This window comes from Hypomesus transpacificus, unplaced genomic scaffold (genome assembly GCF_021917145.1).
Source record: "Hypomesus transpacificus isolate Combined female unplaced genomic scaffold, fHypTra1 scaffold_321, whole genome shotgun sequence".
Taxonomy (NCBI): Eukaryota; Metazoa; Chordata; class Actinopteri; order Osmeriformes; family Osmeridae; genus Hypomesus; species Hypomesus transpacificus.
In genome coordinates this window covers 1-102,040 of record NW_025813849.1, presented here as the reverse complement: position 1 = coordinate 102,040, position 102,040 = coordinate 1, and the positions used below count along the sequence as shown (strand labels likewise).

At 47.0% G+C, this 102,040-nt stretch overlaps 2 protein-coding genes and 1 long non-coding RNA gene across 14 annotated transcripts; 1 reads left to right on the top strand and 2 right to left on the bottom strand.

Moving 5' to 3' along the window:
* Positions 1-40,451: 40,451 nt before the first annotated feature.
* ppfibp2a (PPFIA binding protein 2a) lies at positions 40,452-66,223 on the bottom strand. Of its 11 annotated transcripts, none has more exons than XM_047016180.1 (24): positions 65,994-66,223; positions 63,373-63,459; positions 59,625-59,738; positions 57,019-57,150; positions 53,823-54,098; positions 53,303-53,395; positions 51,289-51,400; positions 51,066-51,098; positions 50,374-50,435; positions 49,366-49,441; positions 48,803-48,939; positions 48,528-48,601; positions 48,133-48,193; positions 47,472-47,513; positions 47,048-47,270; positions 45,361-45,496; positions 44,103-44,276; positions 43,571-43,721; positions 43,298-43,409; positions 43,003-43,091; positions 42,752-42,874; positions 42,358-42,483; positions 41,423-41,611; positions 40,453-41,136 (listed from the first exon to the last, which is right to left on the bottom strand). In XM_047016180.1, the coding sequence occupies exons 1-24, from the start codon at positions 66,039-66,041 to the stop codon at positions 40,930-40,932; spliced, it is 2,877 nt and encodes a 958-aa protein (XP_046872136.1). In that variant the 5' UTR covers positions 66,042-66,223; the 3' UTR covers positions 40,453-40,929. The 11 variants fall into 11 exon arrangements, with proteins under 11 accessions (XP_046872137.1, XP_046872136.1, XP_046872139.1 ...); XM_047016173.1 differs by having other exon boundaries at positions 40,459-41,136; positions 42,358-42,480; positions 56,506-57,150; XM_047016172.1 differs by having other exon boundaries at positions 40,460-41,136; positions 56,506-57,150.
* A 4,531-nt stretch (positions 66,224-70,754) lies between these two features.
* On the top strand, positions 70,755-79,792 carry LOC124464216 (uncharacterized protein PFA0635c-like). Of its 2 annotated transcripts, none has more exons than XM_047016184.1 (2): positions 70,755-76,165; positions 77,750-79,792. In XM_047016184.1, exons 1-2 carry the CDS (start codon positions 76,140-76,142, stop codon positions 78,960-78,962), a joined length of 1,239 nt encoding a protein of 412 aa, XP_046872140.1. In that variant the 5' UTR covers positions 70,755-76,139; the 3' UTR covers positions 78,963-79,792. Both variants share the same exon structure in this region; 1 of them encodes a protein (XP_046872140.1).
* A 2,488-nt stretch (positions 79,793-82,280) lies between these two features.
* Positions 82,281-85,020, bottom strand: LOC124464217. The gene is made up of 3 exons (XR_006955711.1): positions 84,564-85,020; positions 83,416-83,672; positions 82,281-82,530 (listed from the first exon to the last, which is right to left on the bottom strand). It is a non-coding gene; the product is annotated as an uncharacterized LOC124464217 (long non-coding RNA).
* Between the last annotated feature and the right edge of the window lie 17,020 nt (positions 85,021-102,040).

Genomic DNA, 102,040 nt, shown 5'->3' with positions numbered 1-102,040 from the left:
GTATGGTATTAATAGCATTAGTATTATTATGGTATTAATACAATTAGTCGAATTACAGCATGGTATTAATAGCATTAGTATTGTTATGGTATTAAAACAATTAGTCTAATTACAGCATGGTGTTAATAGCATTAGTATTATTATGGTGTTAACGCTATTAATCTTATTATGGCATTAATAGTTAATAATGTAACATGGCGTTCCTGCTCATGATAACCAACTGAGCAGCGTTCAGAACATAAGGGGAGGGGGGGGGGGGACTGCAGGGAGGGGACTGCAGGGGGGGGACTGGTAACCCGGACGACTGACTTTCACTGTGGCCGGCCTGCAGTCACGAAGAAGTGCATGTTTTCTTTTCCCCCAGCAAAGCGGGGGAGAGATGACCCACTCAGGGGCGATGGGGGGAACACCTCTTCAGGAAGGTGGAATCTAAAGGTCTCGTTAAGAAGACTTTGGCTGGTTTATTTGCTAACTCACTGGCGGTGAGATTGTTAATTTTCTACGCTGATCGCTTCAGTTGGCGTTTGATGATGAAAGACCAGCCGTGGAGAATTCTCCTGGTGTGAAGGTTCTAGAATTGTCAGGGTGTGAAGGTTCTAGAACTGTCCTGGTGTTAAGGTTCTAGAACTGTCCTGGTGTTAAGGTTCTAGAACTGTCCTGGTGTGAAGGTTCTAGAACTGTACTGGTGTGAACGTTCTTGAACTGTCCTGGTGTAAACGTTCTAGAACTGTCAGTGTTTCCCACAGATTAGAAATCTAGTTGTGGCGGGGAGGGGGGTCGGGGTTGTCAGATCGGGGGGGGAGTCGTAATAATTCCTTTGTTAATAATTCGTTACACAGTTAATTTGTTAATAATTTGTTACATTAAATATTAATCCTAAATGATTCACACCTTCACAAAATTACAACAACTAATATTAATATATCATTTCTGCATTATGCATGTAGCCACGCTAGTGCTAAACAACTATTTAACTGGTCAGTTCCAGGATGCCGGGTAAGTCGCTAGCTCCTGAGACTTCTCACCAAAAGAACGAAGGGGAACCTTCGAGTAAGGTACCTAGCGAAAAGTAGCCTCAACTTTCCTCAACTTTTAGCTACGGCACTAATGCTGAAAGCTCGCTGATATAGCTTTCAGTCTTACTAGAACGGCGTATGTATGCATTGTTGCTAACGTGTGCTGACGTTGTGACTGTGCATATGTGAGAAAGACGCATGAGTGACAGAGAGACGGAGGGAGGGCAGGGGAAAGGAAATGCAGCTGAACGAATACGCTGCGTGTTTGAACCTAAATAGCAATAAAAAAATGTTTCACGAAACGCAATGTGTGGCGGCCGGTGTTGATTCTGTGGCGCACCGCCACAAATTAGTCTATGTGTGGGAAACACTGACTGTACTGGTTCTCGTTTGGTTGTACGGCTCTCAAAACGTCTGAATGGAGCGTTGCTGAGTTTACAGAGCCAGTCCTGTGTCCTGGCAAAATGATGGCACGGAAAATCTGGAAGCATTTAACGAGTACAGAGACATAAACTGATACATGCTGTACGCAGAGGCAAAAAGACATGCACACATCAATACACACACACAAACATATGCACTTGTGCAGAAATACATGCACACAAATACAAGCATGCACAAACAAACAAACACAAATACACAAATAGAGACACGCACACAAAACATAAACACACGCTTACACCCCCGTCCCCTCAGCGAGGCCCCCGTCCCCCCAGTGAGGCCCCCGTCCCCTCAGCGAGGCCCCCGTCCCCCCAGCGAGGCCCCCGTCCCCTCAGCGAGGCCCCCGTCCCCCCAGCGAGGCCCCCGTCCCCTCAGCGAGGCCCCCGTCCCCCCAGCGAGGCCCCCGTCCCCCCAGCGAGGCCCCCGTCCCCCCAGCGAGGCCCCCGTCCCCTCAGCGAGGCCCCCGTCCCCCCAGCGAGGCCCCCGTCCCCTCAGCGAGGCCCCCGTCCCCCCAGCGAGGCCCCTGCTAAAACAGACTCCCCAGTAGGAACAATCCATTTCAGCTTCAGCGGACGCGTGCAATTAAGCCTCTTCTGGCTGCTGCGTTGTCACTAGCTCACACGTTGCCTCCCCTTCCAATGAATCACCTGTACAGTTTAATTATTCAGCCCTTCTCTCCAGGCCCTCCTCCCCACCCTCCTCCACCCTGCACCACCACTAACACCCCCACCTCTTGCAAGCCTCATTATCAAACTAGGGCAATTTCCCCCTCAGCCAGCGCCAGCCCCTTCTGCATGGCTGCTTTAAACAAGACTGATGATGGCCTATAAAAGAGGGGGAGAGGAGCTGTAGAAATTATCTGGGATAAATGAGACGTTTGGAAATATAAACAGGAAGAAGAGATGAGTGTCTGACTGGCACGGGGGGAGCAGGCCAATCAAATTACTCGGCTGACAGGAAGTTGCGCTCTCCCGATGCTGAATGAAGCTAGATGGGAGCGGACTGCCTAATGGATGGTTTTCATCGACTGATTCAACAGGGGATTGCATGGAGGTAGCAGTTTGGGGTGGGGTAAATTATACAGTGTGTAAGATACATAGGATGAGGACAGACTGCTTTTGAAACATGCCTCCACAAGTTTTTGCTAGCGTTTTGGTGGACTGTGCAAAGGTAATGCTCCAAACACGATAGAGCAGTTGACGTTAAAAAAACTGTTTTTTTGTTCGTGAATTTTCCGTCCATGTTATTTTTGTAGTTACACTGGGGTCAGGGAGTTGAGCTGTGAGACTTGGTGACTGTGTGTGTGTTAGTCACCGGCTTGACATCATCAGAAGTAGAAGGTCTTGTAAAACTGGCACCAAATGTTTACCTGTGTGTGTGTGGGTGTATGTGTGTATCAGTGGTAGCGTGTTTTTTTTCCCCCTCTGGCTCCATTGACATGATCATGAATCTCTTCCCAGGAGTGTGAAGATGATGGAGAGAAAGAGAGAAAGAGAGGAGGGAGGGGGGTGATGGAGTGATAGAGAGAGCAGAGTTGTGGAGAGATGGAGGGAGAAGGAGGGTGGGGGAGAGCTGGAGAAAGGAGGGAGGAGGAGAGGTGGGGAGAGGAGGGAGGATAGATAGAGAAGAGGAGAGCTGGAGAGTGGAGGAAGCAGAGATAGAGAGAAGAGGAGAGCTGGAGGGTGGAGGAAGCAGAGATAGAGAGAAGAGGAGAGCTGGAGAGTGGAGGAAGCAGAGATAGAGAGAAGAGGGTGGTGGACTTGTTGGGGACACATCACTAATAAGCCTCTCCAGATCGATAAATGACTCCATGCAGCAAATTAAACCGTAAATCTGGTTAGAGACAGTAAATATTCAGAGTATGATATAGCAGGTCTAATGAATAGACCTGGTTGGGGCAGTAAGGGACTGGAAAGCAGGTTGCTATGGAAGCCATGAATTATCCTGCAGGAAAACAATCCATGGTTTTGAATGGCACAGTCTGACTGTCTGGCGTGACTGAACTGGACTAACATACGTGTTTGGAGAACAATACTGACTTCCTGTCTTGCTTAATTAATTTGAGGATGACGGTTCTTTCCCGTCCTGTCTCATTAGAAAGCAGTGGGTTGTTTTATATCTGTTTGGTGCTTCACTCTTGTTAGACCATATCTATAAAAAGCTTGCGTGGGTCCAGACAGATTTGACGGCAACATGCAAAGCACCAAGAGCAATCTTATTAAACGCTCCTCAGACAGTTTGATATGACATGGTCCAACCAGCCAGCAAAGCCTGCATTAAAATGGCTTTTCGAGTGCATTTGAAAGATGTGGTTATAATGATTATGTAACAAAATCGGTTCCAGACAGTGAAAGTTATTTTGAAGATGGAACACAACATTTTGAGCACGGAATTCTAAACGAAAACAAAAACGAGTGGAACAATGAGTTTCCCAAAAATTATTTGAAACAATATGCGTCTGATTTGTGGTTACGTAATTTGTTGGTCAAGTTTCCTTGGCAAGGGAACAAGCCTCAACATAGGCCTTGTTTGAGGATCTTGTCTCCCTGATCCCGTATTTGTGACGCCATGACATTATCTTATTGTGGTACTTGTGGCAATCAATATGCATCTCTTCATATTATTTCTATTTTCCAAAGAACGACTCATCATTTTCCCTGGCCGCAGGGAAACCCAATCCGTTATTTGGAAGAGCCGGCAGCGTCGTAGATTCCGTTGTGAGATGATCGTGACGCTTCAGGCGGCTTCTCCAGACCACTGACGACCATGGCCCTGAGAGGAGGATCTTTCACCACACGGCACAAACGACTCAAAGTATTACCAAGTATATTTGTCTAATTTCTAGTCAAAATATGCCATTACACTTAAGTTAAGACACAATCACCTAGCAAGTCATATTTCAGTGAGGTTGAGGGCCTCGTTCTTGGATTATGCTTCTTCTACATCTCGCTGAGTGAAAGAGTCTTGAAAACATGTTGTTTGAGTTTTATTTCTGATGTAGCATGCTTTCCTGCCAAGTTTTGAAGTTTCGATGTTATTTGTTAAAGACGAATCATCTTGTTTGAAGAAAAAAAGACTTTATTCATGAAAATAAATCTTGATTGTTGAAACATATTGTATATTCAAATACACAGGCCTATCTTATCAAAAAAATGTCCACAATATCTATTGTCTTCTTTCTGGATCTCTCTCTCTTTCTCTCTATTCTCTTCCTGTTATTCTCTGACTCTCTTTCTCCCCTCTTCTCTCCCTACACTCTGTCTTTCTCTCTATTCCTTGTTCTCTCTTCATCTTGCCAGCCCTCTTGGTCCCCCTCTCCTCTCCTCTCCCCCCCCCCCTCTCTCTCTCCCCCTCCCCTCTCTCTCTGTGGTGTGGTGTGCAGGTCTCTCTCTCTCTCTGTGGTGTGCAGGTCTCTCTCTCTGTGGTGTGAGTCCAGGTCTCTCTCTCTCTGTGGTGTGCAGGTTCGGGAGGTCCTAATCCCCCAGGGGCAGCCAGAAGTCCTGTCTGGGTTCCGCACGTTGCCTGGATCGGCCTCTGACAGGAACCACAGCTTAATACAGCCAGCGCTGCAAGGAGCCTGGAGTCTGCAGCCCACCAGCCAGCCAGCCCACCAGCCAGCCCACCAGCCAGCCCACCAGCCAGCCAGCCCACCAGCCCACCAGCCAGCCATCCCACCAGCCAGCCCACCAGCCAGCCCACCAGCCAGCACACCAGCCAGCACACCAGCCAGCCCACCAGCCAGCCCACCCACCAGCCACCCAGCCCACCAGCCACCCAGCCCACCAGCCAGCACACCAGCCAGCCCACCAGCCAGCCCACCAGCCAGCACACCAGCCAGCCCACCAGCCAGCCCACCAGCCAGCACACCAGCCAGCCCACCAGCCAGCCCACCAGCCAGCACCGCAGCCAGCACACCAGCCAGCCCACCAGCCAGCCCACCAGCCAGCCCACCAGCCAGCACACCAGCCAGCCCACCAGCCAGCCCACCAGCCAGCACACCAGCCAGCCAGCACACCAGCCAGCCAGCCCACCAGCCACCCAGCCCACCAGCCAGCACACCAGCCAGCCCACCAGCCAGCACACCAGCCAGCACACCAGCCAGCCCACCAGCCAGCACCCCAGCCAGCACACCAGCCAGCCCACCAGCCAGCCCACCAGCCAGCCAGCCCACCAGGCAGCCAGCCCACCAGCCAGCCATCCCACCAGCCAGCACACCAGCCAGCACACCAGCCTGTCCACCAGCCCATTGATTTACTCCATGATTACAGGCCAAGTATGTTACCCCTTCTTTTGTTATCTATCCTTCCTTCCATCCATCCTCCTTTCCTTCCTGCCTCACTTCTACCCTCCCTTCTTCACTTCCTACTCCTCCATCCCTCCTCCATCCTCCCAAACGTCCCTCCCTCTCTCCCTTTCTCCTTCCCTCTCTCCCCCTCCCTATCTCCTTCCCTCTCTCCCCCTCCCTCCCTCCCTCCCTCCTTCCCTCCCTTCCTCTCTCTCCCTCTCTCCCCCTCCCCTTCCCTCTCTCCCCCTCCCCCTCCCTCTCTCACCACTGGTCCCTCACACCAAGTCTGACGCACTTTCAACAAGACTCGTCACACGTGTCTCCTTTTACCGCTGAACACTTGGTTTAATCCTCTATTCATATCTCATTAAGGGTCAAACATGTCACCGAGTTTTTGATCCCTTTCAGCCGAAACCCCTTCTCACTCTCCTAATCTCCCGTCTGGCTTTGCCTGCGTGCTCTATCTGCCACCGTAGCAACTCCACACAGAAGCTGGCAGCCAAGCGCAGGGAAAGATTAAGATGTTTGCACTAACATTTCAGTCAAGTGGCTGTACAATACTTCAAAAGATTATCCACCACCGAGGAAGGAGCCGGGAGCGGGGAGGAGAGTTTGGGGTTGGAGTGACGAGGTAATCTCCCCGCTATCTCCCTGCCCCGTCGCCTCTCGCCCGTCTCCACCCCCCTCCACCTCCCTCCACCCCCCTCCACCTCCCTCCACCCCCCTCCACCCCCCTCAGATCTGTGGATGCGATAAGACCGGGTAAACACCCTCCGGGGTTTTGCGGCGCACGTGCGCGCCTCTCAAATCATTCCCCGGTGCCACAGCAGCTACTTTGCAAATAATGGTGCCCATGTGGCTGAGGTCTGGTCTGTTAGAGGCTGGTCTGTTAGAGGCTGGTCTGGCCTGTTAGAGGCTGGTCTGGCCTGTTAGAGGCTGGTCTGGTCTGTTAGAGGCTGGTCTGTTAGAGGCTGGTCTGGCCTGTTAGAGGCTGGTCTGGCATGTTAGAGGCTGGTCTGGCCTGTTAGAGGCTGGTCTGGTCTGTTAGAGGCTGGTCTGGCCTGTAAAAGGCTGGCCTGTTAGAGGCTAGGCTGTTACAGATTGGGCAGTTAGAGGCTGGGCAGTTAGATGCTAGGCAGTTAGAGACTGGGCAGTTAGAGGCCGGGCAGTTAGAGACTGGGCTGTTAGAGGCTGGGCAGTTAGATGCTGGGCAGTTAGATGCTGGGCAGTTAGATGCTGGGCAGTTAGAGGCTGGGCAGTTAGAGGCTGGGCAGTTAGAGGCGGTGCAGTTAGATGCTGGGCAGTTAGAGGCTGGGCAGTCAGAGGCTGGGCAGTTAGATGCTTGGCAGTTAGATGCTGGGCAGTTAGAGGCTGGGCAGTTAGATGCTGGGCAGTTAGAGGCTGGGCAGTTAGAGGCTGGGCAGTTAGATGCTGGGCAGTTAGATGCTGGGCAGTTAGAGGCCGGTCTGGGCTCCTTGCCCAGTCTCAAACCCTGTCAGATCGGCAGTAAATTTCTCCTTGTTTTCAACCATTGTAATTTAAGACCCAGATGTGCAGTAGAAGGACGACAGTCAGAGAAACAGCTCGTTACATATCTCTCCCGCTGTACGCATCACGCTACAGGGAGAGCTGTTCACCCCTGTCTGAGGGTGCCTCGCTCCCGTCTCGGTGAGGCAGCGGGCGGGCGAGGCGGCGGGTGGGTGAGGCGGTGCCAGTGGACTGGGAGCGACGCCACAACTGCATGCACCTCGTTTGCTGTCTGTGATGTTGTCTGTGATGTTGTCTGTGATGTTGTCTGTGATGTTGTCTGTGATGCTGTCTGTGATGTTGTCTGTGATGTTGTCTGTGATGTTGTCTGTGATGTTGTCTGTGATGTTGTCTGTGATGTTGTCTGATGTTGTCTGTGATGTTGTCTGTGATGTTGTCTGTGATGTTGTCTGTGATGTTGTCTGTGATGCTGTCTGTGATGTTGTCTGTGATGTTGTCTGTGATGTTGTCTGTGATGTTGTCTGTGATGTTGTCTGTGATGTTGTCTGTGATGTTGTCTGATGTTGTCTGTGATGTTGTCTGTGATGTTGTCTGTGATGCTGTCTGTGATGTTGTCTGTGATGTTGTCTGTGATGTTGTCTGTGATGTTGTCTGTGATGTTGTCTGTGATGTTGTCTGTGATGTTGTCTGATGTTGTCTGTGATGTTGTCTGTGATGTTGTCTGTGATGCTGTCTGTGATGCTGTCTGTGATGCTGTCTGTGATGTTGTCTGTGATGTTGTCTGTGATGTTGTCTGTGATGTTGTCTGTGATGTTGTCTGATGTTGTCTGATGTTGTCTGTGATGTTGTCTGTGATGCTGTCTGTGATGTTGTCTGTGATGTTGTCTGATGTTGTCTGATGTTGTCTGTGATGTTGTCTGTGATGCTGTCTGTGATGCTGTCTGTGATGTTGTCTGTGTTGTGTGCTACAGCATCTCAGTGCGTACACCATAAACACTGTACGTTCCTTTAAGACCTGCTATTCATTCATGATACGTGCGATTACAGATGTCTGGTTCAAACGTATAGACGTGGAGGTCTGCCGAATTCCCCCTGGAGACAAGTGGCAGCTTGAACAGTGGGTCACACCGCTCCATGTGGGGTTACGTCCCCAGACTGAGGTGCATTGTGGGTAAGAGAGCACAACGTTAATTAGGATTATAATGGAGGATGAAGGGACACCGCTGGATTTGGTGGGAGGGCTGATGGGGGAGAGAGAGAGAGAGAGAGAGAGAGAGAGAGAGAGAGAGAGAGAGAGAGAGAGAGAGAGAGAGAGAGAGAGAGAGGGGACACTGCACAACAGGCCTGGTGTGAGAAGTCAGAGTGGATCTGAGAGAGAGGAAGCATTCAGGACTGCTCAGGGTTTGGGAGGCAGAAGGTGACGATGAGCTTGACATGAACACACAGCGCAATATGACACAGCTTCAGTCATTCACCCACCATCACCATCAGTCTGCACATTTTGGTGCATTAGAAAGGCCTAATATAACCTGCAAAAAAAATCTACCAATATAGGACAACTGTATTCTCCCGACAATAAGACGACGCTCTCTGTCTGTCACCACAACCCAGAGCAGCCTGCAGAGCATTGCCCTCCACTGTCTGTTCTGGGTGTGAAGTGAGGCATGACCTCAACCAATCACAGGCACAGAAAACACACACCCTGGGCCCTGGCCTCTCTCTTTCATTAGACCCTGCAGTGAGGCTGCCCTCTTTCATTAGACCCTGCAGTGAGGCTGGCCTCTCTTTCATTAGACCCTGCAGTGAGGCTGGCCTCTCTCTTTCATTAGACCCTGCAGTGAGGCTGGCCTCTCTTTCATTAGACCCTGCAGTGAGGCTGGCCTCTCTCTTTCATTAGACCCTACAGTGAGGCTGGCCTCTCTTTCATTAGACCCTGCAGTGAGGCTGGCCTCTCTTTCATTAGACCCTGTAGCGAGGCCAGCCTCTCTCTCTTTCATTAGACCCTGCAGTGAGGCTGGCCTCTCTTTCATTAGACCCTACAGTGAGGCTGGCCTCTCTTTCATTAGACCCTGCAGTGAGGCTGGCCTCTCTTTCATTAGACCCTGCAGTGAGGCCAGCCTCTCTCTCTTTCATTAGACCCTGCAGTGAGGCTGGCCTCTCTTTCATTAGACCCTGCAGTGAGGCTGGCCTCTCTTTCATTAGACCCTGCAGTGAGGCTGGCCTCTCTCTCTTTCATTAGAACCTGCAGTGAGGCCAGCCTCTCTTTCATTAGACCCTGCAGTGAGGCTGGCCTCTCTCTATTTCATTAGACCCTGCAGTGAGGCTGGCCTCTCTCTTTCATTAGACCCTGCAGTGAGGCTGGCCTCGGGACACACTGCAGACAAGCCAAAGATTAATGTCCTTAATTAAGAGCACAAAGTGACTAATTGAGAACATGTCAGAGGTATGTGTGTAATTTGCACATCAGTAATGATAAGTTTGAAGAGATCCCCTGTGTCAAAACGCACTTAATTGCTGCGGGGAATTATAGACAGTGGTTGCTAATGCCAGGGTAATTATAGACATAAAGGAGGATCACTCACACACACACAAACACACGCACAGTTAGCACAGCCTGTGTGTTACCTCTGACATTATCAGAGACAATACAAACAGACAGAGGACTGCTGTTAAACACACAGCGAACCTCAACTCAAATAGTTCTCACTGAATAGGAGATGTCCCTGGTCGTGGAAACCAGTCATGCATGAAGGTAGAGGTGATGTGTGTGTCTGTGTGCCTCTGTGTCTGTCTGTGTGTGTGTGTGTGTGTGTCTGTTTACCCTGTAAACCATGGGGTGGTGTTGGCCCAGGTCCAGACAGTCTCTGGCCACACAGAGAGGGCGGCAGGTGGCCCCTCCCCTCCACCAGGGGCCCTCCCTGAAGGAAGCCCTCCACCAGGGGCCCTCCCTGAAGGAAGCCCTCCAGCAGGGCCCTCCTCCCTCTGCCCTGCCTGGTAGGAACCATCTGCTAGGACTCAACTAGGAGGAACCAGAACCAGAACCAGAGCTTGCTTCTCCCAATAGGAACCAGGTTGTCCTGGGAAGGAACTATCAGGTACAACTCAGTTGATAGGAACCAGAACCAGAACTTGCTTCTTCCAATAGGAACCAGGTTGTCCCGGGAAGGAACTATCAGGTACAACTTAGTTGATAGGAACCAGACAGTAGGAACCAGAACCAGCCATGCCCAGGATAAATCCCCTGGTAGAACCCAGCTGTACGGAACCCAAATCTAGAGCTGGTTCTCCTGGAAGTTCCAGAACCAGCTCCTGCTTGGAATGCTAATATTAGATCAGCCTCAGACCGCAGCTCGATAGAAAATGCTTTATGCTCGTTAAAATAATTGCTCTCAGTTTTCCAACCCATAAAATTGCCTTTGTAATTCGTTGAGAAATGCATCTTCAGAGACCATCACTCCGAGAGGGGAATGATGGCAACAGTTTTAATTAGTGGCATCGGATATCCACTGAAATGAATCCTGGGTGCTGCGCGGAGCGGTAATTGTTGGGTAATAGTCTTATTAATTCTGCCACACTAAAGGGGGCAAACAACAACTACACACAGTCGTCGCTTCTCTTCCTGGGGTAATTCGGGCATTCCGACTTAATGGAATTCCGATCCGGTGAATGCGTGGCTAATCATTTTACGCTAGCACTCTCTGTCCCTCCCGGTGGACCGGGGTGGTACCGCGGCAGGACTAGCCCGTACCTCCCCCTGCCGCGCCGCGCACAAAGACACGGCCTCCGTCAGTCCCGGCTGAAGGATTCCGGAGAGAATTCCGGAGTGCCACGGGGCAGCGAGCCCACGCTGGTCACCACGGACGGCTTTCACGGCAACAGAGCCGGCTGCTGTAATCCCATAATCCCGCTGCACAGGGGTCAGAGCCGGGAGGGGGGAGAGAGGGGGTGTGTGGAGGGTTTAATTAAGATCTGGAAACGGTGGGGGTGACGAGGAGAGAAAGTGAAAGGAGGGAGGGGAGGATGGAGAGGAAGGATATTAGAAAAGAGAGGGTCTGGGTGTGAGAGAGACTAGAGCCTACTCCTTCCTTTTTCTCTTTTGTTTACAACTTTATTTGATTAAGCGCTGCTTAATCAAATAAACTTTCCTTTTCACAGCCTCTCAGTCACGGCAAAGGCTCCCATTCTAACATATAACACCAACAATTTCATTATTCCTAATGTGCAAGGGGGAATACAAAAGCATAATGTTTCGCTGTATAACCTGTTCTAAAATGTAATGTTTCAGGGCAACGCTCACTCCAGCTCTCTTTGATGAAATGTCGTCACTTCGATACAAATCCCCTTATTTCCTCCATATTCCCCCTCTCTCTCTCTGTGATTTCATTTCCTGCAGTTAGGCAGCATTATTGCCTCTCCACCCCTGCTATTGATTTTAGTGAATATGGTTATTACTACCTAAAAACCCTCTAGCTTCCCTCCATTCATTCTACGGTGTCACACAGGCTCAGCGGAGCAGCAACCAATCTCCTATCAAACGTGCCTTCCAGTTTAGCTGGAAAACATTCAATTCTCCACGATCAATATCCCTCCCAGACTAATTGGAATATTATGAATCTAATAATATTCTATTATAGATGTATATTAATCTAATACGGTTGTACCTGTCCGCCCCTTGGGAGGAATAATAGCAGTAAAATCTTTAAAACCTGGTGGGTTCAGCGCATGGCTGTGTGTCAGAGCTCAGAGCGAGAGTTTGTGTTTCTGCGCTTCAACCAAACTTGAATTGTCCTTCAGATCCCTTCTCTGCCTGCTCCAGCCCCTGTAACCCCCCGCCCCCCCAGCTCAGGGTGTCTGAGGGCAGGGTCTAGGTGGGGTAGAGGGGGGGTTCTGGCGGGCCCCCGGGGCCAGCCGGCAGGAAGCGCCTGGGGTCCTTGTGGAGCCAGACCTGCTTTAATCCAATCACACGCTGACAGAGGCCACCTCAGCTATGCCTGATGGATATTGCTCCTGTCAACACAGCAGCACTGCACTGTGGCTCTCCTATCAGGAGCCTGACCTCTGTATGTGTGTCTGTGTGTGTGTGTGTGTGTGTGTGTCTGTCTGTGTCTGTGTGTGTGTGGGGGCGTGTGTGTGTTTGTGTTTCCATGCTACATCTGAGCATATCCGAGTCCTTCACTGACCTTTCCCAGACTCCATAATGTTGCCGTTGTGTGAGGCGGTTCTACTCACATCCTTCTCATACCACAGGGACCTGTGAGGAAGAAATATAACCTGGCTTCCTATCTCCTTCTAGAAAGATGTTCCACAAACCTCACATCATTCATTAGCTCCCATTACACATTATAGAGCTGTTCCGGGCCCATCCCTCTGAGATGGGCCCGGAGTTATAAACCATCAGAGGAATCCAGCTAGGTGAAATATTAACCAGCCTTCAAGTCAACATGACACTGCCCTCACACAAACATGACAACATGCCAACCAGAGAGCGAGGTCGGGCGGTGATAACCGCTGGTCACGGACCAAGACTCAACAGCGATACTTTGAGTACGTGACAAGGAACGTGAGGGAGAAAAGGCTCATTCAGAGCCTCGCTTCTCCACCCTGTGACTCCTCCTCCTGTCTGCTGTCACTGGGCTGAAGTCACATGGTTTCACCCGGCCGCCCAGGCTGACCCTGACAGGAACCTTTTACGGCGCGATAAAATCTAACGACATCTCAAAGGTTCCCAAAGCAGAGCGAGGCGGGTGTGTGGGGGGGCGGGGAACCCTGGAGTTCAGACTCATCCTCGAGTCTGACACATGGAGAGAGAGTGAGTGCTGGATGAGCCACTCTCCACTGGGCCTGATATGACGAGACGTGAACAGACTCTCTTTTCGGAGGAGGGTTGAGTGGGTGAGCCGTCTGACAAAACAGATTCATACCAGGAGTAAAAAGAAGAAAGAAACGTGAGATAAAGGCGTAGCATGATCCAAATCAAGGCTGAGTTCCCCTCCGTGTGTTCCTTTGTCTGACACGAGAGCAAACGAGGAGAAAAACCCTGGAATCCCTTTAATTAGGTGTAGCAATGGTCTGGGCTACAATTGTACTACAAAACTAGATTACTACTTATTCCAAAGGCTTGTAAAACCACAGCTAAAGGGATAATGGCCGTGCCTTAGAATAAAACAGAAATAAATTTAGTCCGACTTCAGAGCTGAATACAGAAACTAGAGCAAACAGGTGTAAATTAAGAGATTCGTTAATTACGCCGACTGTGCTCTGGTACCGGTTAATAAGAGCGAGTTGAGCGCTGGGCGATTCCCCTGCGAGCAGACTAGGGATTACCTCCCTAATCTCCTCTGTCACATCCAGTGATGTGCCCAAATCTCCCCTCGAACCGAGAGGCGTTAAACCTGTCAATTGAAATAAGAGGAGGCCTTGAGCAACACTTCTCTCTCCCCTCCTCCGGCACTCGCACGCTCTCGGCCTGTTTAACAGTGGTAGCAGTGCGCTCGCTAAAGCCAGGAGATCAGAGAGTCCATTGAGGGGCTAGGGCGGTTTGATATTCCTTTTGAAACGACTCGGCGAGAAGTACCCTCCGTTTCACCGCGGGCTCGTCTCTCTGGGTTGAAGGGAACAGGACAGGCACAGGGAGAGAGTCTCTCTGGGCTGGAGGGAACAGGACAGGACGGGGGGAGAGTCTCTCTAGGCTGGAGGGAACAGGACAGGACGGGGGAGAGTCTCTCTGGGCTGGAGGGAACAGGATAGGCATGGGGAGAGAGTCTCTCTGGGCTGGAGGGAACAGGACAGGACGGGGAGAGAGTCTCTCTGGGCTGGAGGGAACAGGACAGGCATGGGGAGAGAGTCTCTCTGGGCTGGAGGGAACAGGACAGGACGGGAAAGAGTCTCTCTGGGCTGGAGGGAACAGGAAAGGCATGGGGAGAGAGTCTCTCTGGGTTGAAGGGAACAGGACAGGACGGGAAAGAGTCTCTCTAGGCTGGAGGGAACAGGACAGGACGGGGAGAGAGTCTCTCTGGGCTGGAGGGAACAGGACAGGCATGGGGAGAGAGTCTCTCTGGGCTGGAGGGAACAGGACAGGCCTGCTTCTAACCCAAGGAGGCAGGGGGGGGGTGTAAAAATGTGGGTGGGAAAGCATTTTATTTATTATTATTATTTTATTTTTTGGGATAACTGAGGATGCGGTTGTTAAATATGACTTTCCTAATTAAAAGTAGGGGGGAGAGATTTGTCGGTTTCAAAAAGTAAAATTACGCCCCAATTGGGACCAGTGAACAACATATCTCACAGTTCGTTCCACTGGAAAAGACATGGGCTTCAGACACAACAGAGACTGCATGCATGCACACAGTGGCATGAATGTGGTCTAAAAGGCTAGTACGTTATCGTGAAATGGGAGGGTATAAAGTATTGACAACATGTTACTGCTTCAATCCCCAAGTGGGGGAAGGGCCTGGGGGTAAGACCAATGCATCTCTTATGCATTATCATAAATCATAGTATTTAGTCATTCAATACCATACCGTCCCCATGGACTCTAATCCGTTTACAGGACCGCCGGTATCTTTGCATAGCACCTTCAAATCCATACCAAATGCATTTTTAATTGGTAAATAAATGCAAAATGCATGCTAACAGGCGACTGTAGCAGCGCTCCTGAATGCTTAAATATTGTTCTGAACATGATGTTCAGGTTATGGATTTTGCATCAATGTGTGTTTCCAAGGTGATTTATAATCAGCCAGACCTCCAATCTTTTGTAATGGTGGAGGGTCTCCACCCAGACGGTGTGACTTCATCATGCCTTGGCACCCATGTCAAAACTGATCAAGCAGGTATTCCACCTCACTCAGACCCAGATCCTCCCTTCTTTATTTCATCTCACTGAGCAGTAAAACCAGACTATTGCCAGGTCCCTGCCAGGCTAGCTTCTTCAGTAGGAAACACAAACACGTTCTTCTTTATGGAGCTGTCTACTAAAACTTTATCGCAGGGGGCAATCACCTTGCAATTACTACTTTCCTTGAACTCAAGTACTACACTTATTCAGTTCTTCAGTTGGAACGCTTGACACAATTCTACCCATCTCGTTTCAAGTACAAAACAATTGAAAGAAACATTTTACCTACAGCAGCCCTGTAATGTACATATTATGATAAATTCAAGATACATGTCTGTCGTCGAAGGGACTTTTTATGATCTCCTCAACCCAAGCTACACCACTTAATAACCGCCTGGCTCATTATACCTGTCATTCATTATTTCACTCACTCGTTCAAATCCTTTCGCTTCATTCACAACACTGGGCTGCTATCTCTCTTATCAGCCCACCGATCGTTTCCTACATTTTTCTTCCTTTAACAGGGTTAATTATTTCTAAACATGCAGAGATCATGCTGTGAAATGTGACCGGTGCTCTGGAGACATGAGAGGAATCTGGGTTCAAAGGTCAAGGCATAACCCCAAGTGCTGCGGTACACCTTCGGAGGTCCACTTCTTCACCTCCCCAGATGAAGACAAGGGTTGTAGAGAAAAAGCGTTAGTCACATTGCAACAGGTTATCATTCAAAAGCGGAATATGAACGTTTAGGGTCGAAGTCCCACTGTTAGAAACTCCAGGAGATTGTGGCTCTTAGAACGAAGCCTTGAAACTATGTATCCCTTTTAGATTGCTTATGGTATTTGGCTTTGGTTGTTCAAAAGTCAATATTACACCGGAATTGTTTTTAATTCACAGCATCATAAAGTTTTTCCTGTTTAAACAAAAGGTGTGGATAGCATCACATTGAGAATCGTGATGAATTAGCCTAAATTACCATTCATAATTTCAAGACTAACAGTGATTGACTGCTATTTAAGTATATTCTCAAGTAGCCTAAAGAAACTTTGGCAATTTCCCAAGAAAATGCAGCTTCTTTGAATGAGGTCCAAAGTTGAAATGATGCTGTTTATTACAGTAATTGGAGAAAAATGTAGATAGGCAATTGCAGCGATCCAGGGCCAGAGCCAGCAGTTTAGTGTCTTTATGGGTTTACAACTTGTTTTTCTTTTATTAGGAGCCACTTATCAGGCTGGTTATAAAAAAGGCCAAAAGAATAAAATGGTATGGAACATTGAGAAATCTTTAACTCATGCATGACTGCAGTGTACTCGACCCTTCTGGACGGGCAAAGCACTGTACATTATCATCTCAGATGAGATCAGACTGGTACTATTTTGTGTCTAAAATCAGTCAAACGTGGAAGAAAGGTCAGACTATCCTCTCGGCACACCGTTTCATATGGACTGTTTATGAAAATAGTATAAATTTCTCGATTTACGTTATTCGGCTTTCCCACCAGAACTTTCCACACATGCTCACAGGACAAGGCCCTCAGTTGCTTTGCAAAATACCTTCATTAATTGTTCTCAGTAATCCATTAATCCCAGTCTGTATTGTGAGTGTTCAATGACGTTACATAACTGAGGGCTCATGTAAAAACCAGCTGGAACTTGTGTTCTTTGTTAGATGGCACCTGTAGAGTTTAACACCCCTGGCCTCCTCACGTCTCCAGATCTGGGTGGAGGAAGGACACAGTGAAGAAGTCATCCATACACCCAAGCAGTGAATCAATAAAGCTTAGATTTACGATGATGTTCTTATCACCTCATCAAGTCAATATCAAAATGTGAGCAGCTAAAGCTGTGTAATACGTAAGAACATGATGTCTTCAGCTGCTGCAGGAAGAAGACCTTCTCCTACAACTTTGGTATCCAACCCTGTTGACCCCTCGTTAAAGTTAACTAATATTTGTAAGAATGCACAAGGGTGTTAGGATAAAAAATAAATCATGACCTCATTACTCACGATAATACACAACACTTGTTATGCAATTACCCCTGCAATTTCATGTAAGAAGGATTTCACGTAGAATGCGCTGTAGAAATAATACAGTTCCTACATTAACCTACTAACAACAAGGTCTGTGGATCATCTTAAGTAAGAAGGTCATCATTTCAGGAAATAAATATTCCTGAGGAGTTTTTTGATAGATTTGAAGAAATCACAAATATATTTTCAACCTTTCAAAACTTTAAGTAGAAAATATTTGTAAAACCTTTCAAACCTTTTTTTTCTACCTTTCAAAACCTTTTTTTGAAACCTTGTATTCACACACAGTGAAAGGAAAGGAGAGAGGAGGAGGGGGTAGAGGAGAACAGAGAAGCCTAAAACAGAGTAAAGCAGAGCAGAGTACAATAGAGTACAATAGAGTTTAGTAGAGTCCTCATCATGTACTCATCAATGATGCAAACCTATTTTAGAAAGAAAATCGCAAATATATTTTCAACCATTTGAAACTTTTAGTAGAAATTAATTGTAAAACCTTTTGAAACCTTTTTTTCCATTTTTTTTTTAAAACCTTTATAAAAGTTTTATTCAAACCTTTTTTTCAAACCTTTAGAAACATTTTTACTATGAAGAAACAAGCAAGAAAATTGTGTATTCTATTGTGTATGTTTTCAAATTTAAATACGGACTTTGATTTGAGCCCCACAATTGTGGATTAGGGAAAAAGTTAGTTGCAAGCCCTGGTGGTAAGACAGGTAGTCATGGCTCAGGGTGGTGAGACAGGTAGAAATGGGTCAGTGTAGTGAGACAGGTAGAAATGGGTCAGTGTAGTGAGACAGGCAGTCATGGCTCAGTGTGGTGAGACAGGCAGTCATGGCTCAGTGTGGTGAGACAGGTAGTCATGGTGAAACAGACAGTCATGGCTCAGTGTGGTGAGACAGGCAGTCATGGCTCAGTGTGGTGAGACAGGTAGTCATGGTGAAACAGACAGTCATGGCTCAGTGTGGTGAGAAGGGCAGTCAAGGCTCAGTGTGGTGATACAGGCAGTCATGGTTTAGTGGCTATCTGTCACCAGGTCTATTACTGTGTGACACAATATGAAAGTTAGTATGACAAAGCCTATGATGACCGTGCTGCTTACAGCTGTGGGTGATAAGGGGTGTAAAGTTGGTCTGAATCATGAGGGGTGAGTGAATGATCCACTGAGCTGGAGACAGCTAAGGGAGGTCTCAACAACAAACTTGAGCCATCCCATCCCCTGATATGACAATGTGACATAACAACATAACATGACAGGCCTAGCCAAGGCTATTCCATATGGTTGCACTGCCTGATCAAAATACACACCGTTCCTTGGCTCTAACCACGGAAACACTGTTAAAACTGCACTTCTGGTCCTAGACAAGTGCGAATTATACAATGACAATCGGGGGGGGAGGTTACGATTACAGGTAAGAACGATATATAAATGTATCGACCCCCCCCCTGCGACCTGTTGTTTTGACCTCTTTTGGGGGGATCCAAGTATTAATTAGGGGAGGCAAACCCCCCCCTAACCCCCCATAATTCAAAACCTGGTCCTAGATGTTAAAACTCAGCACCTCTGGTCCTAGATGTTAAAACTCAGCACCTCTGGTCCTAGATGTTAAAACTCAGCACCTCTGGTCCTAGATGTTAAAATTCAGCACCTCTGGTCCTAGATGTTAAAATTCAGCACCTCTGGTCCTAGATGTTAAAACTCAACACCTCTGGTCCTAGATGTTAAAATTCAGCACCTCTGGTCCTAGATGTTAAAACTCAGCACCTCTGGTCCTAGATGTTAAAACTCAGCACCTCTGGTCCTAGATGTTAAAATCAGCACCTCTGGTCGTAGATGATTCCCTCTGATGGCTACATGCACTGTTTATATGTTCCTTTTGATCAAAGCATCTGCTAAATTATTTACATTTAAATGTAATGTAAAGTCTTAGCATTCGAGCACTCTGGTTAAACCCTTTCAAATATTATATTAAAGCAGGTACACAACTTAAATAAGCCTGACTGAAACCTCATAAAAAAGGATCTGCTAACGGTTGGTTCATCAAGGAGAAAAGGAATGGGCGATTGTAAATTAACTAAGCTTCAATGTCATGTTCACCCACAATGAACAGGACAGTGTGTGTGTGTGTGTGTGTGTGTGGTGGGGGTCGGGGGGAGACAGTTTACACAGACCCAGCAGTCGTCCCCCGTACCCCCGTCACTCAGACTACAGGGGAGGTGAAGGGTAAGGAGACAGGCATGCCCGCTAATCATTTTGTAATCAGGCGTCAAAACAAAACAACAACAAAAAAATGTTTATCTGATCAGTGCGGGCGGCTGCCAGAGTTGACACGGACGTTTTTTCTCCCGTCATGTCATCGTGTCAGGGCTAATGGACAGCGCTGCGGAGGGGAGTTAATTATTTTTGACGACGTTGAGCGCTAATTTCCCATTTATATGGAGCCTCTTCTCTCCCCCTCCGTCAGCGAGGATTTATCAATCAAATCGGCGTCTGCATCCGGCCCCACTGTGTTCACACACTCGGAGGGAGAGACGAGTCTATCTCTCTACACATCTCTACACACACGCCACATAATGGAGATTATTCTCTTTCTCTCTCTCATACACACACTCTCTCTCTCTTTCTTGTTTCACCTTTTTTCTTCTTTCTTAATGAGGGAGGAGAGACCGCACTGGCTGAGGGAAGGACGCTAGGACAGGCAGGCAGACGAGAGGACGGGCAGGCGGACGCGGCCCGCCACGGAGAGGAACAAGCAGGCCACACGCTCTCATCATGTCGTGTGGCTGGCGTTGCTCCAAAACACGTTTCCCACCCGAGACGAATGAATGGAGAACACGGCAGACTATCAAACAACGGCAAAATAACATGCATAATGCATGCATACGAAGCATGGAGGTATCTGTGGTTTCTGTCGTTACATGTGACAGATTAAAACACAGAATGGCTTAATGGGACTAGAAGGATTGATGTGACGCTATTGTACATGTGAAAAATGTTAAAAGTAGTTGTTGGCTGGGGAGGTTAAATAATAGTCATCCATACAACTTTCTTTTCATGCCAAATGCTTCCCATGATGCACGTAGGGGAAATTATGTTTCACTAACCCGAACCTTAACCTGCACTGAAGTATTATTGTGGTTCGCCAAATCTGGTGAATACAGACCGTTCCTCAAAAGACTATGAAACCTTCTGCTGTAGGCCTACTTTAGCATGACTACGCTTTAGATAAACATCCATCTATGTATGTCAGATTTGCTAAATAAATATGCCTGGTTTAATAATATCATATTAATAGCAACGTATCTTATTGGTTTAAGGTTACGGTTAGGCTTTAAAACATACAGAGGAAGAACACAAAGAGTATGATAAAGGAGGGTTTTGAAGTTAGGGAGCTGGGTTACATGCTACAAACCACCACGTCATAAACACAGAACCTTGTACATTAGAATACAGGAAGCATTAACGCAACACATAACGCCTGCAATTACAGTTTACCATTTCACCTCGTCTCTGCTCAGGGGTTTCACAAGAAATGCCCTAAAATGGAGCAGACTCTTCTGGGAGATGTAGCGCGCACACACACGCACAAACACACACACACACACACCCAGGCTTTATGGAGTTGTCAGGACCTGTGTGTGAGGCCTTATCTTTAAGCAGTATCTGAGATGACAGGTTGTGCCCTCACCAGCTCTGTCACTGTCTGATCCAGTCCCTGCCTCATCGCTCAAAGGAACGTTAGCTCCACTCTACACACACGCACACCTACACACAAAGACACACACCCACACAAATGGACACACACACAGACACCTAAACACATACATACATGCATACATAGACACACAAACACACACAGAGATCAACATGCACACATAGAGACAAACACACGCACACACACAGACATAGATACACACGCACACACACATGCTCAAACCCTACTTACTGTAACTCAGCCCACACGCACACACTTACACAGCTTTCAACACAATGTTCTATGTTCCAGACTATCCTCCTGGCACCTGGAGATAGAGGGCTACCTGTTTGTTGTTGCAGTTTCTGATAGTGTGGAAGTTAAGGAGCAGTCCCAGGGTGGTGGGGGGGGAGAGGGGACCACTCACACTGGCACACAAGTGGGGCTTCTGAGAGGGGGGAAAGATGGAGGTGGAAGGGGAGTGAGAGGGGTAGGGAGAGAGAGCAGGGGGGCCAGGGGGAGGGGGAAAGAGAGAGACAGGGACAGAAAGGGGGAGAGAAAGAGGGGGAGGGAGGGGTGAGGGAGGGAGGGGTGAGGGAGAGAGGGGTGAGGGAGGGAGGGGTGGAGGGAGGGGTGGAGGGAGGGAGGGTGGGAGGGAGAGAGACAGAACAGAGGAGGGAGGGGTGAGGGAGGGAGGGGTGGGTGGAGGGAGGGAGGGAGGGAGGGGTGAGGGAGGCTGTCTTTCAACAGACTGAGTGACAAACTGTCAGAGGGGAGGGTGTCATTGTAGACACAACCCCTGTCACACTCTCTGTTCCCTGCAGTCTGTCACTCTTTCTTTCTTTCCCTCTCCCTCTCCCTCACCTCTCCCCCTCCCTCTCCCCTCTCCCTCTCCCTCTCCCTCTCCCTCTCCCTCACCTCTCTCTCCCTCTCCTCTCTCCTCTCCTCTCCTCTCCTCTCCCTCCCCCCTCTCCCTCACCTCTCCTCTCCCCCTCTCCCTCCCCCTCTCCCCCTCCTCTCCCCCTCTCCTCTCCCCCTCTCCTCTCCCTCTCCCCCCCCTCTCCCTCTCTCTCCTCTCCTCCTCTCCTCCTCCCTCTCCTCTCTCCCTCTCCCTCTCCCTCTCCCTCTCCCTCTCCCTCTCCCTCTCCCTCTCCCTCTCCCTCTCTCCCTCACCTCTCCCTCACCTCTCCCTCACCTCTCCCCCTCACCTCTCCCTCTCCCTCCCTTCCCCAGTCACCCGTACATTCCAGGAACGGACTTGAGAAATACCCTTGTGGATGACTGGACATGCCTGTTGGTGGCATGAGCTTGTCTTCACCGCGGGGGCTCCGGTCAGGCTTCTCCTCGCAGGTAGAGGTTCTGATCAGTCCCCCCCTCCCCTCCCCCCCCTCCCCTCCCCTCCCCTCCCCAGGCAGGCCCCAGACCCCCCCTCCCCTCCCCAGGCAGGCCCCAGACCCCCCCTCCCCTCCCCAGGCAGGCCCCAGACCCCCAACGGCTGGCTGGCCAACACTGGGATCCTCCCCCTTAGAACCTTTTTACATTATTATATGTTATCCTAATGGTAGCAGCCAGCATACTAAATAGTAGTATTGTGCCTGATAAACGATGGGCCTTTCAGCAGATATATGTGGCAGGGCCAAAAGTGAGGAGGGACATTTTATTCCCCGCCATCAATCTGAGCGCGATCCGGGGGCCTGGTGGAGAGGGTGTTAATTCATTTTAAAGGGACTCAGTGGGCTGGGAGGGGCCCTGGGGGAGGGGAGGGGGGGCTCACCATGTGATTGAGATCCTTAAAGCAGGGCTGCTTTATGGGCCTCTTAATTTAGGACGTCAGGCACTGCCCCAGACGCCTCATCTGGGAGGTAAAGAGGGCGAAGATGAGCACTTGAGGCTGACCACTGAGAGAGAGATGGATTAGCCCGAGGAAGGACAAGCCTCCACTCGCTGTGTGTGTGTGTGAGTGTGTGTGTGTGTGTGTGTGAGAGAGTGTTTGAGTGTGTAAGTGGTGCGTACGAAAGTGCATATGTGTGTGTGTGTGTGTGTGTAAGTGTGAACGTGTGTGTGTGCGACACAGAGAAGCTGAGAGAACGAGGGGCGAGGGAGATGTATTTCTACTCTCTCTAAACAAAACAGGAGCAGAAAAGAAACAGAGAGTTGGCAGAGCAGAGGAGGAGAGCAGGTGCAGGTCCTTCACGACAGATTCTTAAATGATTTATATTGGCCATCCATCTTTGATTGGATGGGAAGTGGTGACATCCATATACCTTGTAGGTCATAGATATAAATGACGATGCACAGGACACGCATGCCTCTGGTGTCCCTGCCCGGTCCATATGGAGAATAATAATCAATCTCTCTCCGACAGCTAGTCCCAGGCACAAGAACAGAGCTGTAGGTGCTTGAAGAGCTGGAGTTAGCATTGCTACAGGGAGGAGCGCTGGAGTTAGCATTGCTACAGGGAGGAGCGCTGGAGTTAGCATTGCTACAGAGAGGAGAGCTGGAGTTGGCATTGCTACTGAGAGGAGAGCTGGAGTTAGCATTGCTACTGAGAGGAGCACTGGAGTTAGCATTGCTACTGAGAGGAGCGCTGGAGTTAGCATTGCTACAGGGAGGAGCGCTGGAGTTAGCATTGCTACAGGGAGGAGCGCTGGAGTTGGCATTGCTACAGGGAGGAGCGCTGGAGTTGGCATTGCTACAGGGAGGAGCGCTGGAGTTAGCATTGCTACAGGGAGGAGCGCTGGAGTTAGCATTGCTACAGGGAGGAGCGCTGGAGTTGGCATTGCTACAGTGAAAACAGCTGGAGTTAGCATTGCTACAGAGAGGAGAGCTGGAGTTGGCATTGCTACTGAGAGGAGAGCTGGAGTTAGCATTGCTACAGGGAGGAGAGCTGGAGTTAGCATTGCTACAGGGAGGAGAGCTGGAGTTAGCATTGCTACTGAGAGGAGCACTGGAGTTAGCATTGCTACTGAGAGGAGCGCTGGAGTTAGCATTGCTACTGAGAGGAGCGCTGGAGTTAGCATTGCTACTGAGAGGAGCACTGGAGTTAGCATTGCTACTGAGAGGAGCGCTGGAGTTAGCATTGCTACTGAGAGGAGCGCTGGAGTTAGCATTGCTACAGGGAGGAGAGCTGGAGTTAGTATTGCTACTGACAGGAGAGCTGTATTTCATTACTTATAAGAACCTCAGGTCTATGAAACCTTGTTGAATTGTTATAAAATCTACATTCAGGCTAGATTCACTAATCACTACCATCAGCCCTCTCCTCTCTTTCTTTCTCCCTCACTGTCTCTCTCCCTCTGTCTTCTACTCTCTCCCCCCCCCTCCATCTTTCCCTCTCTTCCCCCCCATCTATCTCTCTTTCTCTCTCTCTCTGTAGAATTGATGAGGCCCTATGCGTGATTCCAATCAATCACAAAGACAAATCCTTGGTGTCGTTCTGGGCTTCTCTCCATTCTCCGAGAGACAGGCCTCCCTCTCTGAATGCAAACCAGGTCCCTCAATTTGTCAGGAACACAATAGCACTCGTGGCCGAGGCCATTTGCATCATTGTGTGAGCAACAAATAGAATTGATTTCGTTATTGATTATTGTCTTTTGCAGAGAGTAGATGCCCCTAAAGAGAAGTTGAAACGGTTGGGCATCAATCAGGTCAGTAAATTCTTCTTCTCTGACCTTTTCATGTCTTTAAAAGCTGTGAGAAAGGAAGAAGAAAAACGTGTTGGATTGGAGATTGAGTAACTAAAAAAGAGAAAAAGAGTGAAACGGTTTCTAAGGCCGAGCTGCTGGGAAGACTGTGAGAGGTCCGTCTCACATCGTGTCTAATCTTGAGAGTCTGTTTGCAGGAATATTACCTCATTTTTATTGTCTTAGATTAACCAAAACAGCCCTTTGTCGAGAGTCACAAGGTGATTGAGGAGCGCATGCGAGAGTTACGTTATCTCTACCCTCTGATATCTTTCTCTTATCACAAGAGCTCTGGGATAAAGCAGGTAGGCTCCAGTAGCCTCTGGTAAACAGTCTGGTTATGTCACTGGACACGTTTAGAAGGACACCCTTTTACACAAACATCTTGTTTTTATTCTGTGGCTAGTGGGACATGGTTAATGCACTATGCAAACCAACAGTGGGTTGAACTGAGTATCCATACTAGAAATATTCTCATGATGTCTGGTTAAGACAAGATGGAAGCCGTCTAGTCTAGTGTCATCATGCCACCTCCCACAATGCATCTGGCTTCCCACGCCACTTGTTTGAGCAGAGCAACCGCGAACCTAATTGAAGATGCATATCACACTGCAACAGTTGCATATTAACACCCAAACCAGGGGCCAATTGATCATTAGGACGTCAATATGTAGTTTGCATAAAATTATTGGCCTTAAACAGTCTGTGTTTGAGGTGACACGGGGGTGGCTCATCAATAATGTAAATGACCCATTAGGGCATTAAGAGGCTGTCTACGGCAGTGAGAGAGCACCACACGCCTGTGAGTTAACACCCAGCACAGCGCCGCACAACACACGCCTGTGAGTTCACACCCAGCACAGCACCGCACACCAAACGCCTGTGAGTTCACACCCAGCACAGCGCCGCACACCAAACGCCTGTGAGTTCACACCCAGCACAGCACCGCACACCAAACGCCTGTGAGTTCACACCCAGCACAGCGCCGCACAACACACGCCTGTGAGTTCACACCCAGCACAGCACCGCACACCAAACGCCTGTGAGTTCACACCCAGCACAGCGCCGCACACCACACAGGCCAACAGCCACCTTCACACATGGGGGGCGGGGGGCTGCTAACAGACTGAGATTACAGACATTTTTAAGGACTTTCTGAGGGTCGAAATCTCAGAAGGAACTCTGTGAACAGACGAGTGGGTTCGGTCTCCTAGACGATGGGTTCTGTCTCCTAGACGACGGGTTATGTCTCCTAGACGACGGGTTCTGTCTCCCAGACAACGACGCTGCGTCGCCGTTTCGTGATGACTTTCTGTTTAATCGAAATGTTTTCTGGATTTACCTGACCAGGGGTCTCATTTATAAAGCTTGCGTACAAAACGGGGCTAAAAATGTGCGTACGCCACTTTCCACGCAAAGGTTGTGATTTATAAAAAACTAACTTGACGGGAGAATGTGCGGTCCTCCACGCAAACGTTATCAGTCGAGACATTAATAGATTACTGTTCATAATAAAAAGCTTTTGGTTTCAGATGTATCTTGACTCAGGGTATATCGTCTGGCACAGTTGACGCCACTCGCACAGTGCATGCCAGGGTCATGAGATACTAGATTAGCATTCACGAGGTGCTTTGCATTGACCATTTATGGTTAAAAATGGGCGTGTTCAGGAAGGGGTAACATGCTGATTCACGTACGCACACTTGTGGGTAACCTGTGATTTATAAAGGGAACATTGCGTACGGTTTTGTGTCAGAATTTTTGTGTGCGTATGCCATTTTAGGCTTTTGGGCCGACGTACACTTTTAGTAAGAATCCTACACATCCTACGTTTTATAAATGAGACCCCTGATCCTGAAGTAACGTTCCTAACAAGAAGGAAACATTTGAATCCTGAGCGGTATCCTGTGAATAACAGGAGTGTTTGAGAGCACTGGGACGGGTCCAGACTCCTGAGCAGAATCGCCAATGAGAGAGAGAGGAGTCAGGGTTCGGTTGAAACTTCGTCCTCCGTTCCACCCATAAGTGCTTCTGGCTGCCAGCTGCAACCTTGAGACACTTTGCCCCCCCCCACCCCCTTCCTCCCTTCTCTGTCCACACCTCCCCCTCCCTCCTTCTACCCCTCTCCCTCCCTTCCAACCCTCACCCCCTTCCTCCTCTCTCCCCCTCTCTCCATCCCTCCCTTCTTCACCTTTCCCCCTCCCACCATCCCTCCTCCCCTCTGCATCCCTCCCTCGCTCCTCCCTCCCCTCTCTTCCTCTCCCCCTCCCACCATCCCTCCTCCCCTCTGCATCCCTCGCTCCTCCCTCCCCTCTCTTCCTCTTCCCCTCCCCCCTCTTCTCCGTGTGAGTGCCAATACCGCGCAGTCTGAGAAGTGGCAAGGGGAGGAAACGCCCGCTGCCAAAGTGATCGTGTCGTCTGGCCGCGACGCGCGGAGCGAGACATCAACGTGATCCATCACACCATCGATCCCAAGCGGTGGGGGGGGGAGGGAGCGCTTCAGACCTTCCTCCCAGGGAGGAGAGCTACTGTACGGACGGAGGAGGCTACTCACTCCCGCTGACTTCCAGAAGCAGTGGACAGCATGAGCTAGCTGGCCCAAACCTGTCTGGAAAGTTCAGGTGAAGTTATTCTGGAGCTTGCTGACATGATTGTTTAATTGAAGCTTGTCGTCTTCTGAAGGCCCAGAGCGACTGTGACATTGTGCTTGCATGCGTGTGCACGTTTCCTGGACAGATAACGAAAGACGCCCATTTCGTTTTCATCAAATCTGACAAGCACACTTCTTACGTTACACGCCAGTAGAAAAAAAACAGGGCTTACCTAAACCGCCTGTTTAGTTGTCAGGTTAACTGTAAGGACAAGCTTGTTTTCCCTTTCAGAAAGCTGTGGAACACTCCTTAAATCACTTCAACCAAACATGTATTAAGGAAAGAAGGCCTGCACATAAATCCCAAACAGCTTCCAAGCTGTAATTACAGGAGCAGGCTCATTCATATGCTGCGGAGAGCCCAGCTCAGATGTATAAATACACAGCCAGCCCTGTAGTGGATCATGGTCTGTAGTTGCTGTCGGTTACATACTGGACTGTCAGACACAAACCCAGTCCACTGTCCACTACGGGGCACATCCGCTACTCAAACAGACAACACTGACGTTTCATTGCCAAGACCTCCGATTCAGGGTCAATTCAACTTGTTTTAATTCAAATTTAGGATGTTTGATTCTGTTGAATTCAGTTTGATTCTAGTACTGCAAAAAGCTATTGGTCTGCCTTATCAAACACACTCAACACACACACACACACACACACTGCATGCCTCCACAGAACGTGGTGTGACTGACTGGCTGAAGGGCATTCTGGTGACCTTGGTGTGTCTGTTAGCTAAGTGAGGGCTTGAGCAGGGCGGTTAGAGTGTGCTGGTGAAGAAACAACATCCTGTCAGAATCAAGCAGTCCCACACAGTCTAACACTACAACATCCTGTCAGAATCAAGCAGTCCCACATCAGAAACCTTTTCAACACTCCTGTCTCTCTCCCTCCTTCTTTCCCTCCCTCTCCGCCCTCTCTCTCCATCTCTCCCCCCCCCCTTTCTTTATTTCTTTCTCTCTCCATCAGAACATCCCTAGCATCCTTCAGAGCATGTTAAAAAGTGCAGGCTGGTGGAGTTGTGACATGTCAGTTCTGAAAAGACCTGATAGGAGATGTTTGATCTCCCTCTGGTGACGAGCAGTCAGATGTTGGTGTGGAGAGTGAGAAGAAGGGAGAGGATCGGTATGACAGAGGAGCCTCCTACTGGAGCCCTGGAGGTACTGCAGCCGCCCCAGCTAAAAGTGCTCTGCCTTTCCAGAGCGTAGACCCTGCTTCATACAAACACTATCAGGGTTATTCCCCCCCAACACAATACTTCAGCTCGTCATCACACAGATCATTAACTCTATTTTCTTTTCTTCTTATTTGTTCCTGTACATCTCTTTCTTTCTTTCTCTTTCTCTTTCTCTCTCTCTCTCATGAGCTGGAGTTTGTACCGCCAGCTGAGTGGCTCGCTCGCCCTCCACTCATTAGGAAAGTAGAGTGGGTCTCTGGGTTCAAGGCATCGTATCGATCCGTCCCCAGACCCTGTTAGCCTCCTCAGGCTCTGGGACTGGCCCATAGTTAGCCAGTCCAGCACCAAGGAAACAGCTATTGATCAGCATGCTAATTTGCACAGCAGATATGCAGGCCACTCTGCAGCATCAAGCTACAACAAGCTCTCCTTGCTCCTGTTGTTTATTTATTATTTATTTATTTTCGTGTCTGTGTCACAACAACATAGTTTCGCTTTTATGAAAATCGATACACGTAACCGTGGAAATTGATCAATACGTCCTTGCGCATCAGGAAGGAAGAACGGTTTAAATATTAAAATCAATGACGAACTAGCATCCTCGAGGCTGTCCTCCTCCCCTCACAGATGCTGGACAGTAAACACACAGGAGTGGCACGATGCTCAGCCCGGGGCATGACCTCCCCCCTGCCTCACTGGCACCATAACACCCTCCTCTGTACCCCCCCTCCCCACTGGCACCTTAACACCCTCCTCTGTACCCCCCCTCCCCCACTGGCACCATAACACCCTCCTCTGTACCCCCCCCCTCCCCCACTGGCACCATAACACCCTCCTCTGTACCCCCCCTCCCCCACTGGCACCATAACACCCTCTGTACCCCCCCTCCCCCACTGGCACCATAACACCCTCCTCTGTACCCCCCCTCCCCCACTGGCACCATAACACCCTCCTCTGTACCCCCCCCCTCCCCCACTGGCACCCTCCTCTGTACCCCCCCCCCCCCCCTCCCCCACTGGCACCATAACACCCTCTGTACCCCCCCTCCCCCACTGGCACCCTCCTCTGTACCCCCCCCCCCCCCCTCCCCTTCCTGAATGCCAGTCCACAGGGGGCATCGTTAGACCGCAGTTACAGATATGACGGCCATCCCATAATGGCCCAATTATCCCCCAAAACGCCAAATTTCACTCCAAAGTGTGGAAAAAAAATGATTGTGTGATGATTAATGGCAAACACTTTAGGGAGACGAGTAAGACAACGGTGTTGGATGGGCGGAAATATGTATCAGTCTGGCACCACTACAGCTGTTTCCTCTCTCCTGACAACTGCAATTCATTTGAGATGCTATTAACATGCATAATTATGCTAATCAAGCTGTAATTAAGTGCCAATTCATCAGAGACTATTTTTTTTCCTCCTGTAATTTCACAGAGCACGGCTGTTGAGTTTGTGATTTTTCGCTCTTTTTTTTGTGCTATTTTCTTTCACAATATTTTCTAAATGATGCATCCTTGTTGTTCCGTGTTCTCACTTGGAGGGTATTGTTTACAAGATCTGTTCTGAACGACAAAATGCTTTGATAAAAATCTACCATTGCCTGGAAAAAGAAAAATCTGAGGAAATTATTTGTATATTTCTTGATTCCCAGACACATGTTGAGGCCTGTATGGGGCCTTTACAACATGTAGTTTACGAAGTACATCTTATTGTCCAGTAAGGGACTTTCACGGAATGAGATTAAAGAAGGGCCAAAAACCATCAGCATACTGTGTATACAGTGTACAATGATAGTGTACAGTGACCCAGTGTACAGTGATAGTGTACAGTGACCCAGTGTACAATGATAGTGTACAGTGACCCAGTGTACAGTGATAGTGTACAGTGACCCAGTGTACAATGACTTCCTCTTTTTCCATGGGTTTCCTCTCGATGATTGCATCGGCCAAGCCACTCGATCTCTCTAGGATCAACACTTCCTCACCCTCTCTCCTCTCTTTCTCCCCCCCCCCCCCGTTTTCCCCTCTCCCTCTCACTCCATCCCCCTCTGTCCCTCCCCCTCTCCAGTCCATTGACAAGGACTGGTATTGTAATCATGGTTTGTCTCGCTCTCTCAGTCCCTCTCTCTGTCTCCCTCTCTCTGACTCCCTCTCTCTGTCTCCCTCTCTCTGTCTCCCTCTCTCTGTCTCCCTCTCTCTGTCTCTCTCTCAGTCCCTCTCTCAGTCCCTCTCTCTGTCTCCCTCTCTCTGTCTCCCTTTCTGTCTCCCTCTCTCTGTCTCCCTCTCTCTGTGTCTCTCTGTCTCCCTGTCTCCCTCTCTCTGTGTCTCTCTCTTTCTCTGTCTCTCTCTCTGTCTCCAGGGCCAACCGTATGAGACCAGGAGACTGTGTGGAGCAGATCTTGATACCTCCACAGCTCACTTCCAACCAACAGGGAGTCCTGCTCTCTGGGTTTGGAACAAAGTCCATGAGCTGCAGCAGATATCAGTGACCCCCAGCACCACTCTGGGAGACAGAGGAGCACTATACACACCAGTACAGGCTGTTAAGTAGTCCACCAGACCTTTTCCCACTGGCTACCGCCAGCAGCCAAGCAGGCTGCTACCTTTAGCTGTACTCCTTCTGTAAGGACGTTCCAAGATTCATCCTTTCATTGTGTGTTGCAGCGTTGAGACTGCACGTACCGAAAACGATCATGTTTTCAGTGTGTCTCTTTAGTTTTGGTGGTAGGGCCCAGCCCTCTGACTGCAGGCCCAGCCCTCTGACTGCAGGCCCCGCCCTCTGACTGCAGGCCCCGCCCTCTGACTGCAGGCCCAGCCCTCTGACTGCAGGCCCAGCCCTCCGACTGCAGGCCCAGCCCTCTGACTGCAGGTTGGTGGTGTGATGAGGGGTAATCCACACTGGCATGGCTCCGTCTGCGAGCGCCCGCAGACAGGACAGGTGCTCTCATTGGACGTGAAGGCCTCTGGTGATGCGTGTCACTCCTGATCACGAGTGACGATCGCCCCGGGTTACCAAACCGCTCGTTTCCCCGGCCACCAACACGGAAACTTCTGGATGTTCAGCACTTTTTCGGTGCCGTTTGGCAGTCGGGACAGGCACGTCGTTGGCGTTCAGACGGACGGACGGACGCCTGTCTGTTCCCCTGTTGTTCTTGGTCTCTCTCTCTCTTCCTGTCCCTCTGTGTCCCCTCTCTTCCTGTCCCTCTGTGTCCCCTCTCTTCCTGTCCCTCTGTGTCCCCTCTCTTCCTGTCCCTCTGTGTCCCCTCTCTTCCTGTCCCTCTGTGTCCCCTCTCTTCCTGTCCCTCTGTGTCCCCTCTCTTCATTGTGATCGGCTGTGGTTGTTGGCAGTGTCACTCCTCCTTGTCCAGCACTTCTCCAAAGACCAAAGCTACATGTGCATGATGTAACTACCGTGAAATAAAGGATAAAGAAATAAAACAGACCAGCGTGACGGTTCTGCCAGAAATTTGCCTGTGTTCAGTGAAGTACTTCAAAAAGCTGTGGAATAATAAAAGGCAGACCCTTATCAAAGAAGAAGTCTTTTGTTGCCTGTTGTTCCTGCTGTTGTGGACTTTGGGCTTCAACAAACTACCCTGCACCCCTCCCCCCCTCTACCCTGCCCCCCTCTACCCTGCCCCCCTCTACCCTCCCCCCTCTGTCCTGCCCCCCTCTGTCCTGCCCCCCTCTGCCCTGCCCCCCTCTACCCTGCCCCCCTCTACCCTCCCCCCTCTGCCCTGCCCCCCTCTACCCTCCCCCCTCTACCCTTCCTAGGGCAGGAGGTAGGGAGGGAGGGCAGGAGGTAGGGAGGGAGGGAGGGAGGGCAGGAGGTAGGGAGGGAGGGAGGCCAGGAGGTAGGGATGGAGGGCAGGAGGTAGGGAGGGATGGAGGGCAGGAGGGAGGGAGGGAGGGCAGGGGGTAGGGAGGGAGGGAGCTGACAGACTGGACGCCAGAGAGGCCCTCAGGTCGGGGAAAGCCCAAGTCGGGGTCGTCTCCAGCTGCTCTCAGCTGCATCCCCGAGACACATCTGTGGACTACCGTGGTGATGTGTGGATCACCGTGGTGATGTGTGGATCACTAGGGATGCACCGAAACCAGGATTCGGTTTCGGACGAATATTGGGCTTTTTGACGGGGTTCAGATTCGGCCAAACGTTAGAATTTTTTTTTCACCGAATCCACACCCTACGCTTGCACTACGCGTGCTACGCTGGTCGACATAATGACGACGCCGTTGATTACGGGAAGGTTTTAACGTAGGTGGACTCTTCAATGCAGTAGGCTATGAGAAATGGAACTCGTGAGCAGAAAAAGTGTTGTTTGGCAGGACTTTCAGTCAAAAGAAGGCGATTCAAGTAGAGCTACATGTTCAATTTGCAATGCCGATTTGTCTCGTGGTGGCAAGGACCCTAAACAATACACAACATCTCCACATATGAAACATCCGAAAGAAATTCAAGAACTTTAAAAGGCAAAAATGTTGGATATTGATTGGATCTTGAGATAGGCATATGGTATTTGTCAAAACAGTTTTTCCCACTTGTTTTCCTGGCGTAATGTTGCTTATTCTTTTCACAGTAAAAAAATAAATAAATAAAACACACTACTGTGGCCGTTGTTTACTTCATGAATGTGTTTACTGTGTTCATGGACTGAGGAGGGGAGGAGGACTGAGGAGGGGAGGAGGACTGAGGAGGGGAGGAGGACTGAGGAGGGGAGGAGGACTGAGGAGGGGAGGAGGACTGAGTAGGGGAGGAGGACTGAGGAGGGGAGGAGGACTGAGGAGGGGAGGAGGACTGAGGAGGGGAGGAGGACTGAGGAGGGGAGGAGGACTGAGGAGGGGAGGAGGACTGAGGAGGGGAGGAGGGTTCAGTATTTGGTTTTGGATTCGGCCGAATCGAAACCAGTGGATTAGGTGCATCCCTATGGATCACCATGGTGGTGTGGATCTGGCTGGATCATATGGGTGGATCTGGCTGGATCCTACTTTAGCTTTAGAGAGATAGGGGTAGAGAAAGAGAGAGATAGAGAGTGAAAAAGACAGATAGAGAGATAGAGAGAGGACGAGAGAGAGTGAGAAAGAGAGAGGAAGAGAGAGAGAAAGATAGATAAAGAGAGAGAAGTACACACAGAAAGAGAGAGAGAAAGACAGATAGAGACATAGAGAGAGGAAGAGAGAGAGAGAGAGAGAGAGAGAGAGAGAGAGAGAGAGAGAGAGAGAGAGAGAGAGACAGAGAGAGAGAGAGAGAGAGAGAGAGAGAGAGAGAGAGAGAGAGAGAGAGAGAGAGAGAGTAATTCCTAAACCTCTGTGTGCAGCGTTGGCTAAACGACCGGAGAGGGTGACATGCTTCTCTATCTCCAGTGGGGTTGAAGGACTCCTTAAATGTCTCTATAATTCTCTTATCTCTCTGTGACTGATCTCTCCTCTGTCTCCACTTGTTCCCACCACATTTTTCAGGCAGTGAAAAGGGCAGTCCGTTTTTCAGCTCCTAAGCACTCGTGACAGGAGTTGTCTTGGCTGCCTGTAAAGTCAAAGGCCCTTGGGCACCAGGGGTGGCAGTTGGTGGATCATAACTGAGTTCTGTTACTCCTCCAAATCATATCCCATCATGCGTGTTTTGGGTTGTGGGGCGGCTGTCTGTTTGGGTGAGCCCAGCCTGCAAACAGAGACAGGCAGACAGAGGTTGGATACTGACTGGTAAAGAGCAGTCGAGGTGGTATTGGAGAAGAAGCGTGGATGTTTGGGATGAACAGTGACAAGCAGACCCAGACAAAAAGGTTGAAAAAGGACAGACCAGGGACGATGGTTTGTTGGGAGGATTTAGTGAGACTGGCGGTTTTGATTCACAGTCACCGAGGTGGGATGGAAGTGGTTGAGGCAAACTATGAAGGAGGATAGTGAAGGAGGGATGGAGTGAAGGAGGGATGGAGTGAAGGAGGATAGTGAAGGAGGGATGGAGTGAAGGAGGATAGTGAAGGAGGGATGACAGTGAAGGAGGATAGTGAAGGAGGATAGTGAAGGAGGGATGACAGTGAAGGAGAGATGGAGTGATGACAGTGAAGGAGGGATGAGAGTAATTAAGAGAGATGGGAGAGAAGGAGAGACGATGGTGAAAGAGGGATGCCAGTGAAGGAAGAAGGAGGGATGACAGTGAAGGAGGAAGGAGGGATGACAGTGAAGGAGGAAGGATGGATGGAGGGATGACAGTGAAGGAGGAAGGAGGGATGGAGGGATGACAGTGAAGGAGGAAGGAGGGATGGAGGGATGACAGTGAAGGAGGAAGGAGGGATGGAGGGATGACAGTGAAGGAGGAAGGAGGGATGGAGGGATGACAGTGAAGGAGGAAGGAGGGATGGAGGGATGACAGTGAAGGAGGGATGACAGAGAAGGAGGGATGGAGTGAAGGACAGATGGAGTGAAGGAGGGATGGAGTGAAGGAGGGATGGAGTGAAGGAGAGATGAAGGAGTCAGGGTTGTGCAGGAGGACCCGACGCGTACAGGAGCGTGCCCAGGGACCGACGGGTTGCCAGGTTTGACGGGGCAGAAACAGCATCACACAGACATGCTGCTGCTCCTTTTGACGGCGTGTCGGATTAGGCTCGCAGGCCGCTCGGCCTCGTCTCCATGACGGCGTCATCGTTGTGGCAGGCCTGTCAGAGCACGCCGGAACGACCCAGGCAGATCTGACCTCGCTCGCCGGACGGCCAGTGTGTGTGACGCACACGCCACCCTAACGGGGAATATGTTCCCCAAACTGGCAAGCTGGTGGCAAGGAAGTGACGGCAACGATGAGTGACATCATACGAAAAGCGGATTCTGCTCCGGTGAAGACGTCTAGGGGGGTGGGAGGGGTGAGACTGATGAGATGGGGAGAGAGTTTTCTCTGGGTTTGGGGGTTACCACAGCCCTCTTACAGAGGGACAAACCAAAAAAAGACAAGAAAAAGATTTTGGATGATTTGTGCAAAAAAAATTAAAAAAGCAACCCTCATAGACAAGGGGGATATGAGCTGTACACATGATGTAGACACAGGGAAACACACACACAGGCAAGTTCACAAACACACAAAACTCAGAGTAGTCTTGTAAGACTTTGCCAAGAACGGAGGAGGCTTTTTGCATTGCATTACCGGTCCAATGTTTTTATACGTGATATATTTCAACCGAATCGACAACCACAGTGGGAGAATAATGTGTAATCATTAGCAAAGGGTTTGCAAATTATTTATGTAATATAAGCAATGATAATTTACTCTGACTTTTTTTTCCCCCACTGCCATTAACAAGTAACTTGGAATCCAATAAATGTCACAATCGCTTTCACTTAATTAAAACAATAGATATCATACAGCAAGGCGAGGTGTCACTCATAGCCCAACATCCTGTAAACAACGATTTACGGCCGATGCTTTATGAGAAAGGGTGACACAAATAATAGCTATTAAGCTGTCAGTGAATGGTAGCAGGATCACATTACCGGAATTAGCTAAGATGCACCATTATAAACAAGGCCATTGCTGCTTCTGCCACAGTCCCAACAGAGGCAGGAGAGAGAGGGAGGTACGCAGACACGCCAGGGAGAGGGGTGAGTTTCAGGACACGGTGACTCCAGGAGAGACTTTCTTCATGCGTCTACACCAGTCATCTTCTGGTCATAACGCTAATTAAATTAGAATTTCTTTTTTCATTTCCTTTGTCTGGAAGGATTCCAAACACGCTGGAGTATGTCAGTACTGTGCGAAAGTCTTGGGCACACTAGACTTCGTCATGAATATTGTCTCAAATAAAGATTTTAGTTTAGCCTTTTCATTTCATACGTTAAAAAAAAAACAACAAAAAAGAAGAGCCTTTTTGCTTTTTTAACTTTTGCACAGTAGTGTAAACATTTGTTATACATAATCTATAACAACAGAGAATTACACGACAGGACATCAGATGAGACGCTGGCTATCCTCATTGTGTGGTCGGTGGGTTTCAAGAACGCGTCCGACCCCGTTAGCGCGGTCGTCGCTCTGCCTGGCTGTTTGACCGAGGCGTCCTCTCCACCGTGCTCCATTCACGTTAGCATCGACCCACTGACGACACGTCCTATCACTGACCACCACGGTTGTCTTGACATCTGCGATCACCCGCGCAACCCCCGCTCAGTCTTTGGCGGGTGGGGGGAGAGGGGAGGGGGGAGAGAGGTGGGGAGGTACGTGGTTGTCATAGTACATGTCGTGACAAATGTGTCCCAGTGTGATACGAGGTCACAACATCGATAGCGTGCCCACCTCAGTGCCTCTATGCTGACTGACAGGCTATACACATCTGGGCTTAAGACAGTGGAATGAGATGCACACTAATCTGAAAGGGACTTTGTTCACAGCAGCAGAAGACTGTATGGGTAGAATAGTATACTACTTTGTATGGCTGGATGCCCAGTGGGCTTGCTGCACAAATTATATTGACAGTCAACACTGCCCCCTGGTGGTGTGAAGCATGGCTTCAGTTTGCACACATCCCCATTAACTATCTGCATTGAGCTGCATTGAAGTGAAGACAACCTGCCCATTCCATCAGGAAACTCTTATGTCCGCAGGTGTCTGTTTTGCATTCTGGAATCTTGAATGTGTCTTGTTTAAGGACACATAACCACATGGTAGACAGCACACACACACGATCGGACACACACACACACACAATGTTCAAGGTCCGCTTTACGACCCTGGCCCTCCACCCTTCATCCCTCTAATAACCATTTAACACGGGTCATCGATCGCAGTTATCGGAAGGACTAATTTATTTATGAACTTGTCATTTCTAATCATTGATCTGGACGTCCTTCGTTAGAGAGCTAATGAGATGCAGAGGTAAGAGATTCAGTCAATCTGGTGTTTGGTCTAACTGAAGCAGTGTGTGGTTGTGGGAGGAAGGAGGGGGGGGTTACAGGGGAGTTGAGGGGGGGGGGGGGTGAGAGAAGATGACTTGATTCAGATCAAGATGTATTTCACCTGTGCTTCAACTAACAAGCTTCAACACTCTCAACACTGCAGAGATGTTAAGCAAAACAAACTCACATGCAGGCTTAAACTAAATCACACAGCTAACAGCTCATTCTGGTCTCTCGCCATCAGCTTACTGCTACTATAAAAACCTCAGTAATTTACATTTAGTCATTTAGCAGACGCTCTTATCCAGAGCGACTTACAGTAACTACAGGGACATTCCCCCCGACGCAAGTAGGGTGAAGTGCCTTGCCCAAAGACACAACGTCATTTGGCTCGGCCGGGAATTGAACTGGCGTGTTCAGATTACCAGCCCGATTCCCTCACCGTTCAGCCACCTGACTCCAATTATTCAACAGTTGTGCTGTTGTGCTGTTGTGCTGACAGTACTTCAGTCTACCGACATTTGCATTATAACCATCTGCTTTTTAGACTAAATACAACATTTGAAACATAATGATATGAATGAATAATAAACTACAGAGGGTACAATATCTGGGGAAATTGTGAGGTGTGCTTGTGCAGGTGGGTGATTTATATAAAATGTTTAACTCACCAACAGACTTATTGTTTAAACTCATATCAAACATTTTGAGAATTTTCATGAGTGTACTTTACAACTGATATTTCTGTTGGCTATATTTTAATTGATTTGTGATTCAAACAGTACCATCTGCAAACTGAAAATATGCCCCCTAAAACGTAAATATGCTCTACATGTATTTTTGGAAAATTGGCTTGTTAACAAGTTTACTGTAGGCAATCATTAGGCCCATGTGTCAGTAACAACCCTGTCTAAAACTCGGGGGTCATGCGACCAGGCATGGGCGTATCTAGCCCCATCTAAAGGACACTGGATATTTTAAAAAAAATATTCTGGGGGAACATGCCCCCAGACCTCCCTAGTTTTGCTGGGTCACAGGAAATATAATAGGTTTTATCTACGGACTTAGCCCCCCCAAATGTGGGAACTTAGATTCTCCCCTGCGACCAGGTATCCACACTATCGATTGCTCTACAGGATTTACAATTATCAATTACATTAAATTTACATTTACATTAAGTTATTTAGCAGACGCTCTTATCCAGAGCGACTTACAGTAAGTACAGGGACATTCTCCCCGAGGCAAGTAGGGTGAAGTGCCTTGCCCAAGGACACAATGTCATTTGGCACAGCCGGGAATTGAACCAACAACCTTCTGATTAATAGCCTGACTCCCTAACCGCTCGGCCATCTGACCCCCTTAGTTATATTTGTTACCCATCTCGTGGTTTATTGCTTCAATAATCTATCACTGATAGTATCGGCCCACAATATTAGTTTACCGTCAGCACAAATACAGGGAAAACAAAGCTGACCCGGTAGCTAGTAGGCTATCTACTGGAGCTGGCTACCAGCTGGCACTGGTACATCCGGTGCTTTGGAGAACTGTATAAGCTACAGAAGAACACATCATACACAATGTACCATTTTGCTCACCTGGAGAAGCCGGCTGTGTCCGTTTAGCTCAGAGTCCTGAACCCGGACAGAGAAGCTAGCTGCCGCTATGTGGGATTGCAACAACCAGTACGAAGAAGGGCGAAAATCCAGGGTGTTGATATCACAGTCTGTAAACATAGCAAGCTACATGTGTTATCACCCTGGCCTGTGCCTGTAGTGTTTCTGTAGCTGTCTTTATGCAGTTTGGGCTAGACTAGCTAGCTATCTCCCAGACGCTAATGGACAACCGAACCAATATCTGGTGGTAAACGCAATTTTTGCCACAAAAAAAAAACTAAAAGTAAGCAACGCTTTTGGAAAAATACGCACATCGACATTGCAAAAATTCAGGGATTACTTGGGGTGGGAAAATAATATGTAAGAGAGTATATCGAATATTTATAGAATATACAGAGCTGCCAACTCATGGTTTCGCCGTGACACACGCATTTCAACCATTTCTCACGCTCTCACGCCACACCTTGTATATCTCACGCTGAAAAGGCAACGCCAAACAAGTAGCCGCGAAAAAAGGTTTTGAGAAAAGTTGGCAGCCCTGAATATAGAATATATATAAGCACACCCTAAAAATGTATGTACTTTCTACCATGAGTGGTGCTGGCAGTATGACTGCGAATAGCCTGCCACGTCCGCCGAGGAAGTTTTCAGAGCGACTACAAGAGGACACACAGACCGTGACATAGTATTTAAACATTATTATAATATAGGCCTACACATGTTCCTATTCAGCATCACAAGGTATTAACAAGTCAAACAGAAAGTTAAGTATCAAAAGAATAACAGCAAGTATACACTGGGTTTAAACAAGTTTAATTTTCCACCACTAGAGGTCAGTTCTGGATCAGTCTGAAAGCTTGTACATCTGGAGTCTGGATGAAAAGTGCAGATGATGGATTGATTCTCGGACCTCCATAACCATAGCAACATCTCTGGTGGTGGTGATGATGATCATGATGATGGTGGTGGTCAAAGAGTCGTTTCTCTACACTGGAGGGATGAAGATCCCCATGACAGCAGAGTTAACAGTATAGCCACCCTAGCCTGATACATTTGATACAGAACATGTAACCACATCCTAGGGACATATAACATGTCATATCACAGGGATTTATTCAATAGTTTGAATGTGAATGAATTAAGGACCTTGGTGAGAGGCTTGGCGAGTGAAAACACTTAGCTTGCGTTCAACTAAAACGCCCGGAGAACAGTGGATTTTTCCGACTGGAAATGAGCCATTCAGGTGGGTGAGCAATAAATAAGATGAGTACCAAACAACATATACAGTATTTGATTATACATTTAAAAATAAATGAGTAAAATCAGTTTCCGCACGGGAACTCAGACGTGCGGAAACAACTAAAATATAACAGTACATGATGATCACAACAAAGCATATAACAATGATCTGGATTTTGAATTGGCATCGGAAAGCAAGTAATACACTATAGCAAAGCAGAGACAGTCAAACTAAACACTGCAGGGGGAGGTTAACATCAGGATGACTTGGGGGAGGTTGACATCAGGAACACTAGGGGGAGGGGCAGGGGGAGGTTAACATTAGGATGACTTGGGGGAGGTTGACATCAGGAACACTAGGGGGAGGGGCAGGGGGAGGTTAACATCAGGATGACTTGGGGGAGGGGCAGGGGGAGGTTAACATCAGGATGACTAGGGGGAGGTTTGGGGGAGGTTAACATCAGGAACACTGGGGGGAGGTTTGGGGGAGGTTAACATCAGGAACACTAGGGGGAGGGACAGGTTGGGGTGGGAAAGTGCTACTGGAAGAATCTTAAGCAGAGTGAGTTCATCGTCCCATTTCAGGAGGAATGCAGAGAGCGACCTTCAAAAATAAACTGTTAGAGCTCGTTTCAGGTAAATCACCATGTCGACGCAATCAGATGGATCAAGGATGAAGCAAGTAACCAATGACCAGCTCTCATCATCATTACAGCGCTTCCAGCAAATCACTGTTTGAGAGCATCGAAAGGCGAAATCTACACGTTTGATTCTCCCGTGAATCGCAAATTCAGCACCTCGATTCAGGGAGTAATCAGTGGTGCACGTGTTTTGCACTGGCATGTCGGGGTGGGGGGTAGGGTTAGGAAGCTGTGAGCTTGGCAGTCATTGGTTGGAAGGAGGGTCAGTTTCAAGTCTTAGTCCCCACCTGCTCCTGTCTCACATCTGTGTCCCGGTCCAGGATGGGGCTGAGGCCCCTAAGGCCTGTGTATGGCCGTGGGGAGACCCCGTTAGAGACAACAAGTGCTCCTGTGTCTATGGGACAGATGTAGTCCTCTGTCTCGTCAGGTCTCCTCTTCCTCAGGTGGCTGAAGTGGTTGAAGCCCAGCTTCTTGGGCTGGAAAGACAGACAGACCAGTAAATGCTCCTTCTTCTTCTCCCTATCTCCCTCCCTATCTCCCTCCCTCCATCTCTCTCCCTCCCTCCAGCTCCCTCCATCTGCCTCCATCTGCCTCCCTCCATCTTTCTCCCTCCCTCCCTCCACCTTCCTCCCTCCACCTCCCTCCATCTCTCACCCTCCCTCCATCTCCCTCCACCTCCCTCCCTCTTCTGTTTTCCTCCCTTTCTCCTCCCTCAAATACCTAAAGTGCGTAAAACATCAAATCTCTGGGCGGCGGTCATACCTTGACTTTGGCGGTGGTGGTGAGGGGCACGTGGCCGGTGGCGTTGGCATACTCCCTCTTCTCCAGGGAGGCTTGGGGCCCCACCAGGAGGGAGAAGGCCGAGGCCAGGTGGCGACGGAGCAGCGTCTTCTGAGGAGGGATGTTGAGGAGAAGGGCCAGGGTCTCTGAGCTGAAACGAGGCTCCAGAATCTGGACGGGGAGACGGGAGAGAGTTGGAGCTTACCAGCGGAGGAGGGGAGAAGGGAGGAAGGTAATAGGGGGGGGGGGGGGGGGGGGTAGGAAGGTGTGGACACACGGTGGATAGGAGTGTTGAGAGAGAGAGTCTCTGTGGTGTGTCTCTGTATTACATAGCTGCATATAAGGAAATGTGAGCGTACCGTGCATATTCAGATCAGGTTGAGATTCAGGTTCTGATCAGGTTCAGATTCTCATTCAGATTCAGAAAAGGTTCAGATGAGATTCAGATTTAAGATCCAGCTAAAAAACTATTTTCCCTCCCAAACAAAAACAGATCAAATACTAACATTCTAATCTGACCGTCTTCTGAATGAATGACTTGTAACCTGAGTCTTCTACTGTAATAAGAGATGGTGCAGGGTGGTGTTGAGGACAGAGGGTGCAGGGTGGTGTTGAGGACAGAGGGTGCAGGGTGGTGTTGAGGAGAGATGGTGCAGGGTGGTGTTGAGGACAGAGGGTGCAGGGTGGTGTTGAGGACAGAGGGTGCAGGGTGGTGTTGAGGACAGAGGGTGCAGGGTGGTGTTGAGGACAGAGGGTGCAGGGTGGTGTTGAGGAGAGATGGTGCAGGGTGGTGTTGAGGACAGAGGGTGCAGGGTGGTGTTGAGGACAGAGGGTGCAGGGTGGTGTTGAGGACAGAGGGTGCAGGGTGGTGTTGAGGACAGAGGGTGCAGGGTGGTGTTGAGGAGAGAGACACTCACGATGAGCCCCCCGTGTACCCCGCTGCCCCTCAGGTTGGGGGCGTACTCCGCCAGCTCCACTGCCCGCAGCCACTCCATCACCCGGTGGTTGGACCACTGCACCACCTCCGAGGGAGAGGGCTGCTTCTGGGGGGCAACACACACACCAGACACAAGACTATGAACCACTCATCTCTTCCTGCCACCCTCTCTCCTCCCTCCCTCCCTCTCCTCACCCTGCCCCTCCCTCCCTCTCCTCACCCTGCCCCTCCCTCCCTCTCCTCACCCTGCCCCTCCCTCCCTCTCCTCACCCTGCCCCTCCCTCTCCTCACCCTGCCCCTCCCTCCCTCTCCTCACCCTGCCCCTCCCTCCCTCTCCTCACCCTGCCCCTCCCAGCCTTCATCTCCCCCCTCACCTCCTCCCCAGGCCTGCGGCGGAGGCAGTGGGGGTTGAACTTGTTGACGTGGAGGACGTGAATGGCACACTTGATGCTGAGGTGGTGGAGCTGACTAGTGACCTTTAGGGTCAAGAGGTCGTTCTGGAGGAACAGAACGGACACACACGCATACACACAAACACACGTCAAAAGTTGAGTGTGAACACTGACTGCACTTTTATATTCATATTATTTTCGTTCTGCTCTGGGATCGACTACTAAAGTCTTACCACAGTGAGATACTGGATCATCCTTCCATCCACTCTGCCCTCGTGGAACTGGTCTTTGTACTGAGGGAGCCCAATGTCATCCAACCAGCCTGGAAAGGAATTTCACCTCAGTCAGCATTTCAATTGTCTGGGTCTTGGCTAAGTTTGGTGGTGAAGGTAGGCAACTAAATGGGCCTTAAAGAAGTGGCCGAATGAAGTGTAGATTGGAGAGGTTTTTGTAGCGGTGAGGTGAGGGGGAGGTGAGGTGGGGGGAAGTGAGGTGAGGTGAGGTAAGGTGGGTTAGCTGTGAACGTACGTGTGACCCAGATGTAGTCCAGCTCGGAGGACTTCTCCACCACCCTGCTGCTGAGGGAGGTCAAAGCCAGCTGCAGCTTTTTCCTGTGGAGGGCATGCTTCATTCCCATCTCCTGCTCTCTCACACACACACACACACACACATTAACACACACACGTTAACACACACAGAGGCACGTAAGCATGTATACACATTTCTTGGGGCCTCAGTCCTTTGCACAGTACTGTACGTGATCGCCAGGACGTGTTAACCAGCTGTCATCCACTTCCTGACCTTCTCAAAGTCCTGGGGCGTCGCAGACAGCAGTGTCTGGCCGTTCTCCACCCACTGCCTGGTCAGGTTGACGTACTGGCCCAGGCCACAGTCCTCCAGCCAGCCGCACACCTGCTCTCTGCTCCACTGGCAGAACGGAGTGTTGACATCACTGAGGTACACATGACAGAAAACACACACCCATCAGTCTGTCTGTGTGACAAGAATGACCTTTGAAGATCATGCTTTTAGGAAAGTTAATTGTTTTACAGTTCAATTAAATATCCTGCTCTTGTTGTTGCTGTTAGCCCCTTCTCCATGCAGCCCAGAACCATGTCTTTACCGTACTGCTCTGGTAGAACCATGTCTTTACCGTACTGCTCTGGTAGAACCATGTCTTTACCGTACTGCTCTGGTAGAACCATGTCTTTACCGTACTGCTCTGGTAGAACCATGTCTTTACCGTACTGCTCTGGTAGAACCATGTCTTTACCGTACTGCTCTGGTAGAACCATGTCTTTACCGTACTGCTCTGGTAGAACCATGTCTTTACCGTACTGCTCTGGTAGATCCTGGGCTCCTCGTCAGCCTGGGCCCTGCCGTGGCCCGCAGACCCCCCCTTCTGAACTGGCTCTGGTCCTGGTCCACTGACTGGAGCCCCCCCGACTGGAGCCCCCCCGACTGGAGCCCCCCCGACTGGAGCCCCCCCGACTGGGTCCTCCTCAGCCTGGGGGGAAGGGTGGTGAGGGAAAATGAGAGGTAAAGAGAGAGTAGTGTGTACCTGTAGACAGGTAGTGTGTACCTGTAGACAGGTAGCGTGTACCTGTAGGCAGGTAGCATGTACCTGTAGACAGGTAGCGTGTACCTGTAGACAGGTAGCGTGTACCTGTAGGCAGGTAGTGTGTACCTGTAGACAGGTAGTGTGTACCTGTAGACAGGTAGCGTGTACCTGTAGACAGGTAGCGTGTACCTGTAGACAGGTAGCGTGTACCTGTAGGCAGGTAGTGTGTACCTGTAGGCAGGTAGTGTGTACCTGTAGACAGGTAGTGTGTACTTGTACAGTAGGCAGGTAGTGTGTACCTGTACAGTAGGCAGGTAGTGTGTACCTGTAGACAGGTAGTGTGTACCAGTAGGCAGGTAGTGTGTACCTGTAGGCAGGTAGTGTGTACCTGTAGACAGGTAGTGTGTACCTGTAGGCAGGTAGCGTGTACCTGTAGGCAGGTAGTGTGTACCTGTAGACAGGTAGTGTGTACCTGTAGGCAGGTAGCGTGTACCTGTACACAGGTAGTGTATACCTGTAGACAGGTAGTGTGTACCTGTACAGTAGGCAGGTAGTGTGTACCTGTACAGTAGGCAGGTAGTGTGTACCTGTAGACAGGTAGTGTGTACTTGTACAGTAGGCAGGTAGTGTGTACCTGTACAGTAGGCAGGTAGTGTGTACCTGTAGACAGGTAGTGTGTACCAGTAGGCAGGTAGCGTGTACCTGTACACAGGTAGTGTATACCTGTAGACAGGTAGTGTGTACCTGTACAGTAGGCAGGTAGTGTGTACCTGTACAGTAGGCAGGTAGTGTGTACCTGTAGACAGGTAGTGTGTACCAGTAGGCAGGTAGCGTGTACCTGTACACAGGTAGTGTGTACCTGTAGACAGGTAGTGTGTACCTGTAGGCAGGTAGCGTGTACCTGTACACAGGTAGTGTGTACCTGTACAGTAGACAGGTAGTGTGTACCTGTACAGTAGGCAGGCAGTGTGTACCTGTAAACAGGCAGTGTGTACCTGTAAACAGGTAGCGTGTACTTGTGCTGACTCACTTCCCCCACAGCTTCCTGATGCTCCTGTTGTTCTTCAGGTGTTCCGGAGAGCCCACCAACCGCTGGCCTGACTCCGCCCCCGAGGACTGGGGGGAGGAGTCAGAGGGCGGGACACTTCCTGTCTTCTCAGTCTTTCCTTCGCAGAGCGGAGAGACGGAGAAAGAGAGAGAGAGAGAGTACAGGTCTGATCAGTGGCTTGACACTTTATCCTGCGACTGTGGGGTCAAGTGGAGCTGTGTTTCACAGGGGCTATCATTTTGGGGGTTTGGAGTGTTGGTCGCAAGTAATTCCAACCCTTGGAACGAGTTATTAGCTGATGGTGTCATATTTAAATAACTAACACAGTAAGACAGTTGAGATTCTTATATTTCAATAAACATTTGAAAAGGCAAAATGCTGATGACTATATCAAAATCAAAATTGTTCGACTCATTCTCAATGGGTCATGGGGAGACATGTAATGCATGACTATGACCACTGGGTGGTGCTACATACAGATTGTGGAAGCCACGGTCACCGTGGCTCTCTCATCCTCCCTATTTTCAGCGGGATAGGGTGGGGTGTGGGAGTGTGGTCAATCAGAGAGGGAGGGTGGGGTTAGGGTGAGCATGGTCAATCAGAGAGGGAGGGTGGGGTTAGGGTGAGCATGGTCAATCAGAGAGGGAGGGTGGGGTTAGGGTGAGCATGGTCAATCAGAGAGACTAGGGGTGGGGCGGGGAGTGAGTGTGGTCAATCAGAGAGGGAGGGTGGGGTTAGGGTGAGCATGGTCAATCAGAGAGACTAGGGGTGGGGCGGGGAGTGAGTGTGGTGCGTTAGAGAGAGGGAGGGTGGGGTCAGGGTGAGGGTGGGGTCAGGGTGAGGGTGGTGGGTTAGAGAGAGGGAGGGTGGGGCAGAGAGAGGGAGGGTGGGGCTGTGACTGAGTGTGGTCTGGGTCTAAGGCAGGAATAACCCTGGGCTGGGCTCAGTCTGAGGTCCAGGATCAGAGAGAGGACCACCAGGACCTGGGCTGGGCTCAGTCTGAGGTCCAGGATCAGAGAGAGGACCACCAGGACCTGGGCTGGGCTCAGTCTGAGGTCCAGGATCAGAGAGAGGACCACCAGGACCTGGGCTGGGCTCAGTCTGAGGTCCAGGATCAGAGAGAGGACCACCAGGACCTGGGCTGGGCTCAGTCTGAGGTCCAGGATCAGAGAGAGGACCACCAGGACCTGGGCTGGGCTCAGTCTGAGGTCCAGGATCAGAGAGAGGACCACCAGGACCTGGGCTGGGCTCAGTCTGAGGTCCAGGATCAGAGAGAGGACCACCAGGACCTGGGCTGGGCTCAGTCTGAGGTCCAGGATCAGAGAGAGGACCACCAGGACCTGGGCTGGGCTCAGTCTGAGGTCCAGGATCAGAGAGAGGACCACCAGGACCCTGACTCTACCGACGCACATACCATGCTGCCCAGCCTCTCATGTCAACTACACACAGACAACACGTGTACATGGTATATTAGGATGTATATGGTCATGCTAAAAGGTGTATTTCCATTGCTTTTTATAGCTATTTTATCATAATTCAAAGTAGTCATGATTCTAAGTCATTGTGGTATAAATATGTGAGCAAAAGTTTAACGTTACGTAAAGCTTACTCTGAATGTTTAGTGTTACGTAAAGCTTACTCTGGATGTTTAGTGTTACGTAAAGCTTACTCTGGATGGAGTCTCCATCCTCACTCGTAGCTGGAGATCTCTGGCTCTGAGCGTCGATGGTATCCCCAACCTCTCTGGCCTCTGTGCTGTCTGCAGTATCCCCAACCTCTCTGGCCTCTGTGCTGTCTGCAGTATCCCTGGCCTCCCTGGCCTCGCTGGCCTCGCTGGCCTCGCTGGCCTCGCTGGCCTCGCTGGTGTCTCCGTTGTGCTCGGTGAGTGACACCTGACGTTCCACACGTTATTCATGTTATTCACGTTATTCAGCAGATGGTATTAACTATAGCAGCAGATCCCGGATCAGAAGTGCATACTGTTAACTAACAGAGTCAAGGGACACTATAGGTAAACAAAAAATAAACCATTCTTCAGACTAAACAAAAACATCTCAATGACTTGAATACAAACAAACAACAAACAAACTAACCTTCACAGGCAACGTGGAACACCTGCCCTCCACCTGCTGGGTCTGGGGAAGCAACACAGTCCACACATCTGATACAGGAGCAACACAGGATCAACACAGTCCACACATCAGATACAGGATCAACACAGTCCACACATCTGATACAGGAGCAACACAGGATCAACACAGTCCACACATCAGATACAGGATCAACACAGTCCTCACATCTGACACAGGAGCAACACAGGAGCAACACAGTCCACACATCTGACACAGGAGCAACACAGTCCACACATCTGACACAGGATCAACACAGTCCACACATCTGATACAGGAGCAACACAGTCCACACATCTGATACAGGAGCAACACAGTCCACACATCTGACACAGGATCAACACGTGTTTACGAAATATGCAGAAAAGGGTATTTGGTTCCGGGTGTACACAACATACAACACACACTGAAAGAGCCGAGCGGATTGGGAAGAAAACATCACGTATGGAAATAAGAGTACCTCAGGCGAAGCGTGGGCGAATAGGGAGCTCTCTACCACAGGCTACAGGGAGGTAGAGTAGAAAGAGAGGGAGGTGAAGCGGAGGAAAGGTTCTGGTTCAGAGAGAGAGAGATGTGCTGGATCACAGCAGAAGGACTGAGACAGAGGTGATGAGAGAAGGGTTACCTTCTGAGAGGGTCCATTCTGCAGGTCGTTCATGCTGCTGGAGAGAAGCAGGGGCTGTGGCCTGAGGAAACAAACATTTGATGTTGACGTTTACCCAGCACACAACACACACACAACACAACACACACACACACACAGTGAGAGAGGAGAACAGAGAAGCCTAAACCAGAGTAAAGTAAAGCAGAGCAGAGTGCAGTAAAGTCCTCATCCATTTTTTATTTTTTTTTTGAATTTGTTTTCCCAACCTTAAAAAAAGCTAAAACATATTTTTCACATACAACACTTTTTTTTACAATTTTTTTCCAACCTTTTTCAATCAAAAAAACACTTTTCGAAAATATTTGTACTTTGTTACTTCCCAGTCTGTGGGTACGTCCGTGGTCAATGCTTCTTACCTGGAGCGGGGGTCTTTGTGAGGGGAGAGCGAGGACCGCAGCTGTGGGGAGGAGCTGCTGGAGGACAGCTGGGACTGAGGACAGACGAAACAAACACCTCAATGTGGGTGATCTCAACCCTCTCCCCTCCTCCTCCCCTTCACTCCTTCCTCCTCTTATTTTTTTACCCCCTCCTTCCAATCTCCCTCCCGCTCCACACCTACGTCACCCCCCGAGCCTAACACCCCCCCCTTACCCCCCCCCCCCCACCCCCCAAGCCTCACCCCCCCCTTCACCTCAGACTTCAGGCTGCTGGACGGGGAGTCGGTGGACAGAGCCGTCGTCATGGCGCCCTGCTCCTCCTCCTCACTGCTGCTGGACGGCGTCCTCTGATTGGACACAGGGATAGCAGGGGGCGAGGCCGGAGGCGGGGCTAGAGCAAAGACACAGTTGTGTTATTAAGAGTGGAGAGGAGGAGAGATGGAGAGGAGGGATGGAGAGGAGAGATGGAGAGGAGAGATGGAGGGATGTAGAGGAGAGATGGAGAGGAGGAGGGATGGAGAGGAGCGATGGAGGGATGGAGAGCAGAGATGGAGAGGAGGAGGTATGGAGAGGAGGGATGGAGAGGAGAGATGGAGGGATGGAGAAGAGAGATGGAGGGATGGAGAAGAGAGATGGAAGGATGTAGAGATGGAGGGATGGAGAGGAGAGATGGAGAGATGGAGGGATGGAGAGATAGAGGGATGGAGAGGAGAGATGGAGGGATGGAGAGGAGAGATGGAGGGATGGAGAGGAGAGATGGAAAGGAGGAGGGATGGAGAGATGGAGGGATGGAGAAGAGGGCTGGACGTGTGGTTACCATGCCTGGACGTGGAGATCTCTCTGAACTGTTGACGCTGGCTCAACAGGAGGGTCAGTTCCTCGATCCTGCGATCCTGAAACACATTGTTTGGAAACACTTTATATGAAGGTTACATTAATTACCATTTAACATCATAACTACATGGTAGTTAATTTAATTGCCCATGTTTTCACAGTTACTTAGAATCATGATTGAAGAGTTGCTTTGAACTATGATATAATAGCTATTAAAGGTTATGGAAAGGTGCCTTTTAGCATGACTAACTAATATACTATTTACACACATGTTATGTGTGTGTACTTTACATTAAAGGCTGAGCTGGGAGGAGTCAGTGTTGAGGGCAGTTGGGCTGGGTGGAGTCAGTGTTGAGCCCAGCTGGGAACATGAGCTGTGGTGGCTCTTTCAGAAGACCCTGTGTGTGAAGTGCTGCTCTGAGCCTGGCTTTGGGACCGTCTCTTCTGATGGAGCTAACTGCTAAATTAGGTCTGGCAGACCTAGGAGAACTTAAGTGTGGTTTTGCCTGAAATAATTGACCTCAGTGTGCGTGTGTTTATGTATGTGTGTGTGTGCGTGTGTGTGCATGCACATCTGTGTGTGTGTGTGTGCATGTGCGTGCGTTTGTCTGCGAGTGTGTGTGTTTTTGTGTGTGTGGCACACATGTTCGCCCATGTCTGTGTGTCCTCAAAGATCCAAGATTCCTTCTGCGAGACTGCAATAATACACAGGCTCCCCTGTGCTCCACATGCTGCTGGTGGTGAGGGGGGGGTCACAGAAGAAGGAGAGGAGGTATTGAGGTATGCCGCTTGGCCATTTAGCCCCATCCAGCCAGCTGTCCTCTAAAACGATGATGGTCAGGCTCTATACATGCCAACAACACAAGCTTCTATAAACAGTCTGGAGCCGTTCTAAGCCAATGACACCGTCCAGCTGAATGTTCAATCAGTCTAGTCAGTTTACATCTGGGCTAAAGACTAACAGGGCTGTTTGGCTGCCATGGTAACTCACCTTTTCATCGTTGGCAGCTAGCAAGGACTCCATGCCAGTTCTAAGCCTCTGAAGTTCCTGGTCTGAAGATAGAAATAGATAAATAGATAAATGTACACAGATGGGATATCATGTTGCACATAGATCTCAGACTCAGATGACCCGTGGAGTGGGACAGGAGGAAAGGTGGAAAGGAGTAAGAATGGATGAGAGGAGGACATGGAGGTGAGGAGGAGAGGAGAGGAAGACATGGAGGAGAGGAGGAGAAGGAGATAGATCAAATAAGGATGGAATAAGAAGGAGATACTGAATGTGAGAAGGGAGGAGAAGGAGAGGAGCCAGGGGAGGAAGAGGGAGTTAACGTTCACAGCAGTTCCAGAAGGAGAGATGGAGACCCACACAAAGATGCCCAGCTGGTGGAAGATGAAGACCAGCAAGGAGAAGATAGATGGAGGTGAGGAGGTAAGAGGTGAGGAGATGAGGAAGTGAGAAGGTAGTAGGTGAGGAGTTGAGGAGGTGAGGAGATGAGGAGATGAGGAGGTGAGAGGGTAGCAGGTGAGGAGTTGAGGAGGTAGGAGATGAGGAGATGAGAAGGTGAGGAGGGAGGAGGTGAGAAGGTAGTAGGTGAGGAGGTAGGAGGTGTGGAGGTGGAAGGTGAGGAGGTAGGAGGTGAGGAGGTAGGAGGTGAGGAGGTGGTTAGTGATGAGGCTTACGTTTGTTGTTCAGCCTTCTCCTGTACATCTCCTCTAAGAGTGAGTGATGCAAGATGGAGAGACAGAGAGACGGCCATTAGACACCACACACACACACGCACAAATGCACACACAAACTCACTCACACACACACAGTCGTCCACATCTTCACATGTTAATAGCTGAGGGTGAACCCTCACTAGGGTGAGACAGGAAGTGTCTGGCTCAGGGGGGCGGGGCCTACCTCTCTCCCAGCCCTCGGTGACCAGGGAGGGGCGGGACAACAGTTGGCTGTGAAGACTGTCGATCTCTGCATTCTTACTGAGCAGAAGCTGCTGGAGGTCCACGATCTGGGCCTGAGATTAGACACACACACACACACACACATTACACACACACTCATGCACAGAGAGAGACAGAGAGAGAGAGAGACAGAGAGAGGGACAGAGAGAGAGACAGACACAGAGAGAGATAGAGAGAGAGAGAGAGAGAGAGAGAGAGGGGGGGGGGGGGGGGGAGGGAGGGAGGGAGGGAGGGAGGAAGAGACAGAGAGAAAAAAAACATCAAAAGTGGCTGGGACTTAAAAATACGCTCACGTAAACATAAACAAACACACATTGCAGCACACATGTCTTGTGTTTGAACTTGAAAGCTGTCTTACAGCTTGACCCAACTAGATGGTTTTTCCACAGCAGCCTATGTTTCTCTATAAAACACACTATGACACAACCACAGCAAAGCACTGCAACTCGAAAATACTTGTGAGGGCAGGCTTGGAACACACATTTCAGAGAGCCAGTATGAGAGGAAAGCAGATGTGATGGGGTGAAAACCACTGGCTGATGAAGGCTGGAGAACGTACCACCAGGAAGAGTGGGCTGGGTGGGGAGGGATGGGTAGAGGGGTGGAGTGGTGGAGGGGTGGAGGTGTGGGGCATGCTACTACATAGGACTGATAATAGGATGAAGTGGACAAAAGCTTGGGTCAAGGGATAGAGAGAGAGAGAGACAGAGAGAGAGCGAGAGAGATAGAGATAGAGAGAGACAGAGAGAGAGCGAGAGAGCGAGAGAGAGAGAGACAGAGAGAGAGAGAGGGGGGGGTAAAGAGGGAGTGAGAGAGAAGGAGAGAGCGAGGACAGCAGAAAGAGACCTAAAGAGCCATACCTAGGGTTAGTGCCAAGGTACACAGCAGCAGAGAGAAGGCAGTCTGCTGTCATTAAATCTATTTCTACTAAGAAAATCATCTACCGATTTGTAAAGTAAACAGCCTTTGAGAATGTGAGAGTGTGTGTGAGGATCAGCGACTCATGGCAGCTGTGCAGGCCTGGACAGTGTTCAGGAAATCTGGAAGCTGCAAATCTGGGATCTACTGGTGCGGTCCAAACAGGTAAGATATGACTCCAGTCTACTCTATTCTACGCTCCTCTCTACTCTACACATCTGCTCTCCTCTCCTCTGCTCTACTGTGAATGCACCTCTCCTCTGCTCTACTGTGAATGCACCTCTCCTCTCCTCTGCTCTACTGTGAATGCACCTCTCCTCTGCTCTACTGTGAATGCACCTCTCCTCTCCTCTACTGTGAATGCACCTCTCCTCTCCTCTGCTCTACTGTGAATGCACCTCTCCTCTCCTCTACTGTGAATGCACCTCTCCTCTCCTCTACTGTGAATGCACCTCTCCTCTCCTCTACTGTGAATGCACCTCTCCTCTGCTCTACTGTGAATGCACCTCTCCTCTCCTCTGCTCTACTGTGAATGCACCTCTCCTCTCCTCTACTGTGAATGCACCTCTCCTCTCCTCTGCTCTACTGTGAATGCACCTCTCCTCTCCTCTACTGTGAATGCACCTCTCCTCTGCTCTACTGTGAATGCACCTCTCCTCTCCTCTGCTCTACTGTGAATGCACCTCTCCTCTCCTCTACTGTGAATGGATCTCTCCTCTCCTCTGCTCTACTGTGAATGCACCTCTCCTCTCCTCTGCTCCACTGTGAATGCACCTCTCCTCTACTGTGAATGCACCTCTCCTCTCCTCTACTGTGAATGCACCTCTCCTCTCCTCTACTGTGAATGCACCTCTCCTCTGCTCTACTGTGAATGCACCTCTCCTCTCCTCTACTGTGAATGCACCTCTCCTCTACTCTACTGTGAATGCACCTCTCCTCTGCTCTACTGTGAATGCACCTCTCCTCTCCTCTGCTCTACTGTGAATGCACCTCTCCTCTCCTCTGCTCTACTGTGAATGCACCTCTCCTCCTCTCACCTTGGTTGTCTTCAGTCTCCTCTCATACAGGTGCTTCTGTTCCTCCAACACCTCTACCTTCTCCTTCAGGGTCCTCAGCTCCTGACATAGCACCTGAGGACACAGCCATGCAGGGAAACACACACACACACGAACATGCAGGCCGTACACACACACATTAATACACACACGTACTCACACACCTAATATTCGCCATTGATAAAGAGTTAATGAATAAGGTGTGCAGTATGCTGGACAGGTGAACACGGTACCTCACAACACTGCAACTAAATACCACATTTATCTGAAGCTCTTTAAACAACAAGGTGCCGAAAGGGTGACACAGAACTCTACACAACACAATGAAGTTAACACAACCGGACATGCTCAGCACAATCCTAAACACATGACGTCGAAACACAGGTGTTTTAAGGTTTGGTTGTGTTTAGTGATCTGTCAGGATCTCTGGGGATGTCCAACACAAGCTGGCATGAGAGGTTGTGTGGGTTAGGCCAGGTAACGACATGCAGGCTCTGCCTACTCTCTCTCCTCCACTGTGGCCCTGCTCCCCGGCCTCTGAGCTACCCTGGCCCAGGCCTGACGACACATCCGGCCTGTCTGGAGCCTCCTGCAGCCCGCTGACATGGCCCTCCTCTGGGCTACTGTCCCAGGCGAGCCCCTGGTCTGGGGTTGAGGCCTCCGTGGGCCCAGTGTGGGCCTGGAGCTCCTGGGTGTGTTTCTCCTGGATCCTGAACTGGATCTCCTGCTGAATTCTACACATCTGCTCCTGCAGTTCGCTAATGAGGTTCACCACACTCTGACGGATAGACAGACATGCATAAAGACAGACATGCAGACAGGCAGACAGGCAGGCATAGACAGACAGACATAGACAGACAGACAGACAGACAGACAGACAGACAGACAGACAGACAGACAGACAGGCAGACAGGCAGGCATAGATAGACAGACAGGCAGGCATAGACAGACAGACAGACAGACAGACAGGCAGGCATAGACAGACAGACAGACAGGACAGGACAGGACAGAGAAAAGAAAGACAGGAAGAGAGATAATGAGTGAAGAATTAAGCAATGTGTATGTCTGTCTGACTGTCTGTCTGTCTGCGTGTACCCTGTGACCGGTATTGTTATGAATGAAGCTTTACTTTGAGGGAACTGTCCCTTTAAGAACCAAACGAGACACTGAAGTTCCCATGGAAGTGAGGCTGCTGTGGTTTGTTCGTATGTGTGTGGTTTGTCAGTCGCTGTGTGGGTCCGACTCTGGAGCTGAGCTGTCACTTCCTGTGGCCAGGGTAAACACAACCCGCACGGCCTGACCTAGTTTGAAAACGTCAAAAAAGCGTGAATCACATCACTTGTGAAAGTACATTTGGTTCCTGTGTGGATCGTTTTCCACAATCGTAATTCACAGCTAAATTCCCTGCGTCACCTCCAGGAATCTCAGGCCCACTATGAAGATAGATGAAGCAGTTATAATGGGAAGTTATTATACCCCGCTTCATTACCATACCACTGTTACAGCACACAATTACAGAAAAGCCTTCCATTGGAATGCAGTACAGACCATGTTCTTGTGAAGAAAGGGAGAGACAGAAAGAGAGAAACAGTGTGAGAGGGAGAGATGGGTAGAGAAAGAAGTGGAGAGAGAGGTATTACTGTCTAGGGAGAAAGGGGGAAGAGACAGAGGGGTTTGAGAGAGAGAGGAAGAGGGACAGGTAGAGGGGGAGAGAGAGGAAACAAGGGGAAGGAAAGAGATTGAAAGAAAAAGGAGGGAGAGAGAGAGAGAGAGAGAGAGAGAGAGAGAGAGAGAGAGAGAGAGAGAGAGAGAGATGGAGACAGAGAGAGATGGAGACAGAGTAAACAGGAGTAAAGTTATGTGTGGACTGTGAGCAGAGGAAGTCTTGCATGGCGTTCCAGTATAGAGGATGTGACAGATGATACTGGGTGCCTCCGTCTCTATATTTAACTAGAGGCTTAGTGGGACCACAGCAGGAACGCTTGCAGGGAGTGTCAAAGTGTGTGTGTGTGTGTGTATTTTCGTGCCGTGTTTGTGTGTGTCTAAGAAAGCGGGAAGAGTGGAACTGTTGAAGCACTCTGTTCCAACAACACAGCAGGAAACCACCTCACGTTACTCAAACCTCCAACATCCCCCGCTCCCCTTCAAGTCTAGGAAGTGCCTAGGAAACACCATTTCCCGTCTAGAGAAAGTGTTACCATGCTGAGAGTACAGGGGTATTTGGAGGGGTGCCCTTGTTTCGACAGCCGGGCCCTCCCTCCCATCCTGCCCTCACAAAGGCTCCAGTCATGCACCCAGACCACTGACTCCAGACCGGACAAGAGGCTGAAACCTTAACACACTCACCTTTACCCAGCACTGCTTGGGTAGTCACACAAGTGGTGGCTGTGTGTGTGTGTGTGTGTGTATCTATGTACACATTTGTATGTACGTGTATATATGTGTGTATGTATATATGTGTGTCAGTGTGCGTGTGTTTGTGTGTATATATGTGAGTGTGTGTGTGTGCCCAAGTATAACACTGGCCTTCCAACCTCCACCTGTACCATACTGTGCTTGCCCCAGGAGCACAAAGCCTCTTTCACATGCTGTGTTTGGATTGTAATTACACACATTACTCTATCACCATTTGTAACAGTTCCAGCCTGAACATTTCTCTTTTTCTTGTGGTTTTGGAGGTCAAACTGGTGGTGCGTGTGTGCGTGCGCGAGTACAACACTGGCTTTAAGCAAATACACAGTCAAGACTGAGAACACCAACTGAGTCAGGACTCCTTTCCTGATCAGCCATGTTCAGGAGGAGCAGGGAAGACTAGTAAATCACAGAGTGATCAGCCATGTTCAGGAGGAGCAGGGAAGACTAGTAGATCACAGAGTGATCAGCCATGTTCAGGAGGAGCAGGGAAGAATATTAGATCACCAAGTGATCAGCCATGTTCAGGAGAAGCAGGGAAGACTAGTAGATCACAGAGTGATCAGCCATGTTCAGGAGAAGCAGGGAAGACTATTAGATCAGAGTGATCAGCCATGTTCAGGAAGAGCAGGGTGATCATCTTCTTTTTCAACTGTAGCTATGCTAACGTGACTAGCAATGTGCTAATATGACTAGCTATGTGCTAAAGGGACCAGCTATGTGCTAGCATGACTAGCTACGTGACTAGCATGTGTATGGTCCATGTCCCTTACCTCAGCTTTGTGCTGTCTCTCTACTCCCTGGGTGTGTCTGCTGTCCATGTCCCTTACCTCAGCTTTGTGCTGTCTCTCTACTCCCTGGCTGTGTCTACTGTCCATGTCCCTTACCTCAGCTTTGTGCTGTCTCTCTACTCCCTGGGTGTGTCTGCTGTCCATGTCCCTTACCTCAGCTTTGTGCTGTCTCTCTACTCCCTGGGTGTGTCTGCTGTCCATGTCCCTTACCTCAGCTTTGTGCTGTCTCTCTACTCCCTGGGTGTGTCTGCTGTCCATGTCCCTTACCTCAGCTTTGTGCTGTCTCTCTACTCCCTGGGTGTGTCTGCTGTCCATGTCCCTTACCTCAGCTTTGTGCTGTCTCTCTACTCCCTGGGTGTGTCTGCTGTCCATGTCCCTTACCTCAGCTTTGTGCTGTCTCTCTACTCCCTGGGTGTGTCTACTGTCCATGTCCCTTACCTCAGCTTTGTGCTGTCTCTCTACTCCCTGGGTGTGTCTGCTGTCCATGTCCCTTACCTCAGCTTTGTGCTGTCTCTCTACTCCCTGGGTGTGTCTGCTGTCCATGTCGGACAGCTGGATCTTCAGGTAGGACACCTGGCCCAGCAGCTCCAGTTTCTGGCTCTCCAAGGAAGTTCTCCTGTGAAGCTCCTGTCCACCGGACACAAACACACACACACACACAGACACACAGAAACACACAGAAACATTCCCATATCCACACATGCATACATGTGTTTTTATCAAAACAAAAGTACAGAAGGCAGACACAATACAAAACTTTCCCTGTCTTTCCCAAACATACACACATGCACACACACACACAAAGGTAAGACTGAAGCAGCTACCTTGTAACTTCGGTGTGACTGTCCGGTCTACAGATAAACGTTCTGGTTTGTGAGTGCTGTTGAAGCAGCTAAATATACACAGGCTCTGAACCCTATTTATACTGCCTCTGTCACAGTCTCTCTCTCTGTCTGACACTTAGACACACACGAGAAGGAACGATGGACAGAGGGGGAGAAAAAGACAGAGCAGGACAGAGGGAGACAGAGAGAGGGAGGGAGAGAGACGGAGAGAGGAAGGGAGGGAGGGAGGGAGGGAGGGAGGGAGGGAGGGAGGGAGGGAGGGAGGGAGGGAGGGAGGGAGGGAGGGAGAGAAGGAGGAAGAACCACTCCAGGAACAAAGAGTGAGCGGCGTCACGATCAGCTGGTGCGTGTTTACGTTTTTATTTATCTGTGTAAAGTGTTGTCAGTCACACCCTGGGCTGCAGCCCCTGCCAGAACAGAGATCCCATCATGCCTTCTCTGCCCACAGCTGCTAAGGTGCCAGCTCACAACTCCAGACCTCCAGAGCCAGCCAAACCACACAAACACACAGATCCTGTTTCTAATTGAGTTGATTTGCGGGCAGGTGTAAAACCACTTAGTGAGGAGCAGCGCGCTGTCTGAGCAGGCCCAGTATTGCGTTCGCACAAAAAAAAAAAGATTTTCAGAAAAACAGCTTCAGAGTATTTCTGGGGGAGCACATGGAAAATATTAGTTGTGTCACTAGGAAGAGATTTGCGGCTCAAGTCCAAAGCCTCATAATGACCACGTCTCCATAAAACCCAACCGTGCCCTTTGGAACAGCTTGCTCTGCTCAGGGAGTAATCAGGCTGCAGTGAAGCCAACACAGATATGAAGAGATGGATTGATCATACAGCAGTCAAGCTCTGTCTCAAGTCGCCTGGCAGTTGTCTTCGTAATGACTATAATGACAAAAGGAAGATCCTACCTTTAAGAAGCCAGAGGTCCTGCTGACAAATCAAGCCTGTTCTGTAGTGCTGTCATGGCTACGTAGTGCCCAGTGTCTCCGTCATTAGGAGTTTGAAAGAACATTCTCACATCCTGACTTCTACCTCAGAGAGACGTGGACACACACCTCCCAGCTAACACACGGCACTCCCTCTCTCCCGCTGAGTCCCTCCCTTACTACTACCCCCTCCCTCCCTCTCCCTCCCTCCCTCCCTCTCTCCCTCTCTCCCTCTCTCCCTCTCTCCCTCCCTCCCTCCCTCCGTTGCTTTCTGAACCTCTCTCTTTCTCTCACTTTCTCTTTCTCTCTCTCTCTTACTCTGGTAGGAGGCATGGTCTTGTGATCAACTGATCTGGCAGACTAACAGACATAAAGACTAACAGACAAAGACTAACAGACAAAGACTAACAGACAAAGACTAACTGACAGAAAGACAGAGACAAACACAGAGAGACAGACAGAAAGGCAGGCAGACAGGCAGACAGACAGGCAGAGAGACAGACAGGCAGACAGACAGGCAGAGAGACAGACAGGCAGACAGGCAGACAGGCAGGCAGACACAGTGAGACAGACAGGCAGACAGGCAGGCAGGCAGACAGACAGGCAGAGAGACAGACAGGCAGACAGGCAGACAGGCAGACCATACTGTGGAAAACACAGCTCAGGTCTGGGCTGGAGAGGTTGTGTGCTGACCAGACGAGACAGTCCAACCCTGCTCAGAACACAACAGAACCAGAAACAGAACCAAATCGTCTCTCCAAGCCTCACTCCTGGACGTGAACCAGCCACCCCCACCCCCCCCCCCCCCCCCTCCCCCAAAATATTTGGGTTGTCACGGTGATCGAGGCCTCAGGCACACTGGAATTCTGTGCAGGAATTTCCTCCTGGGAAGAACCAGGAGCCTCGGACAGACAGTCTGGGAGACGGACCCTCTCCCATCTACTGCTCTGCCCACATCCTGTCTCCCAACAGCAGACACACAACCTGGAAGTACTCTTAAGTTCTCCCAGAGCTCATTAAACAGATAGCAGCTTTGAGTAAAGATCTGATGCCCACTGGCTGCTCCGCGTTCTGGTCATACATAAAAGATGATGAGTTGTTGAGAGAAATAGAGATACAGAGAGGGGGAGAGAGTGTTAGAAAGAGAGACAGCCATATAGATGGAAAAAAGAGAGGGGGGGGCTAGGGTGAGAGAGAGAGAGAGATAAAGTTGGAAAGAGATAGAGACAGAGATAAACAGTGATAGAGAGATATGGAGAGTATATAGTAGAGAGAGATAAAGGCTGAGTGAAAGAGAGAGAGCTGATGTGGTATCAGTAGACGTGCTGTACCTGTTGCAGCATCTCTTCAGTAGAGTTCAGTTTGAGCTGGTGTTCCTCCAAGCAGTTCTCCAGATCACTGATCTTCACGCCTTGAGCTTCCACCTGGTCCGTGAGCACGCTCACCTGTGTGTGTGTGTGTGTGTGTGTGTGTGTGGTGTGTGTGCGTTTTTGGTGTGTGGGGGTGGGGTGCGTGCGTGAGTGAGTGATTGAGTGTGTGTGTGAGTGTGTGTGTGGTGTGTGGGAGTTAGGTGAGACAAAGACAGAAATAATATCAATACAAGACGTTGGACACAAAAGCCAATATAACCATCCTGACCCCACCTGACCCCTAAACATTCCACCCCCCACCCTCCTCCCACTCCACCCTCCTCCATTCCTCACCCCCCACCCTCCTCCATTCCTCACCCCCCAGGGTCAGAGCAATGCACTTTCCCCACTTCCCTTCACCCACTACCTTCTCCTTCATGCACTTGACTGCGTGTTTACACCGCTGTTGATACACCCTTCCCGGTGCCAGATTATACAGTGCAAATATTTCCCTTCTCACGTTGAATGAATCCTTTGTCCTTCAGAAGGTGGACTAGCTGCCTAGATCAGGTCTGCAGTATCCAGGTTAAATATAAAGTGGTGCGAAAAATAATTAGTCTCCAGCCAATCACTGTAGCCACACAGGGTTTGAACGGCCAATCACATAAATGTTTAGTGGTGGAATGTGGCTGGGTATGTGACACCTGAGTTACAAGCAGACAACAATTAACAGGCTCACACATACACCTAGGTGTGTACCAGGAAACAGGCCTGCACTTGACAGAGGGAATGGCCCTAACTCAGCGACTCTGAGAAACACAGCAGGCATACACACACACACACACCAAAACACTGTGAAGCAATATTATCCTAAAACAAACAATCACCACCATTGCAACACTTGTCCAACCCTGCAAAATTAACAAAACCACAACCTCACTACAGAGTATTGCAAAACCACACTCCCACACACACCTATCTACTCCACACACACACCTCTCTACTCCACACACACACACCTCCCTGTTCCACACACACACCTCCCTGCTCCGGTGAAGTGACCTGCTCTGAGACGTGATATGAGTTTGTGATCAGAGAGGGCACCAAGGGGCCAGGTGTCCGGTTCTCCCAGCCCAGGTTCATGTTCTCCACAGTGGGTTCAGTGGAGCTCAATGCCTCCCTCTCTATTGTATGGGTCAGGCGGATCTCAACACCCATGCAATGGAGACGGTAGCTGATGACAGTATATTGTTAGAGTTGAACTGTGGGCATGTTATTTTAGAAGCGAAAATGCCTTGCCCACAGTTCAACTCTTGTAATGGTCTTTTACCTAGTAACACCGGGACAAGGACACAGATATACAGTGCCCTCCAAAAGTATTGGAACAGTGAGGCCAATTCCTTTATTTTTGCTGTAGACTGAAAACATTTGGGCTTGACATCAAACGATGAATGTGAAACCAGAGATCAACGTTTCAGCTTTTATTTCCAGGTATTTACATCAGGATCTGATGCACAAATTAGAAAATATCACCTTTTTGTTCGAACCCACCCATTTGTCACGTGAGCAAAAGTATTGGAACATATGACTGACAGGTGTGTTTTGTTGCCCAGGTGTGTCCTATTACATACATTATTCAATCAATAAATACCACTGAATGTCTACACTCAGGTTCAGATTGGGTAAGATAGGTTTTGTCTATGCAGACTGTATTCAGAGGTGAAAACAACATGAAAACCGGAGCGCTGTCTTTGGGTGAAAAACAAGCAATTGTGAGTCTTAGAGAAGATGGAAAATCAATCAGAGCCATTGCAGAAACATTGGCCATAGCCAGTACAACCATTTGGAATGTCCTGAAGAAGAAGAAAACTACTGGTGTACTAAGTAACAGACGTCGAACAGGTAGACCAAGGAAAACATCAGCAGTTGATGACAGAAACATTGTGAGAGCTGTAAAGAAAGACCCTAAAACAACTGTTAGTGAGATCAGCAACAACCTCCAGATGGCAGGAGTGAAGGTATCACTATCTACTGTTCGCAGAAGACTTCATGAACAAAAGTACAAGGGCTACACCAGAAGATGCAAACCACTCATTAGCAAGAAGAATAGGAAGGCCAGGCTGGAATTTGCCAAAAAGTACAGAGATGAACCTCAAAAATTCTGGGACAAAGTTTTATGGACTGATGAGACAAAGATTAACTTTTACCAAAGTGATGGAAAGGCTAAAGTTTGGAGAAAGAAAGGAACTGCTCATGATCCCAAACACACAAGCTCATCTGTGAAACACGGTGGAGGTAATGTCATGGCTTGGGCTTGCATGGCTTCTTCTAGGACGGGCTCATTAATCTTCATTGAGGATGTAACACATGATGGCAGCAGCAAAATGAACTCGGAAGTCTACAGAAACATTTTGTCTGCCAATTTAAGGAAAGATGCAACCAAACTGATTGGCAGAGCCTTCATCATGCAGCAAGATAACGACCCAAAACACACTGCCAAAACAACAAAGGAGTTTATCAGGGGCAAGAAATGGAAGGTATTAGACTGGCCAAGTCAATCTCCAGACTTAAACCCTATAGAGCATGCATTTTACCTGCTTAAGAGGAGACTGAAGGGAGGAACCCCACAAAACAAACAACAACTGAAAGAGGCTGCAGTGAAAGCCTGGGAAAGCATCAAAAAGGAAGAATGCAAAAGTTTGGTGACGTCAATGGGTCACAGACTTGCTGCAGTTATTGAAAGCAAAGGATTTGCAACTAAATATTAAGTCTTATTCACTTAAATATGTTTTAAGTATATCTGTTCCAATACTTTTGCTCACATGACAAATGGGTGGATTCAAACAAAATGTGATATTTTCTTAGTTGTGCATCAGATCCTGATGTAAATACCTGGAAATAAAAGCTGAAACGTTGATCTCTGGTCTCACGTTCATTATTTGATGTCAAGCCCAAATGTTTTCAGTCTACAGCAAAAATAAAGGAATTCGCCTCACTGTTCCAATACTTTTGGAGGGCACTGTAGGTGTAGAACTGTGTCTGAACGTCTTAGACGAGTAGAGAAAACAGAAATTGCTGCTTAGGGAAGTAACACAATAACAACACAGCAGTGATCTCTTTCTCCTGACACGCCGACGTAGAAGACAGAAGATAAACCTCAAACACTGCATTCATGTGCAGAAAGTGCCTACTCATGCACAATACTAGATACATACTCTACAGGTTACTGTTTGATATAGCTGATGGATATAGGGCCTTATGTGACATAAACATTGCTGTACAGGTCCTGTATGTTACCATGGGAAGATGAGATTGTTACCATGTGTGTTTAAAAAAAGCTTTATTGCTTGCGGCCAGCCCACAAGGAGACAAAAACATCACACGCCATTGTGCTACAAAGTTTGACTGCTAGCATGTTGTGCTAGCTAGCTATTTAAGCATCCCTGCTCTTTACTGTCATTGGTTAAAATAAAGGCACGCAAATGTCCCATGGCTCTTCTTTTATTGGCTCCCTTGCATAGACCTGGCCAGACATCTTTTATGGTTTCTCCAGTAAGAGAGAGTGGTCAGCCCAGGTCACCTTGTTTGCATATGCCCTGTGTTACCCAAAGTTCAGATTTGGGGGTAGGCCTCTCTCTACACACAAGGAATGCTGAACAAAGAATCATTCTTATACAGGATAACAGTTACATCTTGAACTTTTCTAACACCATGGCAATAAAACTGTTACCTGTAGGACGAGGGACTCCTTGTCTCCCTCCAAGCGTAACAAGCGCTCCTGGTAGGTCTCCTTACTGGCAGGCGACCGCGGGTTCACCTGAACAGGAGGGGTCAGTTTGTGGTCAGGTTAGGATTCACCTGAACAGGAGTAGTCAGTTAGTGGTCAGGTTAGGGTTCACCTGAACAGGAGGGGTCAGTTAGTGGTCAGGTTGGGGTTCACCTGAACAGGAGGGGTCAGTTTGTGGTCAGGTTAGGGTTCACCTGAACAGGAGGGGTCAGTTTGTGGTCAGGTTAGGGTTCACCTGAACAGGAGGGGTCAGTTTGTGGTCAGGTTAGCGTTCACCTGAACAGGAGGGGTCAGTTAGTGGTCAGGTTAGGGTTCACCTGAACAGGAGTGGTCAGTTAGTGGTCAGGTTAGCGTTCACCTGAACAGGAGGGGTCAGTTTGTGGTCAGGTTGGGGTTCACCTGAACAGGAGGGGTCAGTTAGTGGTCAGGTTAGCGTTCACCTGAACAGGAGGGGTCAGTTAGTGGTCAGGTTAGGGTTAGAGAAATTATGAACAGACAACCGCTGCACAGTGGGTCAACCGAGCCTTGACTGGAGCCAGGGAACAAAGAGGGAACATACACACACTACCACACACACACCCATTAGCAGAGACACAAATGCACAAACACTAACACACACACACACCCATTAGCAGAGACACAAATGCACAAACACTACCACACACACACACACCCATTAGCAGAGACACAAATGCACACACACAGATAAGCAGGGCCAGATATGCACAAGCATTGCCAGCAAGCTCTGGTTTCACATAACCTCCTGTGTTGGAAAAGCTGAAAGGCCTTTGGAGGAATTCCATAAGAGGGTTACCCATTTTAATCCCACCAAGATGTTGTTACTAAATTCATATTCCAAACTCTGAATAGCAGAGACCATCGACTGCATTTACATCCAATTCATTCAGTTGAACATTGTATCCAGAGCACCTGGACTACAGATACTCAGGCTGTATAATCAGGACGTATTTTAAATTAGTATTCTTATTCTTTGGATGCCCTTGAATTTCATCGAGGAATGTGGGTGTGTGGCGGTGGAAACCAAATGAGCCCAAATGATTTCGAAATGCAGATTAACCCTGGAAACTTTCTGCTTCTCTCTCTCCAACGGCGGACGTAGATTGTGAAATATCATGAAGCCAGAAGGGTTCTCAACTGATCTAACCACTCCAACATCACAGTTCACTGCATGTGCTTTTACAACTCAAAGTTATGGAGAATAGACCCCAACTTCAGTTTCCATGCACTATTTGTCATGCCAACAGACAAAGTGTAGCCAATCGGAGTGGAAACCAAAGTCTGACAGACCGGTTGGTATTGGTCTGATCCAGAGATAAATCACACACTGTTCAGATCACATGTGCAGGTCTGGTTCCAGCCACAACAATGAGGTCCAGATGGAATCCGAGCTGGCCCGAGCTAAAAGCGTCTTCCTAATGACAACAAGATGGAGGACAAGACCTCAACCGTGACCGGTATAGAACGTTTGTGGGGTTTGATCGCTCTCTCTGCGCCCCCGGGGAAGACATGATGGTCAGACACAAGTTGTTGCTGTCGCTCGACTCTGACATGCCCACGACCGTTCCTGACAGCTATCCTATCCCAGAATGCATCACTTGAGGCCGCAGGTTTCATTTCTCTGATTGGCTGATGGTCATTAGGAGAGTCCATATCAGCTGTCTGTAGTTTCGACCATATTTTTCTCCATCCAATCACAACGTTCTCCAGGATAACGGTTCGTGGACAACCAATGTCATTTGTCTTTGAGCAAACAAACCATTTTAGGCTTAGAGTATGTGATGATTCTTTGCATCTGGGATCTTACAGATTAAACACAAACCAACAGTCACTGATATGCATATGGTTGAATAGCATGACATCCTATTGCAATGAAACAGCTTTGGAGTTTCGTGTTCAAAGGATGTCCGAGACAGCGGACCACATGACGTGCTTTGTGATCCAACACATTATCATCACACACGGGGCATCTCTCTCTCCACACGGGGCATCTCTCTCTCTACACACGGGGCATCTCTCTCTCCACACGGGGCATCTCTCTCTCCACACGGGGCATCTCTCTCTCCACACGGGGCATCTCTCTCTCCACACGGGGCACCTCTCTCTCCACACACGGGGCATCTCTCTCTCCACACGGGGCATCTCTCTCTCCACACGGGGCATCTCTCTCTCTACACGGGGCATCTCTCTCTCCACACGGGGCATCTCTCTCTCCACACGGGGCATCTCTCTCTCCACACGGGGCATCTCTCTCTCCACACACGGGGCATCTCTCTCTCCACACGGAGCATCTCTCTCTCCACACGGGGCATCTCTCTCTCCACACGGGGCATCTCTCTCTCCACACACACGGGGCATCTCTCTCTCCACACGGGGCATCTCTCTCTCCACACACGGGGCATCTCTCTCTCCACACACGGGGCATCTCTCTCTCCACACACAGCCCAACATGAGCTCCCGTGCGTCTATCGTCTCTGTATGACAGGCCAGGCTTGCAGCCGTCACACACAGGAGCCACAAAAGGGAAATCTCAGACGGCCACTTACCTTCTTCATCCAGGCAAAGTGTTTATGAAAATCTATTTCATACTCCATTCTCCCGGCCCATTGTAACTCTGACTGTTGGTTCTGTCTGTGGAGACTTTGGGTGAACTCCTCCCGTCAGCGCGATGAAGCTCTGCGTTGAGAGAAGCGGAATGGAGTGCCAGAGAGAGAGAGAGCTTCCCAAACTAAACGGAGAGAACAGAGAAGTTACAACTCTCACTCTCTTCAAGGTATGCTCTTCTTCTCTCACCTCCCCTTCTCTACTCCTCTCTTTCCTCTCACTCTCTCCTGTCTATCTCCCTTCTATCCCTCCTCTTTCTATCCTCTCTCTCTCTCCTTTCCTCTTCTATCTGTCCTCTCCTATCTCGCTCTCTTTCTTTCTCTCTCTCTCTCTCTGTGTAGAGTGTGCAGTGAGGAGAGTGGTCTGTGTGGTCTGAAGTATAAGCAGGCTGAGAAACGGTCTTTCAAATCAGACTGCAGCGGTGCAACTCTCCTCATGCCAGCTGGCTCCTCTCCTTCCCTTTCTTCTCCTCCCCTCTTTTAGTCTCTCTCTCCCTCTCTCTCTCTCTCTCTCGCTCTCTCTCTCTTCCCCCTCTCTCTCCTGCCGTCTCTCCCTCTCCTCGCTCCCTTCTCGCTCTGACGATAACTACACACAGAAATAGACACACTTAAAACACTTTCTTTTCTCTCTCTTTTCGTCTCTGTCTGAAGTGCCCCTCGGAGTGGCTGATTTTAGGGGCGAAGGGGGGGCTTGGTAAAAGGAGAACATTCTGCAGCACATGCTTGTCACAGATGTGGCTCAGAGCAGGATGAGGAGAAGGGAATGGAAAATGGGGAGAGGGAAAAGAAAAGCGGTGATTAAAGGGCGTGATTGGACAGTGTGTGCAAAGAAAGGGATGAAGAGGAGAGCGAGAGAGCAGTAGAGGACGAGAGCATGCCAGTGGAAGATGAGGTAGAGAGAGAAGGAAGGAAGGAAGGAGGAGAGAGGAGGGGTGGTGATGGATGAACGAAAGGAGGAAAGGAGGTGGGGGTAGGTAACCCTCTGGATCTCATTAGCCAAGCAGCCTGTAGCAGATCCAACCCCCTTTCTCCCGGACGTAGGGTGGAGGAAAGAGGGTGGGTGGAGGGGGAGGAATGGGGGGGGAAAGAGGTGGGGGAGGTTAGGGGGTGCACCAGGGCCCCTCCAGACCACGCTGCACATAAAGACCAGCACTTTGAGCACCACAGTGCCTCGTACGCCTGGGAGCCATCCACCCACACAACCTCACCTGGCCCCTTCACCAGCACTATACCCAACACACACAGTTATCTCCAGGGCTACAGCGATTCTTACATCACCGAGGTTGTGATAGATGGAGCTTCATTGTCTCTGGAAAATCCATTTGTCATCTTGTTGTTTTCAATTCCTTTATACTAGCATCATTAGGAGTCAAATATGGATGTGAGGCTGGAGGGATTCCATGGAGCTGGCTTCAGGCTCACACAGAGACTTCATCTGGGAAGAATGTCGGACACGGAGAAGTCAAGTTCCATCCCGCGATGGTGCACAGTGTCCAGTGTGATGCAGCAGTGTCCAGTGTGATGCAGCAGTGTCCAGTGTGATGCAGCAGTGTCCAGTGTGATGCAGCAGTGTCCAGTGTGATGCAGCAGTGTCCAGTGTGATGCAGCAGTGTCCAGTGTGATGCAGCAGTGTCCAGTGTGATGCAGCAGTGTCCAGTGTGATGCAGCAGTGTCCAGTGTGATGCAGCAGCGTCCAGTGTGATGCAGCAGTGTCCAGTGTGATGCAGCAGTGTCCAGTGTGATGCAGCAGTGTCCAGTGTGATGCAGCAGTGTCCAGTGTGATGCAGCAGCGTCCAGTGTGATGCAGCAGTGTCCAGTGTGATGCAGCACCAGTGTGATGCAGCAGTGTCCAGTGTGATGCAGCAGTGTCCAGTGTGATGCAGCAGTGTCCAGTGTGATGCAGCAGTGTCCAGTGTGATGCAGCAGTGTCCAGTGTGATGCAGCAGTGTCCAGTGTGATGCAGCAGTGTCCAGTGTGATGCAGCAGTGTCCAGTGTGATGCAGCAGCGTCCAGTGTGATGCAGCAGTGTCCAGTGTGATGCAGCACAGTGTCCAGTGTGATGCAGCAGCGTCCAGTGTGATGCAGCAGTGTCCAGTGTGATGCTGCACAGTGTCCAGTGTGATGCAGCACAGTGTCCAGTGTGTCGTGAGATTAAGTTCCTCACCTCTTCTGCCGTTTCAACGCACCGTTCTCAAGTTGCTTTCCATAAAAGCGTTATTGGCTAAATTGGTAACTGTAAATGGGAATCTACATTCTACCAGTACCGAGTTTGGTTGAGGGTAGCTTGCGGTAAAATACTGAAATATCAGTTAGAACACCCATGAAAACTGTTGTCTTTCTCCAAATATTTGGAAGTTTGATAAACAATAGGTTTGAAGGTGATATAGTTAAACAAACTACCCAAGCTAGTGCAGCCGCAAGAACACTTCACAAGTTCCCCAACTGTACCCTCTCTAGTTAACAATATATTTTATATAGGAGATACTTAATGAAGAAGGAAGATGTCTATTTCATCATATTAAAACCTTTGCAAGGCAATGTGAATACTTTGACAACTTGGCCACTAGAGGTCACCCTACATTTACCTTTACAGGAACATTTACATTTAGTCATTTAGCAGATGCTCTTATCCAGAACGACTTACAGGGACTTTCCCCCCGAGGCAAGTAGGGTACTGGTCTTGTTTCATTCTCATAAATGAATTCATGTTGACACACCTGAGAGACCCCCGGTGTTACCTGTAAGAGGGTTTAACAGACACAACTGAGTATTTTAAACTTCTCGTGGACACATGCTAATCTCCCTGACAGTTTCAAAGGGTGACGTCACAGGCTTTACCCAATCAAGGAGCAGTGTGCTAAGGGTTGTTAGTGCTGTGCTAACTCTATTTACAGACATGTCTTCACCCTCACGGTGCCCTAGCTCAGTCAGCTGATAAACTGTCTAGTTTGGGACAAACAGGCAGTCACCGTCACATGAACTGTGAACAAGGGGGTAGGAACGATGGAACAAAGAGGGATAGGATCAAAAAGAAAGAACGAAAGCATTTGATGTTTGTGCTGGTTTCACCTGTTTGGATGCAAAATTGTCACCCGACATAGATCAGAAAGGAATTAGTATTTTCCATTTCTAACAAATCAGTGTTAGATCTGAAACGATTTGACAACAACAGCAAAATATTGTTTGATTTCATTTTACTTAAAGGGCCCTGCAATGATGAGATTTGACCAGTGTGGCGCTGTGGCGTCAGACTGCAACGCTCCCGTATGCAATCCAATAACAGAGGAGACAACACAATGTGGATCTAGCCCTATTTTGGGGGGGGCACACATACAAATACACGCAGATACAAACACACACAGATACAAATACATGCAGGGCAGAACACGTCTTTCATGGGGGCACAACGTGCATGTTGGAGCATTTAAAGTGAAACACCTACAGGTGTTGCTCTCTCGAGGCTAGACATCTATAACGATACTTATAGCTAAACTTACCATTCTTGGCCCAGATTTATGATACTTGAAACAGTTTCAGAGTTTATTAAGTTACCTCTTGACTCCACAGAGACAAGTGTTCTCTCTCACACAGGTGAGAATGTGTGTGTGTGTGTAGGGCTATGTGTCTAAGCTATTGTAGGTTATTTAACTAAATAAACAATGCATATGTGATGGGGACAACCCAAAACAAAATGTATTTGCAGTTATGGTAGCTATGGTTACCACTGAATGAAAAGGACATTGCAAGAGCACCCAGGTGTATTATTGGTATGCAAGTGTCTGTTCCGTGTGTTGTGACATTCAATATTTCTGTGGAAATCAAGTACATGCCATAAAACGAAGGTTAAGGTTCATTGATACAGATATAGAGTTATATAAATAAATATGGACCTCACCCTCTAGTGATATTTTGCTTTATCACAGGACTGGTTTTGTTCAAAACAATGATTATAATTCCTGTAGAGCAAGCTAGGCCATCCAATAGTTTGCAAATTAAACTTAATCGTTCTTCTCCCTCTGGCTTTCCCACAAATTGCTCTTCCCTCTGAGAACTAACTTTTTGGGGGGGTTCCTAGTTACCTTTGACTCAGGTGGCATAGTAGGGACTACTAAGTACCTTTAACATAGGTGGCACAGTGGGGTGGCATATTGGGGACTACTAGGTACCTTTAACATAGGTGGCATAGTAGGGACTACTAGCTGGCCACATATAAGGGTCTGATTGATTTGTTCAATCCTTCCATGGAAATCCAGTACATGCCTTAGAACAAAGGTCCAGACTCTTTGATACCAAGATACTGGGTTTTATATAATCTTCCATGAAACTTTCTTCCATGGAACTATAACCTGGTTGGGGGGTGTTCCATCAATGATTGATTGGTAATAATGGTCTGTATTAAGAGCTTAAAAGGAGGTGAGAAGATGCTGAAATCCATCATTGGTTCACCAGAAACAGGTAAGACTTTTCTTATGCAGAAATATTTAATTCTGTGCTATTTATTTTGTACTTTGGGTTGTGATGAAAGTTTAAATATAAATGCAAGATATGATGTATATTGGGTAAACCCTCAACAATATTAACTACCCTGCCTTCAAGCTTAGATCTTCATCCAAAAGCCTAAGACATAACCTTCAACTTGGTTTTAGACCAGGAGGAAGGCAGTTTTACAAATTGAGTTAGCTCATCTAGAAAGTCATTGGCTGGGATGCAAAATTCATATAAAAGTACATTTCTGTTTAATTCCATTGACTGCTTTGATGTAAATCAACAAGTCAGCATTGTAGTTGAACTATTCTTAAATTACAAATTGTTATTATTTCATGCACTACTAGGGATGCACCGATATGAAATGTTGGTCCGATAACCGATAACATGTTATATTTGAAAGCCGATAACCGATACATGCCAATAAATACAAAGCCTGAGTCTGATTACAAAAACAAAAAGCAAATAAATACAGTGGACAACTGCTTTTATTGAAACCTTAATGGTATAAAACAATAAACAGATTTCTTAAATTTTACAATGAATCATACATTCCTATGGCCGACTTTTATATACATAAAATATATTGCTTGACAGAAAAAATAAGTAGTTTCACGGGTGGAAATAATCCATAGATTAGCTTTAATTTATCCACCACATTTTCTTATTGGACCGATAATACGATATACTCAAGTACTCAGATCCTCAAACTAGACTTACATCCCAAAACAGTAAAATATAAAAGGACACAGTAATTAGTCATCAGGAAAGTCTAGAACAAACTGAGGATTAAAGCTGGGGTTGGCAAGTTTTGCGAAGCTAGCTATTTTTACTTTTGTTTGACACGATTCAAACCAAAATATCCCACCCCTTCCTTCAAAGCCACTCCCACAAAACTACAGTGATGCGCATTGAATGCAGGGGCAGAGTGCGCGCAGGTAGGTAGACAGGTAGCCCGTCTTATCATTTGTCAATATACAGATTAATGATTGGTCTTATTTATTACAGTTTTGCGACGCTCACATGTCGGATTGATTTCATATTACTGTCAAACCTTTAGATGTATTTGTTGCTATCAAGGTGTGAAATTTGATAAAAAATGCTTTTCAAATACATTAGATACCCTGCATTTAAGCTTAATCTGTATTTCTTCACAGGTTAAAGATGGAGAGAAAGTGTCTACTTCTCTGTTTTGTGTCACTGCTGCTCTTTCCACTGGCTACAGCCTCTGGTAACCTCACCCTCACCTCAGAAGACCTCCCCCTCAACACAGAAGACAACCTCCCCCTCAATAGAGTTGACCTCCCTGTCCTTAACACAATCAATGACCTAAAAAATGTTGACTTTGGCCACACATTCCCTCGGCATGGCCTGTCTTTGCTTCACTATATTGCACATTTTTTACAAGTTGACAATAACAACAATATATGGGCAGATTTCAATCCAAGAAGGAATGACTTTGGTTTTCATGAATATCGCAACTATGAAAACATATTTCCACCCATTTTCAACCAGAACAGCGGGGCCTACTACAGTTTGGGAAATATTAGCCCTGGAAGTTCTGGTAACCTTTCACTCCCTCCTTACGTTACATGGGCCTCATATCAAACCAATAACCTAAATAGAAACAGAGACCGGATTGTTGTACAATTGAACGCGTTCACACATCAAGTTCAGGATATATACATAACACAGCACATCTACAACAGCAATCAGTATGACCCCAGCCAGACCTACCGCATCAGTGTCAACCTCCTGAGAGAGATTCAGCTACTTCTGATAAACGTGCCGTTCAATTATAATGCGTTCCTGACCCTAGCTGGCTACGTTTGGCCGTTCTTCAGCGACAACAATAACTGCTTCATTGGTGGAATGAGAAAACTTGTCTTGGAGGACACATCTTCAGACAATCCTCTCTCAGCTTTAGAGCCTGCCAGACAAAAGCAGTGCGCTGATATCAAGCTGCAGGTGCGCACTACATACAATGGCTACGCTCGAATGAGATGGGTCAACATCCCTTCAAACCTGCTAGACGTGGGCACAAAGTTGGAGCTGTACAAAGACACCTACGTTTTAAAATCAATCCCTATTGAGGAGCACAGTTACGGATTTTACGACACCAATCAGTACCTGAACCCTGGACTGCAGGTCCGACTCGTGACCAAGGCTGATATCATCATCAGCCAGAGCCCCAAGCTGGACGATGCATACTGGAGCTTCCCCACTAACATCCCTGATTATGAGGCCAGTCTGCAGCTGTACACAAAGGACGGCTGGGCCTCCGCTCGTCTCTACATTCAGAAATCCTTTACTGATTGGAAAAACACTTTTTATTACTCATGGGTTGGATTTTACAACTCAGACAAACAAGGTCATAAACAATACTTTACGTACCAGTGGGCAATTTATTTCACTCAACGGAGCTTCAACTCTGATTATGACGTCTATGAATATCAATCAAACATGTGTATGTCACCTGGGGCACAGGCACGCTTTTTCCTTACTAAAGAATATGAATATCTGGCAGTAACTGTACCATGGGAGAGTGAAAACTTTTAAAACAGGAAGTGTCTAGTGTTCCTATCCTCTATTCTTTAATGAATTATGATGCTCATCAAAAGCCTAAATCAATGAATGATTTCATAAATAGTTTATCTTGATTATTATCAACACTGGACAATGGAACACTGGCCTGTTCCAAATCATTACCTGTCCAGGCATCAAACTGAACAGACAATCATGATACTTCATTTTTGGTAAACAACTTTTATTGTATTCTGGTTGGATAGTTATTAAGATTGAGGGCAGAGCAAGCCTTGTGTAGACTGTTTCTATGTCGGACCCAGATTGCCCATACGGTAGGAATGGCCTTGTTTGTGTGTGATAGAAAACACAGTGCCATATCCTCATGGAAGATGCTAGAGTGAACATAGGAGATGTTACCGCGGTTGCAGGGGATGCATTTGCACCACCTACTGTTGGGATGAAAACATTTAGATTTTCAAATTAATGTAAAAAAACGATTAAATGATTTTAGAAAAAAAAAATTGACGTCAGAGTTGTTTGTTCTATTATGGTTTGTTGTACTCTAATAATGAATTAAACAGTTTAAGATCTATTATTAGTTTTGAGCATGTTTCCTGTAAGCAAAACAAATTCACTACTCTTTGCACTCCCAGTTCTAAAACCTATGACAGTGAAGATCGAGATTAGCTCGTCTTCTGGGGGACCAATGTGTATTTGTGTTTTAGAAATTAAAAGAAATTATTTCTCAAAATATTTAAGAGTTATATTGTATGATATTTATGTTAATTTAATCCTTTACTTTAAGACAAATTAAATAGAGGTAAGATGCTATTAAATCTTTTTTGACCAAATATTTGCATTGTTTGTGGTGCAAAGTATCCAAAGTATTCTTAAAAAGACATATTATACTAAACACGTCATGGACGTCATCAGAGTTACATATCTGGATACTGAAATCAATTGCCCACTGATACTTTGCATATGAAGTAGCAACACTTTTGTCTAATATTTGTTTCATGTGAGGTAACAGTAGTGGGCCTTGCAGAGAGCATGCACACCTGTACATATCAAAACAAATAGGGTTTTGACATGACAATATACAATTCAGCAATAAGGTACGAGAGGCAGTAATTTATCGTCAATAAAGTGTTCCAGGGCGTTGTTAGGCCCGACGCGCAGCGCTTCAGGAACTCCCTCTCAACCAATCAGAATGCTTGATTTCATCCACCCGTATTATAATTCTGATTATAATACGAGTGGATGAAATCAAGCATCTGAGGAGAGTTGGAATGGTGTGTGTTCCACTACAGCCTACCGCTTTCCACACTTTTAGTGACAGTGCACTATTGTTGAGGAATCAATTAGCCTAGTATTTCTCAACAGATCTACAAGAGTTCTACAGTTTTTCAGTCCTTGCTTGACGCTAACGACTGTTACTAATACTTACTTATACGCACTTCTCGTCCTAAAATAGTTGCTGCACTTTGTAGCGTTTTGGAGATTTGTTTGGGGGGGCCAAATGGAAAAACGTAGCTTCAGCTGAGTGAATAAAAGGTGAAACTGGCCTTTATTTAAAGTGAAGCAACGCCAGGCCATTCACGCCTTTCCTTGACGAGGAAGTGAATACTTGTTAATATTTGGCTTGTCCAGACAATGGAAATGTACTTTTTGAACTGCGCACTTCTCGTCCTAAAATATTTGCTGCAATATTTGCTGAAAAAAATGTGTTTGCCAAATGTAAAATGTACAATACAGTTCAGGCATAATCAGCTATGTGTAGGCCAAGGCCTACTGTGGTGAGCCAACCCTCATGTTAGAATTCACCTTCAGCTGAGTGAATGTGAAGTGAAACTGGCCTTCTTTTAAGAGGAAGTTGATACCTGATAATATTTGGCTTGTCCAGACAATATAAATGTACTCTTGACATATCGTTTTATAATCTGAATAAATACACTGTGTGTTGAAGACAGACCGAGGGTGATGGTGTTTTGTCGTGTCAATGTAAGTCTGTTCATGCTTTTTTTTTCAAGTTTAAGTGTGAGCACAGCCCATAGATTAGGTCACTAGGTAAACATTTTGTGCCAGTAAAAATATGCAGAGCAAAATTCTATCCTGCCAAGGTGGGATGACCATGGCTCAGGGGGTAGAAAAGGTCACCCGCTAACTGCCAGGTCGGTGGTTCGATCCCTGATTCCTCCTGGCCATGTGTGGAAGTGTATTTGAGCAAGGCACTGAACCCTGAGTCTCTCCTGATTGGCTGGCTAGCGCCTGGCATGGCAGCTCTGTCCATGGGTGAATTAGAGGCAACTGGAAAGTGCTTTGGGTGTGCCGTTAAATGCCGTCCATTTACCAAGTCATCCTATTAAACTTCAAGGGCTAAGATAAGATAAATGTGTCTAAGATATTGTAGGTTATTTAGTAAGATAAACAATGCATATGTGGAGGACAACCAAAAACAAAACTCTATTTGCAATTATGGTTACCATTGAATGAAAAGAACATTGCATAGGCTAAATGCTGAGCAGCATTTAGCACTACTCTGTTTGGGGCAATCTCGTTGTTATGATCAGTGACCTATGCACTTTTGTAAAGCTCTCTTTTGGACAGCGCTGATTGGACCATTGGATTGGACACGGAAGATAGAAACCACATCTAGTAGGAACAAGATAGGCTATAGTGCGAAATCACACAACAATTGCTTGGATCATGACTAAAAAGAATGTTGATTTTGGTTTCGGTCCAAATTGTATTGCGTCCGGGTCCGGATCCGCCCTACAGTGTTTGCTCTCACAGAGATAGATCTATGACGGTACTTTCTGCTAAATATATCTTGATTACAAAAAATATTTGCAAACGTGTCATTTGGCTTGTCCAGACAATAGAAATGTACTCCTGAGATAGAGTTTACAGTAAAGTAAATGCCATAGGACAAAGGTCAAGGCTCATTAATCTCAAGGAAATAAGTTTCAGATAATAGTCTTTTCATGGAACTATGGCCTGGCAAGGGGGTGTTCCATCAAATATTGGTGTAATGATAGGCTGTGTTCAGAGCTTAAAGGGAGTTGAGAAGATGCTGAAATGCATCATTGGTTCACCAGAAACAGGTAAGACTTTACTATTTGCAGAAATCTTTAATTCTGTGCTGTTTATTTTTGTACTTTGTCCTGTGATTAAAGTTTAATATGAAATCAAGATATGATGTATATCGGGTATAACCCTCAACGACATTACCTAACATTACCTAAGCAGCCTGTTTTACAAATTGAGTTAGCTCATAGAAAATTGGTTAATTGGTTGTCAAGGAAGTCATTGGCTGGGATGCACAATTCATATAAAACGACATTTCTGTTAAATCCCATTGACTGCTTTACTGCAAATGAATCGAGCCTGTCAACAGATTTTTTTAAATGAACTAATTAATCTATCATTTTGAAATTCATGAATCTAGATTCATGAATTTTATAACTTAAAAAGTAAACACAAAACTACACACAGAGCTGTGTTTTCAAAGAGGCTCAGGCCTAATAATTCATATTTATGAAGTGACAGCCAGGTATTGGTAACCTTTTCACGGACCGGTCTAGTTATTTTCCTAGAGAAGTCATGGAGTGTGGGTTGGCAACCCTCTAACCTGGAACTGCTTTCTGTCAGGTGCTTTGCATTAAAGTGATAGCTTAAAGACAAGCTTCTGTAATAGATCAATTCAGCTTGACAAATGTTACATACAACTTTAGTTTTGTCAATTGTTCCGTCATTTTGCCTCTTAAATAAAAACTTTCCGCCCAACAATCCCTCCACTCTCTCCATCTTCAGCTACCGTCTCGGTCTCTAACTGACTGCACGGATGCGGCGGCTTCGTGTCAGGGGTCAATGCACACCGGAAGTAAACAAAGTTTCGTTAACTGCGTTAAAATATTTTATCGCATTAATCTCAGACACAATAATCTCATAGATTAACTTTGAAAGTCCTAAAATAAACAAATCAACATTGTGGGTGAACTATTCTTAAATTGCGAATTGTTATGATTTTTCTGCATTATTAGGTTTGCACCGATATGGAAATGTTGGTCCATACGGATAACCGTTAACACGTTAAATTTGGAAGCCGATAACCGATACATGCCGATAAATACAAAGCCTGAGTCTGATGACAAAAACAAATACAAATGGCCGCCGAGATATCATGCATTCCTATGTACTATCATACCAATCTTTGTCTTCAACAGTGCTTTGTTTTGTTTTCTCTAATAGGATATACTCAAGTACTAAGATCCTCAAACTAGACTTACATCTCCAAAAAGTCAAATATAAAAGAGGTCACAGAAATAAGTAATTAGAAAGCTACAACAAATTGAGGATTAAATTGGGGTAGGCAAGTTTTGCGAATTTTAGCTTTTGTTCGACACGCTTCAAACCAAAATATCCCAACCCTCTCTTCAACGCCACAACCACAAAACTACATTAACGCACATTGAATTCAGGGGTAGAGTACGTGCAGGTCGGTAGCTAGACAGACAGGTATTCCGTCCAATCATTTGTCAGGGTACAGCTTAATGATTGGTTGTATTTATCAGTCTTGCAACGCCCACACAGTTCGAATTGATTTCATATTACCGTCGAACATTTATATGTATTTGTAATTTATGTAGGCAAATATTACATCAAGCATCATCTGTATTTCTTCACAGGTTGAAGATGGAGAGAAAGTGTCTACTTGTCTGTTTTGTGTCACTGCTGCTCTTCCCACTGGCCACAGTCTCTGGTATCCTCCCCCTCAACACAGACAACCTCCCCCTCAACACAGACAACCTCCCCCTCAACACAGACAACCTCCCCCTCAACACAGACAACCTCCCCCTCAGCAGAGACAACCTACCCCTCAACAGAGATGACCTCCCCCTCAACACAGACAACCTACCCCTCAACAGAGATGACCTCCCCCTAAAGAGAGACAACCTACCCCTCAACAGAGATGACCTCCCCCTAAAGAGAGACAACCTACCCCTCAACAGAGATGACCTCCCCCTAAAGAGAGACAACCTACCCCTCAACAGAGATGACCTTCCCCTCAGAAGACACAACCTCCCCCTCAACAGAGATGACCTCCCCCTAAAGAGAGACAACCTCACCCTCAACAGAGATGACCTCCCCCTAAAGAGAGACAACCTCACCCTCAACAGAGATGACCTCCCCCTCAACACAGACAACCTCCCCCTCAACAGAGATGACCTCCCCCTGAAGAGAGACAACCTCCCCCTCAACAGAGATGACCTCCCCCTCAACAGAGATGACCTCCCCCTCAACACAGACAACCTCCCCCTCAACAGAGATGACCTCCCCCTGAAGAGAGACAACCTCCCCCTCAACAGAGATGACCTCCCCCTCAACAGAGATGACCTCCCCCTCAACACAGACAACCTCCCCCTCAACAGAGATGACCTCCCCCTGAAGAGAGACAACCTCCCCCTCAACAGAGACGACCTCCCCCTCCGACTCATGACCAAGGATGATATCATCAGCCAGATTCCCAAGCTGGACGATGCATACTGGAGCTTCCCCACTAACATCCCTGATTATGAGGCCAGTCTGCAGCTGTACACAAAGGACGGCTGGGCCTCCGCTCGTCTCTACATTCAGAAATCCTTTATTGATTGGAAAAACACTTTTCGTAACTCGTGGGTTGGATTTTACCAATCAGACGAACAAGGTAATAAAAAATACTCTAGGTACCAGTGGGCAACTTCTTTCACTCAACGGAGCTTCAACTTTGATTATGGTTATGACGTCTATGAATATCAATCAGACATGCCTATGTCACCTGGGGCACAAGCACGCTTTTTCCTTACTAAAGAATATGAATATCTGGCAGTGACTGCACCATGGGAAAGTGAAAACCTTTAAAACAGGAAGTGTCTAGTGTTCCTCTCCTCTATTATTTGATGAATTATGATGCTCATCAAAAGCCTAAATCAATTAATGATTTCATGAATAGTTTTATTGTTGACTGACTAGTCACTGAAGCTGAAGTATTGATTTGTTATGTTGCTCTGATTGGATGTTTCTTTCTGTTTAAAGTTCCTTGATTTTAACTGCTGTAACTGTTCTCTTCTACCTGATTAAAAGTCAATTAGAAGTTTTCACTCAGATAATTTTCATAATGCGTTGTCCACACAAGACATCTGAAAATAAAATAGATTTTGATAACTTTCAATACGTTTTGAAGGTGTTTTGATTTTACATCATGTTGTCATTAGGAATGACCAATGGGCCATAAAGGAAGTTGAGGAATTTATATTTGTAGGTAATATTCTGAATTCCCACCTCAAACTCAATAAACACATTAACAAACTCTGTAAGACTGTCCGGACAAACCTGAACTGTTTCAGAATGATATGGCATCACATACCTGACAAGGCAGCTTCATTGTTTTTTCATGCCATGATACTCTCTCTCTTATCCTACTGTGTTACTGGGGCCAAGCCTCCCAGACAACAGTCAAACCATCACATAATTATACAAACAGCCACTGAAAATAATGGATCAGAAACCAATAATATGGCACCACTGTTTGATTGTACAGAAATACAAGCTTTTCAATTTTGATAGCTTTATGAAGTTCTCCTTTCTTTTTTAAATGCACAAATAATCTAGCTCCAGCCATACTCTGTCCTTTTGTGACAAAAAACAATACCAGGAGTGGCCACTGGGGGAGCAGTAGGCAACTGCAGAGCAGAGGGGCGCAAAACCACTTTCAGCCAGTCATATTTTTCAGTGATAGGGACCCATTTTTTGAATGATTTACCAACTGAAATAAACACACAAACCAAAGTGAAAACATTTAATAGAAAGCCACTGAGTCAGGTCCATAAAGGCAGGAGCACACTCAAGCACACACTCTGTTGTCCCTGTTGTAATGTATTGTGTTGTTATGTCCCTGTTGTAATGTATTGTGTTGTTACGTGATGTGCTTTTGTGGGTAGTGCGGTTATGAATCTGTGAAATGATGATGCAATATATTATTTTATAATGTATCTGCTGCATGATTGTGTAACTCACACTATGCAGTACATTTTATTTCTCATAACGTTTTTGAAAGGCCTGACCAGGGACTGGGGTAAAAAATGTGCCTATTGGAACCGAACTTCCCATCACTAGTCTGGAGGGTCTCGTATTGGGACCAGACTAGTGATGGGTAGTTCGGTTCATTGGGTGCACAAACCATGACTCAGGGGAATGTAAAAAAATAAAAGAACATTAACAAACCTACTTAAACTTAAACAGAGCTTTGCCACAGCTCTACTCAAAACACAACTCCATCACCGAGCCATCAAACCTTATGAAAAATATGATTAAATTAGCTTGATTCTTCAGAGTGAAAACTTGTATCAATTTTAAATCAAGTAGAAGAGAACAGATTAAGCAGTTAAAATCAAGGAAATGTGAACAGGAAGAAACATCCAATAAGAACAAAATATCAAATCAAACAGGAAGTACTTCAGCTTCAGTGACTAGTCAGTCAACATCAACTTCATTTAAACTATTCATAAAAATCACTATTAGTAATTCACTGATGAAGGCTTTTAATAAACATATTTAATTCTTAAAAACTGTGTGAGAAGAATAATGTGCTCTTCCTGTTTTAAAAGTTTTCACTTTCCCACGGTACAGTGGCTGTAACATATTTAAACTCTTTGGTAGGGAAAAAGCGTGCTTGTGCCCCAGGTGAAATACGCATCTTTGATTGATATTGATAAACATTATAATCAGAGTTAAAGCTCAGAAAATTGAAATCTTTTGCCCACTGGAACGTACTGTATTGGTCTGCAGCACTTTTGTCTGAGGGGTAAAATCCAACCCACGAGTTTTCAAAACGTTCTTTCCAATTAGTGAAAGACTTCCTAATGTAGAGACGAGCACAGGCCTGGCCTTCCTTTACATATAGTTGCAGACTGGCCTCAGAACCAAGTATGTAATTTTCAAATTTTGTGGGGAGGTTCCAGTATGCATCATCCAGCTTGGGGCTCATCCTGATGACATCATCATCCTGGGACACGAGTCGGACCTGCAGTCCAGGATTCAGGTTGTGGGGAGTGCTATAGGCTTCTTTGCTGTGCCCATTAATAAAGATTGATGTCAAAACACAGTCTTTGTAGAGCTGCAACTGTGTTCCAACATTTAGAAGGTTTGAAGGGATGTTGTCCCATGTCATCCGAGCGAAGCCATCCTGTGTAGTGCGCACCTGCAGCTTGATGTCAGCGCACTGCTTTGGTCTGGTAGTATCCTCAGCTGCAGCAAGACTGTCTGACTCAGAGACAGATCTTCCCATTTCATTAATTAAGCAGTAATGGTTGTATCTATAGGAGGGCCAAACATAGCCGGCTTGATCCAGAAAGGCACTTTTACTGTCCGGCACGTTTACCAAAAGTAGCTGAATCTCTCTCAGGAGTTTGACACTGATACGGTAGGTCTGGGTGGAGTCGTACAGGTCGTTGCTGTAGACGTGCTGTGTTATGTATATGGCCTTAATTCGATGGGTGATCAAGTTGAATCGTATAACAATACGGTCTTTTTTTCTGTCTGGGCTATAGGTTTGATAATAGGCTTCTGTAACATAAGGAGGAAGTGAAGTGCTACCAGGATTTCTGAGGTTAAGATTTCCTACACTGTAGTAGGTCTCTCTGTTCTGGTCTGAAATGGGTGGAAATGTATTTTCCAAGTTGCCATTCTCATGAAAACCAAAGTCATTCCTACCTGGAAGGAAAACTGCCCAAATGCTGTCGTTCTGTTCAATTACCAAAAATGTTGCAATACAGTGAAGCAACGACAGGCCATGCTGAGGAAATGTGTGGCCAAATTCAACATGTCTAAGGTCACTGATTGTGTTTATTACAGGGAGTACGATATAGGCTGTGGTCGTTGGGAGGACAGGGAGGTCACTAGAGGCTGGGTCTGGTGGGGAGAAAGGGAGGTCACTAGAGGCTGGGTCTGGTGGGGAGACAGGGAGGTCACTAGAGGCTGGGTCTGGTGGGAGGACAGGGAGGTCACTAGAGGCTGGGTCTGGTGGGGAGACAGGGAGGTCACTAGAGGCTGGGTCTGGTGGGGAGACAGGGAGGTCACTAGAGGCTGGGTCTGGTGGGGAGACAGGGAGGTCACTAGAGGCTGGGTCTGGTGGGGATATAGGGAGGTCACTAGAGGCTGGGTCTGGTGGGGAGACAGGGAGGTCACTAGAGGCTGGGTCTGGTGGGGAGACAGGGAGGTCACTAGAGGCTGGGTCTGGTGGGGAGACAGGGAGGTCACTAGAGGCTGTGGTCAGTGGGGGGACAGGGTATTCTTCTGTGTTGAGGGGGAGGTCGTCTCTGTTGAGGGGAGGGTCTTCTGAAGTGAGGGGGAGGTTACCAGAGGCTGTGTCTGGTGGGAGGAGCAGCAGTGACACGAAACAGAGAAGTAGACACTTTCTCTCCATCTTAAACTGTGAAGAAAGGAAGGAAAACTCAACCCACAATGTCCACTTGTTTATTTACATCAAAGCAGTCAATGGACAATTAAACAGAAATGTACTTTGATATGAATTGTGCAGCCCAGCCTTGACGGAACCTAAACAATAAGACACTTCCTCTACGAGCTAACTCAGCGTGGACAGAAGGCTTCCCTGCTTTTGGTCTAAAGTCTCGATTTTAGCTTAAGGATGAAGATCTAAAATAACTGATGGGCATGTAACAAATTTAACAAACATCTATCATTGTATAGATTATGTACAGTATATCTTAAATCTATACAGTATATATTATAGGATATGTTCGTTCGTCAGAAAGGTTTTGGGGTCAAAAGAGAAAGTCGGAGTGGAATATCTTTCTGAATCTAGGATCCTCTTTTAAGGATCCTAATTCTGTTTTCAGGCTTTGTCTTCTAAAATAGAACATACCCCCTGTTATTCTGTGCCAATGGAAAGTGTTGTTTTCAACTCATGACGCCTTGCTATGAGATTAGTCAGGGACATGATACTACTGGACAGACAATATCATTCAAACCTCGACCTTCTCCCTTACTTCTGGACATCCCCACATACTGGCCTATATGATCTATAATCAATCAATTTCATGCTACAACAATAACTTGAATTAAACGTATAACTTTCAACACAACCTAAAGTTCTAAATTGAATAACACAGATTGAAAGACTTTCGCAACTGAAAACTAGTTTGATGTTCTGAGTTTTTTATTAGAGTATATCTGTACAGTATATCTTAAATACATATTGTATATATATTGAATTGAATTTATAACTTTCACACAACCCAAAGTTCATAATTGAATAACACAGAAAGATTTCCGCAACCAAAAAGTTAAGTCTTACCTGTTTATGGTGAACCAATGATGAATCTCAGCATCTTCTCACCTCCTTTTAAGCTCTGAACTTGCCTTATACTCACCAGGCAGACGTGTGTGAGTATTTAAGTGTGTGAGTACATGTGCCAAGGGGTGGGGGCAGCAGAGAACTGGACTTTACTGGAGCCCGACAGTGAGACTTGACCCAGTGCCAGGTATGTCAAAGAACAGTCCAGAGACAGTGATGTCAGCAGTCACCATCACATGATGTGGTAGCTGCTTCTTCTGTCAGAAAAAGAAACAACCTGTCTGTTTGTAGTTAAGAGCAGAACATCCCTACATTTTCACACTGTTTTAAAGTTGGAGTTTATTCACTGACCTGTTCGGTAACAGGTGGCAGAGTGTGTGTGTGTGTGTGTTTAAGTTCTGTGCTTACACTACAGTTCAATCGTTTGTGGTCAGTAGCAGACTTGGGTTCTAGTACTTTAGATTTGTTTTGACACACTTCCTATTCAAACTAATTTCTGTTCCGTTTTCTTATACAGTGTTGTGTGTCTTTTCACTAAACCACAAAGAAAACCCATCCTAGACGAGAGTAAGTGATGAAAAACAAAAATTATGCTGACCACGAAAAAACGGGTTTGTCTCGTGAGTTTCCTCTTTCTGATTATGTGGATTAATTCCACTTTGTATAAAGCATGAAGAACTGAAACCCGTTTGCCCATGTTAACAAACAACTTTAAAAAAAATGCTCATACATTTTTCTAACATCAAGACACTGTCTGTCTTGATATAAGTACTTAAGTCAGTAATTTTCATGATATCTAAAGGTTAACATTTTTACCCTATTCACGTGAGAAAAAAGAATGAATGGGCACATGAATAGGCTATATTTAGGTATTTTTCAAAACATTCCCCAAAAATATTATTCTTCTGGGCTTTTTTCTCCTTAAGACATTTTGAGGATACAAAATCAGTTGAGTTTGCTTTGGTTGCAATTTGTCCTAAATTTTTTTATAAAATGACTGGTCTATAACATACAACACAGTCTGTCAAAACTGACAAGATCCTTACGGATCCAAAAGTGATCTGTTCAGGTCCAAATGGTTGGCAAATCGCTCCCGTGTAGACAAAATAAATAAATAAATCAAATGCAAGACTAGGCACTTGTCTTACCAGTTGTAGCAAGGTTTCTTCTTTCTGTTCAGTCTCTCACAAGAGGTCGATATCCCGATTAACTATAGAAAGTGATGGTGTTATGGCAAGTCTGCACTCCACTCCAGTACACAGGGAAACTAGTAGCTACATTGTAGACGATGGTTCAATCAGTTAAATGGATCAATCAGTCAATTATCACCAAAAAATAGAAGGGAAGGACACAGCCGGGGTAGCTACAGTTCTCCAACCGTAGTGGAGGGGACTGTGCTTCGGTTAGTCTAGCCAACCGCAAAATAAAATAAAAATCTGGAACAACATTTGCAATTGTACTCCTCTCTATTTCCTCAAAACAATGACTCAGTAATCAATATTTTATTTTTTCTTTCTTTTCAGAACTGTTTCTCTCCGCGCAAGACCCGTACTTTCCATAGCCTGGCTCCGCTCAATTTTGATTTTGCTTCTGTTCTCGGTCTGGCCATGAGGTACGCAAGTCAGATTTCACAGGTTGATTTTCAACTGGCCAATCAGCGAACAGAGGGAGTGGCTAATTGTGTTGTAGTTCCGTAATGGCGGCGGAGTGCGAGCTTAGCCATTCGGTCCGTTGTGGCAACGCTGCCGAATATCCAACAGGTTTTGTTGGTGGCCATGATGTTGTGGCCCTTCTCCCCAAGGGGTTCGGGAAAAGTTTGATTTTCCAGCTGCGGCAGCTAGCTCTGTTACAGTATTGGTGAAGGAATTGGCTAAGGCGAACGCTAGCGATTGGTTATGGCAGATCAGAGTGGCTCTAGGCAGATCCAATAGTTCAACTTCAACAGAGTACCCGCCTACAAGGAAGTCAACGCTTGTCAATAGAGCGAGGCCAGACTCTCTGTACAAATGAAATGTACGAGAGTCTGCTTAGGACCAGGCTATACTTTCCCACCTGTAACCCGAAAAAAACGAATTCACTCTTAGCAATATTAGTACAACGGAATTATCGAAACATTAAAACATAAAAAATAAATATGTACAAGTACATAGAGCCTCAGTATGAAACTGGGATTACATTACACTGGCATCATTTTCCATCGAATTTAAAATCATTATCAACACAAACTCTGTCACACACTTGCACGCTCTCCCTCTCACACATATACAGGCACTTACCAGGAGATGCCAGTTGACCACTGTTATTGTGATCCTTTGCATGATCGTGGAACTTAAGTTGGAATAATTTCTAGTCCAAAGTCCAATATGAACATTTTCCATCATGTGTGTGCAAGGCCAGGTTACTACCCCAAAGGGCCCCTGGGCACTGAAGCTCATGATGAGCTCGTGCTTAATCTCAACTCTGTCAGAAAAACTGATCTTGAATCAGTACGATGTAAAGCACCGGCTCTATGCCCACCCATCTTTATCATGAGCCAGTCTGCAGTGCAGTGGCCTGTTCCCAATCATTACCTGTCCAGTCATCAAACTGACTCATACAACAGACAATCATGATACTTCATTTTAGGTAAACAACTTTTATTGTATTCTGGTTGGATAATTATTAAGATTGAGGGCAGAGCAAGCCTTGTGTAGACTGTTTCTATGTCGGCCCCTGGGCACGTGCCCAGATTGCCCATATGGTAGAAATGGCCTTGTTTGTGTATGATAGAAAACACTGTGCCACATCCTCATGGAAGATGGTAGAGTGAACATAGGAGATGTTACCGCGGGTGCAGGGGATGCATTTGCACCCCCTACTGTTGGGATGAATTTAGATTTTCAAATGAATGTAAAAAAATTATTAAATGATTTAAGAATTTTTTTAGCGATGTCAGAGTTGTTTGTTCTATTATGGTTTGTTGTACTCTAATGGTGAATTAAACAGTTTAAGATCTACTATTGTAGATCTGTTTTCATCCGACGGTTCAACACTTCCACAAACCAAAAAGAAAGAGGTCTATAGAAATCAGTAGAGAACCGTGACTCTTAAACCTTGGCCCTCTGACCCCAAAAACATATAGGCTAGGCTAGGGTTACAAAACAGTGGCACGGCGGCCGGAAGAAAATCAGTTGGCACGGCGGCCGAAAGGTTTTTAAATAACATGGCCTACCTTTGATGATCTTTTCTTGAAAACAAAGTCCATTCTTATGTCTTTTTGGATGAATTGGTTGATGGCTAGGTCATCAAAGCAGAATTGTCAAGAGAGGAGGCATGACATCTTGTTTGTTGGACAGCTTTGGTGTGACTTGGTGGTGGTGGTGTGTGTGTGTGGGTGGGGGGGGGCATTTGAGTTTGTGTGCGTGTTTGTGTGTGTAAGATAGAAAGATAGAGACAAACAGTAAAGAAATTATTTTACAAAAGCACATATCTACTTTCTTTTTCTTTGAGGTACAAAACACAGAGTAGGGTGAACTTGGGATAACCTGACAAAGTTTGCCAAGGAAACTTTGAGAACAGGTCAGATGAATAGTGAATAAAGAAACAACGACACAGCTTTCTCTGTTATTACATCCGTTGCATCAGATGCACAAAGCAGTAGAGAACCGTGACTCTTAAACCTTGGCCCTCTGACCTCAATTACTCATCAGAAAAAAACACGATACAGCGTGCACACAGCATTAGGCCTACATGAAATTGTATCGGTCAGTACGCACTATTTGAGCCAGCCCTTGCTGCACTCTTTACGGTAATTGTGCATAATGACGTTGCGTTGGTATATTTAGCCTAGAGATTGACCAGTCATTCTGCACAACAATATAACATATAGGCTAGGCTAGGGCTACAAAACAGTGGCACGGCGGCCGGAAGAAAATCAGTTGGCACGGCGGCCGAAAGGTTTTTAAATAACATGGCCTACCTTTGATGATCTTTTCTTGAAAACAAAGTCCATTCTCATGTCTTTTTGGATGAATTGGTTGATGGCTAGGTCATCAAAGCAGAATTGTCAAGAGAGGAGGCATGACATCTTGTTTGTTGGACAGCTTTGGTGTGACTTGGTGGTGGTGGTGTGTGTGTGTGGGTGGGGGGGGGCATTTGAGTTTGTGTGCGTGTTTGTGTGTGTAAGATAGAAAGATAGAGACAAACAGTAAAGAAATTATTTTACAAAAGCACATATCTACTTTCTTTTTCTTTGAGGTACAAAACACAGAGTAGGGTGAACTTGGGATAACCTGACAAAGTTTGCCAAGGAAACTTTGAGAACAGGTCAGATGAATAGTGAATAAAGAAACAACGACACAGCTTTCTCTGTTATTACATCCGTTGCATCAGATGCACAAAGCAGTAGAGAACCGTGACTCTTAAACCTTGGCCCTCTGACCTCAATTACTCATCAGAAAAAAACACGATACAGCGTGCACACAGCATTAGGCCTACATGAAATTGTATCGGTCAGTACGCACTATTTGAGCCAGCCCTTGCTGCACTCTTTACGGTAATTGTGCATAATGACGTTGCGTTGGTATATTTAGCCTAGAGATTGACCAGTCATTCTGCACAACAATATAACATATAGGCTAGGCTAGGGCTACAAAACAGTGGCACGGCGGCCGGAAGAAAATCAGTTGGCACGGCGGCCGAAAGGTTTTTAAATAACATGGCCTACCTTTGATGATCTTTTCTTGAAAACGAAGTCCATTCTTATGTCTTTTTGGATGAATTGGTTGATGGGGGGGGGTCATCAAAGCAGAATTGTCAAGAGAGGAGGCATGATATCTTGATTGTTGTTGGACAGCTTTGGTGGGACTTGGTTGTGGTGGTGGTGTGTGTGTGTGGGGGGGGGGGGGGGGGGGCATTTGAGTTTGTGTGCGTGTTTGTGTGTGTAAGGTAGAAAGATAGAGAGAAACAGTGAAGAAATTATTTTAAAGCACATCTACTTTTTCTTTGAGGTACAAAACACAGAGTAGGGTGAACTTGAGATGACCTGACAAAGTTTGCCAAGGAAACTTTGAGAACAGGTCAGATGAATGGAATGAAGAAACAACGACACAGCATTCTCTGTTATTACATCCGTTGCATCAGATGCACAAAGCAGTAGAGAACCGTGACTCTTAAACCTTGGCACTCTGACCCCAATTACTCGTCTGAAAAAAACACGATACAGCGTGCACACAGCATTAGGCCTACATGAAATTGTGTTGGTCAGTACGCACTATTTGAGCCAGCCTTTGCTGCACTCTTTACGGTCATTGTGCATAATGACGTTATGTTGATCAATTTAGCCTAAAGATTGACGAGTCATTCTGCTCGTTCACAACACTTGAACATATAGGCTAGGCTAGGGCTACTAAACAGTGGCACGGCGGCCGGAAGAAAATCAGTTGGCACGGCGGCCGAAAGGTTTTTAAATAACATGGCCTACCTTTGATGATCTTTTCTTGAAAACGAAGTCCATTCTTATGTCTTTTTGGATGAATTGGTTGATGGGGGGGTCATCAAAGCAGAATTGTCAAGAGAGGAGGCATGACATCTTGATTTTAGGACAGCTTTGGTGTGACTTGGTGGCCTTTTGGAAATAATTGGTGGATTGCTGGGTCATGCAACTTTTAATTTAAAATGTCCGATAATTGTTAATGTCCTCCTAGCGACTTCCATTGTGAAGTGAACGAACAAGCTAAGCATTAGAGCTAGCTAGCAAGCATTAGCATTAGAGCATTACACACAAGCATCAGAGCTAGCTAGTTTATCTGCTTCAAACAGGGCTGCCAACTTTTCTTTTTTTGCCAACGAGACGACATTTCACGTGTGTTTGCACCCTTGCCCCCTTCCATTACTGTTTTCAACGTTGGCAGGATTACTTGGTTGGCGTTGCTTTCTAAGCGTGAGAAATACAAGGTGTGGCGTGTGAACTAGTTGAAATGCGTGTGTCGGTCACACGGCCAATGCGTGACAGTTGGCAGCCTTGATTGTGATTGCATGAAGTTAGCGATAACAAAGCCAACCCATTTAGAGGGAAGATATGATTGGTCAATATTAGCGTCAAAGGAAATTAGTCTTTCAAACTGGCCTTCTTTAAATTCATAGCTGGACCACCAATCACAGAGCTGCATAGCATTTTCCTTCCAACAACGGAGGCTGCAAAATTCTGATAGGGTAACAAAAGAGGATTTTTTCTCTCCTCACATTCCAACACAAACTGAATAGGCAGGATTGAAGGGTTTATTTTCAGAAACACTGTCTTTAGAATGTCAAATTATGACTTAAATGATTCAAATAAAATGAGAACAGATTAATTTAAAAATATATATATATATTTGGATATATATTAGGCCCTCTCTGACGGCTTAGAGGGCCCTCACAGTTCCCCCCTGATAGATATACATTTGTACATGATCCATCTTTCACATTTTGTGTTTTTGAAATTGAAAAATAAATTATTTCTCAAAATATTTACGCTTTTTCAGAGTTATATCGTATGATATTTATTTTTTATTTAATCCAATACTTTAAGACAAATTAAATAGTGGTAAAATGCTATAAAACTTTTTTGCCAAATATTTACATTGTTTGTGGTGCAAGGTATCCTTCCAATCAAATATTAATCATGAAAAACATCTCGTACGTAAAAATTAACTGCGGGAAACTAGTCCTAATTGTTTGGTACCATGTTGCACCTTGCCAGCAGAGTGCACCAGTGGTCTAACACTAATATGAACTTTCAGTTCACATTACCTCAGTTGTTGAGGACTAAAGTCCACCTATTACTTACAGTAAAAACATATGGAAGCGCTGATGGTGAGTCTGGTATTATAAGAGCCCAAATAAATCGACATTGACCACTCCAATCTGTCTGTAATCCCTTCTCAGGTTACTGCACTACTACTATCACCTAAGTAACCATACAATATAGGTCTCCTATTGGTCTCCTCTTGCTCTGACACAAAATCTACCTAATAATAACAACAATAAATTTAGCAGATGTTTTTATCAAATGCGATGAACAGTCCAGGGGAGATCTTAACCATGCTATTGTCCTATTATACGTATATAGAGTACTTCTATAGTAAGATGATGTATAGGGGCCCTAGCTGTAAAAACTGCACAAATGGGCACTGCAGTAGTGGCCTTAATCAGTGTTTCCCACCCTGGTCCCTAGGACCCCTTGCTCTATCTCTATCCAGAGCGACTGACAGTAAGTACAGGGACATTCCCTCAAAGCAAGTAGGATGAAGTGCCTTGCCCAAGGACACAACGTCATTTGGAACTGCCGGGAATCAAACTGACAAACTTCAGATTACTAGCCTGATTTCCTAACCGCTCAGCCACCTGACTCCCCTTTAGATAGAGTAGGGTAGGCCAGCTATTAGGAATTATGGATAGGGGGGCAGCTTGTAGAAAAATTGGTTGCCTGGCAGCAATGAATGTGCATAGTATTGTAACCATATAACCCCCCCCCCACCAGACCCCTGCATGGCCCCCCCCTGGGCCTGGTCCTGGGGTCTTCTGTGACCTTTGACCCCCCTGACAGTGGGCCTAGGAGCAGGGTAAAGAATCACACACTATCCAAGCTGCCATTTTGGCCAGTTTACCCTGTTAACTTAATCACAATGATAATTGCTAAAAAGACTTTGTTACACCCCTACTATATAAGCTACGTGAGGTAACAGTAGTGGGCCTTGCAGAGAGCATGCACACCTGTACATATCAAAACAAATAGGGTTTTGACTTGGCCATATACAATTCTGAATATTGTCATATTCTGAACAATAATGGAATGGTGTGTGTTCCACTGCATCCTACCGCTTTCCACACTTCAGTGACAGTGCACCAGTGTTGAGGAATCAATTAGCCTAGTATTTCTCAACAGATCTACAAGAGTTCTACAGTTTTTCAGTCCTTGCTTGACGCTAACGACTGTGTTACTAATACTTACTTATACGCACTTCTCGTCCTAAAATAGTTGCTGCACTTTGTAGCGTTTTGGAGATTTGTTTGGGGGGGCCAAATGGAAAAATGTAGCTTCAGCTGAGTGAATAAAAGGTGAAACTGGCCTATATTTAAAGTGAAGCAACGCCAGGCCATTCACGCCTTTCCTTGAAGAGGAAGTGAATACTTGTTAATATTTGGCTTGTCCAGACAATGGAAATGTACTCTTGAGATATCGTTTTATAAGCTGGATAAATACACTGTGTGTTGGAAAGAGAAAGAGAGTGATGATGTTCTGTTTGTCCTGTCAATGTAAGTCTGTTCATGCTTTTCTTTTCAAGTTTAAGTGTGAGCACAGCCCAAAGATTAGGTCACTAGGTAAACATTTTGTGCCAGTACTTGGGGTTCAGTGCCTTGCTCAAGGACACTTCCACACATGGCCAGGAGGAATCTGGGATTGAACCACCGACCTGGCAGTTAGCGGGTGACCTTCCCTGAGCCATGGTCATCTCACCTTGGCAGGATAGAATTTTGTTCTGCATATTTTTACTGGCACAACATTTTTACCTAGTGACCTAATCTTTGGGCTGTGCTCACACTTAAACTTGAAAAGAAAAGCAAGAACAGATGAGAGGCAACTGGAAGGTGCTTTGGGTGTGCCGTGAGGTGCCGTTAAATGCCGTCCATTTACCAGGGTCCCTGGCAGGACCATATGACCACTTGGACTTGGCCTGCTGATGCTGCTAATATGAAGTATTACGTAACGACACCAGAAAGAGGAGTGTGTGTGTGCTGCACGAATGTGTGTGGACCAAGAAAGATTTCTTCTCTTCATAATCGCAAATGGAGTTTTGTTTTTGGTTGTCCTCCTCCCCTATTGTTTCTTGTCAAGTATCCTACAATAGCAGAACACATTCTCACACTCACACATTCTTTTAAGTTGTTGTAGCCTTCTATTATGGAAGAGTGTTTCATTAACAAAACAAATTAGACACCTTATCCAGTAATTAAGAGAAACTATCTCATAATTATGAGAAAATGTATGAGAAAATAAATACATTTGTAGAAATTTGACTGATTCATCCATTAAGAAAGCTTAACATGGGAAAGCATTGTAATTTTTTTTATTTCCTTGAAAATGTATGACTCATGTAAAAGGAGTATGTATCAAGAGGTTCTCATGAAGGCCATTGTTCAGGTTAGGACATTACTGACCCTCCCTCCTCCAGCCTGGTGTATATATAACTGAGATCTCTCTCTACTCCTCACATCAGCACTCAGCATCACCTCCATCTCAGAAGAAGACTTCATCCACAGGTGAGTTCTAAGACGAGGGTTGACATCTGGCCATGTTTAATTTGAACTCTTTGCCAACACAACCACAGACACACAGATAGACATCAGCTGATTCTGTATTTGTATTCATTTGTATTAATTCAATTGTATTATATTTCGATCAATATTGTGTTGGGACTTTTTTGAGAGTTTATTAACATTGACTTCACAGTAAAAAGAGCTCATGCATAACCATAAAAAACAGTTGTTATAAAAAACGATATACATTTTTTAATAATACTTTTCTCTCACCATGGCAAACACACCCCATGTTCAAGGCACATCAACATCAGTGACATCATGGTAAGGGTTTTTTATTTGTACACATGGTGTTTAGAATATAGTGGGGAACACAATATGTCTAGAAATTAAAAAGTCTACACATAACACATTCCTGTTTCCAGTATTTGGAGCTAAAGAGTCAGGACTTGGCAATTGGACAAGAACTGAGAGTGCTAGGAGAGATCCCTGCTGATTGTAAAAGGTAAGAAATGATAAGAGGTCATGTAAACAACCTGTAAAAGTCAACAAAATTAACCTTTACTTTACCACATTATATTCTTAAACAGCCTACCTGCATGTTGGTTTTGTGTGAAACCCATCCTATTGAGAGACTGTACACTTGACTGAGTTGTACATCTGTTAGTGATTTCAAAGCCCATGTTCTGTTCTTTCAGGTTTGCAATAGACCTGGGTAGTGATCCTAAGAATATTGCACTGTCCTTTAGCCCCAGGTGGGATGATCCATCTGATCCCATATTTGTGCTCAACTCATGTACTGGTGGGAACTGGTACCCACATGAGGAGAGGTTTCCAAACACCCTGGAGAGGGGCACCTATTTCTGGGTAAGAGCTTGCAGTATGATGGAGGGAAAAGCATGAAAGCTTTTGTTTGAAACAGGAAGCTGTTCAAAAAGTTGTTGTTTAATGGCATTTTTAAACTCCAGTGACGTTATGGGGGTAGTAATACTGTAAAACCCTCCACAGATTGTTATAAAGCTGGAAGACAAGTGTAATTTCAAGATATATCTCCCCAATAAAACAATCACGTTTACCAAACGGACGGACATGGACATCGACTTCATCAGCATCCAGGGTGACTTCCTGCTAAAGTCCTTCCAGGTGTGACAGAAGAACCCACACTGCTGGTTCATTAGTATTGATGCAGTAAAGAGAATCTGAATGCATAATTATGAGTGGATCATTTATTGTTCCTATGAAATGTATCAAAATGTATCTCTGGCTATTGGCTATTTTCATGTTTTGATTGGTAAAGTATGTAAACGTAATGTAATGTAACTGGTAAAGAAAAGGCATGAGCTGTAAATTCAAGAGTTAATAAAAAAACTACATCTTAGAACGTTTCACTTTGAAGATTATTAAGGGGCCTGAGGAGAGAGATCTGAGGGGTCTGAGGGGTCTGAGGAGAGAGATCTGATGGGCCCTGAGGAGAGAGGTCTGAGGGGTCTGAGGAGAGAGGTCTGAGGGGTCTGAGGGGTCTGAGGAGAGAGATCTGAGGGGTCTGAGGAGAGAGGTCTGAGGGCCCTGAGGAGAGAGGTCTGAGGGGTCTGAGGAGAGAGGTCTGATGGGCCTGAGGAGAGAGGTCTGATGGGTCTGAGGAGAGAGGTCTGAGGGGTCTGAGGAGAGAGGTCTGAGGGGCCTGAGGAGAGAGGTCTGAGGGGTCTGAGGAGAGAGGTCTGATGGGCCCTGAGGAGAGAGGTCTGAGGGGTCTGAGGAGAGAGGTCTGAGGGGTCTGAGGGGTCTGAGGGGTCTGAGGAGAGAGGTCTGAGGGGTCTGAGGAGAGAGGTCTGATGGGTCTGAGGAGAGAGGTCTGAGGAGAGAGGTCTGAGGGGTCTGAGGAGAGAGGTCTGATGGGTCTGAGGAGAGAGGTCTGAGGAGAGAGGTCTGAGGGGTCTGAGGAGAGAGGTCTGGGGGGCCTGAGGAGAGAGGTCTGAGGGGTCTGAGGAGAGAGGTCTGAGGGGTCTGAGGAGAGAGGTCTGAGGGGTCTGAGGAGAGAGGTCTGTGGGGCCTGAGGAGAGAGGTCTGGGGGGCCTGAGGAGAGAGGTCTGAGGGGCCTGAGGAGAGAGGTCTGAAGGGCCTGAGGAGAGAGATCTGAGGGGTCTGAGGGGTCTGAGGAGAGAGGTCTGAGCAGCTGTCAGAGCAGAATCGAGTTTGAGGCAGTGCAACACACAAACAAACCATATTAACTCTCAAGCCTTTTATTTACCAATCAAAACAAAAATAGCCAATAGCAAATTGAAAATAGCCAATAGCCAGAAAGACATTCATAGACATAATAAATGATCCACTCATATGTATAGATATGTGTGTGTTCAGATGTCTCGTGTGGACAACGCCATCAAACATTATGAAACATCTGATTAAATTAACTACATTCTTCAGAGTGAAAACGTTTAATCAGGTAGAAGAGAACAGTTACAGCAGTTAAAATCAAGGAAGTGTAAACAGGAAGAAACATCCAATCAGAACAAAATACCACATCAAACAGGAAGTACTTCAGCTTCAGTGACTAGAGTCAGTCAACATCAACTTTTAATTAACACAATTCATAAAGTAATTAATTAATCAATGAAAGCTTTGAAAAAATAAAATCATTAATTGATTATGGTTTCATGAGCATCATAGGACTAATTAATAATAATTAGGAATACCCATTGAATTCCCATGGTACAGTGGCTGCAAGAAATTTATCTTCAGCAAGGAAAAAGCGTGCCTGTGCCCCAGGTGAAATAGGCATGCTTGCTTGATATTCATAGACTTCATAATCAAATGATTTAAAGCTCTGGAGAGTAAAATAAGTTGCCCATTTCCACGTATAGTGTCCACTTATTTTGTTTGATTGGTAAAACGTTTTTTTTTCAATCAGTAAAGGATTTCTTTATGTGCAGACGAGCAGAGGCATACCCGTGGTCCTGGGAGAAGAATCTCTTTCCTGTAATGCCTCTTCCAATCATCACATTACATGGGTTTTAGCTAATTACCCAAACCTGCTTCCGGTGTGTGTCATTAGTCCCACGTTCAACTAGGAAGACTGGAGCTCAGTAGGTCTGGGCTTTGTCTCCACCTGCTGGCCACATAGCCTCCCTCCAGGGTGACCTGGTACCGTATGTCAGTGTCTTAACCCCATACTGCTGGGAGCCTGTAGGCCTGCACTTCTCATGAGGACTATTGTGGCTGTCTCTTACCAAGGTGTAACGCAGTATGGAGGTAGTGCAGAGTTCTGCCAGTGAATGCCAAATACCTGACGCCCAAATATCCAATGGTTTACTTTGAGGTAATTGCACTGTGAAGATAGGATTATTGATTTATTTTTCTCTTACTATCTCTCTCTTTTTTTATCCAACGGCATCCCAGCCCCTCCATCAACATCTCTCTTTCTCTCACTCTCTCTCACTCTCTCTCTCTCTCTTTCTCACTATCTTTCTCTTTCTCACTCTCACCATTCAATTACCTCCAATTGCCAATTTCAGTACTTCATTGGAAAAACGTCAAGGTATTGCCTCTCTCTCTCTCTCTCTCTCTCTCTCTCTCTCTCTCTCTCTCTCTCTCTCTCTCTCTCTCTCTCTCTCTCTCTCTCTCTCTCTCTCTCTCTCTCTCTCACTCTCTCTCTCTCTTTCTCACTATCTCTCTCTCTCTCTCTCTCTCTCTCTCTCTCTCTCTCTCTCTCTCTCTCTCTCTCTCTCTCTCTCCCTCTCTCTCTCTCTTTCTTTTCTCTCCAATCATCTTTCACCTATTTCATACACCACCAGCCTCTGTGCATGCATAAAGCTGTCATCTATTAAGTGATGTGTGCAGCCAGAGCAGATGGCCCCAGGCCAGCCAGGGACACGGTGAGAATGATGACGGTTTGGTGCGGAGAGCTCCTCTGGTCACGGTGATTCACCGCAGTCTGAGTGCACAACCTCTGTAGCCAGACAAAACACCGATCTGTTGTGGATTGAGTGCTTCTTGTTTGCATAATTCGCTTATGAATTCTCAAACGGGGACAAACAGCTTCTTTTTTTGCCGGTTCCTCTCGTGTCTGCGCTGTGGTGCTCGTTCTGGTCAAAGACTGCGGTCTGCGTAGACCGCCTCGCGGCTCTGCGGACAAGTGCAGCGTTTCAGGTGGATGATCGCGTTTCATCCAGGGAGATGATGAGGAATAAGAGAGCTCGCTTCGTGGGAGACAAACAGGTCCGCCGACACTTGGACGGCTCTCTATAGCAGGCCGTTAGTGTGTCACTCACTCAGCACGCTAACAAGCTCTTAACGAGCGCCCACGTTCACACACACTCCTCGCCGCCCACACACACCCCAGCCTCGCAAAGCTGCATAGTGAAGCATGAATGCTCACCCACTGACATGCACACACAGGTCCAACATGCACACACACACACAATCATCCACACACGCATGCATGCACACACACATGTGCAGGTACCTGTTATGAACATACACACCCTTTAATCCCAACAAAGACTAGCATGCAAACATCCACACACAGCATGATGCTCACGTGTGCTCGATATGTGCACACATTCTTAATCTGTTACCATATGCACACAAGCACACTAAAATATGCACACACACGCATGGCCACACACACACACACACACGGTCACACACACACAGTAATGGGAGGTGTAGGTGGAGCGGGTCGGGGCTGTTAGACAGACAGAGACCACAGGCAAGCTGTCATTAAGACACAAGAGGAGACCTGTGACACTGCGCATGCTAATGACAACTGAATTATTAATCTGCACACCTCCACCATCCACAGCTACAGAAACAGTCTGCTTCACTGCAGCCAATGGCAGAAGGCCTTATCTACTTATGAAGCTCGTAGCAGTATAATAAAGTTCCATTCAACTGGCAAACTACTGACACTCCATCCAACCAGTAGAGCATATGGTCTATAGCTGCCTACCATGTCTATAGCAGCAGTCTTAAATAGCAGAGTCTATAGCTGCAGGGTCTATAGCAGCAGGGTCTATAGCTGCAGGGTCTGTAGCTGCACGGTCTATAGCTACAGAGTCTATAGCAGCAGGGTCTATAGCTGCAGGGTCTGTAGCTGCAGGGTCTATAGCTACAGAGTCTATAGCAGCAGGGTCTATAGCTGCAGGGTCTATAGCTACAGAGTCTATAGCAGCAGGGTCTATAGCTGCAGGGTCTATAGCTGTCTCTACGTTTAGGGGGGGCCACAAGGGGGCCCAAGCTTTTTGTCGCAGGGGTAACAGACAAGAATGTGTCCATCTGATTGGCTGACAGACTGAAGACAGGAAGTATCCTGTACCACAGCGCTGCAGACCAGACTACATGACAGTGCAGTGACAACTGCAAATCACCGCTGATCAGCACCCCCAGCCAGCCAATCAATGAATTGCGTCAGAGGACTAATTTAGCTACCCAACATGCAGCAAACCAAACAACAAGAGACTGGCTCAATAACCAATCAGCTTTGAAGCGGACGACTCCACACACAAGCACAGGAAACAACATCTATAGACACAGTATCTGTAGACACAGTATCTATAGACACAGTATCTTTAGGCACAGTGTCTGTAGACACAGTATCTATAGACACAGTATCTGTAGACACAGTGTCTATAGACACAGTGTCTGTAGACACAGTATCTGTAGACACAGTATCTATAGACACAGTGTCTGTAGACACAGTATCTGTAGACACAGTATCTATAGACACAGTATCTATAGACACAGTATCTATAGACACAGTATCTGTAGACACAGTCCATAACTGTCAGAATATTGGGATGCCTTGACTGCATGTAGGCTGTGATCCAAAACACTGGAAGCCCAATCTTTAGTGACATCTTGAAGACGTGATTAGGAATCGTGATTCATGGTTTGACAAAGCTAGATGAATGTGTGTAGAGCATGTTGGTAGCTGGTGTGTAACTGCTTGGAGCAGATGTTCATTTGCAGAGGACATGTATGAGGACTTGGGTCTAGAGTGGTTAGTAAACACTGTCAATCTGGCTGCAATCATTCCAACCTGCCAGGACGACCCGCTTGGGTGCATTCTCATTGATTGGATTTGTTAAATGCAAATCTTGTACAGCAGGCAAATCGACAAGCTGCAAACAAATGACACCCACCCATACTAACCTCCTCATCACGATTCACACAAACAAACATACTCCTAATACTAATAATTAGAATTAGGAATAATAATGTGGGCACAGATACACACACACACGCACACACTCACACACACACACACACACACACACACACACACACACACACACACACACACAGACTGTAATGTTAATGAATTGCGTACCTTTTTGTACATTCTATCACTTTATTCTGTTTTTCTGTGACAGATTTTTTAAAATCTATTTCTTGTATTTATGTCACTTCCTGACAAGGTTAGGAATGAAACTCAGCTGTTTTAATGCTGAAGAATTAGTCTAATAGAAATGGTCCTTAGCACTCCCTAATCACACACAATACTAAAACAAATGGAGATCAAGAAAACCCTCATTCTATCAATTTTCTATCAGTATTATTTCTGGTCATGATGGCAAAGCTTATTTCGCAGGAACCATCACTTCATCGTTTTTAGCACATGGCATATCAATAACGAAGCCTTTTTCTTTTATTAATAAATATTTATTGTTAACATTTGACATTTTTTTTTACTTACGAGTACTAAGTCTAGAAATTAATTGCCACAGCAAGTCATGTGATCAACTGACAGAACGTCACATTCTATTCCAGGAACAATTTTTTTTAACGATTGAATCAAGTAAAAAAAAACAAACATAAGTTACCGCACCAAACCAAGGACCTCATGCACCATCTCCTTTCCAAACGAACATGGAAGGCAGTTAGACTGGTTGAAAGAACACTGGGACAGACACACCCCATTACAAACAGGTAGCAAGACTACGTACGTCAAGAAAAACGGTTACTTCAAACTCAGGCTCAGAGCATAACTGTTAACACGTCCCACGTCCGTCATCGATTTCCTTCACGAACCGAAAAGAAACAAACCGAGTATGTGATCACTCAACATGCAACTCAACCCAACCAGCTTTCCCCATGCAAAGACTGCTCAGTCTAAACGGCAGAGCGGGCGTCGGTGGGTGTGTCTGGTAGCCGTTCCGTGGCGGTCTGGGCGGGGGGTCATCTGGTCCTCTCAGCGGTCCGGATCCCCCCCCCCAGACTGGTTTGGGCGGGGCCCATGGCTCCTCACCGCGGTGGTGCTCCCTCACGGGTCGGCCTGGGCCGAGTTAGGGGGACAGCGGAGTCTTCAGAGAGTTACAGGAGCCCCCCTGGCTTCCACCCCCTGTCCCTTGGTACTGGAGACAGAGAGAGGGGGGAGAGGGGGAGGGAAGAAGGGGGGGAGAGATGATGGGAGAGGGGGAGAGATGGGGGGATAGATGGGGCAGAAGGGGAGAGATGGGGGGAGAGGGGGAGAGATGGAGGGAGCGAGGGAGAAGGAGAGAGAGGAAGAAGGAGAGAGAGAGGGATACACATGGAGTTAAAAAGAGAGAGGCAGAGAGGAGGAGGGAAAGATTAAGACAGAACAAGAGAGTGACAGAGATAAAGAGGGAAAACTAACTAAATAACCACATTCCGTATTAAAGGAAACTTGCAATTTCTTCACATCCTCACGGAAGTTTCATGAAGATTAACTGATCCCAAAGTTCCCCAGAAGTTGGCATCATGGAGCCGTGGGAACACTTTAATTTAACTTTAATTATGGTCTCATTAAAACTGCATATGCATGAATATGTTGAACGCCGCTCCGCTTTCTGCGTTGGAAATTTCCTTTGAATCCTCCAGAGAATACTGTCACACAGCCCTCCTCCTAACACCCACAGCAAACACAAAGATTGGCTCAGATTCCCGGCTCTGGAACATGAAAGCGCAGACACACCGCTGCGTCCTGATTCATCTGCCGGTTGGGAAATGCTCGCTTTATCAAGCAGAGAAGATGGCTTCCTTCCCCTTTATCTTAGCAAGGTCAGTTTTGTTTTCCAGTCAGAGGGACAGTCTCTTTCTACAGTAATTGTTCTGTTTACCAGCTAGAAGCTAAATAAACTGCCAGCCATTACAGGGAGAGGAACATGAGTTGAATACAAGCAACCAGACGTCTGCAGAGCTGGGTTTAAAGTCATGTTTGTTTTGAAAGTGTTTTTTAAGGAGGACAACTTGTGAAAAAGAAGGGACTTACGAAAGCAGAACCTGCTTCAAATGGTGAGGGAGCCATTCTGATAAATAATACATGCAGTTCCGGATTGCTCAAATGAGTATTTCAAAGCACAGCCAACTAACCCTGAAGTCTTAAAAAAAGTATTCTTGATTTTTCTATCTTTCTCTTCCCGTTTCTCTGTGAAGTTCAACACAGTTGTTCTCTGTTCTGCATTCCACGAAAAGACTGCTTCTTTTGATGTGACCACAACATAGTGTCATTACTGCTGGCTGCTTACACAGTTAACAGACTCTCTCCAATTCTTCTCTTTCCTCCTTCAGACTCCTCCTCTCTCAAGCCTGCCCACATCGCAAGGCTCTCTGCTGTCAGAGGCCTAGATCAAGGACTATTTTGTATTAGCTTCATAAAAATCACAAAATATGGATCAGCTTCTTCTCTCATAACAGGACATGTTGCAAATGAACATACTGTAGATTTATTCAGTGAGGAAAGTAAATGATAGGGCAATTCATTTTGAATCCTAGGTAGCCTGATACAGGATAGTCAAGATTCTGTCCACGATACAGAAGGTGTCTCATTTATCTCGTTCTTAAAGTCCTGGAGACTGACAGGTTGAGCCTGCGTGATGATATTGATTCTTCAGAGGAGCATGAGACAGAACGAGCAGAGACGTTTGACGAACAACAAAGTTGAGACCAGTGTCTAACCCTAACCTAAACCTAACATAACCCCAACCCTAACCCAACCCTAACCCCTCACAGGAACGCTAGAATAAGTCAACCGTCTGAATAGGCATAAATGTTCTATGAAGCCTACTTGCGTAACATCCCTCAGAGGAGGGAGACAGGGAGGCAATGAAGAGCTTGAGTATTAGAAAGAGAAAACAAAAGAGAGAGAGAGAGCAGGAGAGAGAGAGAGCAGGAGAGAGATAGAGCAGGAGAGAGAGAGAGCAGGAGAGAGATAGAGCAGGAGAGAGAGAGAGCAGGGTTGATGGAGAGCAGGAGAGAGAGAGAGAGCAGGAGAGAAAGAGAGCAGGAGAGAGATAGAGCAGGAGAGAGAGAGAGCAGGGGAGATGGAGAGCAGGAGAGAGAGAGAGCAGGAGAGAGAGAGAGCAGGAGAGAGAGAGAGCAGGGGAGA

What these genes read in the sequence shown, in the direction of transcription:
- ppfibp2a (XM_047016172.1), bottom strand. Translation starts at nt 66,041, where the DNA reads ATGGAGTATGAAATAGATTTTCATAAACACTTTGCCTGGATGAAGAAG. An exon ending in GAGAAGGCTGAACAACAAAC is followed by an intron (nt 50,436 to 51,065) that starts GTAAGCCTCATC and finishes TTCTATCTTCAG; the next exon opens with ACCAGGAACTTCAGAGGCTT. An exon ending in GATCTCCACGTCCAGGCATG is followed by an intron (nt 48,940 to 49,365) that starts GTAACCACACGT and finishes TCTTTGCTCTAG; the next exon opens with CCCCGCCTCCGGCCTCGCCC.
- LOC124464216 (XM_047016184.1), top strand. Translation starts at nt 76,140, where the DNA reads ATGCATCATTGGTTCACCAGAAACAG. An exon ending in CATTGGTTCACCAGAAACAG is followed by an intron (nt 76,166 to 77,749) that starts GTAAGACTTTAC and finishes ATTTCTTCACAG; the next exon opens with GTTGAAGATGGAGAGAAAGT.